The 133688-nt window shown below is 38.6% G+C and overlaps 5 protein-coding genes and 1 long non-coding RNA gene across 7 annotated transcripts in view; 2 read left to right on the forward strand and 4 right to left on the reverse strand.

Moving 5' to 3' along the window:
- The first annotated feature begins 12704 nt into the window (after positions 1–12704).
- Positions 12705–38330, forward strand: LOC113056278 (alanine aminotransferase 2-like). Its single transcript, XM_026222917.1, has 12 exons — positions 12705–12862; positions 16063–16243; positions 19600–19689; positions 19779–19887; positions 29835–29968; positions 31137–31380; positions 32130–32209; positions 32300–32436; positions 33144–33318; positions 33698–33853; positions 35256–35368; positions 38020–38330. The coding sequence occupies exons 1-12, from the start codon at positions 12840–12842 to the stop codon at positions 38108–38110; spliced, it is 1533 nt and encodes a 510-aa protein (XP_026078702.1). The 5' UTR covers positions 12705–12839; the 3' UTR covers positions 38111–38330.
- On the reverse strand, positions 13135–15823 carry LOC113056279 (uncharacterized). Its single transcript, XR_003277679.1, has 3 exons — positions 14362–15823; positions 13992–14109; positions 13135–13857 (listed from the first exon to the last, which is right to left on the reverse strand). It is a non-coding gene; the product is annotated as an uncharacterized LOC113056279 (long non-coding RNA).
- A 12837-nt stretch (positions 38331–51167) lies between the features above and the next one.
- On the reverse strand, positions 51168–56155 carry LOC113056280 (uncharacterized). The gene is made up of 4 exons (XM_026222919.1): positions 56055–56155; positions 55591–55824; positions 52591–55005; positions 51168–51332 (listed from the first exon to the last, which is right to left on the reverse strand). The coding sequence occupies exons 2-3, from the start codon at positions 55820–55822 to the stop codon at positions 52607–52609; spliced, it is 2631 nt and encodes an 876-aa protein (XP_026078704.1). The 5' UTR covers positions 55823–55824; positions 56055–56155; the 3' UTR covers positions 51168–51332; positions 52591–52606.
- A 2846-nt stretch (positions 56156–59001) lies between these two features.
- On the forward strand, positions 59002–68162 carry kbtbd2 (kelch repeat and BTB (POZ) domain containing 2). The gene is made up of 4 exons (XM_026222920.1): positions 59002–59502; positions 61565–61975; positions 64527–64692; positions 65618–68162. The coding sequence occupies exons 2-4, from the start codon at positions 61803–61805 to the stop codon at positions 67172–67174; spliced, it is 1896 nt and encodes a 631-aa protein (XP_026078705.1). The 5' UTR covers positions 59002–59502; positions 61565–61802; the 3' UTR covers positions 67175–68162.
- Positions 68163–70811: 2649 nt separating this feature from the next.
- Positions 70812–116951, reverse strand: avl9 (AVL9 homolog (S. cerevisiase)). Its single transcript, XM_026222921.1, has 16 exons — positions 116737–116951; positions 101415–101535; positions 93611–93696; positions 92948–93019; positions 92767–92856; positions 92270–92336; positions 91706–91746; positions 91572–91610; positions 91409–91478; positions 89737–90200; positions 79193–79327; positions 78133–78352; positions 76809–76926; positions 75126–75179; positions 72901–72989; positions 70812–71469 (listed from the first exon to the last, which is right to left on the reverse strand). Exons 1-16 carry the CDS (start codon positions 116809–116811, stop codon positions 71357–71359), a joined length of 1854 nt encoding a protein of 617 aa, XP_026078706.1. The 5' UTR covers positions 116812–116951; the 3' UTR covers positions 70812–71356.
- Positions 116952–129362: 12411 nt separating this feature from the next.
- sult1st6 (sulfotransferase family 1, cytosolic sulfotransferase 6) overlaps positions 129363–133688 on the reverse strand; it is a 23721-nt gene continuing 19395 nt past the window's right edge. For both annotated transcript variants that reach the window (XM_026222922.1, XM_026222923.1), the window contains 4 exons: positions 131007–131133; positions 130553–130647; positions 130263–130443; positions 129363–129713 (listed from right to left, as the gene is read on the reverse strand). In XM_026222922.1, coding sequence (XP_026078707.1) covers positions 129601–129713; positions 130263–130443; positions 130553–130647; positions 131007–131133 — 516 coding nt within the window. In that variant the 3' untranslated portion in view covers positions 129363–129600. The remainder of the gene's footprint in view (positions 129714–130262; positions 130444–130552; positions 130648–131006; positions 131134–133688) is intronic.

Here is a 133688-nt window from a genome sequence, read left to right on the forward strand (position 1 = left end):
ATGCTGCGGCACCCAGGGACCAGTTGGGGGTTCGGTGCCTTGCTCAAGGGCACCTAAGTCGTGCTATTGCCAGCCCAAGATTCGAACTCACACCTTGTGAGTCATGTGTGTGTGTGTGTGTGTGCTCTTGTTTTTGTGACATATCAGGACACAACTCTGTATAATGACATGGTTATGACACAGGTATTACAAGGAGAGGGTGTCTTATGAGGACATAAACCATGTCCCCATTTTTCAAAACACTTATAAATCATACAGAATGAGTTTTTTTGAGAAAGTAAAAATGCACAAAGTTTCCTGTGAGGGTTCGGGTTAGGTGTAGGGTTGGTATGATGGAATATACAGTTTGTACAGTATAAAAACCATTATGCCTATGGGATGTCCCCACTTTTTACAAAAACAAACGTGTGTGTGTGTGTGTTCACTTCACATTTTTTGAAAGTTAAGACAAGTGGTGGCACTAGAGAGTTTAATAAGAAACTCAAAATTTGCGATGGTAACTTTTCTCACTGTCCTCTATCAGTGTGACAAATTTCACAACTTTCCTCGCAAGCGGTTCTATGGGCTGCCATAGACATGTGGCGGAAGAAAAAAATCATGCTAATGGATACAATAGGTGCCTACGGACCTTGGCCCCTAATTATAATTCTTACACATTTGTGTTTATAACTTTTAAGACTATGATTAGATATAACATATAACATAATGGAATTTAAAAAAACTGGCTTTATATCAATACACCGTTTGACTGTGGTCTCAATTAAGGTTGGAGTATTGCTGAAGGATAAGACTAGACTTTTTAATTATTTTGTGCTTTTATTTAAGTATTATATAAAGGTTAAACTTAACTTCAGCGGATAGAAGAATGAATTAACCCTATTTGTACATTTCGGCTTATAAACCATATGTAATGATGATGGACCACCATGTATTTGGTATCAATGGATTCAGAAGACCCTAAGCTACCATAAGCATGCATGCAATATGTTTATAAAGGAAGTATGAGTGAAAAATTTTACAATAAACTAGAGAATTTCAGAAAAGAAAATGAGATTTTTGTCATTTATTACTGAAAATCCTACCTCACACAACAATAGTGAAAAGTTTTTGACCCATAAATATATTTTTCAAATCCTTTGCTTGACAGAAATGGGTTAATGTTCAATCAAATGTGTAAAGAACAATTAAATAATTAACTTTATTTACAAACAGTCCTAGGCGTTTTTTTTATTTTTGGGGCTAAGCCCTTTTTGGTCTGTTTTCTCTATTTTTATATTTGGGCTTATAAATCATATGTAAAGTGTCATGGTCCTGCCATCATGTCCTGACTTTTCTCTAGTCTAGACGCAGGATCATGACAGACCCGTGTTTTGTGTACAAGCACATGGCCTTGTCTTTGGGCCATGTGCTTGTGTTGTCTCGTTCCCTTGCCCCGCCCCCCTTGTTATCCTAGTCTTGTCGTGATTGTCCTATCTGTGTCACCTGTCGTGTCTTAATTGTTCCCCCTATTTAGATCTCCTAGTGTGCTCTGTCTTGCGTCGGTTCATTGTGATTGTTTCCTCAAACTGTTCTACTTATGTGTTCCTACCTGTCAGCTTCCTGAGATATCGTGTCCTTGTAACCCCTCAAAGAAGTCGTTGTACTACCGTGAGTGTTTGTTAGTAGTTAGTGTTCAGAGTCTTTGTTTTCCTTGTTTATTGTGTTTTGTAGAGTTATTTAGTGTCTACCATAGTCCTTGTTTTCCCCCTCGTGGGTTTTGTTTTCCCCTTTTGCCTAATAAATCCTGTGTTCAGTAAATCCTGTCTGCAATTGAGTTCCTCCCTACCCCTCCTCATAACATAAAGGAGATGGAACACCCTGTGTTTGGTATCTATGGATTCAGAAGACCCTAAGCTACCATAAGCATGCATGTAATGTGTTTATAAAGGAAGTATGAGTGAAAGAAAATGTACAATAAACTAGAGAATTTCAAAAATGAAAATTAAATTTTAAACTGTAAATCACACAATAAAGAACAGTTTTTGAACAACAAAAAATATTTTTCAAACTCTTTGCTTGACAGAAATGTGTTGTTTAATCAAATGTGTAAAGAACAATTAAATTAACTTTTTTTTACAAACAGTCCTAGGCATGCCAGTGAGCAAAGCAAGGCCTCTCCAGGAAGTTGCAGAGGGGCACCTGGCATGCCCCACACTGCCAGGGGGTCTTGTTGTACACTTTGCTTGCCTTGCAGTGCTCACAGTACTTTCTGACATCTGCAGGCTTGTGTGCAGGGTTTGCTGGGTCCAAGGGAGCAATGGGTAGGGGTGTGTGGTGAGTTGTCCTGTCTGCATCCTCAGTTGTCACCCCTGCAAGTTGAGCACCGAGCTCCTCCATAAAGTCTCTGTGTGTCAGTGGTGTAGTATTTTGCTCTTTACACAGTTCTTTGTGGAGGATGTAGCTGTTGCATGTGGTGATGTCCACAAAGTGCAAGAACATAGTCTTATACCATCTGTGTGCTTTGTGGTGAGCAGAGGTGTACTGGATGAGCTGATCAGACAAGTCAACACCACCCATGTATTTGTTGTATTCCACAACTGGAGTGGGAACTGGAATTCTCACTTTTTCCCAGGTTCCATCTGTCTTTTTTTGCCTTCTCGTGACCTTCTCCGATGTGTAGGCTTGATGGATAGTCGAGCAGATGGACACCTCTCTTGTCTTTGAAGAGCAAGTCATCATCTCGGATCCAACTGATTGTGCCTCTTTGAGATTTTTTGGAGAGGGCATTCACAGTAGATTTAGGGGTGTCCTTCCTCCCCTGTATATATGTACCACAGGCTCTAAAGTGCAGAGATGACAGGTGTCTGAAGAGCTGAGGGCTTGTATAAAAGTTATCACAATAAATGTGATAACCACTTCCCAAATGTGGTTTGTCCAGGAGGCCCACAACTGCATCATACGAAAGTCCAAAGCCAGTGGTTAACTTTGCCTTTCCCGTGTACATGGTAAAGCTAGATGTATAACCATTTGAAGAGTCAGCACCCCACTTAGTCGGTTTGTCCTTTATGTATTGTGTCATTCCTGTTTTGGCTTTTGTCGCCACCATCCTCTAATCTATCGCCATTTTTTGGGGGCTGGTAAAAGGACTTGCATGCTGCCATGATTTCGGTCATCAGAGGCTTGAGGCGAAACAGTGGGTCATGGTCTGATGTTCCCTTTTTGCTGTCATTTACAACATCCTCAGCCGGATCGCTCATGTGCACATTTGAGGAAATGGAGAGCCACCTGTCCCTTGGCATCACTTTCTTTGGAAATGGCACTGAAAAATGTTTTTTTTTGCCTCCAGTAAGCTTTCACTGATCCAAGTTTTAGCAGTCCCATGAAAATCACAAGTGCAAGATATTTTAGGAAGTCTGTGGGAGTGACATCAGTCCATTTGAATTGAAGTCCTTCTGATATCCTCTTTGCAGCTTGCTTATTTGTGTTACTGCATAATTTTCTGATGACATTATTGCGGAAAAAAAGCTGGAACAAATCAAGTGGACTGTACACTTTGGATTTATCGAGTTGCACTCCTGGGGGCCTGGTAGGGGCAAACCTGGGGAGAATGGGTGCCACATCTGGATTGTTTTCAGTTTTCCAGTGTTGTTCATGTGTTGTACGGTGTGGAGAGCGTGATCTTGAGATGCTCAGCGTGGGCTTCTGAACACTCTCGGTAGAGTGTCTAGGTGTTAGAGTTTCTCTCCAGGGTGGAAGCTGAGGTGGTCTTGCCGGTGTAGATGACGTGCTTGGGTCGTTATCATTACTGAAATAAATGTAAAAGGAGAGAGAAAATACACAATAAAACTGGAAGCTTTTTTTGTGTCAAAATTCAATGTAGAAAAAAATTACTCCACGGTACACTAAAAACACATTTCACCTGTCTAGACCTGAGCAGTTTACTTAGTTGAGTTAAGTCAGTCTATTGAAACAAATTTCACACCACTCTTGAACTGAGTTTACAGGGAAAGTGTAGGATAGTTTTTTGAAAAAAAAAACCCCCCGAAAAAACGAGATTTCAGCTTTATTTTTCGTTTTTAGTTCAGAGGCATAAAACGTCTCCGGTTACTATCGTAACCTGGGTTCCCTGAGAGGCGGGAACGAGACATTACGTCAGCTAAGACGTATATGGGAACTCTTCCCTTCTCCACTTTCACTGAAATCTGGGGACAGCTGGCCAATTGACGTGAAGCATGCAAATACTGGCTGGTCAGCGGGCAGTATAAAATGCATGGGCGCGAAAATTACGTCAGAATCACGACTGAACGCTAGCACAGCTGATCAAACAGCGACCACGGCGGCTAACGTAATGTCTCGTTCTCGCCTCTCAGGGAACCGAGGTTACGATAGTAACCGGAGATGTTCCCTCTCGAGGCGGTAACTCAACATTACGTCAGCTAAGACGTATATGGGAACTGTATAAAATCCCGCCCTGAGAGCAGTGAAGATAAGCCCTGAACGGAGTCAATCACCCCCACACATAAGCAGTACAGTTCTAGCCAATGGCCGTGTTGCTAAGAGTGCTTGCATCTGATAGGCGGAACTAGACCAAAGAGAAATCTGCTCCGAGCCTAACAAAATTTGCATAATTTCAAGCAATATATCCAAATCTGCACTAGCCAGGGCAGACACAAAGCAATAAGCACTCAAGCATGAGAGTTAAACAGAGTCGACAGCGTTTGCGGTGACTACTGCATAAACCATATAATCCATAACACAGAGTTAGCAGGCATGGTAACTACTGTATAGCTGGTTATTACAGAATTAATACAACTTAACTCACCGAAAGTACATGTGACGCTACAGAGGGTACATCCAACTTGTAAAACCTGGCGATTGTGTTCTGGAAAGACCAGCCAGCAGCAAAACATAAATACTGGACAGACATACCTCTAGACCAGGCCCATCAGGAAGCATTTATATTGACCTTGCAGAATGAGCTCTGATGTTGAGGGGATAATCCTTCCCCTGGCATTCGATAGCGTCCACGATCCAGTGAGAAAGTCTCTGTTTAGAAACAGCACGTCCCTTATTACATCCACCAAGCACAAGAACAGCTGGTCCGACTTACGAAAGGCGACCGAGCGATTCATATACATCCGTAAAACCCTAACAGGGTCCCGGCGCTCTGAGCATCAGCGTCACGCGAGGCTGACGGCTCAACAGATAAGACGGGCAGGGAAACAAAACGGTGTAGGCCTATTGAGTGACTTCGGAACGAAACCCGGTCTCGGCCGGAGAGTGACATTACAGTCAGGCCCGAAACCAATGCAATATCGTTCATCCAAAACTCATGAAATTCTCCAAGGCACTTCGCCGAGGCGAGAGCAAGAAGCAAGGCAGTCTTCAGGGAAGCTCCTAACCGCAATCGAAGCTAATGGCTCGAACGGTAGTAAGAGATAGAGCCCTCAAACTAGAGTGAAATCCCACGGCGGCACGGAGGGTGGCCATGAAGTACACAATCTCATTGCTCCCCTGAGAAAACTGATTACCAGAGCGTGCTTACCGATCGTTTGCCTGTCAACCGGGGAACGAAAGCGGCAATAAGCGGTCACATACACCTTCAGCGTGGATGGTTTCAAACTCCCGCTATCCATACTGTGCTGTAGAAAGCGCAAAACATCTGACACGGAACATGTCCCTGGGTCAATATAAATGTTCTCACACCATTCTGTGAAAACTCCCCACTTCTGCGCGTAGCAGCGAATGTTTGATGATGCTCGCGTCTCTGTAAGGGTGTTTAGCACTCGTGAGTGTAGAGCGTCTCGCTCATTAGGGTCCTTGCAGCGGCCACACATGAAGGTTCCACAGCTCGGGCCTGGGGTGCCATATTGTGCCATTTGCCTGAGACAGCAGATTCGCCTGAGGGGGATTCGCCATGGGGGAGCCATCACTAACTCTCTCAGGTCCGTGAACCAGGGCTGATTCGGCCAGTTCGGGGCCACGAGTATAACTGACGCTTTCTCCTCCCTGATTTTGCACAACACAGGCAGACTCTTCACAGGAGGGAATGTGTAAGCCTGGCTTCTGGCCAACGCGATGTCAGAGTATCTCCCGGCAGGGGGGAGTGAGATAGCAAACGTGTTTTCGCTCGTGGCAAACAAATCCACTTCCTCCGTCCCAAATCATTAGATCTGATCTTGGGTGAAGCCTCCATCTCCTTGAGGAATCCCGTTCCTCGAAAGCATGCTCACTCCACGGTTCAAAGTACCGGGGATGTGCGACGATCATATGGAGATTAAGTGTCGGTCCGCCGACAACAGGAGACCCACTGCCTGTTTGAATAGAGCTTTGGAGCGCATGTAGCCCTGGCGATTTATGTACGAGACCACAGATGTGTTGTCGGTTTGAATCAGTACATGTTTCCGCTCCCATTTCGACAGAAAGGCTTGCAGGGATATTAGGACACCGCTTCAATTATTCCAAACGGTTTATGTGCCACCTTCTCTGTGACTCCGACCACAGGCCCAGACGCACTGCTCCCCAGCCTAGATACGCGTTCGCAGAGAAAATAACTCTGGGCTGAACATATCCTGGCTGTTCCACGGTCTCAGAGTGCCGACGCAACTGTGAATGACCGTATGTGCTTGTGGACCGAAGACCACGCCCTCGGCGGAACTCGTTTTAGTTACTGCCAAAACTGTAGCGGCCGCAATGTAGCAGACCCAGATGGCACACCGAAGAAGCCGCCGCCATCAGTCCCAGAAGCCTCTTAAATTCCCTCAGTGCAAACGACCTGCCCGGTCTGAGACAGCGCAGAGTTGATTAAATGCTCTAGAGAGAGATGGGCTCGCATCGCCATGGAGTCCAAACATATTCCCAGATATGTTACAGTCTGACTCGTAAAAACACGCTCTTCTGCATATTCACACGCAGTGCCAGCGTATCCAAACGGCGAAGCATTTTTCCACATGACTGATAGCACATCTCTTGAGTGGGCTAAAATCAGCCAATCGTCCAGATAATTCAACATGCGCATTCCGCTCGATCTGAGGGGAAATTTCGCTCTATCGCTCTCTCTCGAGCGGACTGAGAACTTCCTGTCGCAGAACAGGACGGTTTTGGGGCAAAGTCAGTGACAGGACCACGCCATTGAAGCGGGAGGTATGTGTTTGAATTAGAGAGAATATCCGTCGTGAATTATTCCCAGTATTTACGGTGAAACATTTGGGATAGTCCTCTTACCGTCCATGAGATGACTCCGCGGACGCCTTATGTCTACAGCCACTGATGGCTCATCTTGACCAGGGCCCCGCCCCCGCGAGGCTGGAAGCACTGGCGGGAGGGCGGGCGCGTCGCGTAATGCTGTGACTTTCTTGCGCCATCGAGAAGCCATTATTATCATGGACTGTGGCTCTGTGCTGTTTGAGACAGGGCGAGTGACACAATGTTGGGAGCAAGAATTTGTATAAATGCTACTAGTAAAATTATTACTCACAAAAACACAATTTAAACACATATAGCAATCGTCACCCATAGTGATGTGGGGGACATGATGCATGTGTTTTGTGGTTTTGGCACTCTCGCTCCCTCGCAAGTCCATTATAATCATACGTTGTGGCTCTGCACTGTTCTGAGACAGGGCGAGTGACACAGTGATGAGTGTAAGGGGAAGTAAAGCTCTTTGTTGATTATAACATGCTTTATTGTGGAACTCACACAAACAGCATTTAAACAGACATATCAATCATCGCCCGAAGAAACATGGGGGACATGATGCATCTGAACATGGAGGGTGACACTGTGTTTATGTGGTGTTGGCACTCTCGTGCCCTCGCGAGGCCATTATAGTCATGGGTTGTGGCTCAGCGCTGCTATGAGACAGGGCGAGTGACACAGTGTTGAGTGTAAGAGAAGAAAAGCTCTTTTGTTGATTGTGTACATGCTTCTATTGTGGAACTCACACAAACAGCATTTAAACACACATAGCAATCGTCGCCCGAAGGAAATGGGGGACATGATGCATTTGAACATGGTGCTTGGGGGCGGGGCCTCCCGCGCACTCACTCTTCACCGTCAGGGAGACGGCTCAATGGCGCGCTGACTCTCTCGCGGCGTGGGGTCCTCAACCGACCCTGAAGTTTCTTTCCAAGCTCTTACCACTGCTGGTCGAAACGAGCATCCGGTTCAGAGCGGGGTGCCACGGCGGGCTATTTAGCTAGTCTTAGAGCCTGACGAGGTGCATAAGAGCAGAACCTCGCAGATGAAGGCTGGAGTGAGCGACGGGTATCGCGTGGCTCATCGCCTTGGCGCGCTTTCCGCGTTTCTGAGAAAAGCTCCATGACGTCATCAAAGAGGCCAGAGGGAGCAATTGGAACGTTTAGGAGCGTCCTACGGTCCGCGTCTTCCAGGACAGTTAAGGTAAGCCATAGGTGCCTGTAAGGACGACCATGAGCCCCTAGAGCGCTAGTAGCCATCAGCGCGAGATCAGTTGCCGTGCACAGATCCCTGATGACATCAGCGCTACTGTGCCGCCGTCTGCCTGAAACACCTAGAGTATTGCGCTGAAGAACAGAAGCTGTCTTCCCTCAGAAGTATAGGCTTTGTTCGTCTAAGGGCCGTGAACTGCACGGCTTGGAAGGCAGGCTGTGGTCCGAACCAAATGCAGAGGGAGACGGGCACAGGTGTGTGGTAACGGTCTCCTCGACGGGGGGAGGGTTTCCGCCCCATCCTCATGCGTGAACATAGCCTGCGTAGCAGAGTGGGTGCTTGCCGATAGGGGTGCAGCCCATAACTTCACCACGAGCTCTTGCATGCCTCAATGCCGTCTGGTAGCAGCTTGACTGGAGGAGCCACGAGTCCAGTTACCTTCCACAGGCTCGTCAGGTGCGTTTTGTAAGTGAGACCCAGCTCTGTGATGACCCTGATGAGCTCCTCCTGGAGGTCTGCAGGGCCCTCTTGGTCGGGGCGGTCTTTTTTTCCAAACCTTTTCCAACGTTGAAAGCGACATGGAGTCGTTTTCCTCGCCAGCTCCGAAGAGGACGAAGTTCGCGGGGCAGAAACTATTGTCCACCACGCCTTCGGGTGGGGGAGGGCCCACCGGCTGCTCGCTGGCGGCAGTGGGCGTCATTCCCGCCGTTTTCCGAGCCACTCTGGCCCTGAGGGCGCGCACTGGCAGCTCGGCACAGTGGGCGCACGTGTGGTCCGTGTGAGAAACCCAGGCAGGTCCCACAGAACTGGTGAAGGTCCGAATCTAGCATTAGCAGCCATCGGATGCGGAGAGGAAAACAGGGTGAGAAGTCCTCTATTGCAACTTCCACGATGACTTAGATAAGACTTCTAGCGTGAAGAAAGAGATTGTGACGTAATTTTCGCGCCCATGCATTTTATACTGCCCGCTGACCCGCCAGTATTTGCATGCTTCGCGTCAATTGGCCAGCTGTCCCCAGCTGGCGTTAGCCAATAAGATTTCAGTGAAAGTGGAGAAGGGAAGAGTTCCCATATACGTCTTAGCTGACGTAATGTTGAGTTACCGCCTCGAGAGGGAACGAATAAATTACTTCAAAATTTGTTTTCCACATGTGGGCGGTCCTGAGACGCCCCCTTCCGCCGATTGGTCAAGCAAATCTGAGCATGTGACGCCATCAGTAGCTGCTCAGGTCTGTTCAACAAATTAATAGTCCTCTAACGTTACTTTGGCTACCCATTCAAAAACTGTGCAGGGCAGGTCCTGTTGGGCTTTCTTCTGTGCAACTTAACGCGATTCACAGAAATCTTTACATCAGAAATATTACATATTAGTCTGCCACCAGCCCGTTTTATTTAGCTGTGCGGAGTTAAATCTGTGTGGTGAAGCTGCGCTAGACAGCGCCGACGAGCGGGAGAGGATCACTGACCAGTGTTCAGTCAGCAGTCAGAACTTGGTACCGATGATGGTGAAATACATTTTTACTGAAAATGACCCACTACGCCGCGAGTATGATTGACAGGACGATAGCGGAGACAATTAAAATAGCAATATAACTTCTGTTAACAAAAACATAAATATTTTTTTAATATGACTTTGTCTTTGTTTTAATCAAATAATTGTGAACCACAAACCGAGCCTTCGTTTTAAAGGGCGATTTCCAAATATATTTTATTTATTTGTTACAATATGGGTATTTTATGCCCGTCTTATTAGTTTGATTAGGCAAGGTTTTTTTTTTTTTACTATTTTACTGTTGTTTTTTAATTAACAATATATCATAACAACTTAAAAAGATCAAAATCTACAGAATAGATTAACAAATAACATTGGTGTTGTCATAAGTTAACTAATCAATGGGAAAATTTCCTCACCGACACAACCCTATTCTTAATGTTGGCTACATGTTACAAATTTAATGTTGAGCACATAATGTTAAAGGCTTCTTAAATACCATTACACTCGGTTGAAGAGTCAAGAAGGATTTGTTAATTTACTGTAGATTTCCATCTGTTGTTAGTTGGTGACCCGTTGTAATTATAATAGCATGAATAAAACACATCTGCTTTTCCTCTAGATCACTTTACAGTGTGATGGTAATAAACTTTTCTTAAAGTGTGTTGTATATCACCACAGCTTTATTGGCACCCTTTTTATATGTGTTGTATACTGTAATAGACAATTGTCCTGCAAAATGATGAGGTTTCATTAAAAAAAAAAATATTGCGAGCAAATGTTGAATTGTGTTTTGAAATTTAAATCAACAACGTAAGAGGCTTCAGGCTGTCTGATGAACTCTATATGAACAAACACCCAGCTTTGCACAGAAACAGCATCTGACCTGGCATTTAGATGTACTTTACACACTGTCTATTGCAGCTCAAAGGAGGCACTGTGAATTTACATAGCAATTTCATTCTAAGAGGCTATTAAATGTGAAGTGACAACATGAAACACTACTTTCAATATATATATAAAAAACACCAGCAGTTGGTGACAAGTCACCCTGATAATAATTAAATACCAATTTACTCATTTAGGCTCACAATAAGCAGATTACATAATTATACCATAAAAAAAAAAAAAAAAAAAAAAAAAAAATATATATATATATATATATATATATATATATGTGTGTGTGTGTGTGTGTGTGTGTGTGTGTGTGTGTGTGTGTAAAAGCAGGAAGTCCAGTCCTGGCTGTATAATCAAACAATAAAAACGAGAAACAATGCATGCCATCAAAAACATTTTTTATTCCACAGGAACTTGATCCAGTTCACTTGTTAAAGGATACTCTTTTCAAAATAAATTCTGTCATCATGAAAGGATTATTGGTGCTCCCTTACCCACCCTTTAATAACTGTATACTGTGTATCCATAGAGAGGAAAAAGGCTCAGAAAATTATGGACCCCTCAAATCCAAGCCACCTTCTTGAACTTTTTCCATCTGGTCAGTGCTACAGAGCACTGAACACAACGACAGAACAGAAAAGTTTCTTTCCCCAGCAAACTACCTCATGAAGAGTTAAATGCTCTCCCCATTGTGCAATAAAAATGTCCAATACCCCTTATAATTTATTTGATACCACCGATCTTAGTCCATCCCTATCTTACTCTTTTCTTCTTCTTCTGCATTTTGGCTTAATTATTGATTTTGTTTCACAAATTGACAAAACTTAAATGTGTGTTACAGTGACACTAGTTCATATGTGCATGTGGATACGTGTGTGAGGTTTTTCTGCATCATGGCTGATTTGTAAATTGTAACACACACACACAAAATGTTCTGTATTTTTCCCATTAATTTCCTATGGACCTCAAACTGTACAAGTGTGACTTTTTTTAAGACCATCTCAAAACAAGTCCAAACAACACAATATTCCAAGGCACTCACATGGTTAATCACGAAAAGCCTTTAATGAACTGGGCTAATTCATTAAAACATTAAAAGAGTTGATCAACACATTATAGACACAGAATTCACTTTCTTCAGGATACACATCCATTATTCACACAAACATTCTTTAAACTACTGTCAATCAGTGGATAATCAAAACAGTTAATTAAAAAATAATTAGTGGAAATAGCTTTAACCAACCAACTTCTACACAAACCAAACAATGTAGTAAAATACATACAAAACATATAAATTAATTAAATTGAAAAACAAAAATAAAATATAAAATATTTTAAAATATAGAGGAAAATTATTTATTAAATTAAAATCTATTTTAGGGTAAAATAAAATAAATGTATTTCCTTTTGTATTTTTTTTAGCTTCCGTATTGTGGAGAAGTATGATAGAGAATTTATTCAGTATTTGCTCCCATTTATTTTAGTCCAAATGATCAGCCCCAAATGAAGGAAATTTCTTAATTCTCAGACCACATGGGATCTTTTCTTCTAATGATTGAATAATAGCAGAGGGTTAATAAATGGTGCAAATAGACCCTTTCCTCAACTCTCTCCTTCCATTCTACAACCAACATGTCACAATCAGCTGTGTGTTATCTTTAGAAATTGGTCCCTGTGTTTTGATGGCTGATTTTTAAACAACAGCTGTTATAGAAGATATGTAATATGGTACAGTTTATGCTGATGGACTGCAGCATTTGTACATTTTGTCAGAGTGCAGCACGTTCTGCTCAACTGAATTTCATCTGGGTCAACATCACATGTCTACAAAGATCGAATATCACTCTTTCCTGAGAAGGTACAATCCATAGAGGCCAAAGTCGACTTGGAAATGTCTTGGACACTTTCCTTGAATAGAACGGAATGAAAGGGGTGGGCAGGAAGAAACCTCTGATGTCATATATGAACACATGGTCTTCACATTGGTGGAGTTGTCTTTTAAACTGTGCACAGAAAAGAGGGAAGAAGATCAGAATAAATAGTTGGAAGACAGAGACTAATGACCAAAAGCGATCAGAAAAGGTAATGTGCAACTATTTACAAAAGTGTAAAAAATGTACTTCATGATTTGTTTGAAAATATTACTGATATCATTAGAGTGTGTCTAGAAAGCTTGTGTTTGTTTGCTTTTGAAATGAAAGTTTGAAATGACAAAACAATGGACCATTTTTATTAAAATGATAAGAAAATACAATAAAATTTGTGACACTTTGTGGTTGCAGACATTAGTGGAACATCCAAAAAGTTAATGTGATGATGAGATTACTGTTTTAATTAGAGGGGAACTGACTTCATATATCCACTTAAATAATAACAATAATAAAAGTTGTAAAAAATTTGAGCAAAAATGCAAAGTTGAAAGTAAAGAGAAGTAAGTTCTTGTATGTTTCCAGTATCATTAGCTGAATGGCAGAGAACAACATTACGCCTTCCGGTAATCAAAACATACTCTGAGAAAACACAAGCTCAGCAGTTAAATGTTTTAGCAACAAAGAAAATCACCACAGAATATAATCAGAATTACAAAATCTTTTTTTTTTTACCTGTTTCCTTAATGTTTTTCATAGACCAAAACCTGTTTATGTGCGGCCAAAAACTAAAGTATATGATCAATATGAGGCATGGTTATGTTAATATAGAAATAACCGAAAAACACTGCTTCCTAAACCTGTCCTGATGTCCCATCAGTACACACGGTTCCCCATATATCTCACATGAGTAATCTCATCTGGTCATTAGTAGAGAATACAAGACTCGAGTAGAGTACTATAAGAAGTAAGTTTGTAATTTATAGTTTTTTTGAATGGGTTTTTGGTAAAACATCTGAAAAAAGTTCTGTGGTTAGCTTTATCGTGCTACCCAACATGTCACCACTGGGGTATCCCCGGCTTGTCTCATGGCAGGAAACTAGAATTACCGTTGAGCAGGCTGCACCCATCTCATCAGCTCCCAGTGAACACTTCAATTTGGGCACGTATTCATCAACATCAGCATTGTACAAGGGACAAGGGGATGTCCTGCACACAAAGTTCCATAAGGAAAAAGATTCAGCAATTCACTGATCTCACTTCAGTCACAGAGTTTCCTAAGAGTCAATGTTAGCAGCACATTCATAAGTCCCACCAACAGGCAGAGAAACAAATAGAGACACCATTAGCGTAGCTGCTGGACCCCATTTAAATAGCTGGGTACTTTTTGCAGGTAGACAGTCAGCAGGTAGACAGTCAGCCGAGCAAGCAGTCAAGAGGGAACAGCCATTTATGTTGACCCTGTTGACAGCCATTTATGCATGTTTGAATTTGTTGTTCTGTAGCATATGCAGCAAAAATATCTAAGATAAATTGGTGGTTTATTCTTTGACCAATCAGCGAGCTCGAATAGTGGAAGCATACTACAGTTTAATATTTATTTTTTGTCATTTAATTATATATATATGAAAGGATGTTATTATGTAATGACTTAGTCATTTTTACATATATTAACAATATTGTAATTTATTTTTATAGTAATTGGCGGCCCACCTGCAATACCATCGCGACATACTAGGGTGCCGCGGCCCACAGGTTGAAAACCACTGGTCTTCATGACATATTAGGGTACAAATCGAGTCATCTTAAGCAAAAGAAATCAGAAAAAAAAAAAAAAATCTTTCTAGCCCTTATTATTAACGTAAATTTTGGACAGTTTAGGCAGCGTAGTGCTAGGCAGCGTTCCTCAAATCTGGCCCCGGAGGGCCAATGCACTGCAGAGTTTATTTCCAGCCCTGATCAAACTCAACTACCTGTGATTTTCTAATGATCCTGAAGACCTGAAGATCCTAAAGATCCTGATTAGCTTGCTCAGGTGTGTTTGATTATGATTAGAGCTAAACTTTGTAGGAAAGTGGATCTCTGGGGCCAGATTTGAGGATCCCTGTACTACTTAAAGATTTTTTAGAAATTCAATTACTTAGTTAAAGACTACAAATCAGGGCTGGCCTTGACCAACTTGGTGCCCTAGGCAAGATTTTAGCTGCATTGCCCTTGCATCACAGCCAATTCCTCCACCGATCATTCAAAAAAAAAAAAAAAAAAAAAACTGACATTAAGTCAACTAGTTAGTAGTTGACTTAATGATAAAGTGTTATCATCCAATGCTATGCTGCAATATTTAATCAGTTATTTTAATATTTGAAGTAAAATTGCAATACTAATATATATGTCTTGATTTCTTCGATTCAAACATTCTTAAAATTAGTAATTTATCAAAGAGACAAGAAAGAATGGAAATATGTGTACATGAACAAGATGTTTATTTGCTCTATTACAGGCTGAACTGTAAAATCTGGACCATAATCCAAACAAAGATGCTACATGTAGCAAGAGCAGTTTTATATTTAAATTGTAATGTATAATTTCTACATTTGAAGCAAAATGTATTTTATTTTTATTAATTTATTTTATTTGTTTATTTCAGAATAATGAGAATGGTCTTACTTTTAGCTTTGTAAAATTATGCTACTTAAAAAATCAGGACGAAACAAAAACAGCTGACAAAAACTCTGACAGCAGGTGGCATTTAGGGAACAGTGTTGGCAATATAGTGTTTCCTTAGTTACCACTGTAAACAAAGTGCTTCTAAAGACCATGGCACCATGAGCATTATACGGAGGTAAAATGAAAAAATGCCATCTAAACTTTTCTGATGAATATTCAGATACATTCATATAAATATCATCCCCAATTTAATAGTTGAGATTTCTTCGCACGTCCTCGATCTTTGCGTCCTTCTTCAGCGTCTATGGACTCTGTTAACGGTAATGGTAGCCTTCGCGATAACGCTATCGCATTAATAAAACATATTTATTTATATTTGTTGTGCAGCCATAATGAAAATGGAATTATATATATATATGAAGAAAAAAAAGAAAAGAAAAAAAGGTATGATGCACACAGCCACACCCCCCCACCCAGCATATGCCAACTCCACCTAGTGATTTGAGCCCTGCACCAAACTTTATCTGTGTGCAAGATTTTATAACTTTTCCACAGGTTCTATGAGCTAATATAGAATCAAGAGCGGATGAAAAAGAAGAAAACTAACGGATACAGTGCCATCACACACCTGTCAATTTGTCTCCTCTAAGAAAGTAGAAGAAGAGGGAAACAAAGGATGTGCATGCGTGACGTTCTTGATTACTGACGTCTTATTTGAGCAGTGCACGTCTGGTCTGTTATCTCCAGGTTTACACAAGCAATTATCAGAAAAGGAATTCACGGACATACAATGACTGAAAACGGCGGTGAATACCGTGAGAGGGTGCTGACGATGGACACGATGAACCCGAACGTTAAACGCGTGGAATACGCTGTACGAGGTCCCATCGTCCAGAGGGCAGTTCAGATCGAAAGAGAACTCAAGATGGTGAGTGTCAGTTCATCTACTCATAAACTCATTAAAATCGTATAGGCGATCAGAAACATCAGATCGCAAATTATTTATTGATTTATTAACTTTTTTTAAAAGTTGACTTTAAAAGTCGACTGGCTCTCTGATTAAATACTAGTATAGGCTACTGCATACTACAGCTTTCTGTTTCTATTCAAAACAGTATGCAAACCAATGATCTGCAAACGTTATAATGGCATACATCGGTAAGCCGTTCATATATCTTATATATGGTTTCCGTATAGCCTAATCTGCATGTGGCAGATATAGTTTACATAGTTATGATTACAGAAATATAAATAATTATTATTATTTCAACCAACTTTGGATTAGTGTTAACTATAAGCATGTGAATCCAGTGTTTGTGTAAAATCCTGTAAGAGCTTTGAAAGAAATATGTGCATTTGCCTATCCAAAAATATGATTGGATGTCTCTAAATACAACTTTCGTTTTGTTTTAAGATTATCAGACATTGTGGTGCCTCAAAAGTCTTGTGTGTGAAGTCACTGACTGACCTGGCAGAGGTCACCTTAAGTTTCAGACACAGAAAATAAGTCAAGAAAGAGATACTACATCTAGTTCAGTTTTCATACTGGTAATGCAAGGCTGAGTGCATTGCATTGTGGATTAGAGTAGCCCATTTCATGCTATGAGCTCTGTTGTGTATTACACATTTTGACAAATGAAACTCAATTATCTTTAACGTTCATCTCAGTGTCACCTAATGCATACATCATAACAACAGTGACTACCAAATCTGCATAACACAGACAACAGTCTGATAGAAATGAGCTAGATAACACTAAAGTGATGATGGCTGTGTCTTAAAACTTGGTGAGCTGCCTACCCGAGTCTTACCTGTGATCTCAACACAATCAAGGTTTAACAAAGTTAGATACTGTGGTGGTATGATGGTGGTATTGCCACTGATTTTGATATGTAGCTTACTGTGCCCTGGTGACAACTAAACCGTGCATTTACTTTTTACATTACTACTTTACAGATCATCCATGTATTTGTTATGTGTTCATTGTCTTCGTTTCATTAGTAAAAATGTCTCTATCTGCATTTTATATACAGTGTTAGCTTGTTTTGTTAATGCTTACAGCCTTATCACCCTAGTGTGCCTGATCTTGTCATGTTAGGGATAGAAATAGGAAATTGTCACACAGGGTAAAGTTACAGGTCTGAGATCTGTTTTATCAAGAAACACTTGTTGCTCTTTTTCTCTATAAATGCTTCTTGTCTTTTTTTTTTCAATTATTCTCAAAAAATCAGCAAAGAAATACAATTTCACTTCTTTGGAACTTTGGAACACAGAGGTATGAAATTCGCAAAAGCATGGGAAGTATATTCAAATTATTATTATGTTATTTTATTAAATACTCTTTTTTTTCTTTAATAGTTCTATCTAGTAAAAGTTATATTTTGTGATTTATTATTATTAATATTATATAATTAGAGCATTTAAATGTAACTTTTATTAAAAAAAAATTGAACACATCAAGTGGTTATGAAAGTATTAGTGTTGTACCTATAAGTTGTTGTTCACTTTCAAAATTGTATTATCTTGTTTCATTATGTTGCTTAGAAAGGTTTGCGTGATGTTCCTCCAGTGTTCTAGAAAGCAAATGCTCTGTACAGTTTGTTTTAGTTGGCTGTCCACTGTAAGACAGTTTCTCAGAGATGATGATCTGTTATCTGCTGCAAGCATATTTCCTGTACATGACACCTCCTGCTTCTTACATATTTTAGTTATTTTTTAACACATCTTGAGTGATTATTAAACATTGCAAAGCTGAACTTACCTGCACTTAATAGTAAATTCATATTATAATACTATTGTTTATGAAAAATAAGAGGAACATTCATAATGCCTTTAAAGCTGCAGTAGGTAACTTTTGTAAATATATATTTTTTTACATATTTGTTAAACCTGTCATTATGTCCTGACAGTAGAATATGAGAAAGATAATCTGTGAAAAAAAATCAAGCTCCTCTGGCTCCTCCCAGTGGTCCTATTGCCATTTGCAGTTACTGACCGCTCCCGGTAAGAAATCAACCAATCAGAGCTGCGGTACGTAACTTTGTTTGTGTTCAAAATGTAGAAAAATGTATATAATAAGCGAGTACACCATGAATCTATTTTCCAAACCGTGTTTTTAGCTTGTCCTGAATCACAAGGGTGCACCTATAATAAGTGTTTATATTCTGACTATTTTAGATTGCTTCGGGGGTACCGCGGCAGAGTAACCAGTACCTTTGTGATTCTTCATAGACATAAACAGAGAGAAGTAGTTCCGGCTACGATGTTCTTCCGCAAGACACAAGCAGTTCTGTTTATTAACCGCTAGAGCGTCAAAAGTTCCCTACCGCAGCTTTAAACACATCATAATATATGGTTAAACTATGTGATTATAATTTAAATAAAATAAGAATATTTAGATCAATGCAGAATTGTCTAATCTTGTTAGGGTAAATATAAATGTTTCTAAAATATTGTGTATCCAAAAGTGGAAGTACTTCAAAACTCTTCCCCAATTAACAACAGTGCCATCAACTGCAGTATGAGGAGAGTGTTGCAGTCAGTTGCAGCCAGGATCATTTCTAGCCTTTTATCAGTACTGAGGCACAAAACCTTCACCATATTTTAATATCCGTTTATGATATTGTTATTGATACTGTCCCTTTTTAAAATACTGTATTTTAAAGATATGGTTTTTATAAAATCCAAATAAGCTTTACAGATCTTTATTGGAAAGGGTTTAAACCATATAGAATTATTGCACATGCACCTGTGGAACGGTCCAGACATTTTCGGTTTACAGGTGGTAAACACTTAAGGTGTTGAAGTGTGCATGTTCAATGCAAATTTTCGCATCTACCTGAAAGCACCTTTGAGGGAATTTTGAGGAGACAATTTGAGCAACCCCCTCCATGAAACCTCAGGGTACACAAAGAGGTTGACCTCTTGGAGATGTGACAATTTGCAGTGAACTTGTACTTTTACCCTAAAGGATCAGAGCAGTATACAGTACTTAAAGTTATGGAAAACATAATACATACAACAAGATTACACGTTTGTTGAATTTAATCAAGGGTTTACTAATTTTTGCAACCCTCCTTTTAAGCAAATTTGTCTAATTTACTTATTTACAGAAATTGGTGAAAAAATATAATGATCTATTTTAAGGAATCTTGGATGAAAATTCTCTAATTATTTAAAAAGCCCAGTTGTAAATTTATGTTCTTTTTCCTATTTCTTTCTTACTTTAATTATCTTTGTTATCCTATCTTTCCTACTTTCTCATTAATTTCTCCGTCAATGTAGGGAATAAAAAAGCCATTCACAGAGGTCATTAAAGCCAACATCGGCGACTGCCATGCTATGGGCCAGAAACCCATCACCTTCTTTAGACAGGTGTGTTTACAAGATATTTTGCATGTCATGCTAAATTTTAAACAGTAGTTTTTGTACATACTGTACATTTGCTCAATTTGTTTTGTCAGGTCTTGGCTTTGTGCTCTTATCCAGATCTTCTTGAAGACAGCAAATTTCCAGAAGATGCCAAAAGTAGAGCTCGCCGCATTCTGCAAGCATGTGGTGGAGGAAGTCTCGGTACAGGAAAAACTTTTAAGTTAGATTGAATTAGATCAAAATCAAAATGAGCAACTACTTAACTGTTGCTGAAATCTTGTTCAGTCTTTGATTCGCCTTTTTGACTGATGTCACAAGGACAATGCAAATTATTGGTTATTGTTTTTTGTCTAATTTTCCACTCTGCCAAAATGCTCACGTAGGAATCCATAGCTTCTATTCAAAATTTTACTAGTGCAGGATAGTCGTAATATAGGTAAATATTTGTGTTTGGTGTTAAGGGTCTAGAGCAGCGGGTCTCAGTTACAGTCCTCGAGACCTCCTGCTCTGCACATGTCTCTCTTATCTCTTCAGACGTTTGTTGTATTCAAATGTAAGTGCCCTGCGAAGTGTACATCACAGTATATAAACTTCAAAAGATTTCCCCTGCTCAGGGAATAGTGAGCAATGAACACTATCTAGGAACCATGTTAGTCGGAACATAGTTCATGCACTGAGCTCACTTCTAATGAGCTGATTATCTGAATCAGGTCTGTTAACAAAGAAAGACATACAAAATGCTCAGAGTAAGGGGGTTGTGAGGACTGGAATTGAAAACAGCTAGTTTAGAGTACTTTAGCAATAAAGTCGGTTGGTGATGGTCTAAAATAATATCTGACATAGTTTGAATAATGGCAGGATTAATGGAGTGATTTAAAAGTGAACTCCCCACACCTCAGTAAAGCACAAAAAGGTAGAAATACAAACTTGAAAGTCTTAAATTTACATTCATTAGTCTTCCGTCACTGAGGGTAATCCAACACAGGAGCGAGGAATGACACATGTATGGACAAAGTAGACCTGACAAACACAAACTGAATGTACTAGGACTAAACAGAACACAGGAACCTGACCATATAAGGGAACAGAAACAGGGGCAAAAAATGACACAGACAGTCCATGATCCTGACATTATGCCCCCTCCTGGAAAGTGCATTCTTGCACCATAACAACAACAGAGGGAGGCCTGGGTGGGAACTTGGGAGGCGGTTACGGAAGAGGACGGACACCCGGGAGGGGGCTGGCAGACAGAGACTAGGATCCGGGAGGCCATGGTGGAGCCAGAGTGACAGAGGACTGAGGTGGAGCAGAGGGGATGAAGGAGCCTGACGGAGCTTGAGGGATGGAGGTATGAGGCTAAGCCAAAGGAGTGGAGTCCCGAGGCGCAGGATGGTCGACGCCAGACCAAGGTGTAGCTATAGGGATGAGGGAGCCTGGCGGAGCGTGTGGACTGCTGGGCCACGGTGGAGACGAGGGATCTAGAATCCGAGGTGGAGCCGAAGGGTCAACAGGCCTCGGAGGCTGGAGGTGAAGTCAAGGGAGACTCCAGCCACGGCAACGCTGGAGAGTGGCAGTCCTGCAGAGCTTGCACCACATAGGTGGTGGCCTGAGGGCAAGCAGAGGGGCTGCCAGACAACAGTGGTGGAGGCGGCAGGAGCAGGAGCAGGTGCGAGGGTGGGCAATTGTGAGCCTCCAGGCATTCGGGGCTACTCACCGGATCAGTAGCCCTCTCTAGGTTGAACATCAGAACAGGATTGAGCACTGGAGGGTGCTTTCTAGGAGTGGGCATTGGAGGGCACTTTTGACTGGATTTGGGGGCTGGAGCCCTCTTCCCTTCATTTTGGCACTTTCGCAATGCCATATTCTGCTCACCCTATGCTGCGGTGCAGAGTACAGAAATCCTCTCTCACACTATCCTTGGCTTTCTCCCTCATAGCAGGCATTGTTGCTGGCTCACACACCTTGACTGAATTCACTGCCTCCCGCTCCGCTGCGATCCTCAGCTCTGTTGCTCTATGCAGGGATGCCTCGTCGGCAGGCTCCGGATCTCCGTCAGTGGTGGGCTTGGGGATGTGCATCTGGTAGATGATGGGCTGGGCTCTGGGCACTCTGGATGCGGTGTTGAAGCTGCTGTCATAGAACGTGCTGAGCGCATCGTCCAGGTAGGTGGTGAGAAGGGCTTTAGCCAGAAATAATCTTGTATGACCCTCGAGCAAGCAGTCCCCCTGCTCCAGCAGAAGGGGAAGGAATTCGGGGTGAAGGAGGAGATCTTTTAAACAATGGGAACAAAAGAAAACACTGAGTAAATCCGGAAAACAAAATGGAGGATAGACAAATGGAGGTTATTGTTTTGGTTGGGTGATCTGTCACACTTACACTGTCTAAGGAACGATGGAGACTTTTTAATTCATGAAACATGAGGGTAATCCAAAAAAGATGGAGAACACCCATGTGTAGCGCTAATGTGACTCCTAGGGCCGTTACATAGTCAACGCGAGAAAGCGAGCAAGCAACGCGAGCGACACGCTCCCTTTCATAGTCTAAACAGTGGACGCAAGCATCACGGTCAATGCGTGTATGCAATACACCGCTCACGCAACAGGGGGTAGTAGAGCCGGGTGATATTAGTAGAGTCGGGTCGCATGATATTCAGATCATAATGGCAACTGAAGAGGAGTGTATTCTGTTGCTGATTTTACATCGGCGGCAACAAAGGCAATGCAGAGATAGACGGTGGTATGTTCCCCCTTTAATTCAAAAAAGAGATCAGAATGAGGAATTTGTGTCTCTGGTGCTTCCCATGCGAAGCCTGGACGAGGAGAGACATTTTTCCTCTTCGCCCGCCATTGTATTCAAACCTTCTTCTTCTTCTGTAAACACAATATACTTGAATTAATGTACAATACTTGCAATGTCGCCCCCACCGACAACGCATAGTATTGCGTGCATCGGCGCGTCGAGTATCAAAAACTAGGACGACACATTTGGCTACGCACCGACGCATAATGGTGGCCGAAGCGTAATGATGCATAGCCTCGGGGATGCGTATGTGTACAGATGCGTTGACTATGAAACGGCCCCTACACTTCTCTTTGATTTGTAAAATGTCCCATGACTGAAAATGCTTTTTAAACCCACCCACTTCAGGTTGACTTTGCACTGGGCCATTCTCTGCAGGCTTATTTAAATATTGTGTGGGAAAGAAAGATCCAATTGTTTATCCAGATAGAAAAGTTAGTTGATGTCAAGTGTAAATGTGTTTTGATTGATTGATGATCCGCTCTGCCTGATCTGATGATGGTGATCGCATGTTAATGCCAAGTTTAAACACAGCCATATATACACTCACAGGCCACTTTATTAGTCGCAACCGTCTAACTGCTTGTTAACACAAATATCAAATCAGCTAATCACATGGCAGCAACTCAGTCCATTTAGGCATTTAGACAGGGTCAAGATTATCTGATGGAGTTCAAACTAAGCTTCAGAATGGGGAAGAAAGGTGACTTTGGTTGTTGCCAGATGTGCTGGTCTAAGTATTTCAGAAACTGTTGATATACTGGGATTTTCATGCAAAACTATATCTAGGGTTTACAGAGAGCAGCCTAAATGTGAGAAAATATCCAGTGAGTGGCAGTTCTGTGGGCAAAATGCCTTTTTGGTGCCAGAGGTCAGAGAAAAATGTTCAGACTGGTTCGAGCTGATACAAAGGCAAGAGTAATTCAAATAACCATTAGTTTCAAAGGAAGAATGCAGAAGAGCTGTCAACTTAGAACATGAAACTGATTGGACCATAGAAAATTGGAAAAAGGTCTAACAATAAAGATTAGTCCACTGAACCCATGTGCAGTTTATTAAAAATACAACAGTGAGCAAAAACAGGAACAAAGCTTGGCTTGGCAAAAATATGAACAAGGCTTGGCTTAGCAAAAGCATGAACAAGACTCACTAACAGGGGGTTACATAAACAATACTCAACCAGAGACACTGGCACATGAGGGGCTACACATACCAGAAAATATAGCTCATATGAGACAATTCATCCAGTGAGAAACCGGACACATGAATAAGACAACCAATCACGGCATGACACATTGAAGAAGGAACCAATAACAGGATCATATGACAGGGTAGGAAAACGCATGCCAGGAACATGAAGCATGGTTGAAAATTAAAATACAAGACAAGAAAATGGTAACAAGAAACAAAACCCAAAAACCAGCGTGACATATCCCACCCTGTAAAGGCTGCTCCAGATGCCCTAATGATTTTGCCCAGTTTGATTTTATATTACTGTACTTCTGAAGGAATCATTTTGGATGTCATTTTCATTTCATCTTGCATGCAATGTCTGATAAAGCAGCATTTGTGAGCAGAGCGCAGCTTTGTGTACAGCCATTACCGTGGAAACCTCGATCTCACCCACTCTACAAGCGCCTCCTGCTGGCAGAGAATGAATTTGCATATATATGCCACCACAAATAGAGTGCAAGTTTATGGGAAACACTGCATAGCATGGCAGAGGATCAGAACTTTGGGACCAAGGTGGAACTGGGACGTGGAGCAGAGGCAGACCATGGAGCAGTGGTGAACCTGGACTCCAGAGCAAGGGCAGGTCTAGACAGTGGAGCAAAGGTGGGCCTGGAGCATGAAGCACTGGAGTACTTGGACCATGGAGCAGTGGAGGACCTCGGCCATGAAGCAGTGGCGCAGCATGCAAAGCAGGGAGCCCACATGGAGCAGAAGACCACTAGGTCAGAGGCGGTGGAGAAGGAAGCCAGGGCAGAGCTGGCAGATTCAGCTGGGGCAGATTCATGGACAGAGCAGTGAGTAGCCCAAACACACAGGATGGCTACCACCATAAAAGATATGGGAACAAAGGAACCAATAGCAGGATCACATGACAGGGAAGGAAAGCACATGACAGCAACATGAAACACAGTTAAATATCAAAATAAAGGTGACATTTCTTCATAGTTCTTCATAACCTCTGTAGTTCACTCTGGCATGCTGGATATTAGCTTCTGGGCTAATTCCTGACTGATGGCGATCCATTCTTGCCTTAGTAGTTCTCAGAGTTGATCACAATTCGTGGGCTTCTGCCTGGCCACTCACCTTTTGAGGACTGATCACAGTGTTCTCTATGGGATTGAGATCTGGGGAGTTGCCTAGCCACAGTTTCAAAATTTCAATGTAATGCTCTTCTAGCCACTTCTTTATCACTCTTGCTTTGTGACATGGTGCTCCATCATGCTGGAAAATGCACAGATCATCACCAATTTGCTAATGGATAGTTGAAAGAAGTCGCTCTTGCAGGACATTTTGATACCATTCTTTAATCATGGCAGTGTTTTTGGGCAGAATTATGAGAGACCATTCCTTTGGTTGGAAAGCAACCCGACACATGGATGGTCTCAGGATGCTTCACTGTTGGCAAATCACAGGACTCATGGTAGCCTTCACCTTTTCTTCTTCAAACAATCCCATCCATCATGGCGGCTTTTGCAGTAGTACATGCTAGAGGTGCTGTGGGCCATCGAGCGTAACTGGGCAGTCCAATAATGCAGCTGTGCAGGCTCGCTTGAAACGGGAACAGCGGACGAAAATAGGTACTATTGATACCTGTACTGAGAGCAACATTCCAGTGGTCAAAACTAAGCTGTGTGAGTGTGTTTGCAACTAGATTTTACCTTAGTATTGATGCTGACATACTCTGTACAGTGAGTGTAATGAAATAGCTGACATGTATGACCCACAACTTTGGCTGGCGGGTATTTATGTTCGCCGTTATTCTGAGCCTTCTAGAGTAGACAGTGGCAGCACGGCCCTCGGATCAGAAGGCTGATTTGCAAGAACATCGCCCAAGTGCCTGTCGTAACATCTGCAGGCTTACAAGAGAGCAGTAGCTTTGTGGGTCTTCAGGATAAACTAAACTAAATGAAGATCAATGTGGTGTCATATAATGCTAAGAGGACTGCGTGTTGGTCATAGGGATGCAGATAAATCACGCTGTTTTGTGGTGGATAAACTATTGGAGTCCTGTGATGTTTTGTGTGTCCAAGAGACCTTCTTACCTAAGCATGACTTGGAAAGACTTAAGTCTATACATAAAGACTTTTATGGGGTGAATCTACCACTGACCTGAGCACTAAAATAGTTCAAGGTAGGAAATCCGGTGTACTGTGTACTATGGCAGTAGTACTGGTTTTACAGTACTATGGCAGTACTATGGCCCATAAAGTTTGTCTATTAATTTGGTTAATAAGAATTTAGTTCATTTTTGGTGAGAAAAAGTTAATCATTCTGAACATTTATACACCTTATGAGAGTCCACAGAGTGAATATGAATACCTTAACAGGTTGGCTTGTGTTATGTCCTTTATTCAAGATAATGGAACCACATGCTTTTTAATTGTGGGTGATATGGATGTTTCTGATGGTAGCTCCTTATTTGCCAATCATTTAATTGAGTTTTGCTCTGATAATGGTCTGGTCCATTCCAGGTAATTTACCTGATAAAGTTACACACATATCAAAGATGCATGACATAAAACCTTATGGTTGGATCATTGCATCTACACAACTTAGTCAATGATAATTAATTATGAGTTTGCCACTACTGATCATGTGCCTTTTTCTATGTCTATAAATTTGGGCATTTTACCTACACTTTTGTCTGTGAGTAACAACATGCAGGTAGGGATATTAGATTGGTCTAATTTGACTGAGAAGGAACTTAAAGTATATTGCTTTCAGCCTGTCACATTGTTGAGTAATATTGATTAACCTAAAGACACAGATATATGCTGTGATATTAATTGTAAGAACCCACAACATGGAATTTAGTTATGTTTCTTGTATGATAACATTGTGGAGTCTCTACTTACATCAAGCAGGTCTCTGCATAATAATAAGATATGTACCTCTAAGCCAGGTTAGAATGAATCTGTAAAAGAGTTTCATACAGAGGCTAGAAAGGCTTTTAAAGCTTGGGTTGAGTCAGGCATAAATAATTATGGTCCTTTTATTTGAATACAAGAAACGGGCAAACACAAATTTTAAGTATGCATTACTTTTCATCAAGAGGAATGAACATTTTATGAGATCGGACTCTTGCGAAGAAACTGCAAAATAATAATCTAAATGATTTATGGAAAGAAAGAAATCAAATGAACAATTGTAAAACATCTTTACCAACAAATATAAGTGGATTAAGCGGGTCAGAGGAGATTACTCAAATGTGGCAAAAGCATTATTATGAGCTGTTTAAATGTGTTAAGAGTAACTCTTGTAGTGGGCAACACTGATAATGATGAAGTTATAAATGTCTCCCCACAAGAACTTAATGATGCAGTTATGATGCTAAAAGATGTGGTAAAGTATGTGGTATGGATACAATATCTGCTGAACATTTACAATTTGCAAGTAGAAAATTATATTATTTGCATGCTATTTGTTTTACTGGGTTTTTAGATCATTGTATTTTGCCAGATTCTATCTTATCTGTTATGTTAGTGCCTATTATTAAAGACAATTAAAATAAATTACATGGATAATTACTTTACTTTATCCAAGGTTATTGAAAGGATTTTAATGAATAAGATTAAACATTTGAAACTGACTTCTGATAACCAGTTTGGTTTTAAACCGAAACATGGCATTGATATGTTTATTTTTGCTCTAAAGGATATTTTTATAACAGGCATAATTCCACAATTTGTTTGTAATTTATTGATGCTTCTCAAGCCGTTGATCATGTTAATCATGAAAATGTGTTTTTGTTTTTTTAAGTTAAACAATAGAGGAGTTCCCAAAGTTTAGTGAGAATTTGGGCTTTTTGTTATGCTGATCAATTAATCTGTAAAATGGGGTAATTGCGTGTCTGTTCCATTCAGTGTTTGTAATTGAGTCAGGCAGGGAAGCATTTTGTCTCCCTTTTTAATTAATGATTATATGAATGATTTATCAAAGCTGTTAAATGGTTGTAGAACAGGTTGTATAGTTGGTCATACCATTATAAACCATTATGTATGAGGATGATTTGGTGATCTTTTGTCAATATAGTGCTGGTCTTCAACAGTTACTGAGGATTTATTCTCAACCTCAACCAAAACCGAGTCTTGGACTTTGCCTTGGCCCTTTAACCCAGAGGCTTCACCATGGTCCGTCAGTCCACCAGCTCCACCGGGCTCCCTCGTCCCTCCCTCCATCATTACCACCCTGGAATCTGGTTTTTGTCTTCCTCCCAGTCATTCGAACATTCTCCAACATTCTCGAACATTGTCCTCTTCCATAGTCCCCCTCTGTCCCAGCCCTTTTTCAACATGACGCGAGGTGGAGACGGAGAGCCGATGAGCCAGGAAAACACAGAAGATCCAGAGGGCCAAGGCGGAGCAGATGGCGTCGGCGACCGAGGCGGGGATCCAGAAGGCCGAAGTGAAGACAGAGCGACAGAGGTCTGAGGTGGTGTTGGAGGGTAGGAGGAGTCTGACAGAGCCTGAGGTACGGAGCGAGAGGAGTGGAGTCCCAAGGTGGCAGATGGTCGACTACAGACCAAGGTGGAGCTGGAGGGACGAAGGAGCCCGGCGGAGTGCACAGATGGTGGGGGTCCAACTGTCACAGCTATGGACTTTTGTGTTTGCTTTCATTTGTTTTCATTCATTCACTTATGCACCACTCTGTAACCGGTGTATGGAGTACAGATTGATGTGGGGAAAAGGGTCATTTAAAGCAGTTTAACATAGGGCAGCAACATAACAAAACGTGAAAAAAAAGAAGGGGTATGAATATTTTCGCAAGGTGCTTCTTCCATTGTTTTATACCAATCAGTCTGCTTGTACAATCTGTTCGATAGTGATTTGACCTGACTAGTACTCATTCACATTTTCACATGTGCTATTATGTGCACATGTGACTATTTATAGGCCTTAGCCGCAAAATTAATTTTGACGTTAAGGAAAATGAGGCTGTGGGCGATAGACTCACATTTGGGGGGTTTTCCACTGTGTACCTTCTCTCAGTTCCACCTCGGCTGAGGTTTTTTTTGAATGAACGTTTCGTGGTCTGTTGAGGAAATATGGACGTTCCTCTTGTTGATAGCCGAGGAGCGGATCCAACAAGAGCTTCAAGGTACAACATGCAATGAAAAAGCTTAAACGACATGTCTATAATCCCACCCAATCTAAAGCAGTACTAAACTGGAGTGGAAACATAAACTTAGCCGAGCTGTACAGTACCATGCCATGCTGTGCCAAGCCGGGCCGTACAATGCAGAGGAAAAATGCCATTACAGTATTTACAATGGCAAGCACTGTATAAAGGTCCTATATAATGTATTTTTCATTATCTCACTTCTTTTAAAACTGTTTTATGGAGTTATGAAGTAAAAAAAAAAATGGGTATGGGAACAATTAGTATGTTAAACAACAGTACAGTGATACTGAACACAGTACTTCTAACCCTCATAGCTTAATTTTCTTTCCTGATATGCTGTTTATTTACAAAGATTCTGAGATGTGAGCTCTAGGGCAGCAGAGGCCATTCGTTTTATAAAACTTTAATGCTGTATCAGAGCACTGCCTTTGTTGTTATGACGGAATTATTTGCGTGTTTATTTATTTTTATAATGGCTATTATTGTTTATTAAATATTATTGTTCAATAAATAATATTTTATATAAATATTAATAGTATTTAATAATGTTTTAATATTGAGAAATGGTCTGTGTTACTGATGGTGATTTTGACTTCAGTGGAGGATACAATACCATTAGATGGTAAAAATAGTCTTTATAGTAGAACTAGAGTCAGTAAAATTTGTATATTGAAAGGCTGAAACAAGGTTGTAAACAAGGACATTATTTTTACTCTAAAGGGATAGTCTGTCACCATTTACTCACCCTCAAGTTGTTCCAAACCTATAGGAGTTTTATCTTTTCTTCTGCTGAAAAATTAACAAGATATTTTTGTAGAATGTTGACAGTTGACAGTATACATTGACTTCCATTGTACTTTTTCATATCTATATTTGTTTTTCATTGTCATGAGAAATCCCATTACCACTGAAAGGATAATTGACAAAGATATTGATTCAACATGGCATTTATTTTTTCAAATTAATTAATTTTTGTGGCTTTCTGGATATTTTAGGTGCTTACAGTACTAGTCAGGGAATTGAAATGATTCGTCAGGACATTGCACGCTACATTGAACGGCGAGATGGAGGAATCACGTGTGACCCTGACAACATTTACTTATCCACAGGAGCCAGTGATGCAATCGTGGTAAGCAGATATGACAAACAGATCAAAATGTAACACTGATATTTTGTAAAAAGTGTACATGCAAATTGATTTATATGAAATAGATATGTGCATTACACACTCTAGACCAGAGTCTCACTGACAACTTGTCAGCACTGCCCTGTGACTTTTATCATTAAAATAGCTTTGCTGTAAAAAAGCTGCATTATAGTTCACAGTAATAAAGTGGTAATATTGCTGTCTAGAGAAACATGGCACAGAAACGGATAATTGGCACAATTTCTCGCTCTTTAGAAGAAATTAATTTTTATTGCGTTACTTTATTTTACTTCAAAATTTTAGATGTAATGACCTGTAGATAAAGTAAATAGTGCTGTCAATTTTTTGTGCATTCTGACAAAGGTTTGTGTTCACACAAAAAGCTCTCTTGCAATTTTCCGGAATCAAAACCCAGTGTGAAATTATGATTTCCAGCATTTGCTGGCAGCAATGCTAAACAATGCCAGGGCTGGTGGGTATGACGTTATATATCGTTACCACAGTATAAAATGTCAACCGTAACAGATTTTTTTAATTCTGTGTATACATTGAGATGTAAATAAGTAGGCGTGGGTAACTCATATGCAGTGTGCATCAGACTGAGATTCTGCCATTTGTCAAAGAAACATGGAGAAAGATGAATGTACAGTTCAGGAGGATCCACAAAGGATTCCGTTTTCTAGAAGGTTGGAACAAAGGTGCAGCAGTCAACCGCGAGAGCAGTGTAGCACCCTCAGGTTTAGAGGAGTGCACAGGCTCACAACAGAGAGGGAGCAATGAACAACCTTCTTTTTAAAGTGAATGTATAGTACATAATCTGAGGCAATCTGACAAAATATTGAGAATGTAACAAACATATTATGTTTTTCTAACTCTAAACGATCAAACACTGATCTTAACCAGCTGATAATATCCTCCTATGATGCTCAAATTAACTGATCATGTTTTAATAATTCAGAAGTTATCAGATTTAAGTAACAATTTCTGTTCAGATTTTTTAGTAAAATGTAGGTGCATCCCTAAGATTCTAACCAACTTGGAATATATGATAGAAACAACAACTTTCCCATTGGATCCATGCATGGATAAAAAGTTGATACTGCGCAACGACAGAATTACTTTTAATGATCTGTCTTTGTCTATGTGTCAGACCATGCTTAAATTGCTGGTGTCAGGAAAAGGAATGTCTCGTTCAGGAGTGATGATTTCCATCCCCCAGTATCCACTGTACTCCGCTGCTCTGGCTGAGTTGGCTGCTGTACAAATCAATTATTATCTGGATGAAGACAACTGCTGGAGTTTGGACATCAGTGAGTTACAACGCGCCCTGCAGGAAGCAAAGAAGCACTGCAGCCCTCGAGCACTGTGCATTATCAATCCTGGAAACCCCACAGGTTTGGTGACAGTTTGTCAGCTTTTATTATGGTGGTCAGTTTGTGATTCCCAAAATCAGAGCAGAAAGTCTTAAATGCATAAATCTACGGCATGGAATGTTGCATGCAGTGCAAAAAAAACAAACATTTTATATTATATAAAAAAGATACATTTACTTGAGATGCAAAATAAAGAATAAGTCTTGTTTTCTTGGGAATTTAATCAAATTAAATAGGTTTATACTTAAACCAAGAACAAATATCTGCCAATGGTGTAAGCAAAGTAGCATTCTTGAGAATTTCTTTCTGACCACATTGACATTTGTTGTTGTTTTAATCTTAATCTCACTTAATTGTTCAATTGTTTCTCAGAACAATATGTCTTCTTATCTATGTAAACGTTATTTCCGTATTCTAGTGGTTATTCTGTATTTAAGTCTTAATAATTTTTTTTTTTATGTAAAATGAATGAAAAACTAACATAGATCTTTGGGAAGTTGCTAATACAGCTCATTGCCTGCTTGCTAGACTTTCATATACAATATTGTTCCTTTCAATTTTCCTTTAAATTTCGATTACTTGGTCTTGGAAAGGTTTTAAAAAAAGTTTTTTTTAAGAAAAGGTCTTAAATTTACCTTCATAAAACCTACAGAACCCTGTAGTAGTATTTAATAAGGATTTCTCAATTATCCAAACTGTCCAACAACCATTGGGTTTGAAAACATTAAACTAATATGGCAAGGCTTTTATGGTTTGTTTTTACCTGACAGGTCAAGTGCAAAGCCGACAGTGCATTGAGGACGTGATCCGATTTGCGGCAGCAGAAAAGCTTTTCCTCATGGCTGATGAGGTGATTTATATGATAGGCTTATATATATTTTTTGTAAATAAATAAAAACCTCACATTATTAATATTTTCAACTTGCCCTGCTTTTTCCAGGTTTATCAGGACAATGTTTACGCGGATGGGTGTAAATTTCACTCCTTTAAGAAGGTGCTGTTTGAAATGGGTCTGGAATACTCTGAGAAAGTGGAACTAGCTTCCTTTCACTCAACGTCGAAGTGCTACATGGGAGAGTGAGTATCAAAAACAAGAGAAGAGCAATCGATCTTTAGGTGATTTGGGAGAATTATTCCATAGGAAAGATGATAGAAATGATTTAATCTGGTTCCAATTCACAATCTTCCTAACAACTTCTTAGTTAGGTTCAGTTCACCTAAAAATCTACATTTTGTCATCATTTACTTACCTCATGTCATTTTGAATCCATAACTCTTTCTTGGAAACACAATTTAAGTTATTTTTTAGAGAGATTTCTGTCCCTCCATTGAAAGCCCATTACATTAAAGTTTGACAATTCAAAAGTTTCAAGACCTCTGAAAAGACATGATTGCTTGATGTGGTGAAAACATGAATTTTGGCTTTTATTCACATGTAAACATTGATCAACACATACAGAGAGCTTACTGAATGTGGTAAACGCAACATTAAACACACTTGTTTTAAGCTCCAGAACCAATGAGGTTTGAACTTGCATTTCACGCAAGCACGTTTGAGCACAATCATCACATACTGCTTTTACCAATTACAAATACATTTGTAGTCGATTTAAATAAAATGTCCTGTATTGTTCCTCCATGGTTTGAAATGAAGGTTGTGAGATGATGTCGGAAAAACATACATATACAAATACTGTGAAATAAATAATTTGTTTTGCTCTAACAGTAGTGTTCTTAAAAAACAAGTAAATAGTTAAGCTCTAAGCCTGTCTGTCTTCTTTAAGGTGTGGTTTTCGTGGTGGTTATATGGAGGTGGTAAATCTAGACCCTGAGGTGAAAGTTCAACTCACTAAGCTGGTATCTGTGCGGCTGTGTCCTCCAGTGATTGGACAGGCTCTTCTAGATGTGGTGGTCAATCCACCCCAACCAGATGAACCCTCATATGACACATTCATCAAGGTCTATATTGTCCCATTAACTGTTTGCTTTGGACACTCTAAAGTGGATTTGTAAATATCATAATAATAAATAGCGATAATTATAATGATAATTTTAATAATATGTTTTATAATATACATGCGTACAATGTGTAATATACTGTACATGCGTACAAATCAAAGTTAATTTTATATTTTGACAATAGTATTTAGTCTCTACAAGAAATTAGTATTCGACCAGGAAATTATATTTTTAAGATATACTCAGTATTTTTGTTGTGTTGAATACAGTTTTCACTCCATATCAATATTCTTGCATCTTAATTTCTAACTTAATTTTTAACTTTTTTGTTTAAGTACATCGTAGTTTAAAATAAAACCTTTTTTTCTGTTGTCTTCAGGAGCGCACAGACACTTTAGCCGCACTGGCAGAGAAGGCCAACATGACGCAAGAAATCTTGAATCAGGTCCCAGGAATAAAATGTAACCCAGTGCAGGGTGCAATGTACACTTTCCCACGTATCCACCTCCCACCAAAAGCCATCCTGGAGGCCAAGGTAGGATGAACTTGTGATCAGTTAAACCTAACAATTGTTCACTTGTACCTTTTTTACTGATCAGATACCTATCCGATTCCTAACAGACAGCTACTTGGTTTGAAAGTGAATTCTGTGTGAGCTGTTCTTAATATATTGCTACTAGGGCCGGGACTTTAACGCGTTAATCAAGATTAATTAATTACACAAAAAATAATGCGTTAATTAAGATTAATTAATTACAGAAAAAAAAAATTCCCGCATCTTTAATAACTTCTTTTTGCACCGCGGAACGTTTCTCACTGGATGAGTTTCGGCGGACCGATTATACTGAAGCACCAACTAGCGTTCGCATATCACCGCAGCAGCACATCGAGCCTCAAGTATCACCTCAACGCAAAACATATAGCAACTAGTGTGGACTTTACACTTTATATTGAACTCTTTATTGTTTTGGCCAAGGTTAAAGAGTGTTGGACCTCTGAAGCAACAGAGAGAGGTTTTCAATGTTCTGAGTGTACTTGACAGTATTGTGTTTTACTTAAAAAACAGTTTACAGAAGGTTCCAGCACCTATAAGGTCCCTGAATTTCTGAAATATACTATTTCTAAATTGTTTCTAAATATGCTATTGCTACACTTAATGGCAAAAATTGCACTGCTCTGCTAGACTTGGTTGAACAAAAATAAACAATATTTTGTTACTTAAGCTTATGTATTCAGTCATTATTCAATGGTATACTATAAATCCATGTGAAAAAAAATTACTTCTCACTGTTCTCAGGTCAAATATTTATATGCGATTAATTTCGATTAATTAATTACAAAGCCTCTAATTAATTAGATTAATTTTTTTAATCGAGTCCCGGCCCTAATTGCTACACTATTGACAACAGACATTTGCTAATGTGCTAATGTGACTGCACACTTTGAAGTGACTTTATTGGAATTCATAGGGCGTATTCCACAGAGTAACCATAATTTACTGGGACATCTGCACCCCAAAATAATTGACTACCCCTAAAATTAAAGGTCAAATCCCTCACTCCTATTATAGTTCTTCAGTGCACTCAAACTTTAAGAGCTGTCACAGATCTTTATGAACCTAGAAATGTCCAAATAACAGTTTACAGCCAAAAACAGTGGGTGTTTCTTTTTCTCAAATATGATCTCAGATATCGTTGTTATGGTGAATAAAATGATTACATTAATTGTGCTCCCTTTTGCTAGTTATTAAAACAGTAGAATTTAGATTTTGGCCTTTATTTGCTTTAGAAGATTAGTTCTGTACATATAATTGAATATTTCTTTATAATTTTATAATTGAACACATTTACACAGCTGTCATATATTATATTTTACTTGGTTGACTTAAACAGCATCATAAAACTCTAACCAAAATCCCCCATCCACTCCAATTTTAGGAGAAGGGACAAACTCCAGATATGTTCTACTGTATGAAGCTTCTGGAAGAAACAGGCATCTGTTTGGTTCCCGGCAGCGGCTTTGGGCAGCGAGATGGCACCTACCATTTCAGGTTATTCTCCCTTTATACAAACAAGAATGATGAGTTTAGCCTTGGATATGCTTATGACAAAGGTGTGGGTGTCCTAGTCCAAGAGGAGCTTATGGGTAATTAAGAGAGAAATAACATCTGAAATAAAAGCCAATACAAAAAAGTTTGTTAAATATTTAGCAAGTTTTAAGTTATAAAATGTATAAAGTTAAGTTATATAAAAATTTAAGTTCGTTTTATTTTATTTTATTTTTAATTTATGTACCATTGGGAAAAGTGAGCAAACATCCTGTAGGGTTGAGTTCCAAACTTGCTCCAAGTACACTCTGTACTACTGTACACTCAAAAAAATAACTCTTTGGTTGAAAATTATTCAATCATGGACAGTGGTTCCACATGATTGAATCAGTTTTTTGGACAAGACTGAACCAAGTTATTTGGGAATGTCTAATTTGATTTGAGTACCTTCATTTTAGTTCAGTATTTGTGTAGAGATAACGTGTTTCCATTCTGTAGAACCACTTTCCATGCAATTCAGGCAAAATGTTAAGATGACATACTAGTAAGTTAAATATAACATACTTAAACGCATGTTCAATTTTGGCAGTCCAAAGATGACACCATTTACATCTCTAGAACTCCCATTGGAATTCTATTTAGCAGGTCCTCAACCCAAGCGCACACTCCACACTTCACCACAATGGTAACTTGCCCAAAAACAGGAAGTGTAAAATTAATTTTGAGCTTTTTGTTTGAAACAATTTCTTTCAAAATGAAAACATTGAGTTAAGGCAAAAAGAACTATTTCAACTCAGTTTGACATGATGCAGTCCTGTCTGAACAAGAAACCTGATACAATGGTATTAAATCAAAATTAATTGTTCAAATAAAGCGAACAGCATCAGTGCCAGAGGTGATCCTCCCTATATGCAAAGTATGCATGTTGCGTAGGACCCCCAAAACACCAGTTTCATATTTTATATTGGCCAGTGGTTATGAAAACACAGACAAATACTTTGCATTTTGTATGTCAAAATGTTCGTCTTGGTGAATTTTCACTAAACACAGTCAGTTATGTCTTTAGTGAAAAGTTATTGAATGCTAGTCAATATCTGTGCATTCCATGGCAGCATCATACTGTATAAACCTGCTGCTGTCTTTCATCATCTGTTAAAGGGACAGTTCATCTTCTACTCAACTTCGAAGCATCTTAGGTGTATGTGACTTTCTTCTTTCAGAATAATCCAATCAGATTTATATTAAATATTGTCCTTGCTCTTCCAAGCCTTTCAATGAGGGTAAAGGATTTATTATGTTTGAAATCTGGATATTTATCTTACAAAAACGAATGGATTTGATACAGAGGGCCTTTATTCACCCCCCGGAGCCATGTGATGGACATTTCATTACAGATACAGATGCATTTAACATCTTCTGAACTGTTGAAAACAACAAGGCAAATCCTTTTGCTAACACTTATGAAGACTTATTTGCTAATTACTTCTATGAAGCCCGTATTTATAATACATTATAAGGGTATTCTTAAGGCATTATAAAAAACATACCTTGTATCATCTCATGAATATTCATAAGAACAGTTTTAATATATTATAATATTGACTTATTTGTAGTTATAGCTTTTAAGAGTATGATGATTTATAACACAATGAACACTTTGCATCCACTTTTACAATGGATTATATTTCTCATAGTTATAATTTATTATCTGTATATATATATATATATATATATATATATATATATATATATATATATATATATATATATATATATATATATATATGTCTCATATCTTGCCATTTTTCTGATACTACTTAAAGCAGTCAATGACCACTTATAAGTAGTATTAATAATAATAATAATAATAATATATTTCTTTCTCTCAAACAGCCATACGATCAGATACCAGATTAATGTGTGAAATTACACATTTGCTTTGAACTGTTTTTATTATAATATCGGTTTTATTATTTTGATGGTACCCTTTAGACAGTTATTGATAAGTAACTCTGCAACTACATACCAACTAGTGGTCATTAGAGTATTAGTATGTCTGCTAAATATATGCTAACACTTTATTTTGATGGTCACCAGGTATAGATAACCTGGATAGTCGGCGGATGTTAAAAAGAAAAATGATTTTTATTTAAAAAAGTTGATGTAAACTACACATTTGAGTTAATCGATAAAATTGATTAATCAGAAGATGTCTTCTATGTCCCACAGTCAGCAGATGTTAGGGGAAAAAAAAGTGTTTATTACGTTTGAAATCTGGATATTTATTTTACAAAAACGTATGGATTTGCTACGGGGGCCTTTATTCACCCCTAAGCAAAACTTTTCCAGGGATCTGCACTGATCAGTGTACCTGTACTTTTAAGCCTGAATAACTTGATGACCCATTTCATATTTGTTTTATTGGAGTTGGAGCTGAACTCTGCAGGACAGTAGCTCTTTGGATGTTTAATCAAAATTATGAAGTCTGTCTCACCTACTATAAATGCCAAATAAATTGTCAGAATTAAACTGTCAACTAAGTTCAGTCAAATAAGAGTAATATTAACACTTTATCAATTGTTAAATTGATATTTTGAAATTCTTTCAATCCCTGTTGATTAACTGTACCTGTTTTTAACATTCTTCTCCTACAGAATGACCATCCTTCCTCCAAAAGAGAAACTGAAGATAGTGTTGGCAAAAATTAAGGAGTTTCACCAGCATTTTATGGAGCAGTACTCTTAACTACGGCCATCCCATTTTCTGATATCTAGTAAAATCCTCAATTTTACACCTAAAGCTACAGCACTTTTGAGATTTGTTCTGGATAAATACCCTGCAATGCAAATTAACTCCCATCTAGCATCTCACAAAGTGCGAGTTGAACACAGGTGTGCTGAGAGTACACAGCTCTACTGTGAGTTTAGTCACTGGCTTTTCCATTAAAGACAATATCAAAGTTTTTCATTGGTATTAATGGTTCTATTATTTATTCAATGTTTTCGTTTGGTCACTGTATTGTTTATTCTGCTACTAACATTCCAGTGTTAAGAAAGATGACATTGTACGTTTCAAAAAGGCAATCTGTTAGTCTCATTTATTTACAAAAGATAAAGTAAAAAAATAAAAAATTACATTTAAGACTACAGTATTCTAAAATGAGTTGGCAGAAGCCATGTTTTATGCTAACAGTGTTTAAGATAAGCACATTTTACACCCAATAATCCTGGAAATTAATTTTCAAAGACCAATAGATTAAATAGATCAAAAATCTGATGGGACAATTGTCCCTTCAGTTTGAATGGGCATGCTTGTGTCACCTCATTATAATTACTCCTCTGTTCACTGCACACTGCCTGGATGACTAAACAATACCTACTCAATATACAGTAAACTATAAGAATGATCTAGAAATTACCTAGACAATGATTAGTCTGCTGTTTTCCAAATTAAAGTGAACGGTGACCACATTCATATACAAATGTAAAGAAATTATCACAAACACCAGTTCTGGATTTTCAATTTTCTGTCTGATTTTAAATCCACTTAGCTTGCTTGATTTAGTCCTTGTAAGACATCTTTGCATCTGTATCAGGCAGTGTGTTAGAATATCACTAATCACATCATCACTAATCAATCAGATTAATCATTACCACATTATGCATTTATACTTTTTTTCATCTCTAAATGTGTTGGTAATATTAATGGATATTCATAGATTTTGGTCTACTCAGGACTAACTCTAGTCTCCCATTAAACATGTTTTCAGTCAATCCAGACAGCAACTCTTGCTATGAATACACATTAGATGTATTGAAACAATCATGATGGTTGTCGATTCAGTTAGTTAGACTTTTAAAGTAGTGTGCAAGGAGAAATACTGTATTTATACTTCCACATATCAGCTCCATGATTTTAGTTTTTAGTGTCACTTGTTTAAGTCTCTTAATGTAACATTAGACTGGGTTAATGGTAAGATCATAGCCAACTGCATAAGCATTACCTCCATGTTGAGCCTGGGTTAAGAACTACCTGTTAACCAAGGAGTAACCGGTCTTATTTTCAACATACTTTAGTCATGGCCAAAGGTATTGGCGGTGGCATAAATTTAGTGTTTTACAAAATTTGCTACTTATCCTGTTATGGTATACATTCACATTGTTTCTATAAATATTGGCAGTGACAATCTAGAAACAATGTGAATTAAAGCTGCAAGCAGCGATGAACGGGCCCTCGCACCCGGGCTCACCGGCAGCGAGTGGCTTTAGTTAATAGGTGAACGGTGAGAAATATGCGTTTAAACTCATAAATATAAGTAGAATATATCAATGTTTATTCCATATATGTGCCAATCTTCCTGTTGCCAGCAGGTGGCGCTATCATTATAATGGAATATTGGCCTTCAGATGTGTTCAGGGCAGGACTTTTATCGAACATGTGAGGTTTGGGGAGGATTGGACACTTTATGCCTGAGTTACAACAACATCCTATTTCATGGCGAAACAATGAAATTTGTCAGGCCGCCATGGACACGCCCTTTAACGAAACCTCAAGATCTTCGCAATTTAAGATCGCAAAAGGCTTTAGATTACACTGACCAAGTTTGGTGTTGATCTGAATAAATATCTAGGAGGAGTTCGTTAAAGTACAACCCCTGAAAATGGCCAAAACAACACTAATTTTGCAGAGAAAATTCCAAATAACTGACTTCCTGTTGGGATTCGGACTTCGTACCAAGAGACTTTTTCGTAGATATTGGTGTGTTACATGTGTGTACCGATTCTTGTACATGTACGTGAAACATAGCTCAAGGCGCACTCCGTTTAAAGTGTATACGCACTCCGTTGAAAGTGTATAGGTGGCGCTATTGAGCCATTTTGCCACACTCGATGGAATATTGGCCTTCAGATCTGTTCAGGCCAGGACCCTTATCACACAAGTGAAGTTTGGGCAAGATCGGACATTTTATGCCTGAGTTATAACCTCTTTTATTCCCATGGCGAGACATCGAACTTCATCACGGCGCCATGGACACACCTTTTAACAAAAACTCAAGATATTCACAACTAAACATCACACAGGTCTTTAGATTAGACTGACCACAAAAAAGACATTGATGTCATAAAATTTCTAGGAGTAGTTTGTCGCAGTGTAAAATATGTAACTTCCTGTTGCCAATAGGTGGCGCTATGACTATAACTGAATATTGGCATGTAGATCTGTTCAGGTCAAGAGTCTTATCCAACATGTGAAGTTTGGGGCAGATTGGACATTGTATGTCTGAATTACAGCAACTTCCTTTTTCATGGCGAAACATCGAAATTTTTCAGGCCGCCATGGACCCGCCCTTTAACGAAACCTCAAGTCCTTCGCAATTTATTATCGCAAAGGGCTTTAGATTACACTGACCAAGTTTGATGTTGATCTGAATAAATCTCTAGGAGGAGTTCGTTAAAGTACAACCCCTGAAAATGGCAAAAACAACAGCAATTTTGAAGGGAAAATTCAAAATAACCGACTTCCTGTTGGGATCCGGATTTCGTACCAAGAGACTTTTTTGTAGGTATTGGAGTGTTACATGTGTGTACCAATTTTTGTACATGTACGTGAAACATAGCTCGAGGCGCACTCCGTTGAAAGTGTATAGGTGGTGCTATAGAGCCATTCTGCCACACCCGGTGGAATATTGGCCTGCAGATCTGTTCAGGCCAGGACTCTTATCACACATGTGAAGTTTGGGGAAGATCGGACATTTTATGCCTGAGTTATAACATCTTTTATTCCCATGGCGAGACATCGAACTTCGTCGCGGCGCCATGAACAAGCCTTTTAACGAAAACTCAAGATCTTCACAACTGAACATCGCACAGGCCTTTAGATTAGACTGACCACAAAAAAGACATTGATGTCATAAAATTTCTAGGAGTAGTTCGTCGCAGCATAAAATATGTCACTTCCTGTTGCCAATAGGTGGCGCTATGACTATAACTGAATATGGGCATGTCAATCTGTTCAGGTTCGGAGTCTCATCAAACATGTGAAGTTTGGGGCAGATTGGTCATTGTATGTGTGAGTTATAGCAACTTCATTTTTTATGGCGAATCATCGAAATTCGCCAGGCCGCCACGGACACGCCCTTCAACGAAAAGTCAGGATCTTCGCAATTTAACATCGCAAAGGCCTTTAGATTAGGCATACCAAATTTGGTGTTGATTTGAAGAACTCTCTAGGAGGAGTTCGTTAAAATACAACACATGGAAATGACCAAAATTACACAAAATATGCTCATAATATTAAAAATAACCGACTTCCTGTTGGGTTTAGAATTTCGCTCCAAGAGTCTTTTTTGTAGGTATTGGTGTGTTACATATGTGTGCCAATTTTCGTGCATGTACGTGAAACATAGCTGGAAGGCTGTTGATTTTCTTGGTATAGGTGGCGCTGTCGAGCCATTTTGCCACACCCTCTTCTGAATCTTATATCAGACGAAAATTTTCACCAGGTTTGACGAGTGTGCAAAGTTTCATGACTTTTTGAGCATGTTAAAGCCCTCAAAAATGCGATTCATTCGGGAGAAGAAGAAGAAGAAGAAGAAGAATAATAATAAATATAGCTGCAAGCAGCGATGGCGGGCTCAAGCCACCAATGCCATCGCCACCCCGGTGGCATCAGGTAAACTGTGCCCAGCGGGCACATGCATTCACAATATCCCTCTGGCAGTGAGGTTTTAAAGGGTATGGCGGTTAAAGGGTTAATCCGAATCATCTAGACTTTAAAATCACATTCACAGAACAATATATATATATATATATATATATATATATATATATATATATATATATATATATATATATATAGTAACACTTTACAATAAGATTTCATTTATAAACATTATGTTAACATGAACAATATTTATATAGCATTCATTCATGTCATTTAATATTCCAAACTTAAACATTAAAACATTGTTTTATTGTGATTTTTTTTCCAAGCACATTTTACCAATTCCAAGCCATATCAATCTTAATAACTACCATTATTTTTTATTTAATCATTTATGAGTGCTATACAATATTCCAGGAAAGCTGGAAGAGAAAAACTCCTTATATTCATGTGCAGAATCATTAGGCATGTTTTCTTTTACAGATGAAATGCGCTAAAAAAGAGTTTTAACTCAAACGTTTTTAACTCAAAGTCGAAAATTATGAAATACCCATGAGAAAAAACAAACACAAATGCAATACAGAAATGGATAAGTTAAGATTTGACCATTGTACAAAAATGCTGACTGGGTCATGAGGTCAGAAAAGAAGAAGAAAAAAAAAAAACAGGTCAAGAAGAACTGACAAAAATAATTGCAAAATAATTAGGAATTAATGTGAAGATTAATTTTTAGTAAATTCTGCAAGACAGACTTTCAGGAAAGGAGGTGGAATAAAAATGATCTCTTAAATCTTAGCCCCGGATTCAGGAAAATATATTCCTCAAACCATCGGACAAGAGGAGGTGGTGCTGGTCCTTCACGAGTCACTCTAATCTGTTCATAAAGCCTATATATAAAGTCTTAATATGTAGTATTTCACAATACTTCATGGTATTCTAATTAAATCATTTTTTGGAATCTTTGATTTCTCAGAACCTGACACATTGTAATTCTGAGACTCCAGGAAAGTGGCAGTTCTGTAAAATGTTGGCACTGGAGACTAAATGCTCCCTGATAGTTTCACAACTAATTCACTTAACACACACACACACACACACACACACACACACACACACACACATTACCCACAGTGACAGAGGGACAGAGTGACATCAGATGTATGATAGTTTTTTAATTTTCTATCATCCATATAGTGTTGTATAGTCATGAAACTATGCATATTTCCTCAGAATGACTTGTCTTCTATGTGTAAATTTTTTTTAAGTGTTTAGAAGCTGCACTTAAAAAAATAAAAGACATTTACTGGTTACTTTTTTACTAATATTTTAAAAAATCACCACGACAAAACCATTCAAGCCATTCAAAATTCATCCGCACCTGTACTGTACGATACATTCTTTAAACTGGTAAAAGAGGATGTGGTGCTGATCCTTCAAGTCACTCAAAACGTATCTGTCCATAAAGCCTATAAAGAATTATTCTTAATATACAGTTCACAATACTTCAGCTTGTTATTCTAATTAAGTGAATGTCATTTTATCAGTAAAATACATAAAATTCATATTATTTTTCTTTGAAAGATTTCTATAAATGATTTAAATCATACTTGTTTCTACAATAATTATTTAAAAGTAATCCTATAGCTCCATCTGGTGGCCATTATTGGTACTAAGAATTGCAAGCTTGATTTATATGTTATGATAGTTTTAAATTTATGCTGGCTCTTGAAAATGATGAAGCTATGAAACTTACTGTGCTTCCTTCAAATGATGACTTCTACGTATATAAAAAATTATGAAGAGTTGGAATTAAAAATTTTAAAGATATAGTAAAATTACTATTGTATTTTTTTTATGTTACTTTAATAAATCGCTATGGCCACACCATTTAAGGTATCCTAAACCCATTTGCAATTTAACATCTTCAGTATATGGCTTCATGTTAAAACAGTTTGGTGTGAACTACTTGTGTCTTCTTGGAGGAGAATGAATTCATTTACAGGCTGAGTTTATCATAAATCCACAATAACATTTATGAGTTCTGTATCAATCAGTGTTGTTGTTTGTTTATTTTTTTTTTATTTTTTTTCATAGGAAGATAACTGACCCTTTACTCTCCTTTTTAATAAATGTGCTTATAAACCAAGAACAAGCTATTTATAGCTGTATTTATAAACTGCTTACTACTGACTATTAATATTGGGACAAGGCTTTATGAAGCATGAACTGACTATTTACTAATGAGTGCAGTTATTATAAAGTGTTATCAATGCATTTGCTAATCTTAACAAATTAGACATTATTTTACAGTGTTATCAAATCCCTTAAATGATTTGTAAGTGTTTTGTAATGATTTTATTGACCTAAAAGCATTTGTGAAAGTTCTGCTTGCATTAGAGCTTAGTCTTGATCTGTTAGCTGAACAGATTTACTGTTACATCCATGAGATTATGTAAATTCAAATAAATATCATGTCACAGGATGTCAGAGGTCAGTATCAAATTAGTTTGAAATTATTATTTGCAGCACAAATAAGGTTTTTTAGGATTTTTAAAAATCCCTAAAACTGTCAGAAAAGGATAAGGCCTAAGATTTCTATGTGAGTGGCTAAATTTGTTTGTTTTTATAACTATAATGCATAAACTATGAAACTATACAAAATGTATAAAAAAGTACAAGTTATTCTTTTCCAATGTTTTTAATTTATTTAAAAGTTTTTTTGTTTTTTTTTTTTTTTTTGGATTTACATTTTAAAAAATTAGCCTACGGCGATCATTCTAAACATCTTGAATAAAACCTGTCAATATTTATTATAGACCACTATAACTGTGTATAATCTAACAAACGAGTTTATTATGAAAATAAAAGCGTGTACACCAGATAACTTGGACGATAAAGAAATTGCTAACAATAGTATAATAGAGCATGTTTTAGGTTTTTAGGCGTTTAGATGCAGAAATGGACAAATCAAATGTAAAATAAAATGTAATTGATTTAATTAAATATAGATTAAGTCTTGTTAGAGCAAAATAATAAATAAATACGTACACACATTAAAAAAGCAGCCAAGATGAATGAGTTTCATTTTTTTATATAGATTAAAATTGAAGACAGAAGCAGCTGGTATATGCGGTCACTTAATATTAAAATCCAGTAGATCCACTTCAGATTTAATTCTCAACAGTTTATGTTCACGTGGCTGTTTTCGTTTATATTAGCCAAGCTATTATGTATTTTGAAATAATCTTGTCCGTGATGTGTTCGTTCTTACGACGAAAGGCAGAATCCTGCAGCTCGAGAGATATATGTTATTCTGCCAGGCGCGCTTTCAAATAGTCTTGCACACTTAAACGGGTCACAAACACCTGCATTTAGCTCGTGTTGTGTTATAATGGATGTATTGTGTGCATTTATAGCAATAATTTATTTTAAAAAGCTCTTAAACAAGAATAAATTCGTTTGTTTTGAGCTCTGAGACACTGTGCGCGCTGATCGGAGGCAGATTTCAGATAGGCAGCCGCAAATATTTCATTTTCACACAAACAGTTCAAAAACATCTTAATTTAGCTCTTGGTGTGCTCTAATTGGTGAATTGTGTGATATCGCTGCAATACTTTATTTTTAATAGCTATAAAACAAGAGTAAACTCGTTTTTTCTGAGCTCATCATTCCACACGCTCCTGCTCAGAGCGGGGATTCATCTCTCGTGTTTCTCACGTATCACTGACCACACATCAATTATTAATGAGCCCTGACCTGATAATAATCATATATGTTGGTTTAGCTTGTCACTGTGAATTAAATCCAAGTATTTATTTGTATTTTAACCAATTTAAAATCGAAACCAAAAGACAGTCTCCTCCCTTTTTTAGTCCGGTAACTGAACCTGTAGGGGCGCTACTTCTCTCAGACAATGGAAGTCTAAGCACACACACTCAAACAGATGGACAGAGTGAGATGAGATGTCTGACAGTTTTTTAATTTTCTGTTATCCATACAGTGTTGTAAAGTCATGAAACTATGCATATTTACTCAGAATAACTTTTTTTTCTGTATGAAAAAAGGTTTTGAAGTGTTTGGAATTTAAAAATGCAGGAAAATTAATAATTCCATCTTTATTGTACTTTAAAAAAATCACCACGACAAAACCATCCAAGCTATCCAAAACCCATTCACAATTTAAGTTCCTCAATGTTTTTTCAACATGTAGACCAAGTTTGGTGTGTATAGTGTTACTCTCCTCTGAGCAGTATGCATTAATTCACGGCTAAATGTAAAAAATAATCCACATTCAAATCAAAATAGCCGACTTCCTGTTGGTCGTAGCTGATGACTGTGAATTAGAAAGTTGTCCGTCTTGATAAGAACAATTTTTGTACTGAGTTTGGTGTCTGTAGCTAAAACTAACCCCCCCACTTTTGACAAAAGGTGGCGCTATAGAGTGCCTATTCCACGCCCTCTTATGAACTTTTGCCAGTGTCTAGCTGTCACTAATACTGATATGTGTTCTGAGTTTGATGAAATTCTAAGCATGTTATATGCCTCAAAATCACCTGAGAAGTATTCCAGTTTGACATGTTGCCACGGCAACAATTTTTTAGATATCAATATCCCCCTTGCAGATTTATATCAGCTGTGTTTTAACATTATTCTGATGAAGTTTGAAGCAAATCGAGTAATAATAAGATGCTGAATTCAAATCATTTTGAAAATGACACACTTCCTTCTGCCAGTTGGTGGCGCTATAACTTTGACTCCTAATAGTCACATATATGCGATCGACATCATACAACGAATAATCTGATGAAGTTTGATTAAAATCAGGAAATGTATGTGGATGGTATTAGACACTTCCTGTTTCTAGTTTCTCTTCATAATTTCAACGCCTCGCCACGAGCAAACCGTTCGAGATATCAAAAATCCCCTGGCAATTTTTCATCCCCAATGTCTTGAGATCATGTTGACCGAGTTTGGCGGCAATCGAGAAAAAAACCTATGACAAGTATTTCAAATTCCAGAGCATGCGCTTTTTACATAACTCTAAATAGCTGACTTCCTGTTGGGTGGAGCCTATGACATGCAATACGAAAGTTGTTCGGCACGATGAGATCTATATGTGTACTGAGTTTCATATGAATATGTGCAAGTATGTGTGAGCTATACATCAACATTTCTGACTGTGTTCCAGGGGGCGCCGTAGAGCCCCTGTGCCACGCCCGGGTCCCAGCCTCTGCAGGCTCCTAAAGGCCACAGATTCCAAAGTGTGCGCAAATTTTCAAGAGTTTTTGAGTATGTTAAGGACCCCCAAAGCCCCCACAACTTTGACGAAAAATTTGAATACTAAACCCTAAATAGCCAACTTCCTGTTGGGCGGAGCCTATGATATGCAATACAAAAGTTGTTTGGATTGATGAGATTTATATGTGTACCGAGTTTCATACGTCTACGAGCAAGAATGTATGATATATGGCCCTCCATATTCCAGGGGGCGCTGTAGAGCCCCTGTGCCACGCCCGTGTATCAGTCTCTGCCCGGCCCTAATGGCCGCAGGTTCCAATCTGTGTGCCAATTTTCAAGACTTTTTAAGCACGTTAAGGGTCCCAAAAGCCCCCGAGACGTTGGAAAAAAATAATAATAATAATAATAATAATAATAAAAAATAATCCTAAGGAAAACAATAGGCCTCTCGCCCTTTGGGCTTGAGCCCTAATTAAAGCTGCAAGCAGCGATGAACGGGCCCTCGCACCCGGGCTCACAGGCAGTAAGTGGCTTTAGTAGATCTGTGAACGGTGAGAAATATGCATTTAAACTCAGAAATATAAATGGAATATGTCAAAGTTTATTCCATATATCTGCCAATTTTCCTGTTGTAAGCAGGTGACGCTATCATTATAATGGAACATTGGCCTTCAGATGTGTTCAGGCCAGGACTCTTATCGAACATGTGAAGTTTGGGGAAGATTGAACATTTAATGCCTGAGTTACAACAACTTCTCTTCCTATGGCGAGACATCAAATTTTGTCATGGCGCCATGCACACACCCTTTAACAAAATCTCAAGATCTCCACAATTTAACATTGCAAAGAACTTTAGATTAGACTGACCAAAATAAAATGTTGATGTCATAAAATTTCTTGGAGTAGTTATTTGCAGTGTAAAACATTGACACTTCCTGTTGCCAGCAGGTGGCGCTATTACTATGACTGAATATGGGCATGTAGATCTGTTAAGGGCAGAAGTCTTATCAAACATGTGAAGTTTGAGGCAGATTGGACATTGTATGTCTGAGTTACAGCAGCTTCCTTTTTCATGGCGAAACATCGAAATTTGTCAGGCCGCCATGTACACGCCCTTTAACGAAACCTCAAGATCTTCGCAATTAAACATCGCAAAGGGCTTAAGATTACACTGACCAAGTTTGGTGTTTATCTGAATAAATCTCTAGGAGGAGTTCGTCAAAGTACAACCCCTGAAAATGGCAAAAACTATGCCAATTTTGCAGAGAAAATTCTAAATAACCGACTTCCTGTTGGGATTCGGATTTCGTACCAAGAGACTTTTTGTAGGTATTGGTGTGTTACATGTGTGTACCGATTTTTGTACATGTACGTGAAACATAGCTCGAGGCGCACTCCATTGAAAGTGCATATGCACTCCGTTGAAAGTGTATAGGTGGCGCTATCGAGCCATTTTGCCACACCCAATGGAATATTTGCCTTCATATCTGTTCAGGCCAGGACCCTTATCACACATGTGAAGTTTGGGGAAGATCGGACATTTTATGCCTGAGTTATAACATCTTTTATTCCCATGGCGAGACATCGAACTTCGTCGCGGCGCCATGGACACGCCTTTTAACATAATCTCAAGATCTTCACAACTAAACATCACACAGGTCTTTAGATTAGACTGACCACAAAAAAGACATTGATGTCATAACATTTCTGGAAATAGTTTGTCGCAGTGTAAAATATGTCACTTCCTGTTGCCAATAGGTGGCGCTATGACTATAACTGAATATTGGCATGTAGATTTGTTCAGGTCAAGAGTCTTATCCAACATGTGTAGTTTGGGGCAGATTGGACATTGTATGTCTGAGTTACAGCAACTTCCTTTTTATGGCGAAACATCGAAATTTGTCAGGCCGCCATGGACATGCCCTTTAACGAAACCTCAAGTCCTTCGCAATTTAACATCGCAAATGGCTTTAGATTACACTGACCAAGTTTGGTGTTGATCTGAATAAATCTCTAGGAGGAGTTTGTTAAAGTACAACCCCTGAAAATGGCAAAAACAGCACCAATTTTGCAGGGAAAATTCAAAATAACAGACTTCCTGTTGGGATCCGGATTTCGTACCAAGAGACATTTTTGTAAGTATTGGAGTGTTACATGTGTGTACCAATTTTTGTACATGTACGTGAAACATAGCTCGAGGCGCACTCCGTTGAAAGTGTATAGGTGGCGCTATAGAGCCATTCTGCCACACCCGGTGGAATATTGGCCTGCAGATCTGTTCAGGCCAGGACTCTTATCACACATGTGAAGTTTGGGGAACATCGGACATTTTATGCCTGAGTTATAACATCTTTTATTCCCATGGCGAGACATCGAACTTCGTTGCGGCGCCATGAACAAGCCTTTTAACGAAAACTCAAGATCTTCACAACTGAACATCGCACAGGCCTTTAGATTAGACTGACCACAAAAAAGACATTGATGTCATAAAATTTCTATGAGTAGTTTGTCGCAGCGTAAAATATGTCACTTCCTGTTGCCAATAGGTGGCGCTATGACTATAACTGAATATGGGCATGTCAATCTGTTCAGGTTCGGAGTCTCATCAAACATGTGAAGTTTGGGGCAGATTGGACATTGTATGTGTGAGTTATAGCAACTTCATTTTTCATGGCGAATCATCGAAATTCGCCAGGCCGCCACGGACACGCCCTTCAACGAAAACTCAAGATCTTCGCAATTTAACATCGCAAAGGCCTTTAGATTAGGCATACCACATTTGGTGTTGATTTGAAGAACTCTCTAGGAGGAGTTCGTTAAAATACAACACATGGAAATGACCAAAATTACACAAAATATGCTCATAATATTAAAAATAACCGACTTCCTGTTGGGTTTAGAATTTCGCTCCAAGAGTCTTTTTTGTAGCTATTGGTGTGTTACATATGTGTGCCAATTTTCGTGCATGTACGTGAAACATAGCTGGAAGGCTGTTGATTTTCTTGGTATAGGTGGCGCTGTCGAGCCATTTTGCCACACCCTCTTCTGAATCCTATATCAGACGAAAATTTTCACCAGGTTTGACGCGTGTGCAAAGTTTCATGACTTTTTGAGCATGTTAAAGCCCTCAAAAATGCGATTCATTCGGGAGAAGAAGAAGAAGAAGAATAATAATAATAATAAACAAAGCAGATACAAGAGGGTCCTCGCACCTCGGTGCTCGGGCCCTAATAAAAAACAAAGCAGATACAAGAGGGTCCTCGCACCTCGGTGCTCGGGCCCTAATGAACAACGCAGCTTAAGCAGCAAATCACAAAATATGCGTCACTGCCAATACTTTTGGCCACAACTGTAGATGAATGTGAAAAGTGACGTGACATACAACCAAATATGGTTACCCATACTCAGAATTTGTGCGCTGTATTTAACCCATCCAAAGTGCACACACACGGAGCAGTGAAAATACAAAACACAGTGAACACACACCCGGAGCAGTGGGAAGCCATTTATGCTGCAGTGCCCGGGGAGCAGTTGGTGTACCTTGCTCAGGGGCATCTCAGTCGTATTGCAGCCCCGAGACTCGAACCCACAACCTTAGTGTTAGAAGTCAAAACTAACCACTAGGCCACGACTTCCCCAGAAACCAATATATTTTATGTTACTGACTAAACATTATGACTAGTCTTGAAACAAATTGGATTACTTGTTAAACTGGTTTAAGCCTTTTAATGCAATCAGTCACCTATCGATTTGTGGATCAAACCTTTTGTTGTGCAATTAAAAAAAAAAAAAAATATGTTAGGAAATGCATGGTTTCTTTTGTAGTATTTAAAAAAAAAAAATAGATTTGAGACAACTTCAAATGGAACTTGAGGATTCAGTGATAAACCCATACAACATGTTCACACTCAAAAGTACTTTATTAAATCACTGCATAAAAACCATACATGCGATTATTTGATTGTAGGAAGGGTTTGACCATTTGTGACGTAAATACACCTTCTAGCCCTCCATGGGGTGTGCAGACTGGGAGTAATAAACATGGTGTCTTCCTCTTGTGTGATCTCTGAAAATAAAGAAAATATACGATTTTAAATTTGCATTCAGTACACACACACACACAGAGCATTGTCGTTTTTGCTGAGAACCTATGATCAGAATTGGTTTAAATGAAACTTTTCTGAATCCTTCTTTCAGTTTCAAATCCCTGCATACTTGCTTTCCATGTATTGTAAAAAATATACTTTTTATAGCTCTTAACTGGTTTAAAATCATATCTCACTAACAGAACGGAGTACATTTCATTTGGAAGTGCAAGGTCCCGGCAACACACGGTTACCTGCGGGGTCCCTCAGGGGTCAGTCCTTGGCCCCATTATCTTCATCATTTACATGATCCCTCTTGGCCATGTCATTAGCTGCTATGGAGTCTCATCTCACTGCTACGCTGATGACACACAACTGTACATGAAACCTTCACCAACATTATCTTCAACGCTTACTGCCTGTCTGGAGGAGAAAAGGGTGTGGATGAAGCACAACTTCCTCCAGCTAAACAGCTCTAAAACAGAGGCAATTCTTGTTGGCACACCACATCAAACCCAGTCTTCCTCCATTACTGGTATAACGATCACTGATCATGTCATTCCCCTCTCCACAACGGTCACCAATCTTTGTGTAAGATTGACATCCAACGTTACCCTTAGCAGATGCAGAAAAACTGGTCCACGCCTTTGTCTCCTCCAGACTGGATTACTGTAACGCACTTCTCATCGGGATCCCGGACAAAAGCTTGCAGAGACTGCAGTATGTTCAGAATAGTGCTGCTAGGATCCTGATGAGTTCGAAAATATGATCACATCACACCCATTCTCTTCACTGGCTTCCGGTTTCCGCCAGGATTGAATAGAAGATCTCCCTTCTAACCTACCAGTGAATCTATGGAAATGCCCCCCCTATCTGAAAGACAAAGACTCAACAAATTTAAACCGCCTCCTCCTCCCCAAGACAAAGCTCAGCACTATGGGTGATTGGGCTTTTTGCTCTGCCACTCCTTGGATTTGGAATGCCCTTCCGGACCATCTGAGGGCACCTCAAACTATTGAGACTTTTTAAAAAAAAGGACTAAAAAACATGTATTTTTAGGAGAACTTATGACTTAACTATTAAACCCTTTAGTATTTTATCCTTTCCAATTGATCTTAATTGTAGCACTTTGAGATTTGTTTCAAATGTAAAGTGCATTACAAATAAAATGTATTATTATTATTATTATTATTATTTAGAGTACATACATTTTGGCAATGGTATAAATGGAAGTCCTACCTCTCTGCAGTCTCGGTTACAATCTCAGATTTGGATTGTTAATCCAGTCTTCCTCACTCTTTTCCCAAATTTGCCATCTAAGGTCCCCACAACTATCTTGAACAGGGCTGGGATTAAGGCATTGGTAATCTTGACATGGTCCAGTCTTTTCACTCAGTTTAGCCCGAGAAGCAGCACAGCATTTTGTCAAATGACTCCCTAAAGTCATCTTTGGGGTACCATGGAATCCCGCAGTAGCTCTTTTCATGTATAAGTTTTTCAATTCAGTAGTCTCCTCTCTTTTGCAGATAAAACGGTCCGAAAAATAAGGCTTTCTATGATCCTTTCCTTTCTCATCATATCTACATGATGGGCAGAAGGGAAGTTCATTCTCCAGTGTGGAATGAGAAACCTGACCAGACTTCATGGAAGATCCAGCTAACCGCAAACTGCTTTTTCCTTTGCACTTGCAAGTATGAAATGAACAGTGATTCTGAACAGAGACGCCAATTCCTGGTGTTTGGTTGTTTGTGTTTTTCCCATTTCTGAAAGGAGATGATTCAAGACTAATGGCAAGGGACATCTTTGGTTTCTGCTTCTCTGGAAGGTCAGGATGTTGCTGTACAACAGGTAGTTTACTGTAGTAGTATACATTACCAAAGTCAGCCAGCCAGCTTGTTGAGGGACGGTATGGGGATCGGGACTCAGAGGGGTTAAAGGAGTCATGTTTGGTAGATGCACAAGTTTGTAGATTCTTTGTTGGAGTACCAGTGGAAGACGGATTCTGCTTTGATAGAAGGTCACTAGATTTAATATGTGGGCTCAGTGGCTTCTGAGGTGTTAAAATCCCATTCTCAACCATCCACTCATTGGAAGGCACATAAGGCATCAACGATTCTACTGACCAGATAGAGGCCTCTAGCTGACATGGACGACGATGAGATTTAACTGATGCGCCAGGTTGTAGAGTCTTCCCTTCAGGAACATAATTTGGCTTGGAGATAATGTCACCATGTTCATTCAGTGTGCCCAAAGGTCTCGGAGGAGTTAAAAACCCATTCTCAACCATCCACTCATTGGAAGGCACATAAGGCATCAACGATTCTACTGACCAGATAGAGGCCTCTAGCTGACATGGACGACCATGAGATTTAACTGATGCGCCAGGTTGTAGAGTCTTCCCTTCAGGAACATAATTTGGCTTGGAGATAATGTCACCATGTTCAGTCAGTGTGCCCAAAGGTTTCTGAGGAGTTAAAAACCCATTCTCAACCATCCACTCATTTGAAGGCACATAAGGCATCAACGATTCTACGGACCAGATAGAGGCCTCAAGCTGACATGGACGACCATGAGATTTAACTGATGCACCAGGTTGTAGATTCTTCCCTTCAGGAACATAATTTGGCTTTGAGATAATGTCAACATGTTCATTCAGTGTGCTCAAAGGTTTCTGGGGAGTTTTTAAAAGCCCATTATCGGTCATCCACTCAGTTGAAGGTACATAAGGTATCAGAGACTCTACTGACCAGATAGAAGCTTCCAGCTGACAAGGCTGGTTATGGTTCTCAATGTCAAATGGCAGCCGCAGAATCTTAAAGTCAACGTTATTGAAGATGTTGACATCATCTCTGCTCTTTGCACGAAATGGCATCTCAGAGTTTTTATTTGCTTTGATTCTTTGGGTAATGACAGATCTGGTTGGTTTAGGATAAGTTTTAAAAGTTCTACAAGATGGAGAATTTCTCAACATAGTAACTTCTGTACAAGCAGGGAGACAATGCTTCCTGGAGTAGCTTAACATCCCAGCTTCAACTCTCTGTTTATCCTTCCTAAATGCTAATGACTGGTAAGAGCACAAGACAACATCCCCTGAGGATTGTACAGAACCCATGCTGCACTGCAAAAGGTCAGTTTCATTATGACTAGCCAGCTCCATGTTATCCTTGTTCTGAAACTTCTTATGCTCATAAAACATTTTGTCACATTTCATGTGCATGTGTTCAGCTTGAAGGATTTCACTCTTGGGAACAGCAGACAAATCAGTAGTGTTGATAGCATTGGTGGCATTGTAATTTTGAGTTAGCATGGATGTACTTTCAGGGCAAGCTACGGATTTGTTATCCAAGGAGCTGGGTGATGTTGACACTGGACTGTCAGTACCCCTACCTGATTCAGAACAATTGTGAGATATTGCACGTTCATGTGTGTCTGTGGTACGACAAAGTGGTTCAGTTTGCACCTCTGAGCTGACCATCACACGACCAGGGGGCACACCGTTTTGAAAATGTGAGCGGCGGGTCTGAAGAGGAATAGTTGGAGCCACATGGGGGGTCAGATGTCTATAGTCCAACATGTGAAGTTGAGTTTGAGGAATCATGTATCCAGGAACTTCTAAACACTGAGGTAGTAGTAATGATGGCATCATGCCATAACCTTAAAAAGAAAGAAAAGTTATATTGCGTATGTGTGGATTTCCATTTAAGCTAATCATGGTCTTCCATTGCAAGCTAATCAAGGTCTCTAAAGTTACAAGAAGGTAAGCTTGATCAGGTTTTAAGCTAAAGCCTGCGTGACAGAGGCTATCCAGGGCCAGATTTAAGGAAGCCTGTTGTAAATCCTAAGGCTGTCATTTTGAACATTGCATACATTCGATCAAGCTCATCGTTACACAAAATACCACAGGTACTTAAATCATGTGAAGTCTTCACAATAGGGACAGAAAGTTATAGCTTATACCAGACACCTAAAAATAGGCCTGAGCAGAAACATTAGGAATTTTCCAGCTTATGTTGGATTCCTAAAGATCACACTTTATATTATGAAAAGCACGAGGTTCCCTACATGTTAATGTCCTCAAAAACTATCTGGGAAAGACCTAGAAACTTTTAGAGACGATACAGATAAGTGATTATGTTCATCAGGTAAAACTTTTTAAAGCACAAAAATAAAATTCTGAAAAACTGAATTTGAAACCAATAAGAATTAGTAATATTTAGCAAAACTACAAAAAAGTTATACCTAATCCATGAAATCCACCATAGGGTACATATGGAGTTGACATGGACCATTGATATGGGATGAATGGCTGGACAGTGGGGACGTAAAAGGGCTGGTTTAGCTGGAACTGCTCTTCTGGGTGTAATATTCTGGAGGGCAGAGGACCAGGGCGCTGAGGAGCCTGTGCATACTGTGGTCTATGAAGTATACTTGCAATACTGCCAGTGGGATCTTGTGTTGCTATAGCAGCCATATCTTGTGCATAACAAGCCAAAAAAAGGTTTTGGTTATTTGGCCAAAAAAGTTCTTCAAATTACAGTCAACCAGAAGGAACATTTGTTTTTTAATCAAACACAGGCCGTTTCTCATTTTGTACAGATTTCTTAGCAATTAAAGACATATGGTAGTAACTAAAATGGTTGGTTTAAATTATTATAATTCCAAATTAAACAGAGTATGTGGCTTTATTTTTACATAGTGCTTACCTTTATGTTGTCTACACCAAGGGAAAAGCTTTCACAAAACTAAAACAAGTTAATCCACAATTTTGCTCAAGTTTAAATCAGTGCGTTATGAACCCAGAGAAAACCACACCAAAGTAATTAGACCTATTAATCAGGAGGAGTTAATTAGGATGAAGCATGACCTGATTAGGCAGTTCTGCTGACTTTATTAGAAAGGCTACTGTTTCCAAAAAAGTTATTTGGTTTTAGTTAAATCAACCTATGCTAGCACAACAACCACAAACACAAAGTCGATTGAGATGCCAAATGTCTACCTTTAGACTTGAGTAAATACCTCAGTCAGAACACTGAAATGAGTACATTTAGTACAGATCAGCCACCAGTGAGATCAGATATAACTTGAATAATGCTCAGTTGCATTGCTTTTAATAACCTTGTCTACAGTAGCCTAACTCATACAGACAATTCACTATCAGAGTGTTTGGGAATGTTGACAAAACATTTAGACACATAAAAGATATTTAGGAGTAGCAAAAACGCAAAGAAATGATATAATCCCTAGTGATGTTCGGTTCTTGAACGAATCATTTTTTGAGCCGGTTCACATATCGAACTGAATCGAACTTTAGTTGGTGACGCAGGACGCACAGCATAAGTAGCACGTCCGACTCAAAATAACCGATTGAGTCGGTTGAACCAACAGTCGAAATTTGCCGAGGACCCAAAAATAACCGAATGAGCCGTGTCGATGTTTGCCGAGGATTACCGAAGATTCTGATGAGTGAGTTTACGATACTGTGCAAGCCTGGGGTGCGTACTGGAAATATGCTTTTTTAGGACTTTTATTTTATTAAAACCTTCAAAAACCTTTCTGTGGAGTGATGTAAATTAATCTTACAATGGATTATTTTGCATGCATATTATATTTAAAGTTACTTAAGCGAAAAATCAAGGAGTTTATAAGAACTACGAAGGTTTATTCATTATTTATACTGTAGACATGTAGAACAATGTATCTGCGTTTTTGCATCAATGTCTGTAATATGTGCTGTAGGTGTGAAACTTGTAGGAATCTTATAAGTTGTAGGCTAGTCAATATTGGTCAGTCAGTCATATCTGACAAAGAATATGCGAATGAAACTGTGATCACAAACATCATTAACTTAATTCAGTGCTTCCCAGACCTTTCCTGGAGGCCCCCCTGCCCTGCACCTTTTATATGTTTCCCTTATCTAACACCTGATTCCACTCATCAGGTCATTATTGTTGACACGTATTGTTGACACGTCACCAATTACTTATTTGAATGTTTCATTGATACAACATGGCATTGAGTTTTATAAAAGAAATGCCTAGAGACATTATTTCTTGATGATGTCAGGAACTGCTGAATTTGCTGGGAATTAAGGCCCCCTGTAGTGAATCCATTCATTTTTATAAGATAAATATCCAGATTTTCAATATTTGAGATACTGTCAAGTGCCCCTCAATAGGGTGTAGGTGTCCTTTAGCTTAATGGCATCTGAAGAGTGGTTTACTCCTCAGAACATTTATACAATTTTTTGGTAAATTCCAATTCAATATCAGTCTCTGTGAATCATGTCCAGTTGCCGGATGTCCTCCTATCTTCTCCTTTGCTGCCATCTTCTTTTAGCACTCTTATCTTTCTTACTGTAGTCTTGTCTGTTTAACCTCCTCTTGTGGTTTTAAACCTTCTCTTAACACCATGTACGATCTCAGTAACCTTTGTCGTTAGTTGAAAAAATTAAGTTCATGAATTTACTTTTGACACCTTTTTGCTCATTTCATCCTTCCTACATAAACAAAGGTAGTCATGCACATACATCAATATCATTTAAAGCATTTTAGGTACTTTCTAATCATATATCATTTTCATATTCAAGCGAATATGGCATCAACTTAAAAGTAAGCAAAATAAAATAACATTGAAACAGGTCCATATCCAAAACAATATATTTCAACAATTTGCACTGTGCTGTAAATGATGTATACTTACTGTATTGCTTCATATTACAGTAGTCTACTTGTATATTATGATATACAGTAAATATACTTTATGTTGCATACTGAAACACACGCCTTAACATATCTGTTTTGTGTGTAAATATATGAAGTGAGAGACTTTTGCTTTTCACTATAGCAATCATGTTGTTGTCAGAGCACTTTTAAAAAGCAGAATTGTTAATCCATTTACATAAATACTTTTGAGAGAATTAACTATAGAATTTGAGAAAGTTACAGACTTTTGCAGGTAAATACATTGTGTGGTTCTGTTTGTATTGTTTTGAGAAATGCAATGGTTTCGGACCGAGTGTGGTGAAATATTTCCATCTGAAACGGAATATTGAATATAGGGCATGGTTTTATTTTTTGCGCTCCTCCCCTCTGTGTGTTTAAGGATATTCTGCCCAAGCCACCACACTGACGTCATCAGCAAAGGAATGCCATTTCAGAGCGGAAGCAAATGTTAAGATTTTGATTAAAGATTACCAAAACAAACATTTTTAGCGGATTAACTTGCACGGGTTAATGGTTCACGTTAAGACTTGCAATGTGTGGTAGTAAAGCAAATGAAGTCACGGACTATACGTAGTGTTAGCGCCACCCAGTGTACAAATATATAAACATAACATCCTTGAGCAAGCCATTCTAACATTTAATCCTTAAATAGGTCATTTGATTTTTAAGATCATTATTTTCTGTATTTGGTGTAACAGTATATATTGACATGATTTAATGTAAAAATAAAATAAAAATAATAAAAACCGTTCAGTTTAATCCTTAAAAAGTACTAGTATCTTTTTTGAAGGATATTGATCACACTGTATAACGTCATTGATATAGAAGAGAATGTTTTTATTTGCATTATTTACTTTTGCTTATTAATCCCGCGGGCCAGGCAGGAAAAGACCCGCCCCCTCCGGTGACACGATTGACGTTGATTTCTCTTCTACCGGTTCTATTGTCGCGCTAACGTTACTAGCATGCAGTTAGCTTTCCTGATCGAAGCAACTTCTTAAATTAGGCTTCCGTAGCTCACTCGGTGTCTACAGGCCTGAATAAGTAATTTCACCGTTGCTTACATCTAAATGTTTTTAGTTGCATGATCGATCTTGTTTGATATCGATTTATTCAATTGTAGGAAAGTATTGTTGTTTTTATAAGGGGAACGAGAGCTAGCTAGCTGCGTTAGCATTTCATATTTGTTCATATAGATATATTTAGCTGCATACTGCTATAGCAGTGATCAGTGTGTAATATGCGCTTGACTTTTCTTTAAATACTGAAATTATGATCAGGGTGTTTGATGTAGGCACATTAAGCATCGGACTTTGATCCGGTTAGGACAGCAATTTTAGCAGCTCGCTGTCTGTGAAAAAGCTTTGTCTTCGTGTTGTGGATTCGACAGAAACGCACAGCAGCCGGAGCTCCAAGCAGCACATCGGAGGTAAGGTGACCTCTAACAGGCCTGTTTAACAGCGCCGTGTGGTTATGAGACCGATAACCGCGTCTCTGCTCGGCTCCAGATGCGAGCAACTGTCCACTGAGCTAAAAATGTTTGCGTATCACAGTGAGATGTTGTTCTCATTATAGTAACGTACTCAATGCTACAACATGATAATGTCGAGGCAAATCACGTTCTTCACTTAAGTGGAAATTAGGACACACTAATATAAGGGGTAACTTTAACTGTATTTCTTTATGAGTAAATAGTTCTTACTTCGATTTTATATATATATATATATATATATATATATATATATATATATATATATATGCGGATGTATGGGTTCATGTGGTGACATTACTGATGTGAACTAATGATTTTTAACCGGAAAAGGCTCCTGTCCCGCCACTTAAGAACTGTAACCTTAGTCGGCGACGACTGGACTGATTCTTGATGTATTGTGCCTTCAGTTGGCTCTAGGCTGCATCTTGCAATTCTCATAATACCTTCACGTGCTGAGTTGACGTCGATGACTATGCAACGTTTGACAGCATAAAATCAACATTTAACAAATAATCCAAAATGTGTGTGTGTGTGTGTATATATATATATATATATATATATATATACATTCAGTCCTGTGCAAAAATTTCACACACACAAAAAATATGGTTTTAAGTCAGTTATTTTTATCTTTTGCTGAAGTGTGTCAGTAGCAACTATCAGTTTACATTTCCACACATTATTTTAAGATTTTTGTTTGCACAAGGGGCCTAACAACAGCCAGAGCTCAACACAGATCTGATCTCACCATCATCCAGTCTGTCTGGAATAACATGAAGAAACAGAACAAACTGAGATGGACTAAATCCAGAAGATCTGTGGCACTTCAAGAAACCTACCTGAAAAACTATGCGCAAGTGAACCTGGGACAAAAGCTTTTTTTGACTCATGGTGTGGTCACACCAAATGTTGATTTAAATTAAGTTAATAAAAGTTAATTAATAAAATCTATTTATGGCATTATTTTTGATTGTATCCTCACTTTACAGCATTTTTACACAAGTGCCTAAAACTTTGCACCATACTGTAGCTTTGATATATATATATATAAATTTCGGGCTCCAGACTGCGACCAAATGCTCACATTTTGCGACCATTTGTTCTGCCGGTGCAACATATTTTTATGAGTGATCACACTGGTGCGACCACCACATTGCCCAACCATAGACTGTAAAAAAATATATACGTAGTGTCCGTGACGTCACCCATAGACTCCTCATTAGCGGTTTTGAAGCCTAAAGTGTGTAGAGCGGGCCGTTGCCATCTTGGCGTCGCCGCGCGACTCTCCCGGATAATCGAAAATGGGCAAAAAGACGGGAGCTGATTGCTGAAGCCACGCCCACCTAGTGCGACGGCATTGTCAGCAGCGGCAATCCACCTGTCACTCAAATGGCCACGCCCTTAATTATGCAGAACTTTAAGTCTTAATATATCATTCATTTCAGGGTTTGTGCAACCTTTTGAGAGATAAATTCTAGCACTTTTCAGTGACTTTCAAGCATTTCACACAACTATTTCCAGCATTTTAAAGCTCCAAGGTGATCCAGTTTGAATGTTAATTTTAATGGCATGAACAAAATATACTTTGTGGTAAATAAACACTTATGTAAAATTATACATCAAATCAGTTATAACCAGTAGACAGCAGCAGAGGAGCACTCACTGGCTTTTATTAATCATTTATTGATACTTTTTCTCTATATTTTTATATTATTACTATTATAAAATATCACATCAAGAAATTGGAATTTGTCCGAATTTTTAACTTTTTGTGTATGAAGTAAGCAAAGTCACAAACATTTCTTCAATTTGCTACTAAATCACACACAATCACTGAAGTTAGTCAGTTCCATATGCTAGAAAAATAATGGTACATTCAATAAGAGTGGAATATATACATTTTCTGTATATAAAAAGTAATATTAATACTTTAAATATGGGGGTGGTTCTGTTTCCCCTTTGTCCTTTTCTGTCTAATGTGCACATTTTTTCCCCACAGACACGCTGGATTGCTGGTGTTCTGATGTAGACATCTCCCTCTACCTCACGTCACTTTCTCCCTCTGTCCCAACGTCCTCTGAGACAGCTGAATACTTTGGAACCGCTGTAAAAGTTTTGATTTCAGCATGGTAGAGGAATAGCCTTAATTTCAAAGTATTCAGGGAACAGGCCATTGCAGAAAGGAAGCGATACTCTTTGACATTCAGGGGCTGGTTGAAAACTCATGGGATACGAACATGTCGGAGGTTGGAGAGCGTCGGCAAGTCAACACAGATTATGCTGTTTCTGTGCTGGAACAGCTGAAGTTTTTCTACGAGCAGAAGTTGTTGACTGACATAACTTTGCTGGTGGAGGACAGTGAGTTCCCCTGCCATAAAATGGTGCTGGCCACCTGCAGCTCTTACTTCAGGTGAGTGGAGCAGGTGTTTCTGAATGCCTGAATATTCAACTGATTAATCTAAAAAACATTTAAAAAATTCTATAAAGTTCAGTGTTTACTGGAAATTACATTTTTGATGATTACGTGTTTTCTATTTACTTCAACTGCTCAGTGCTCTGGTCATTTAAAAAATATGACCATTTCAGGGTAGACAAAATTGAGACAAGCAGGCCTGTGCAATTAATCAAAAATGTAAGCAAGCATGATTTATAAACCACAGAAAGCACAATTTCTCTGCAACTCCTCTCACGGTGCGTGTCTACTGAGCGACTTTGCAGATATAAAGTAAATAATGCTGGGGCGGCAGATAACCTCCATGTGAAGCTGGTAGTGAGTGTGACATCTGTCATAAATGTTTTCAAATATGCTGATAGTGTCTTCATATTCATATTTCTGCTGGGTTAAGTACTTAAGTCATATTGTTTACACATTGGACAATTTATATGCAGTACTTTTTTGTTTTGTTTTGTATCGTAATATATTTTAAATATGCTTAATTCCTTTGATGCAAAGCTGAAATTTCAGCGTCATTACTTTAGCCTTCATTGTCACATGGTTCTAAAGAAATAATTCCAATATGCTGATTTGGTGCTCAAGAAACATTTCTTATTTTTATCGATGTTACCATTGAAATGTGTATGTGTTCAATGCTTCTTTTTCTTTTAAGCAAATATGCATTGAACTGATCAAAAGTGACAGTGAAAACATGATGTTACAAAAGATTATATTTCAAATAAATGCTGTATTTAGAGCTTTCTATTTATCAATGAATCCTGGAGAAAAAAGTGTTTCCATAAAATATTAAATGGCAAAAACTGTTTTTTACATGGATTAAAATAACCATTATTAATAATTAGCGCCAGAATAGAACCGACTGGCCTTACAATGCATTGTTCTAGTTTCTGTTATTTGAGAGACTAATCTGTTACCTTTTGGAATCAAAATTGTAATATTAATCATGATTTTTTTTTTTTCTGTCCATATTGCACAGCCCGAATACCAATTGAAAATCACAATATGAGCATAGCTCACATAGCTTCACAAAAAATATTGCAATGTTAGCTAAATTTGATTCAACAAGCCAGTGAGTGGATGTCACTTTATTGCTCTGGACTCCAGCTGAACTGGAAGGTTTTGAGTTAGTCTTACTGTCTGAATTTCATCACCTGAAGTGCTGGTCACCACCCCAGTAGTTTATTCAAATGCTCTTTCTTTCTTTCTTTTTTTACTGTTGATAAAAAAATAAATGTAGTGAAGTTGAATACATAAGGGCCTACTTTTTATTCAACTATATGAGAAAGTAATTGTAATTTGTCACTTTCCACCTCTGATTTCAGGAAAGGGGTTTTGTAATCCTTAAAGGGATACTCCACCGTGTTTTCATATTAATCTATGTTTTTCCCTTACCTAAGACGAGTTGATACATACCTCTCTCGTCTCACTGCGTGCACTCAATCGCTTTGGCGCGCGGTGACACTTTGAAAGTACTTAGCTTAGCCCATTCATTCAATATGGGCCAAGCAGAGAAGCTACCAAACACCTCCATGTTTTCCCTATTTAAATACAGTTACTCGCGTAGCGTAACTCGACCTAGGACGGTAACACAAAACAAAACGTTGCGCTAGAGGGAGCGGGGGCCGGTGAGAGGATTTTTCACGAGTGAAGATATTACTGCGCCAAGACGAAGTGCTTACAAGCACTTGCCATGGTATTCCGCCACACAATATAGTTATCCATTTTACACGCTTAGAAAAGCGCAACGTTTTGTTTTGTGTTACCGTCCTAGGTCGAGTTACACTACGCGAGTAACTGTATTTAAATAGGGAAAACATGGAGGTGTTTGGTAGCTTCTCTGCTTGGCCCATATTGAATGAATGGGCTAAGCTAAGTGCTTTCAAAGTGTCACGGCGCGCCAAAGCAAATGAGTGCACGCACTGAGACGAGAGAGGTATGTATCAACTCATCTTAGGTAAGGGAAAAACATAGTTTAACATGAAAACACGGAGGAGTATCCCTTTAATTAGCTGTCCTTCTTTCAAAGTTTGGAGTTTATTTACCCCTTCACAACTTATTTTCTTTGACCTATATGATTCACACAACAATGAAAATTCAGATATTTACTCCCTGTAATATTATTTTATGGTGTCCTTGTTACACAATACATGTACTTGGTTTAGTAATAACAACCATAAATTATGCATAATTATATGCAACTAACTTTAAACCAAACCCTCATCCTAACCATAACCATGTAGTAAGTACATGTAGTTAATTCATATTATTCAGTATCTAAAAGGACACAAGGACACCATTAACAAGGATATAACATGGACACAGGCTGGGACAAAGTCAGACCTCTAGTAAAGTACATGTTCTTTTGGGTTTTGTAAATTATAATCATTTTCTTTAGAATCGTGAGAACTTTAATAGATCATCAGTTGACTCATTTGAGAGTGCACATTTATTTTCGAGGGTCTTTGTTTTAACCAGTGTTGCTTTTGCTTTTTCTCTGTTTCTGTAGGGCCATGTTTATGAGTGGGCTCAGTGAGAGCAAACAGACACATGTTCATCTTAGAAATGTTGACCCCATCACACTGCAGACCATCATAACCTATGCTTACACCGGGATCTTAGTCATCAACGACACCACTGTTGAACCTCTCTATGAGACGGCATGTTTTCTTCAGGTTAGGAAGACATGCACACATTCTTCCATGGGTAAACGTTAAAGGAACACTCCACTTGTTTTGAAAATAGGCTCATTTTACAACTCTCCAATAGTTCAACAGTGGAGTTTTACTGTATTGGAATCCATTCAGTCGATCTCCGGTTATGGCGGTAGCACTTTTAGCTTAGCATAGATAATTGAATCTGATAACACTGTTAGCATCTCGCTCAAAATTAACATAAAGTTTTTATATTTTTCCTATTTAAAACTTAACTGTTCTGTAGTTACATCGTGTACTAAGAATGACGGAAATTGAAAAGTTGTGATTTTCTAGGCCAATATAGCTAGGAACTATACTCTCATTCCGGTGTTATAATCAAGGAACTTTTGCTGCCGTACCATGGGTGCAGCAGGTGCAGTGATATTACGCAGTGCCTGAAAATAGTCCCCAGCAACTCTGCTATTGCTGCAACTACACAAACTGGCTGGGGACTTATTTCAGGCGCTGCTGCACCCATGGTATGGCAGCAAAAGTTCCTTGATTATAACGAATGAAAGCATAGTTCCTAGCATTATCAGCCTAGAAACTCAGAACTTTTCTTAGTACATGATGTAACTAGTTAAGTTTTAAATAGGAAAAATATGTAAACTCTTTGGTAACTTTTGAGCGAGATCGGTCTTATCTGATTCAATGATATATGCTAAGCTAAACTAAAAGTGCTACCGCCATAACCAGAGATTGACTGAATGGATTCCAAAATGGTAAAACTCAACTGTTGAACTCTAGGAGAGTTGGAAAATTAAACAGCCAATGAAGGAAATGACTGATCATAATGGAATTTCAGTGACCTTTTAGGAGTGGGACAGTTAAAAACAATCTTAACATTTGCAATATTGTTAATCAGATTTATGCCTACTTATTTCTGACTTTCATTGTCTTTCAGGTGGAGGATGTTTTACTGCAGTGTCGAGAATACTTGGTCAAAAAAATCACTGCTGAAAACTGCGTCCGCATGCTAAGCATTGGTGATTTGTTTAGTTGCACAGAGTTGAAGCAAAGTGCTAAGCGCATGGTGGAGCACAAATTTCCTGTCGTCTACCGACAGGAGGCTTTCCTGCAGCTCTCGCACGAGCTTTTGCTGGACCTCCTGAGCAGCGACAATCTCAATGTGGAGAAAGAGGAAACGGTACGTGAGGCGGCCATGCTTTGGCTGGAATACAACATGGAAGCACGTTCTCCGTATCTGTCCTCCGTCCTTAGCCAGATTCGAATTGATGCGCTTTCTGAGGTGACCCAACGTGCCTGGTTCAAAGGTCTTCCACCGAACGACAAATCAGTGGTAGTGCAAGGCCTGTACAAGTCTATGCCAAAGTTTTTTAAGCCCAGACTGGGAATGACCAAGGAAGAAATGCTTATTTTTGTAGAGGCTGAACCACCGGCTGAAAGCCACCCAGTCGTTATAGGTCCACGTCACACAGTGGTCTGTTACAGCCCTCAAGCAGAGAAGGTTTATAAACTGTGTAACCTGCCCGGAGACTTGCAGAAGGTTGGGACATTGGTCACCCCAGACAATGATGTGTTTATTGCCGGTGGACAGATACCACTGAAGAGCACTCTAGCTACCCATGGCAGCAAAAGTGGCAAGCTCCAGGCTGCCTACTGTTCAGTGGACAGCTTCTACTGGCTGGATGCCCAGCAGAATGCATGGGTGGCCAAAACGCCGATGCTATACGCTCGTACTAAACCATCACTGGTGTATTGTCAGGGTTTCATTTACGCTATTGCTGGTGATAATGTGGGTGGTGAGTTGAATAAGCGCACAGTGGAACGCTACGATTGCGAGCGGGACGAATGGAGCTTGAGCAGTCCTCTTCCCTGCGCGTGGAGTTGGAGCACAGCAGTAACAGCCCGGGACTGCATCTATGTCATGACACACGACCTCATGTACTGCTACTTCCCTCGAGCTGACACTTGGGTGGAAATGGCCATGCGGCAGACTAGTCGCTGCTTTGCTTCAGCTGCTGCGCTGGGAGACTTCATCTTCTATATTGGTGGTCTGCATGTTGTGGGCAACTCGGGTTTGCGTCTGCCAACAAGCACTATTGATGGCTCCTCTGTTACGGTAGAAATATATGATGTCAACAAAAACGAATGGCGTCTGGCTGCTAACATCCCAGCCAAGAGGTATTCTGACCCCTGTGTGCGTGCCGTGGTGCTACTGAATACGCTATGCATCTTTATACGTGAGACGCACTTAAACGAGCGGGCGAAGTATGCTCTCTATCAGTACGACCTGGAGCTTGATTGCTGGTCCTTGCGGCAGGCAGTGTCAGAACGTGTGCTCTGGGATCTTGGCAAAGATTTCCGTTGTGCTGTGGGTAAATTATACCCTTCCTGCCTTGATGAATCTCCCTGGAAGCCACCCACTTACCTCTTCTCTCCTGATGGAGCGGAGGAGTTTGAGGTGGATGAGGACATGGTGTCACTGCCTCATGTATAGTTAATGGAGTCGGCTTCAAATTTAACCTGTAATTTATCCACTGTTCTGGAATAATGCTCTTCTCTTTTGAGAGGAAAGGTGACGGTCTTCCGTTAATGATTAGCGTGCTTATGGATATCAAAAATTTAATTGGAATCTCACATTTTTAATTCAGTTTTGACCCCTCTTCAACACTTGAAATTTTTATCATCCTCATAGCAAGTTTGAGAACATAAATATTTAATTTCTCTCATCATTACCAGTTGGAGGTACGGTTTTAACAATTTGGTTGTGCGAATGATGCACAACCTCCTTTGGTTGGAAACGGCAACTGTACATTGGGAGTTCTTAAATTTCTCACTTTTTTTTTTTTTGTCCTGTTCATCTTCCAGAAATCAATTGCTCACCTTTCTCTTAAATGTCACCAGAATAACAAGAGGTTCAAGGGGTTGGCGAGATATTTTGTACTGATTGTCACTTGATGTTTTGGATTCGCCGCTGGTTTGGTGACTTGCTTGACATTGATTTTGTTATTGTCATTGTTGTGCTGTATTTTCATTGTTCACTTTCTCTGTAGTCTGTCTGTTGACCCATCTTGGATATGACATAATTTGACCTCTAAAAAGGATAGGTTTCACATTTACAACCACAGATACACTAGCGATACCTCAGGGTGCTTTCCAGTCTGGTTTCTTGCTCTGTTTACTGTATCATTTATTTCTCATTCCCTCACTCATATATATATATGTATATCCCCTATGAAACGAATGCAGGAAATACAAGCAACAGTATTCATTCTCCATCATGTTCAGATGTATGTATGTTTATGTACTGAAGCTGTGGAACTTAAATGAAACCAAGTTAAAATAAATAAAACAAGCTTTACTCTTGAGTCACCATGAAGCATCTTCAAATTGCCCTTAATGCTTTGTTGCCCTGGGTCATAACGTTTGTTCTAATATTATGGTTATTTTAATGTAAAAAAATAAATAAAAAAATAATAAATCTTTGCTGGTGTATTTGTGCAATAGTGGGTACAAAGCTGTTATTTTCTGCCAAAACTGAACCCTTCTTTTTGGATTTCATACTATTATTTGTAATCACTTGTTATAAAATAATATTGAGACTCTTTCTTGCTTGGGTCATTTAGGTGAGGGTGGTACAACAGTTGTAAATATACTTGATCCAAATTTCTCATCAGTACCTTTGCAAAACTCGCGGGGAGGAAATGCCGCTCTGCCATTTTTTTCCTCAACATAAAAATGTGTTAAGCGATTGTGGGACTTTTCACACTGTGCTTATTCCTCGGATATCGTTGTTCTAAACCCTGCTTTTAAGCCCAGGTAAAAGTATGTTTCACCTTTTGTAATTTAGAAGAAGTGTTAGCGCTGCTTTTTTTTTTTTTTGGCTGGGGATATAAATCCTTGCTCTGGAACTAGATAGCAACACTTTTGTGTTAACGCCGCATTGTGGGGCCAAATGTGTGCCAGTGTTAAAATGTTAAGGCTAGATGCTTAGCAACAGACAGTCTCATATTTATGTGCTTCGGACAGTCACAGAAACATTTTGCATTGTATAAACAATTGTTTCAGTGTTCATTTTAGGGAAACGTGAATTGGAGTGAAGAGACTTTTTTATTATTACCTTAATGGTCAGAAATTCATTCAGGGAAAACTTGATAGTACAGTCAGCAGTTTGGCCAATTGAGGATACGCAATGCATGTAAACTTGTTGTGTGTGGCTTTTGTCCTAAAAATGGAAAAAATAATGTTATCCGAGGGTTTAGGAATGTACAGTGTGAATCTTAAAAATTATTAATCCTGGCCTGGGTAAATTTTGAGCAGTGCAAGATAACACAGGACTCCGTCTACCTGGGGTTTAGAGTGACCCTGGGTTAACCATTTCTTGCAAGAGAGACAACAAAATTTTTGCATGAACAGGTTTTAATGTTTCGAGACATTGGGCCCAGACTTTGACTGCTAACAGCTTGACAGCTGATAACTTGCCAGTATTTCATCCAGATGTGGTTAAGCTTTTGGCAGTTTTAAAATAGACAGTAATTACCTATTTATTAGTGAGGTATTTATAAAGTCAGTTGTTCTAAAAAATGTATTGCGTCATTATAAGATATTTGCACAGTTGCTTGACAGATATGAATGCACGCCTGCCTCCAAACTATTTTAAAACAGAATACAATAAGATTCTAGTTGATTAATTCTAAATTCAAATATGATTACATGGATAGCAAATATGTTGTGTAACTTATTTGTATGAGAAAAAAAAAATTGGACAGATTTAATTCTATGTGCCTCAATTTTACTGGAGTGCAGTTAAATCATATTGAATATGGTTTGCTAATGTAATAAAAATAAACAAATTCCATCTCTTGTTTGCATATGTATTCAGACTCTTTAAATACTCTGGTAGCTACTTATCGAGTATTGACAGTAGACAGATAGGGGTTTCTAATATATATATATATTATTATTTTTTAATTATTATTATGTGGCAAAGACCAAAATAAATCCCTGACTAAAACAGCATCTTTATATTGTCTGATGGAAAGTTTTGAAGGTTAGGACATTTTCTGGATGAAACACAGTATACTGTATAAGAAGTCAATTTACTGCAGTGCGTCTGTCAACAAAAGTGAATTACCTTAGTATGTCATAGTTGGTAAAGACATTTTTGTCTGATCTGACAAGAAATATCCTGTTCAATTATAATGGTTGGTGCTGCTTCTCTGCAGTTCACCCCACTCATTTTCTGTAGGGTTCAGGTCAGGGGACTGGAATGGCCATGGCAGAATATTTGTTTTTGCTCAAAACTCATTTTTGTTTTTATTTTTGATGTTTGTGGATCTTTGTCCTGTTGGAAGATCCAACCATGGCCCATTATAAAATTTCTAGCATGGACAGTCAGTTTAAATTTGTATCTGTTGGTATTTTATAGAATCCACAATGCTGTCTGTCTTAACAAAATAGCCAGGATGTCTGGCAGAAAACTAGACCCACAACATTAAAGATACAGCAGTATATTTCACTGCACACATGAGGTACTTTTTTTTACTCATTATTGCTGGTGCAGAACCAAGTGTCTGCGTTGTTGAGGATGGGATCATTAAGATGAGTGGTCCTTTACAACAGTATGTCTTATTCCTCAGCAAACTTTTGTTACCAGGATCATATACAATGTACACATAATTATTAGGCAAGTTTTTTTCCAAGCAGTTTACCAATTCCAAACCACACCTATCTTAATAACTCCTATTGATTTTGTATATAATAATTTATAAATTAGTTCACAAACTTTCAAGTGTTCCCCTTCTCAATCATTCTTATTTGTTTGGGGAATGCTTCCTGTTGTACGAGCTTGATCACCCCTTCAACAGCCCTCTTACATTCCTCGACCATCACTATATTGGTTCACAATCTTGTGGAAGCTCATCAATAGGGTATGCATGCACTCTGACATCTGAAGTAAATTAACACTGAAACATAACTTGCTCCGGAGATTAAATTATCCATAAACTTACCTGGGTATGTCACATTATACCTCCCAATGATGAACTCAAGAACCACATAAATGAAAAGCCTGCAAACATTTACTCCTGGATCATATTCAATAATACATGAAAAAAACAATGATTTGTGAAACATTGGTTGAATTTCATTCTCTTTATTGTGTTATAGTACTTGATTTGACCCCAACGTAGGTCCAATTTATGATCAAACTCTTTAGGTTTGACTGTTTTTATTTGTAATATATGTGGAGAGTGACCACTTGAACAAGCAAGATAGACTGAATATGACCATAATATTATATTTTCTCATACGCCATTAGGTATTATTTGTGTGCTATTTGTAGGAAAATACCTATAAAAACATTTGGTATCCTGATCTCAGAATAGACAGGCTTCAAGATTTACAAAGGTGAGTCCCTAAACCTAAACAATCCAAAATAGAACACCTGAAATTAGTGGATTTTGTCATAGAAAGAAGAAAGTTGTTTAATTATTCCAGTATTTATTACCACGAAACTAATACAAGTACTAAATCTAAAATACAGATAGCTGTTCTAAACCCCTTTTTTATTTTACATTTTTTTCATTCTGTCTTGCTCTCTAAAATCTTTAATTTTCATATAACAACAGAGATGTGTGCAATGTCTGCATATTTTCTTCATTATTTAATACAGCAGATGTCAATCTGCAGGCTCTGGAGATGCACTGACTGCTGCGGTTGGCTGAGCCAGCATGGAGAACCAGGACGACATTGCTGATTTAGCGACGGTCAATGCTCCACCTACTGATTGACCTAAAAAAAAAAAATATTGAAAGCAAAGCAAGAATTACAAAACCCATTGCGAACAAAACCAATAAATCAATAACATGGAATATTTGAGTAACTTATTTCAGGGGGCACACACGACAAAAGCACAGTGCCTGTTAAAGTATTAATATATACAATTTGTATTTACGAACATAAACAAATTGTAATTAACCTTGAAACCTTGAACAAGTTCAGTTAACTGAACGTTATTTAAAAATTGCACACGTCTGTTATATAGGTCTAACAGCTGAAAATGCTTTTCAGAGCTTAAACCCACCCCCACCCAAGAAGATTTTCCATTTCCCAAAATACTAGTAAATGTTATCGCATTGGACTGAAATTTTGTTTCTTTGTTAACAAAGAGCATAACTACATCTCAACTTTTTTTTTTTTTTTTTCAAAATGCAGCAGCTAGAGTCCTTACCAGGTCAAGAAAATATGATAATATTTCCCAAATTTTACAGTCTCTGCACTGGCTACCTATTAAGTTCCGTATCAGTTACAAATTATCATTACCTATAAGGCCCTAAATGGTTTAGCTCCAGCGTACCTAACTAGCCTTATACCACGCTACAATCCATCACGCTCCCTAAGGTCACAAAACGCTGGACTTTTGGTAGTTCCTAGGATAGCGATGTCCACTAAAGGACGTAGAACTTTTTCACATTTGGCTCCCAAACTCTGGAATAGCCTTCCTGATAATGTTCGGGGTTCAGACAACACTCTCTCTGTTTAAATCTAGATTTAAAATGCATCTCTTTAGCCAAGCATTCGAATAATGTATCTTTTAAATTGTGACTGCAGTTTCACCTGATCAAATGTGCATTCTTATTCTTTAGCTTGGGTTAAACTAATTAACTTTACTTTGTTGGAACAGCAGCTATGCTAATGATGTCTCTATTTGTTTCTCTGTTTTGCCACGGGATTTACATCCCGAGGTAACTAGGATATACACAAGCTCCAGTCTGGATCCAGAACACCTGAGAAAAAGATGATGCTAACCCCGAATCAACAAACAGAACTAACAAATATTGCTACAAGTGTGACTGCATCATATAATAATTGTTGTTAATAATGTTCATCGTCTGGCTGACTACGTCTTGATTTATCTAAAAAATCCTGTCATATGCGCACAAACTGACAGTCACCACTTATAAGCTATTACTAAATATTGCAGAAACTTAATTTTCTGTAAAGTTGCTTTGTAATGATTTGTATCTTAAAAAGCGCTATACAAATAAACTTGAATTGAATTGATTAGTATGATTGTAATAACATTTGGCAAAATATGACAAAAAAGGTGGGAATACTTTCAAAAAGCATTGCACTATTAGGGTTTGGCTGATTTGTACTGCAGGAACAGATTTAATGTGAAAAAAAAAACAAGTGTACAATTTAATCTATTGTCCATCTCACCGACAGCCTTTCCTGTTTGCACAACACTTCTGCTCGTCGACATCACAGCGTTCCCGATCTTCTTTCCACGCTCACTGTTCTGCATTGAACTGAAATATCAAGAGAGAGCTATCACAAAATTTTTCCAATTTTACTTGTACAATTTCACAATTAACCCATGATTAATTTAATCATAAACACAGGACCGAGGACAGCTTCAATAACAATCCCCAACTTATGTGGCAACAAAGCATACAAACTGTCACAGACTACAAAAGGTATTATAATATCCATAAATGCAAATGTCTGTATAGCAGAGGAATTTAACATTCTTTGCAATCAAAAGTAGGGCTGTTGCCAGGCCTGCACTGCCACTTGACCAACATCAACCATTTGGGCACCTGGAAACTTGAACATGCATGATGGAATGCTGTTTTCTGATTTTTGCCTGGTCTTTAATATGGTAATTTCCAAAGTCCTAGCATCCAAACTGCACAGACTGGGAAAATCTGCAGATGGACACTGGACAAGGTACAAAATCTGAAAGCCTGGTGTTTCACCAATAAGCTGATCCTTAGGAAGACAAGGAGAACTGATCTGAGTACTGTGCTCATAAATGGGGAGGCTGTGGGGAGAGTGGCCAGTTTTGAATTCTTGCCGTTAAACATTACAGAGGACATTTCTTGGGCTACTGTAATGGGAAAAGCTTTTATTTTTTGAGAAGACTGAAGAAAGCAAGATTTCCACAGTACATTTGATGTACTACCATACTGCATTACATACTGGTATGCCAGCTGCATGAGAAAGGAAAATAAGGCTTTTGCAATGTGTTACCGAAATGGCCCAAAACATCATCTGTACACAGTTTCCAGCAGTCGACATTTACCTGTCCAGATGTCGGGACAGAGCTTCCAAAAATACCAGAGACCCTCACCTACCCTGGACACTACCTCACTGAACTCCTACCATCTGGTAGGCTTTACAGGACAATTTATTCATTTACTACAATAATGAAGAAAAAGCTTCTTTGCTAGAGCTGTACAACAGTTGAACACTACTTGACTCGACTACACACATACATTCAATTGCACTATACACTGCTCAAGCTTATACTTAAAACTTGGCATTGGAATGGCTTTTGCATTTGTTGTTTTCGAAGAGAGTGACATGGACAAAGAGATAACGTGGTCATTGTCACAAATTCACTCAGAAGAAGAATTTCCAGTACTGTTAATAGAACATGCCCATACTGGTGCATTCTGGCCCACTATAAGCAAGATTTGCATGTTTACATAGAAAATGCTGTGGGCATGCAACATACACAAAAATGTTCAAGTGAATGAATGAATATCTTTTATCAATACTGGATGTTCACTAGTGAAACATCCTTTGGAGATATTTTAAAGAAACCCGTTAGTTTTAATTGTTTTAAATCTTGCTGATTATACAGTGGTGGCCAAAATTATTAGAACACTACTATGTTCACCAACAACAAATAAAATGCCTTTAAGCCAGTTATTAATATATTTGGCTGTAGTGTGTCAGTAGGAAATATCAGTTTACATTTACAGATATTCCTTTTCCCAATTAATTGTAATAATCCAGTTAGATTTGTGTTTGCACAAGGAGTCTGACAACAGCCAGTGCTCCACACAGAGATTTGATCTTAACATTATCCAGTCTGTCTGGGATTACATGAAGAAACAGAAAAAAAAAATACAAATAATTAAACTGAGACAATTATATTTGACAACTTTGCATCATCATCAACACTGTTATTGAACTGATCAACATTGAACTGAATCAACACTGAACTGACTTAAACTGAATAAAGAAACTAGTGTCTTCAGTTGAGCTGCTCATTGCTAAATTGATTTTATAAGTGATTTATAATTAAACATCACACAGTAATTGAACTGACCTGAATCAACACTGACCTAATTGGAGCCGAATAATGAATTGTCTTTTTTTACAACTGCTTGGCGAATTTGAACTGGTCTTATATTGGAATTTGGCATCACAGATTCTATTACTTTCCTGTTTAATACTGTGAAGTTGCTTTGTAACAATATGTTGTTACAAAGTGCTATATAAATAAAAGTGACCTGACATGCTCTTAACATCTTCACAACATGCTGTGTCATTTTACCCTGAAAATATTTGAGTTCTATAGACAATGCATATGGACATTAATTACCCAATCATAGAGTATTTAGACAAAAGCATAATGAATGTGTAACACTTACTGTGACAAGCGAATCTTCACATCGGCCACACTGTACTGACCCTGGAATGGATGGCTAAGAACAATGATATAATGATGTAAGGTCAAAGTTACAATTTCCTGTGTTATAGTCATGTGTTAAAATTATTTCAAAGTTTTTTTTTTGTAAAAAAAAAAAAAAAGGAATATGCTTCACATGATTTGTAAAGTAACAGCCAACTGAGGCCTGCGACACATGTGCGGCGCAAGCGTCTCAGCTGCGTGGCGTGTCCGTTTTTAATTCGGCTCCCATGTTAACAGGTAAGAGCTTGCAGACTGCCTACGTGAGACGTGCGTTTTCAGACACCTATTTTTCACTCGACACGCAAGTGTGTTGGAAGCATTTACAGGCAAAATAGAATAGGAAAATATGTTTATATTTCATTTTGTACACAAATACATATTAATTCATGACATTTTGATGTTTGAAAGTCTATAGGTTGACAAATTCAGATATAAAAAAAATTATATATATATATATATATTTTTTTTTTTTCAAAATATTGCTCCTGTCAAACAGTCTATTTTGCCGTCAATACTGTTGATGGTGTCCTTTATCAGTAGGCTTTATATTTCTGCTCAACATGAAGAATAGATGTTGTTGCTGTCGTAAAGACAAGAGCCTGGTTTGTCGGCGGCCGCCATCTATGTCACCTACAGCAGCAGCAGCGTGCCAGAGCCACTTCAGGCACGGTTCTGGTGTGTAAAGACACAGAAAACACGACGCAGTCGCCACGCAACTGACACGCAGCAGAAACGCCACGCTCACGCCACGCAGCCAGTGTGTCACCGGCCCAAGCAACACATGCTTATAATGCATAAAAGACGACAAAACCTATGTGTTACTAGAAATTATGGTAGTTGGTGAAGGAGGGTACAACTAAACGTATTGCAAATGAACAAGATGTTACTGAACACATTTTACTCTATAAATGATTAAGTTGGTTACTGTGTTTATATAGTACATTCATGCCCACACATGGTCTATTGGTAGTTCACATTACAGATCTTTAAATGTTCTTCATGATTTGTGACCTGGTGTTATGAGTTGCTCATTTAGTGATGTACAACTTCTGTGTGTAGAACAGGAGACCAGAGACTGTTGTGACACAATCTGACCAATTTAAATACTTACAATTAGCTACAAATTAGCTATCAAACATGTTTTAAACAAGTTTTAAAACTGTGTAAAAAATATTAAAATTTTTACTGGGCAATATATATATATATATATATATATATATATATATATATATATATATATATATATATATATATATACACAGATAGATAGATAGATAAATAGATACTGTAGATAGATAGATAGATAGATAGATAGATAGATAGATAGATAGATAGATAGATAGATATAGATAGATATAGCCTATATAGCAGGAGAAAATGACTAGCAAAGGGGACTGCTAGTAAAGAATATGGGAAAATTCATATCAAAGTTTGAGATCAAAAGCAGAAAAAAACACTGGTTTACAAATGTAAAATCAAAATGTATAACCGTCCCAAAGTGTCACATATTTTTCTGAACAAACTCATTGCTTTTTAAATATGGTTGACATTTTTGGCCTACTATATATATAAAAAAAAAAGTAAGCAGAAGCTAGTATTCTATATGGATTTGTCTTTGCTGTGTGTGACTCAGTTGTTGTACCCTGGTGTGATATTGCCCATGGCTGGATGCTTGTTGCTGATCCACACTCTGTAGTTGTGTGTGATTTTCCAGGCAGATGTGAAAGCAGTTCCATAATCTGCCAAAAGACGCTCATGATCTGATAAAAAAAAAAAAAAAATGCAGTCAGAAATACCAAATAAAACTTCATGTAATGACAAAACATGATACATACATGAACTTGAACTGAACTGAGATTAATAAAATTACACTATTGGCTTATTGGGGAAGTTGTGGAGAGTTTGACTCCTAACCCTAGGGTTGTGGGTTTGAGTCTCGGGCCGGCAATAACATGACTTAGGTGCCCTTGAGCAAGGCACTGAACCCCAACTGCTCTCTGGGCGCTGCAGCATAAATGGCTGCCCACTGCTCCGTGTGTGTGTTCACTGCTGTGTGTGTGTAGACTTAATGGATGGGTTAAATGAAGAGCACGAATTCTGAGTATGGGTCACCATACTTGGCTGTATGTCACGTCGCTTTCACTTTTCACTTATTGCTAAATTAATACTTTCATAAATGAATTTTACACATTTATAGAACACAACTAAACCAACACTGAACTGACTGGTGCTGAATAATGACAGTAAAGTTTTGCAACAGCTTTAAAGCACAGTTTTGGATTTGCCTGATTTTTTAGGTTTCCATCACTTATTCTGTTACATTCCTGTTAAATACAAATGTGAAACTGCTTTAAAACAATCTCTATAAAAGTGCTATGGAAATTAAAGTGACTTGACTTGATATGAACCTGGAGTAGTTGGTAACCTGACTTATTAAAGAGAAAATGAGCACTGAATTTCTGATAAAAATAGATACAGAATAGTAAAACAGAGATACTCTATGGCAAAGATAACAGTTAAAGTACTTAAATGTGGCTCAGTAGGTAACACTCTCGGCTCACAACAAGAAGGTCCACCCACGGATTGAGTGCCAGCTGAGCCAGGAGGCCAATATTTTATGTAGTCTACATCTTCTGTGTTTATGTGGGTTTTCTTTGGGTACTCTGGTTTCCCCCATAATGTAAAGACATGCAGGTTAGGTAAATTGGAGGCTAGGTATATGTGCAATTGTGTATGACTGTGACTGTCGGTCACTGTACCACATCCTAAATGGAAGATAACAGATTGTCTCCATTTCAATACACACACAAAAACATTTCACCATATTCACACCCTTAATCCATCACTTAAATTAATATTGTTCATTGTCAATTAATGTTTATTAATAATACATAGTTATTCTAATACATTAAATGCAAATTAATAATACTTAAATATGTGTAATGTATCTGTGTGTTGTTATGCACCTTGTTGTAGAGCAGAAGATAACAGTGAGTGGATGTATAGGCCAAACTGCGCCCGTATCCATTCGTCTCCACCCTCCCAGCCTGTCCCATCCAGAAACACATCTTCTTTGTTTTCAGTGACATGTTTTACCAGGTAATCAGCGAATCGTAGGTCAGCTGTGCTTAAATACAGCATTTTGCGCAACTCTGGGTCATGGATCTGAATACGAGCTTCATCCACCTGCACAGAGGCAAATTTAAAGGGGTCATATGATTCGATTTAAAATTGTCCTTTCTCTTTGGAGTGTTACAAGCTCCTGGTGCATAAAGAAGATCTGTAAAGCTGCAAAGACTAAAGTCTCAAATCCAAAGAGATATTCTTTATAAAAGTTAAGAGTCAACCACACCTCCCTAAAATGGCTCATAACACGTCACACATGTCTTACATCACGATGTGGGAAGATTTGCATAACACAGCCCAAATGTTCACAAAGAAAGGAGGCGTAACATATATTCTCGCTGTTGCCGGTGCTATGTTGTGGTGAAACTGTGTTTCATTGTGAAAGTCTAACTACTTTGTTTGGGGTTCCAACAGAGAACAGAAATAGAAAGCAATGGTTAAGTTGTATTTACAACACTGTTCCAGAACAATTCAACCCAAAGGAAGACTGTTGGAGAACTGTTTCCTGATCCTGGGAGGTTAGAATACAATGCTGGCTGTTCTGACTCACAGGCTGTAAGTATGTTTACATATTTAAATAATTAGAAAAATGATAAAGAATCATTTTCATGACTGTGCTACAGTAATGAGAATCATTATGGAGAATAAAGAAATTAACAATCAAAGGTAAAGACGCATTACAGATGCATTACAGTAATGAAAATTTAGATTACAAATTTTTATGACAATCATGCTTAACTATTATCATGAAAATAATGTCACAATGCAAACAATACACAGAACTCAATACGGTGACATTATTGACGGGGTTTGTGAGATTCATCCAATAACATCCTGTATGTCGGCCTCTATAATATTATAATAATTATGGAGTACAGACAAAAAAGCAGATGTACTCACATCCACAATGGCATCACTCAGGTGGCGCTGCTGACGGAAGAGGATGTTGGTCGCTCCAGCAACAAAACCTCGAACACTTATGTCTGACAGCAGGTGGTGCTGTTGGAGTGCCATGTATGGCATGCACAGGTAACCCTGGAAAAAGGTTGAAAAAATAAAACTGGAATGATTAATCCAGTCCTCAGGGTTTGGTTGGTTAGCAGTTAGTCCTGGTTGGTAAAACCTCAAATTACATTCAAAAGCAAAACATCTTTCTGCATTCTCATTCTTGTTGACATCTTGTCAGTTAATTTTGCTATTCTATGTATGTCTCCTTACATTTCGATGTCATGGTTTTTTTTTCTTGAGTTGTCAGTTTATTGAAGTGCATATCTATGATCAACTAATTTGCTGTGTAACTTATATACGGTGATTCTTGTCCTTAATACATTGCATCAATAGTTTAAATCAATGTACAGTGGGTATAGAAAATAATCTGTATTTATTATTATTATTATTATTATTTTTTGCTTTGCAGCCTGAAATGAAGATGGACAGTTTTTGTTTTATCCCACTGTATTTACCCGGTGCTGCTTATAACATCCAAGTGTAAGATATAACACAAACATAATAAACAAAAAATAAAAAGAGATTTACAGAGTTGGAGAAATGATCATCCCTCCTAAAAATGACTTGTAAACTCAATCAGGTGTAGCTAATCTCCTTCTCAATGGCACACAAAGCAAACAATCAACTATGGGTGGCAAGGCACTGTATTTGGTTCAACACAGACCCTTCCTGGATCCGAATGTTTATGGCAAAGAGTTGCCATTGTGTGCATGTGATAATATCACATATTCTCTACAAATGTGGCTTGTATGGGAAGAAAAAGGCCACTCCTCGAGAAAGAACACATTCAGTACTGTAATACTGCTCAATGTAATACTGTAATACTGCTCACCATCCAAATAACAGCATTCCTACAGTAAAGCATGAATGTGGTTATATTCTGTTACGGGGGTGTTTCTCTGCAGCAGGGACTGAAGCACTTGTCAGGACAGAAGTAAAAATAGATGGGACAAAACACCGTCAAATCCTTCTGGAAAATCTGTTGTCCTGGACTGCAGTCCATAAAGGGTCACTATCAAATTTAACTGAACTTGAGCAATTCTGCAAAGAATAGTGGGCAAATATTGCAATGTCTAGATGTGCAAAGTTAGTAGAGACTACTAACTATAGGCTAGTGACAAATGGTCAAAAAGTGCTTTAGTTTTCGAGATACCCCTACCGGAGGTAGAACTAAACCCAACAATGTTTTTCCTCATCTCTAAGGTCTCCCATATATGAAATGGATTCTTGGCTAAAAATATTTTACTGCTAAGATTGTTAAATTAACAGATATTGTTATACACCACAAAACCAATAAAGGACTAAAATATAGCCTGTCCGTATGGGAGTTAAGGCATATAAACTAATGCAGATCAATCACACAAGCTCTGAGAGCTTTGAAACTTGACATGTTTGTAGTCAGGAAGTTGATTAAACTACTAGAAAAGACTGGATGTGAATATCTTGATGTATGGAATAAATAGACACATGTAAACACACATCTAAAATAAGCGGACATGCACAAATTTAATATCTATGCAGAATGTTTTCATTTACTTTGTGCTTGCTTTGCCTGGCATTATCATAGAAACACATATGATGGCTTGTTGGAAAGGTGGGGTTGTGCTGAATCCAGCCGTACCAAATGATATATGTATATATAAAATAAAAGAGAAGTGTTCTGTCACTCAATGTATGAGGTGTCCAAAATGAAAGAACGCTGGACAAAATAGCCTCAAGTCCAAATCACATTATCAGTGGTGAGAAGAATGTTGACAAATTCATTGTTACTGCAAAGTAACTTACATTAGGTAAGTGCTGATCTATATTTATGATACATTTAATAATGATACATTTCATAAGGCACAGTATACTATACAATTCATATGAACCACAGATCCAATTGAATCAGGTTAACATTGGAATGGAACACCTTTATTAAAATATCGTCACTGACGGGCAGAATCCTCGCATGTCCAAATTTTTTCTATTTCATATTTTTTCACAATTCAATGCTATTGGTCAAACCCCTCGTGGTAAACAATCTAAAGTGTTGAAAATAGATTGAGAGCAAATCTCTTAACTCCATTGGACACTTCAACTGTCTGAGAATCCTCGTAACGCCACCTCTTCTTCACTCCGCGGCAGGAACTTCCACGGCATTTTGTGTCCTCAGGATTTAAAGTCGCAACGATTGAGAAATCCTCGTCGAGCAACACATAAAGCAAGCCTTAACTCTGATTTTATCTATTTTAAACTATGATATCAGTTATTGATGTATTTTAAATGTCTACTTATTACTAGGCAAGGCAAGTTTATTTATATAGCACATTTCATACACAATGGTAATTCAAAGTGCTTTACATAAAATAAAGTAAAATAATCATGAAGAAAAATAATAAAAATAAAGACAAGCAATTTTAAAACTTTTAAAATTATGAAAAAACTACTTAACTAAAATGAATTTAAAAACAGAAAATGATTTTACATAAAAAACAGTGAAAATATAGTGCAATCAGTTCGGACATTGCACAGTGCTCATTCAATAAATGCACAGCTAAACAGATGGGTTTTGAGTCTAGATTTAAATGTGACTAGTGTTTTAGCAGCATAGTAACTAAAGGAGGACTTCCCCTTGTTTTGTGTGAACCCTTGGTATTTCTAACTGACTTGATCCTAGTGATCTGAGTGCTCTGTTAGGTTTATATTCAGTGAACATATCTGCAATATATTTCGGTCCTAGGTCATTTAGTGACTTATATACGAGTAAAAGTACTTTAAAATCAATCCTATATTTAACTGGAAGCCAGTGTAAGGACCTGAGGACTGGTGTGATATGCTCAGATTTTCTGGTTCTAGTCAGAATCCTGGCAGCAGCGTTCTGCATGAGCTGCAGCTGTCTAATGATCTTTTTGGGAAGGCCAGTGAGGAGCCCATTACAATAGTCCACCCTGCTGGTGATAAAGGCATGAACAAGTTTCTCCATGTCTTGGCTGGAAACAAAACCTCTAATTCTTGCAATGTTTTTGAGATAATATGATTCTGATTTAGTTACTGCTTTGACATGACTACTGAAACTCAGACCGGTCTCCAGAATCACACCATATTCCTGACATGATTTTCAGTTGTTTGACCCCTAGAGTCAAGGTATGCATTCACCTTGAACACTTCATGTTTGTTTCCAAATGCAATGACTTCAGTTTTTTCCTTGTTTAGCTGAAGAAAGCTCTGGCACATCCAACTATTAATTTTATCAATGCACTGGCAGAGGGAGTCAATAGGCGGATCTTTTGTGACGTCATTGTTTATGTTTGTCGCGTTGCATCATGGGAATCGTCTGGCAGGAAACACCGCTACCTGTAATTTGATTGTTTTGCACGTTTGGAGGAAGATTTAGAGAAGAGGATGGTTCACTCTTGCTGTGTGGTCGATTGTACGGTTAGTTGGGGGCCTGATAAAAAGTTTTTTCGAATTCCCTCCGAAAAGGGTAGCGAAAAATGAAAGAAATGGTTGCATGCAATTAGGCGATTGAACCTGGACGTTCCGAAGAAAGCCTGCAGCTTCTGATCGAGTTTGTGAGGCACATTTTGTTCATGGTAAGTCTTAGTGACTATGTATTTATAGAAGATTGAATAAAAATAAATAAATCTGAGTCAAATCAACCGACTCATATGTTTTCGCTTTCTGATTCAGGTGTCCCAAACCGCAATCCACAGCACCCAGACTATGTTCCTCACATCATTCTGCTTTCTGTTTGGCAGAAAAGATTGGCCCAACTTTTCGAGAAACAAAATAATCATAGGCCTTCAGACTTTTGAAAGCCTTTAATCTTTCATGAGTGAAGGGTCCAGGGGTTTCTATTGAATAAGAATAAATGTCTCCCCAACAGATTGGTGGCCAAGATACGGGCGAGTCAGACCAACGTTTTTTGTCATCCCAGATCTCATATGGGCTTTGAATAGCTTCGATTTTGTCACCAATACAAATTTTTAGCTTCTCTCCAAACCTCCTCCGGTCTTCAGATGTTAAAGTGCTTATATATTGAGGATTTTGCCCGCTAAAGGCCCGTTCACACCAAGCACGATAACTATAAAGATAACGATAAAAATCGTTCTCAATATTAAAGAATAGCAGAGTCCACACCATAACTATAACGATAAAGGCACAGAGAAACTATATCGTTGGAATCACTTTCAGAACGATTTTTTCCCCCCTGATTAATGATAAAACATTGCCAACCAATCAGAATCAATCCTGCTGTAATGAGCTCGAGAATTTAAAGCAGCAGATGTGCCGCGTCCGCTTAAAATACACAGACAATATCGTTCGCTGGTGTGAACGCTAATATCGTTATCTTTATAGTTATCTTTATAGTTATCGTGCTTGGTGTGAACGGGCCTTAACTCTCTTGAAAGTGCTCGTCGCGTCTTTACAGCCCGCCATACTGTTTGTTTTGTCGCCACACAACCACTCGCGTATGCGTACAAAGATGTCATCAAAGATCCTCCTATTGGGCTGTAGTAATTTGGAGATAAGGCTAGGTAAATCTGGGTATCATCAGCATAGCTGTGGTAGGCAATTTGGTTCTTTCTCATTATTTGACTTAGTGGAAGCATATACAGGCTAAACAAGAGCGGTGCAAGAATTGACCCTTGTGGCACTCCACATGTCATGGACGTCCACTTAGACTTATGCTCTCCTAGACTCACATAATAGCCTCTCCCTTCTAAGTATTACCTGAACCATTTGAGTACCATCCCAGAAAGCCCATCCCAGTTTTCCAGTCTCTGTAGAAGTATGTTATGATCGATGGCACTGTGCATGTAAAATGCCCCAAGTAGGCTAACAGGTTTTATTTATGGGAGAAAAAAGGTCTGTCTACTGGCGCCAAGTAAGCCTATCTTTGCATAACTCTGTTTTTTTTTTCATTTCTTACAATAACGAATGAAAATCGTTAGGTTAGATAAATTTGATTAGGCTTGTTTTGTTAAAAATCCATAGCTGTAATGCTTCGGTAATGCTCCACACAGCTGTAATGCTCCACACAGCTCACGCTGAAAAGCGACACAGTGCCTTACTCGGAGACTGGCCCCATTCTCTCTTGCACGGCTGCTTCGCTAGCATCATCGGATGCCTATCAGAATCCGGGAGTTAAGACCGCAGTTTGAGCCAGTGGCTTGAATTGATATGGCTCAGGCCCTGGCCCTTTGTCCTCAGACATCTCGACATCCTCCACTTCAGGTGAAGGTGGGGGAGAAAAGTCCTCTACTTCAAATGAACGCTCTGTTGCAAAACTACTTGCGTCACTAGAGTCACTCTCCATTTTAGCGACTCTAACAGCAGCTGTCAATTAATCTGTCACTGAGGGTCTCAGGTTCACGCCCCACCGGCTCAGCCCTGCCCTTGGTTTGTCCCCTCTATCTCCACTGTGCTCTGCCCACTTTTCAGCATTTTTCAGATATTGCCAGTGGGTGGAGTCAGGCTCTGACCAGGGGTTTAGTTACCCCTTAAAGCCTTATCTCTTGTCAAAAGGCTCGACACGACCGCAGACTTTGATGAACTCTGCTGGCAGCAGCGACGTCTGTGTCTGTATCATTCTTATCAATGAGTACATAACCTCGTATCTCCCTGCTCCCAAGTCATAAAAATCTCGTATCTCAGATTAAACATGATTTTGTCCCACCCTCTTTGTTTTTTGATGATGGAAGCATAAAGAAGACAACAGCAGCTGCCAAGTGTAAAAGAACCATCAGCATATATCATTGATGGCATGGATCTTCTTCAAATGCTCAATGATTCAGCCTTTCAAACACACAATGACCTGGGTGAGTGTGTCTGGAAAAAGATCGCAACTTTAATGGGAAAGGAAGGTAACAGCTGTGTCGTTATAGTTTTTGATAGATATGACCACCAACACTCAATCAAAGATCTTGAAAGACAAAGAAGAGGCACCAAGATGGGCATCCTAGCACCAACCTGGATGAGCTGAGGTGTCAGCAGCAAATCTACCCCCAACAGAAGATGGCTTCCAGCAACATGTGCTGAGAGCCGTGTACCAAACAGCAGTGTGGCATCACAGCCACCTGGCCAAAACTCTTCTCTGGAACCCAGTTGGTAGAGGATGGAGGCTCAGAGAAGGTGGCTGCATTTAATCTGTGATGTTCCAGAAGGCACCAGCACCTAAAGGAGTTAGAGACCTCACCCACCTCTACTGTAAAGACGGAAACTGTGCCGATGCCACCAAATGCCAGTGTCTTTCTGTGGGCTTGACCTGCACAGGGTTTTGCTCTTGCCCTGACTGTCCAAATATGACCCACTTTGTCACTGATGACAATGTGGATGAGTGGTGTGTTGCAGTTGTAACATCATGGGGGGTTGACCCCAAAATGTTCCAAGAGGGTCTGGCTGCAGGCTTGTACTTGCACTCTCAGACTTGCACACTCAGACATTTGCACTTCCGCTAGTGACATCACTTGCAGTCTTTATTTTTTATTTTGTTTATTTTTTTAATTATTTTTCGTTTGAATTTCCCAACATTTTATAAAGCCAGGTGGTGAAGACAAGAAAAAAGAAACTAAATTACAATGTCACTTGCAATTGCTACTTGAACTCTCCGCTACCTGTGACGTCTCTAGCTAAGCGTAGAAACAAAACACTTAACATGGCTTAATATACTAAGATGCTATTAAAATATCAAATTAAATGTACAGTTCATTAATATAAGGAATATGTATATAGTATTTTCCTCACATACCGCAAAATGTGGCATAATGGACATAGATGAGAAAGGCCAAACTCATGCTTCTCTACTTTATTAAAATACACAACTAATATGTACAGGCAAGCAGGTGAGCCCAGAATAAACGAAACACGCAAAGTTTCACATTAAGCATTTTTCCATATAGAATAAACTGTCTACAACTTGTTTATATCACTGTCTTTGTCCATTAACCTACATTATGTGTTTTATTTATAATGATTTTCTATAGGAGGAAAACGTTTAATGTACAATCTAACGCACTGCATTCTGTACTCGTCTTCTTGCCTGTACGGAGTTGATCCTTTTAAAATCACTTAATGCATAATGCCCATTCATATTTGCTGGTCTGTATATACTTAGAGTCAACAACAAGACATATAGCCTTGTGTTCATAGCCATCTGCGTGCCTTGTAGTACATTGAATAATAACTATATCGAATTTGGTCTTTTAATTGAACTTAATGTGTCTGAATACATTATGCCACATTAAGTGTTCGTTTTTTTCTACAGGAGGAAAACACTTAACGAAAGACTTTGTGCATTGCGTTCATATTCTGCTGTTCTGTGGCCAAGGTCCGTGCTTGTCTTTTTCTTGCAGGACCCTGTACGTTATAGTGCTAAATTAGTTTTAATCGTTTAATCACCACCACAGCGTCTTGTCTCCACTGGCAACATGCACGATTTGTGCTGATTGCAAGTGAAGTCCCAGGTAGCGGAGAGTGCAAGTAGCGATTGCAATTGATATTGTAATTTTGTTTATTTTTTCTTGTCTTCGCCACATGGAAACTGTTATAAAATGTTGGGAAATTCAAACAAAAAGTTATCAATAAATAGAACAAAATAAAAAATAAAGACTTCAAGTGGCCTTGCTAGCAGAAGCAGTGTCTGAGAGTGCAAGTAAAAGTCTGCAGCCAGACCCTTCTCCAATGGTTACCAAAAGCAGTTGATGTTCCAAATGGTTGCTGCTAGAAAATAAACTAAACAGCCTGAGAAGACAGGGCTCATTTCCTCGAAGTGTTTGTTTCTTTAGTTAGATTGCCATTTGTTTTATTTAAGACAGTAATTTAAGTTGTATTGTGTGAAGTTAAGTTATAGTTTTATTAAAAAGTTCATTAGGTTAAAACTCCTGGTCTCCTGTCTGTGCTATGGAAAGGTGTTATCTTTCGATTTCAATCTTTGTTTCCATATAGTACAAGGTGCCATATTAAATATTTTTTGATGTCTCTTATATTTGAATTTCTCAACATTCTTCTCACCACTGATAATGAATGATAATGAATGGGTTTGGACTCAATTATGTCAGTGTTCCATTTTCATTCATTTTGGACACCTCATACATTGAGTGACAGAACACTTCTCTTTTATTATATATATATATCATATTTGGTATTACTGGATTCAGCACAACCCCACCTTTCCAACAAGCCATCATATGTGTTTCTATGATAATGCCAGGCAAAGCAAGCACAAAGTAAACGAAAACATTCTGCATAGATATAAAATTTGTGCATGTCTGCTTATTTTAGATATATGTTTACATGTGTCTATTTATTCCATACATCAAGATATTCACATCCAGTCTTTTCTAGTAGTTGAATCAACTTCCTGACTACAAACATGTCAAGTTTCAAAGCTCTCAGAGCTTGTGTGATTGATCTGTATTAGTTTATATGCCTTAACTCCCATACGGACAGGCTATATTTTAGTCCTTTATTGATTTTGGGGTGTATAACAATATCTGTTAATTTAACAATCTTAGCAGTAAAATATTTTTAGCCAAGAATCCATTTCATATATGGGAGACCTTAGAGATGAGGAAAAACATTGTTGGGTTTAGTTCTACCTCCGGTAGGGGTATCTCGAAAATTCAGGGGCATTGTCACTAGGGATGCATCGGTCCGATACGCATAATCAGTATTGGCTCCGATAGTGCCATTTTCTACCAGGTCAGTTATCGGTCAGACGAGACTGATCCAAATCTGATATTGTACATATACTATTCTGTGTTATTTTTTGAGCCCCACGAAAGGCACAAAAACCAAAAAGCACCAAAAAGGTTTTGTTCACTATAGTTTTACGTGTTCTGAAGCTGTTCCATAATTCAATGTGATCAACAGACGAATATTTAAAGAATTAAATTCAATTTCACAAACTCTTCTTTCTGCTGAAGCTGTCTGTCATCCTCCATTCAGCAATCAACTGAGTGTAGCGTTCGGTTATTACAGTAGAAACAATTAAACACTTCTCAAAAGAGCGCACGGTAACTGATGTTTAAAACTATTAAAAGAAAAGGCTCAATAAACTAACACACATATTTAATATGCTATGTATCAATATCTCTTCCCTTTGTACTAACTTTTCTATGTGAACTCGGAGGGCTGTGCACTGACGCCGTGTTGTGTCAAGTGCAGGCATAAGCGCTCTGTGCTACTTATTGGAGCCTTTGGTATTATAAAACTTTTCTGCGCAATCAAAGATTATTAATAGTCTTTCTTGTTCTGTCCTATCTATCATATGCTGCTGTCTTTATTTCTGTGCTATACATTTAAAATAAATTTGTTTTATATTTCTGTATAAATGGATTTACTTGTTTTTTGATTAATGTATTTCACAACAATACAAAGAGCAATGTGTAACATTTTACCAGATTTTAGACTTAATCACTTTTTGTGAATAAAATATTTCACTTGATTTTATTAAATTATTGTGCACCCATGATTTTTCTAGAGTATATTTTGCTGCTGAATTGTCCACTGACCTAGATTATAATAGTATTTTTATCAGATTATGATTATTTATATATATATATATATTTATATATTTATTTATTTATTTTTTTGTTATCAGTTAATTCCATCAGGTGCCTGATTTCACATAGAGCAGCTGTTAATACACAGAGCCGTTGTTAATAGAGAAGATGCGCAAATCCACTTCATTTTCAGCGTTTTTTGGCGCATCTTCTCAGTTAACAACGGCTCTGTGTAGTAACAGCTGCTCTATGTGAAATCACGCACCTGATGGAATTAACTGCTGATTAGAGAACCGGCTTTACTGACGAGATGCGCATAACGATCGGCCGATCGTGATCGGAGCACCATTAAAATACATACATATATATATATATACATACATTATATATATATATATAATAGGCAAAATTTTCCACATCTGTCTAGACCCTGGAAATTACTTGAAAAACTGTAGCTGTATTTGATATTGCTTCTCTGTTGTGAAAGATAATAGGGGGGGCTCCTTGTGATATCTTGTATGCTAATTAGATTTAAGTAAAAAGCTGTGTCCCACAGACAGAACTTTGGGTTAAGATTCATTTGAAGGCTGAAACACAAACATTGCTGCTGAGGAACTGTGCTAAACTACTACCTTCAACAAATTAATCTTATCACAAGAACAGTGGTCAAGCTTACTTACTTTATGTATTTTTATATATGTGAGAAATCTAATACACTGACCACCCAAACGACTGCTCAGCCAAATATAGAAATATCTAACAGTTGTCTTTGTTAGCCAATGTAGCCTTGAGGTAATCCAAAAATTACAAAACAAATGTTCATACTGTGATATTTGGATGGCATATAGTTCTAAAATATATATTAAAAATGCTATAATAAAACTTAACTTGAACAAGTGTACTGTAGATACCATTATGGTGGATGTGGATTGTGTTTTGTGTGCACACCTTTGTAAAGACAGCGAGTGGTAGTCCATACTGGTCCTCTTGCAGCCCAGATACCAGGCCCGAGGTCAATATTCCCTGTCCTGTGGCCGACTGTGGCTGTACTGTTATTGGCAGTCCTGAATCTGTGTCAAACATATTTAAATGAGCTATGTCTACTTTCCCTTCCATTTCGTCCACCACATGAGGCTCCAGTGTCTCCCATTCGCACTCTGAGTCCAGCAAGCCTTCTGCATGAGGCTGAAGGTAGTGTGTGTCCAAAGTAGTGTTACAAGGCTTTGATTGATCCGACTGATCACTGACATCATACCTGTCCTCAAGCTCTTTTGATATGTTAATAATATCTGTAGTAGACACAGAGAGTGATTCTTCATCTGCAGATATGATTTCTGGTGAACTGAAGTCCTCTGAGATGCTCCTCCGGGGCTGATAGTGAGAGGAATCTGCCAGTCCATGCTCTATTACACCTACAAAACAAATAAATTTTTCACAACATAAAAGTTACTTTTGGGAATAAACAAGTCAGAAACTTGATTTACAAAATTGACAGAACAATGAAGCATGGGTTTTGGTTGACTTTCTGTTAGCTGCTGCAGAACAATCTAGTCTGTTCCTGGCTCTGGCAAAAGAACTACAAACACTGGGGAAAACAGCCTTGCTCACACAATTATTGATGCAGATATTTCAGTTTTTACAAATCACAAAATTAAACAGTTATACTAAATTACAGAAAAATATTAACAATGCAATTAGTCTGACACATTTACATTGACAAGTTACTTATTTTATGCTGGACTGGCCACCAACTAAACTGAAGTTTCTGTTGGTTTCTACCAAACTGGAACTGTACTTTTCAACTGTATAAAAGTGACAATAAGGTACTGAGTTCAGTTGCATAAAGCAGGATGAACACGCTCTGAGTTTCACAGTAGGTTTAGGGTTGATAAAACCAAAAACCAAACCAATTCCAACCCAGTTTAGATCAGGTTCATTCAGTAGGCTCACTGAACTTACTTTTCTCTGTCAACTCAGTTTGACTCAAAGTTCATGATTAACGTAGCAGACACTCACAATCCTACTCCGAATAAAACCTTTCAGTGTAAGCTACTATTGTCAATAAACAACAGTAAAGAACATTTCATTTTCTTGAGTCTGAAAAAACTGATTTTGTTCAATATAAAATCAAACTTACTTGAATGAAATTGGCATTGTGTAAAATTATTGTATAAAACTATTATCATTATGCTTGTTCATTATGTAAATTATCATTATGCTCATTTAAAAGCATCGTCTTTATGCATATGAACATGATTTTGAGTTTGTCACACCTTAACATAAATACTGATACTTTGAAATAACACTTTTAAACAGACTCGGCCTGTACTCTAGTCAAAGCTCACAAATGAGAAAAATCTCAGTGCTCTGCTCCCTATAGCCAGTCGAACTCTGGTTTAGAAGCAAACGTGCAATTTCTTTGGAAACATATAGTCATTAGCATATTATAAAATGATTATCAGAGTATGTAAAATTAAAAGCCAAAAAATTGTTTGTATTAGATAATTTAATATAATTTTTAAGAATCTTGTTACTGTCAAGTTACTGAGCAGTGCTTCAGTTTTTAGTTTGAGTAACACACCCACCAAGCAAATCTGACAACAGATCACAACCTTTTTACCTGGAAACAATGACAGGACGGTCATCAGAGTTTCAACCAATCTCTTCACTGGAGACACATAAAATAGGATCTAAAGGAAGATAAATACTTGTGTCATTACAACTAGACTCATCTATGAGAATCCACTTTACTATAAAATGTGTATTGACATGGTAATAATGACCTTCTTTTCTAGCAGAATCAGTTTAAAGAGAATCAAAACCTACAGCAAATAGAGAGAAAAAAAGCATTTTGATCAATTCATATTATGCATAAGGATGAAGCAGAATTAAAAAAAGAAAGAGTCCAGTCCTTTACCTTGTGTTTAAAGTGCAGAATCAAATCTCGGGCAGACAGACCTTTAGTTAATAAAAATGTAAATAAATAAAAGTTGGAAAATAGGAAGTTAATAGGGTTATGTATACTACGGCCACATTTATTTCAAATGATAATTTGTACTTTATCAAGTCCCAAAGTTGTCATGAAAACACCATAAATAAAATTTGCTTCACAATTTCATAACTGGTGCTTGAGTAGTTATCCAAATACTCCTAAAAAGCATTTAAAGATAACATGAAACATCATTTGTAACCAACTGACTTCCATAATGCAGGACTTTTATGTATAAAATAAAATCTTCTAGTCTAAAAAAATTAAGATTGAACTGTTTTTTCTATAGGTTTTTACTGGATTCTTAAAAAAAGTAGGATGTGTTAAGTTACACACAATAAGACAAAAGAATGTGTATTTGTAAAGTAAATTTGGACATTGCACTCTCCTCATCCAATTACTGTTATTTAGAGGTTAAATGATCAGTTATATTAGTGAAAAGCAGATTCTTGAATTACTCAATTTTAGTAGTGAAAAGTGTTTTTGAATTACCCAGATAAATCTGTGATCCCTCCAGTGCTGTACAGCTTAAAGATCTGTTCATATGATCATACAGCTCCTTCAAAGAACCAAAAACAAAAATTCATGAAAGATGCACTGAGTGATTCTCTGCTTCTGGCCGTCTTTTTATATCGAAATCTGTGTTGATGCAGCATTACACAAAAGCAAATATTTGCAGTTACTATAAAAAATAATCTGTTCAAACATATATTTGACAACCCTGATTAATTTATTCTGGAACTGAAAGTGGGCAGATAAAAATCCTTTTCACACATACATATGCTGTTAATTTCAGTGTGTTGATTTATATTATATTTACTGTTTTCTAAGGGGTTACTTAATTTTAGACCATTTAATATTTTGTAAACACTGATATGACTGGAGTTCTACATCTTTAAACAAATCTGACATAAATATTGCGCATCTCATAAAAGCATTTTTACTAGCTGTATTAGTTCTTCAGATGAAATGTGTGTGAAGGAACTTGCCTTTAGGATGGAGATCTGAGAGAAATCTTTTTCTTCAAAGTAAGCGTGAGTTATGAGCTGAAGTTTAGCCTGTATCAGACCAAACAGTGGCTGAAACAACAATACATTACATTAATAATTTTCAGAAACAAGCAGGTATTTTTATGTAAATAAAGGTTTCTCTGCCATATACATGTCTTACCAATCGACTAAGAACACAAACACTCTTCTGAACTGTCTCTCTTGTGATATCTGCCTCTCGTACTTTTAGTGCCTGTAACACAAAACATTAAAATATCAGATTAGACACAATGTGATTAAAATATCTGTCAAAATACCTCATTTATTTTTTATTAAGAAGAAATTATGTTGGATTGAGAAAACCATTTTACGTTATCCTTTAATTGACTGACTTCATTAAGAAACATCTCTTTTACTAATAACAGCATGCTATCATTATAATAGCATCAGACTACATTCTTCTGGCTTATGCTTAAAAATTTATGTTACACTTTAGATTAGGGAACACATATTCATTATTAACTAAGGGTTTTCCCTCAATTAGCTCCTAATTTGCTGCTTGTTGATAGTAAGTAAGGAAGATGTTGTAGTAGTTATGTTAAGGTATGGGATAGGCTTAAGGGATCTAGAATATGGTCATACAGAATAAGACATTAATATGTGCTTTATACAGTAAATGCTAATAAACAACCATGTTAATAATATGCAGGCTAATAAGCAACTGGTTATAGTGTTCCCTAATCTAAAATAACTAAAATTAAATCAATTTTCTTTTTCTCTTTTTATAAAATAAACAAAACAGCAAAATGTGACAAGAATTAGTATAAATTATTCATGGACAAACCTTAGCCTCCATCTGTCTGTAGCAAGAAACTCCATAAACACATTTCTGCTGGCCATCCAGAGGGGGCAAATGAAAGTAGATAGTGTCTGTCCGTAAAGAAACACAAAGTACTGTTTAATAACAGATATACAGTCTGGAAATACAGTGTTTTCTCACTTTCAATTATTTTACCAATTAATCAATAGAATTTGATTGATTATTCTGCTCTTGCAATTAGTTAAAATACTGTTATACATAACAAATAAAAGATATTCTTATCACTTCAGCTTTGGGAAATAATATTAATTACAATTATTATACAATTAATTTATACAAATAAATATATTTGAAAAACAAAATGAGATGACAGAGAAACCTTCTTAATTACCATTTAATTACTATATGAAAATTAACTGAATACAATTCTGCATAAGATCTCCTTTTGTAAGTATATATAATATGGATAAGAAAAAATTAAAGGTAAGTGATTAGATGTTTTATTTTTGGATAAACAATTTTATTCACAATATATACTACCAGTCAAACATTTTTAAACAGTAACATTGTTTTTATAGAAGTATATTCTGCAGATCAAGTCTGCATGTATTTGATTTAAAGAACAGCAAAAACAGGAAAATTTGTAACAATTTTTTACTATTTAAAATAATTGTTTTTTATTTGATTATATTTTTAAATGTAATTTATTCCTATGATTTCAAGGCTGAATTTTTAGCATCATTATTCCAGTCACATGATCCTTGAGAAATTAGGGGTGCTCTGATCACGATCGGCCGATCGTTGTGCGCATCTCGTCAGTAAAGCCGGTTTTTTTAATCAGCGGTTAATTCCATCAGGTGCGTGATTTCACATAGAGCAGCTGTTACTACACAGAGCCATTGTTAATAGAGAAGATGCGCAAATCACGTCAATTTTCAGCGTTTATTTGCGCATCTTCTCAGTTAACAACGGCTCTGTGTAGTAACAGCTGCTCTATGTGAAATCACGCACCTGATGGAATTAACCGCTGATTAGAAAACCGGCTTTACTGACGAGATGCGCATTAACGATCGGCCGATCGTGATCGGAGCACCTCTATAAGAAATCATTCTAATATACTGATTTGCTGCTTTTGAATGGTATTGCGTATAATGTTACAAAAGCTTTTTATTTCAGATAAATTCTGATCTCTGGATCTTTATATTCATCAAAGAATCCTGAAAAAAATTTACTCAACTGTTTTAAATATTGATAATAATAATAATAATGTTTCTTGAGCAGCAAATCAGCATATTAGGATGATTTCTGAAGATCATGTGACACTGAATGTATTGTGTATTGTTTATTGCAGGGGTTTTTAAAGTGTTGGCTGCGCCTTCCCAGAGCATGTCAAAGAGGCATGCAGAGTAGTAAAAAATATAGCCCCAATTTATCTACATAAACTATATAAGACCCTGGACCACAAAACCAGTCTTAAGTCGCTGGGGTATATTTTTGGCTATTTTAAATATTGTATGCGTCAAAATTATACATTTTTTTTTAAAGCCAAAAATCATTAGGATATTAAGTAAAGATCATGTTCTATGAAGATACTTTGTAAATTTCTGACCATAACTATATCAAAACTTAATTTATGATTACAAACCTGATTCCAAAAAAGTTGGGACACTGTACAAATCGTGAGTAAAAAAGGAATGGAATAATTTACAAATCTCATAAACGTATATTTTATTCACAATAGAATATAGGTAACATATCAAATGTTGAAAGTGAGTCATTTTGAAATGTCATGCCAAATACTGGCTCATTTTGGATTTCATGAGAACTACACATTCCAAAAAAGTTGGGACAGGTAGCAATAAGAGGCCGGAAAAGTTAAATGTACATATAAGGAACAGCTGGAGGACCAATTTGCAAATTATTAGGTCAATAGGCAACATGATTGGTAATAAAAAGAGCCTCTCAGGGTGGCAGTGTCTCCCAGATTCCCCCAATGCTGCGGCGAAAAATAGTGGAGTAATATCAGAAAGGAGTTTCTCAGAGAAAAATTGCAAAGAGTTTGAAGCTATCATCATCTACAGTGTATAATATAATGCAAAGATTCAGAGAATCTGGAACAATCTCTGTGCATAAGGGTCAAGGCCGGAAAACCATACTGGATGCCCATTATATTCGGGCCCTTAGACGGCACTGGATCACAAGCTAATGTAATGGAAATCACAACATGGGCTCAGTAATACATCCAGAAAACATTGTCAGTGAACACAATCCACCATTGACGGCTAAAAGTCTATTTGAAGTTCTTTCTGGAAAACTGGGACGCCATGTCATCCAGACTAAAGAGGACAAGGACAACCCAAATTGTTATCAGTGCTCAATTCAGAAGCCTGCATCTCTGATGGAATTGGATTTGCATGGGTGCATGTGGCATAGTCAGCTTGCACATCTGGAAAGGCAACATAAATGCTGAAAGGTATATCCAAGTTCTAGAACCACATATGCTCCCATCCAGACGTGGTCTCTTTCAGGTAAGACCTTGCATTTTTCAACATGACAATGCCAGACCACATACTGCATCAATTACAACATCAAAGCTGCCTAGAAGAAGGATCCGGGTATTGAATTGACCAGCCTGCAGTCCAGATCTTTCACCCATAGAAAACATTTGCCGCATCATAAAGAGGAAGATGCAACAAAGACCTAAGACAAGAATGGGACAACAAACACAGAGGTTTGCAGACTGTTATAAAAAGAAGAGGGGATGCCACACAGTGGGTTTTAGATGTGTTGATGCCATGAAATTTAAAATCAGCTTATTTTTCCCTTACAATTATACATTTTCTCAATTTAAACATTTGATATGTCATCTTTGTTTTATTCTGAATAAAAATATTGAAATTTGAAACCTCCACAAATCATTGCATTCTGGTTTGTACTAATATGAATTGCTAAGAATTCATCTGGACAATTTTAAAGGTGATTTTTCTCCGTATGTTAATTTTTTGGCATTCTCAGATTCCAGATTTTCAAAACGTTTTTATATTGGCCAAACATTGTCCTATACTAACAAACCAAACATCAATGGAAAGCTTATTTAGTTAGCTTTCAGAGGATAAATAAATCTCTGAAATAAAATCTAAACTGGTAAACTCCTGGAAAGTTTTTTTGTTTCAAAGGTCCAGTAAGCCAATGCATTCAATCAGTCAGTTCAAAAAAGTGCTAATGCATTATTTCATCAAAGATGGAGGATAAATAAAAAGACTGACATCCAGATAACAGTAAGTAATTCATCTGGTCTGTTCTGGTTTAGAAGTGATTGCTATGGTGCACAAAGGCGTAAGTTCAAAGCAGTTAGAAAGATTCTTCCCTAAAATAGACCTGTCAGAGTAAAAGAGGCCTGAATAGACTGAATTTCTTGAAGGAATGGCTTGCTTCTAAAATGGTACAAATCATACAGTACTTCTGAAAAGAGGCAACACAGGCTACACTGAAATGCAGAGACTGTCACTAATGCCATGTTTCCACCGAAATTACCCAGAACATTTGTACCAGGAACTTTTTTCACCAGGAACTATTGCCCCGTTTCCACCGCAGGAACTTTACCCAGGAACTAGGGACTTTGTCCTGGTACTCGGTGCGTTTCCACCACAGGAACCAGGAACTAAATAAAGTTCCGGATAAAAAAATGCCCCTCAGAAAGTCCCTGCTGGCAGGGTGGTACTTTTTCAAAGTTCCGGAACTTTTGGGGGCGGTACTTGGGCGCTAAACATCCTGATTGGTTGAGTTCACGCAGCGTTGGTTGAGTTCAACCACCATTTATTCGGATCAACATTTTCAAAATATTACTGTTATTGTGTCATGAAATGTAATTTTAAAAGTATTTCAGGCGAGAATGTAGTTGTTTAAAACTCAAATCTGTGGTTAATTTATAAAGACAGCGCCTATTTAAAAATGTGTTTCGCCGATCTCAGACACGGTCAACTCCACTTAATCAGCGAGAGCTCAGTGATCATCTATCCGCCGAGAAGCAGCCTCACTTCGGCAAGACCTTCTGATATGTGCCGCTTGCTCTGATGTCTCTTTAGTGGTTAGACATAAAATATAATTTAGCTGCGGGGTAAATCTAACAGGTTTTCTTTGGTCTGTATTCAATTGATCTATATGTTAAAATGAAAATAAAAAAGGCAAATTTATATAATATTTCGTTTCATTGTAATGGCTGCATATACACATATCCCTGAACTAAGTACATTTCTGCAGCTGTTATTATGTTTAAATGAAAACGAAAGGAGGCAGTGGTATTTGATATCCTATTTAGTTTTATTGTAAATATACAGAGAGGAAAATTGCAGTAACCAAGACGAGCAGACTGAAGTTATGAAGTACACTGCTGTTTGCAGTATTACCGGATTTGCGTCGTCGAGGACATCACACTCCCGAGTGGAAACGCAGAAAGCAACAGCGTTTCCACCGTGGTGTAAAGTACCGGGAAGATTAGGCAAATAGACTGGTGACGTAGGTCTGCGTGCGTTTCTCAATACAAAGTACGCTGATTTTGGACGTGCATCTTCGGTAGTTCAGACTGTGCATTCGACTCGGGAGTGTGATGTCCGCAACGACGCAAATCCGGTAAATCTGCAAACAGCAGCGTACTTGATTTTAGAAAATCTTGTATTTATTTGAACTCAATAGATTGCAGCCTGCCGTTTGGTATGCATAGAAATAAAAACATATAAAAATAAATATTGAAAATAAAATTCAAGTGCAAAATTAAGACAAACTAATTTAAACTTGGGTAAAAAGAAACAAAGGGAAACCTGGCCATTAGTGCAAATCTCTGTAACTGTATATTAGGCCTACAGTTACTGCACAATAAACAGAACACTATCCAACTCTTATGGTGCGTTCACGCCAGATGTGAATAGAGCGTCTGGAGCGAGTGATTTCAATGTTAAGTCAATGCAAAGACGCGAATAGACAACCTCCAAAAATCGGCTAAACACATTTTTAAATAAACCGTATATTTGAGTTTAAAACACCATTCTCACAAATTCAAGACATTGTAAAAGAGCATTATAGGACCCCTTTTACCACTCCTATCCAACCAAGGTAGTGAAGTTAGAAATCCCTATATCATGAACTCTAATTCACATACTTTGTCAATAAGATAAAAGTGGGTTTTGTTCAAAGTTGCTATTATCCATCCACATAGATCTTTGATATGAATATTTTTTGGTAATTAAATATCGCCAGCTAAAAAGTAACTAGTAACTTTTACTCTGAGAATTTTTTGAGAGGAGTACTTTTTACTTTTACTTAAGTACTGTTTTGACAGCAGTACTTTTACTTGTAATTGAGTATTATTTTATCAATGTAGCTAAATTTTCAGTACTCTTTCCACCACTGGCAAATGGTAGTTATTGTAGGGATATGGAAACACATAGTAAGAGTTGGTCACACTGAACTATAATAGAGAACTGGATTGCTCATGACATCATGAAAGTGAATCCGCGTCACACCATATTGGTAGTCCCTAGTGTGAATTAAGGTTTGGACCCTTAGACGGCACTGCATTACATACAGGAATGCTACTGTAATGGAAATCACAATATGGGCTCAGGAATACTTACAGAAAACACTGTCGGTGAACACAATCCACCGTGCCATTCGCCATTGTCGGCGAAAACTCTATAGGTCAAAAAATAAGCCATATCTAAACATCATCTAGAAGCACAGGTGCTTTCTCTGGGCCAAGGCTCTTTTAAAATGAACAGTGGCAAAGTGGAAAACTGAAGATGCGACAAAGAAGACCTAAGACAGTTGAGCAACTAGAAGCCTGTATTAGATAAGAATGGGACAACATTCCTATTCCTAAACTTAAGTAACTTGTTTTCTCAGTCCCCTGACGTTTACAGACTGTTATAAAAAAAAAAGAAGGCGATGCCACAAAGTGGTAAACATGGCCTTGTCCCAACTTTTTTGAGATGTGTTGATGCCATGAAATTGAAAATCAACTTATTTTTCCCTTAAAATTATAAATTTTCTCAGTTTAAACATTTGATATGTCATTTATGTTATATTCTAAATAAAACATTGAAATTTGAAACTTCCACATCATTGCATTCTGTTTTTATTCACAATTTGTACAGTGTCCCAGCTTTTTTGGAATAAGATTTGTATTCAAATCCATCTATGATACTAATTCCTTTATGTTGATTAATTCCTGAATAATTATGTTCACAAAGAAAAAGGCTACATTTTGTGTTGGATTATTTACCTGTGTGGTCAGTGTGAGGCAGACACACCCAACTAAATGGTATAAATCTCTTATCCTGGCCAAAAAGACCATAAATATCTAAACGGAGAGCTAGAACAGAACAGACTGGGCATAGGCTATGCCTACATAACTCCAGGTTCACACACTCTGTCTGTGGTGCGTATTTTTTTTCAAGCCCATGTTAACAGATCAGAGCGTTCACATTGCATGTGGTAAAAGATGCGAAAGATGTGAACAGAAAAGATTAGAAAAAGAAAGGTGCGATAGGGCATTAGCATAGAGAGAGTTGTGAGTACAGGGGACACAATTTGAGTGAGAGGAGAAAAGTTTTAAGTGTGAGGTGTGAGCAGCGTGTATCTGAGCACACGTGTCTGGTTTTGTGACAGAGCAAAAGGAAATCTGCATGTGTTTGGAGAGATTCGCACTAGCGCATTATTTTAATGTGCTTTCAACACATGAGGCACCACTACAATGAGCTCTATGACCAATGCATGGCAAAAAAAATAATAAATAAAAATAAAATAAAATAAAAAACCCTGGACACAGATTTTTATTTATTTATTATTATTATATTTTTTTGCCATATGTCTAGACATTTTGTCACACATTTACTTAGTGATTATTTTGACTTATGTCTGTTCAAGAGATATGTTATAACTCTCTGATAAAGTTCTAATTGGTTTTCTTTTGGAAATAGGTTTCAAATTCAAACTGAATGCATTTATGACTGTAAAGCAAGCATTTCTGTGTGTGTCAAAATTGTGATGAAAATCAAAATCGCAAAATTGATCAATGAAATTGCGATAGGTTTTTTTGGTCCATATATCATAGCCCCAATCAAAAGTGATACATATGTCCCTTGCCGGTGTCCCTGCACAGTGGAGTCGCAACTGTAGAGTCGATGGTCTTTAAAATCTTCGGTCATCAAACTGAGGAGACTTTCACGCAAGTGCTGCCGCGAACGCTGATACAGTATGCTTACTTTTTAATACTCATTTGACAAAACAGAAATTGATTTCAGCAGAACACACTTTACTGTTTATCACAACAAAGGACTAATCAAGCGCAAAACACTCACAAGGTATGCGATACGGTAGAAGACCAAACCCTAAACAATAAACCCAAAAGAACCCAAAACACTTATTAACACTTAAGAAACGTATTTAGTCTATTCAAACCCTCTATGGTAAAAAAAAATCTAGTTTTTATTTTTGCTTGCTTTGTACAGTCTGGTGTTTTTAAAATGCTTAAAGACAACCCATGTGCAAGTTTATCAGTGTACTGCAGCATACTAAAGACTCAAGTCTCAAGCCGCCCCTGTTTTCTACCATCACAAACATGTAACCAATCCCCTCAACTTGTGGGGCAGGGCTGTTTTCTATTTACAATATGTTTTGTAGCATTGAGCAACATAGACAATCACAGATATATCTGCTGATTTTACAATGACCAATCAGAAATATACAATTAATACAAAACAAAATAATTTAGGTAGAATTTCATAAACCCTTCAACTGTTTTAGTGAAGTCTAGAGTAAATTGAGACTTTACCTTCTTGATGATTGTGAGCTCCATCTGGCAGTGCCAGGAAAGGCAGATATTTCCATTCTTCTGGAAGTGTGTTACTGTCATGACCCGCCCCAGGAATAATGGGAGGATATGAGAATTCTACCTGAAATAAAAATAAAAAGACAACTGTAGACTGATTTGGGGTCAATGGCTGAATAATATTCTCAAAGCGCTATCTGAAAACTATAAAACTTTATCATATTTTTAACATAACTCAAATATTTGAACATCTTGTTCTCAACAATTTTAATAAAAATGAGAAATTACATTAAAATTTATATAATATTATATATGTGACTAAGACCATTAAATTAACAAAATAAATGACTTTTTATCATCATGTTAAAGGGTTAGTTCACCCAAAAATGAAAATTCTGTCATTAATTACTCATCCTTATGGTGGTTCCAAACCCATAAGACCTCGGTTCATCTTCGGAACACAAATTAAGATATTTCTGATGGAATCTGAGATCTCTCTGACCCTCCCAAAGACAGCAAAGGTCCTTACACCATCATCATCCAGAAATGCAGTAAGGAGATTGGTAAAATAATCCATGTGACATCAGGGGTTCAACCGTAATTTTATGAAGCTGTTAGCCGCACCACAGAGGTCTTACGGGTTTGGAACGACATAAGGTTGAGTAATTAATGACAGAATTTTCATTTTTGGGTGAATTATCCATTATTTATTTAATAAAGAATAAATCTAAATGGATTATGTATAGTAAGAGGATCATTATTTCTGTGCTGATTTATTTACTTTAGGCTGTATCTTCAAGACATAAATCCTTGTATGCACATTATTGTTGTTACTGTATTTAGGTGCGTAGGCTCATAGACAGGCAATCAAAGAGCTGGCCTACACCGCCAAGTGGACAATTCACTGGCTGTGGATGAAATGGAGTGACACCAGATGGACTGCCAAGGAGAGCAGATAACCAAGCCTGATCAACCTGTAATAGGCCTGCCTCAGCAGAGGGTGTCTTGTGATAAATGGGCAAAACACCCCGTGATGCTGAGGTACACAACTGATGATGTATCTTGGTGATAAAGCCTTACAGCAGCCATTTTTCTTCAAGAATTTACAAGGGAATCTGTATCTGAGTAACACTAGGGACTGTAACATTTAGTCCTTTATTTAATCTCTTCTGAGCTCAAACGTGTGAACTTCGGTTTAAAGTGCCCCATCATGGATTTTTGTTTAGCAGTGTTTAACAGCTCCAGTATACAGTATTGTTCAAAATAATAGCAGTACAATGTGACTAACCAGAATAATCAAGGTTTTTAGTATATTTTTTATTGCTACGTGGCAAACAAGTTACCAGTAGGTTCAGTAGATTGTCAGAAAACAAACAAGACCCAGCATTCATGATATGCACGCTCTTAAGGCTGTGCAATTGGGCAATTAGTTGAAAGGGGTGTGTTCAAAAAAATAGCAGTGTCTACCTTTGACTGTACAAACTCAAAACTATTTTGTACAAACATTTTTTTTTTCTGGGATTTAGCAATCCTGTGAATCACTAAACTAATATTTAGCTGTATGACCACAGTTTTTTTAAAACTGCTTGACATCTGTGTGGCATGGAGTCAACCAACTTGTGGCACCTCTCAGCTGTTATTCCACTCCATGATTCTTTAACAACATTCCACAGTTCATTCACATTTCTTGGTTTTGCTTCAGAAACAGCATTTTTGATACCACCCCACAAGTTCTCAATTGGATTAAGGTCTGGAGATTGGGCTGGCCACTCCATAACATTAATTTTGTTGGTTTGGAACCAAGACTTTGCCCGTTTACTAGTGTGTTTTGGGTCATTGTCTTGTTGAAACAACCATTTCAAGGGCATGTCCTCTTCAGCATAGGGCAACATGACCTCTTCAAGTATTTTAACATATGCAAACTGATCCATGATCCCTGGTATACGATAAATAGGCCCAACACCATAGTAGGAGAAACATGCCCATATCATGATGCTTGCACCTCCATGCTTCACTGTCTTCACTGTGTACTGTGGCTTGAATTCAGAGTTTGGGGGTCGTCTCACAAACTGCCTGTGGCCCTTGGACCCAAAAAGAACAATTTTACTCTCATCAGTCCACAAAATGTTCCTCCATTTCTCTTTAGGCCAGTTGATGTGTTCTTTGGCAAATTGTAACCTCTTCTGCACATGCCTTTTTTTTAACAGAGGGACTTTGCGGGGGATTCTTGAAAATAGATTAGCTTCACACAGACGTCTTCTAACTGTCACAGTACTTACAGGTAACTCCAGACTGTCTTTGATCATCCTGGAGGTGATCATTGGCTGAGCCTTTGCCATTCTGGTTATTCTTCTATCCATTTTGATGGTTGTCTTCCGTTTTCTTCCACGTCTCTCTGGTTTTGCTCTCCATTTTAAGGCATTGGAGATCATTTTAGCTGAACAGCCTATCATTTTTTGCACCTCTTTATAGGTTTTCCCCTCTCTAATCAACCTTTTAATCAAAGTACGCTGTTCTTCTGAACAATGTCTTGAACGACCCATTTTCCTCAGCTTTCAAATGCATGTTCAACAAGTGTTGGCTTCATCCTTAAATAGGGGCCACCTGATTCACACCTGTTTCTTCACAAAATTGATGACCTCAGTGATTGAATGCCACACTGCTATTTTTTTGAACACACCCCTTTCAACTAATTCAACTAATTGCCCAATTGCACAGCCTTAAGAGCGTGCATATCATGAATGCTGGGTCTCATTTGTTTTCTGAGAATCTACTGAACCTACTGGTAACTTGTTTGCCACGTAGCAATAAAAAAATATACGAAAAACCTTGATTATTCTGGTTAGTCACATTGTACTGCTATTATTTTGAACAATACTGTAGGTGGGCAATATAGCCTCAAAATTATATCACGATATTTCAAGAATATTTGCAATAACAATATTTATGAGATTATATATATATATATATATATATATATATATATATATATATATATATATATATATATATATATATATATATATATATATATTTATTAGGACCTGGCAGGCAGCAGCATGTATTAGTTCAAACAAAATGAAGGGCATTTTTAATCGTTTTCCAATGAGCTACTGTCATCAATGACAGAATACATAACTTGAAGTGTCATAAGGTGGCAGCAGCAGCTGTGTATTCGACTTGAAGCAGACCAATCCATCTACAGTAGGGGTTGGCAACCTATGGGACGCAGAGGGATAATCGCTGGCACACGAGCAATCTGGAAAACTGCATACTGACACATTTTGAGGTAATAACTTCTCATAGTCACAACACCTGTTAGGAGCTAAAAAATCCAATTAAATTGTGAGAATTAACTTGCGCTAGTTTTTGCAAACACTGCACATACTAGGTGCTTTGGATTAGGGCTGTAGCTATCGAATATTTTGGTAATCGAGTATTCTACCAAAAATTCCATCGATTAATCGAGTAATCGGATAAAACGTGTTTTTGCTTATTTAAAGTGCAATATTAATCATGCAAGAGAAAATAAGACTCCTGGGTCTCTTAAAATTAACAACTAAGTTAACTTTTTTAGAAAAAAAAATATTTTTATTTTTTAAATGCATAGAATGCAATGCATACATCAAAAATAAACATTTAATTATTACCCATTGTTTCTCTGTCTGTACTTGTACTGTGAACAATGACAATAAAGTTGACAAATGAATTAAGTGCATTTAAGTGCCATTCAGTTGGGGTTTTAAATAAAGCATTTTCTGAGATGCACATTAAACATTAAACACATAAAACATTAATTTATCTTTTAATTATTGAAAACTGAACTTATTGGTAAACAAAGGAGATCTACTATTAAAAATAAAACATGGAAGAAACAATGTGATTAAACCTTAAACCTTATAAAAAATTATGTTTTGTAGTAGGCTATGTACATTCTGCTGAACAATAGTCTTTGACCCATAGACGGTAAAAGAAAGGGACACAGCGACCCCATTGGAACTCAATTGAGACAAGTGAAGCCCTTTCTTAGCTATTTTAAGCACTTCCATTTCTGACGCGCAGACTCAAACTAAGCTTGATGATGTCAGCAACCTGTCTGACAGATGTAAATCTTCTAGTAGCTGTGCGTGCAAACTGTCATCGTTAATCTTGCAGAGACGGCGAGCTTGAGCAGGGAGTTCTTTGGCGTGAGTGAGCATGAGTAAGTATTCTGATTAATTATTTTGTATAGTATATTAAAATATAACGCCAGTACGCCATATTAAGTTAATTGCCTGCGAGCTTCTCCTCCTGTACAGTAATTTCTCCACTGTACGACAGAGAGTCGAGTGGTTATGACGCAATCGTTTGCCTATTTTTACAAAAACTGTTTCTACGGGGCCATAATGTAACACAGAAGGTAATGGAGCCCTTTATACATTGTTGTGTATCTTTAGAAATAAATCATGGACAAATGGAGTCTTCAAACGCCTCAGATGTAAAGTTATTCGCTGTCAAAGTGATGCCAAAATGAATGGGAGGTCAATGGGATGCTAACGAAAGTGAAGTTCTGCTACAAGATGGCGGCACGCTGCTGACTTCAACTTCCGGTAGACTTCCTTGCCGCCTGCTTTAACCGGACTTTTATTTTGACGGGTTGACGTACCTTTACAGTTCTGTGTGTGATGTGATGCTAGTTTTACTCAAATCAAACGGTCAAATGCTCATGAAGTGACTGTCAGAGTAGTTCTGGAGATGTTATTCATGTGTTCCACATCCTTATTTAGAGAGACGACAGATACTGAAATCACCAGAGCGTCACGTGCCCTTCAGTGTGTGTTAATAAACGGAGACGTGCTTCTGCACCATTCATTAACAGAGACACGCAGAACATGCAGGATTCATATTTAAATAGACTGTTCAGGCTAAATATTTACAGATATTAGTCCATATTGTGATTTGATGTAAGTGCAATGACCTATTTTGGATGAATTAATTAAAAATTTTGCAAATTCTGTGCCATTCCACGTTAAACTGTAGATTCAGTTTTTATGACTGGATTCCGCGATTGCGTCCGCGTTTTCTGCATTGCGGAAATCATAGGGCCCTAGTTGTGGCATGCCAGCTATATCTTGCAATGGACACACACCACGACGTTCTCTTTACGTTTGCCTGCGCCCTCAAATCAAAACACTGCTGACTCCTTGCAGTATGCGATTTTGGACGCAGGACTTGTGTCTCCTTCCGCTTTGTGGGTGACGTAAACGTGTTGTGTCACATTAAAAAATCATTGCGAAAGAACCTGATGTGAGATTTAAAATAAATTAAAAGAGGCTTCGAGGCAGAGGAATTTGCCTCGATAATTTTTTGTAATCGAGTTACTCGAGGAATCGTTTTAGCCCTACTCTGGATCAAAGACTCTAACAACTTCTAAAAGTCTAACAGCGCTCATCAATGTCAAAATTACTGAGATTGCCAATCAAATCAAAGTAGGCGGGGTTTACCATTCACAGAAGCCGAGCGCGAAGCATCAGTTTAACGTTAAGAGAGCGAGGTAAGATGAAGCTGCAAATCATTTAATATCAGTCAACTTTTAACAATATGTTTTATGATAGAAATAATAAATGACAGACAGCTATATCCAGTGATGACAATTTTCTCAAATATGGCCATTTTGATGAGAGAGAGAAAGAAAGAGACAAACGAACAATGAAGCGATTTTGCCCCCTTGTTGTTGAGAAATATAATGTAGCGATTCAGTAGTGAGTGATAAAAGTCATGTGGCAGCACTGACAAGTTTATGAGCTTCTGAATGTTACTTTTTTACACAGCACAATCTCAGATCTCTGTGTGCAAGTGGTGTGTGTGTATGTGCATCAATTAAAGCAGCGCATTAACAGAGATTATTCTGAACTGGGGGGGGGCTTGGTTGGTACAGTGGTTAACCAGAAAAATATAAAATGCCACATAATGCCAAAAAGGTTGCTGACCCTTGGTCAACAAGGCTGTAGCTGGGGTTTGCAGGGCTCCGGTGCAGGTTTCACCGCTGGACCAGGGGCTGCGTGATGTCTCGATGGTCCCTAACCTCAACATCTTCTGTTACCTCCTCGATGGCGGGTTGTTGGACAAGGTGAAACGGAACGAGAGCTCGCCGCCCTCCGCATGGCTGCCACTGCGCGAACTCCGCTACTTGACCCCCGAGCCCAGGCTACCCAGCTCACCCCCAAAATGAAGGCTCTTGATGACGACAAGACAATCCTTCAGATGATGCGATTGCAGCCCGGGAGGCGTGGCCCAGGGACGAGTGGGCACGGATCGTGACGCCGTTGCTCCTGGGAGAAGCACAACAGGCATACTTTATGCTTACCCCTGAGAGGAGCAGTTCATATGAAGAGCTGAAGAAGGAGATCTTGGGGCGGGTTGGATTGTTGGCCATTAGCGCCACCCCAACTGTTCCATGACTGGTCCTACAACCCATGGCGGCCCGCCCGTGTGCAAGTGACCTCTCACGCCTTGCCCAACACTGGCTACTGGCCGGGGGTCCCACCGCACACCAGGTAGCGGAGCATGTAGTAGTGGACCGCCACCTACGGGCCCTTCCCCGCCCTCTCCGGCAGGCGGCCAGTATGCGGAATCCCACCAACGTCGACGAGCTGGGGGAGGCCATCGAGCTGGCGGAGGCCACCCAACATCTGGAGGCTGGGGAGCGATCGCCGCCCTTTCCCCAAAGGGTGGTCCAGTAGAAGTCGGGATCGTCAAGAGAAGTCGCAATCTACCAGTTCCGGTCCTCCACGGCAGGGATTAGCCGGGATTCAACAGTCTGTTCAACTCCGCTAGCCAGCCTGTCAGCCCCGCCGGGAACCACCCCCACCATTGAAAACTAGGCCTTGGCTTTGATTTGGACTTTGCAGTTTTTTTGTCATTTATTTGAAAAGTGGAACCTTTCCAAGTGTGATATTTTCAGACCATAAACAACTTACCTTTTTGCACTCTTTGCAAAGCCCAAACCAACATCTTATTCGTTGGTCTCTCTTTTTACAGCCCTTTCCTTTGGAGATTTGACACATCAAGGGTGTAGAGAACGTCCTGGCTGATGCTTTATCTTGTGCCCCATGTGAGTCTTTGTGACTGATTTATTTGATGTATTTGTTCTGTTCTCCCTTTTTGTGACACTGGTTTTTCCTAGGTATTTCCAGAGTTGCTGCTATTGGTGTTGTGAGGGGGGACTAGATTAAGAAGGCACAGTACTGGAGATCCTTTGCAAGGATCCTCTTTTTTAAGGGGGGAGGTGTAATGGGGTAGGTATCCCCTATGGGACATAAGGCTTCAATGAGCACTCTCCATTGTATTCGGTCATGCTCCGCATGTCAGGTTCATCTGTTCCAGCTCTTGTGTCACAGTTCTGCGCCAGGTGGTTTTGGGTCTCCCTGGTTTTCTTTTACCAGGTGGTGTCCATCTTAGGGCGACTTTTGTGATGCAGTCCTTCTACATCCTTAACATGTGTCCTATCCATCTTAAGCGTCTTCGTGTAATCTCCTTAGTGATACTCCAGCTTCCCGTTTTCTTGTACAATTCATTGTTGGAGATCTTATTAGGCCAAAAAATCTGGCATATTCATCGGAGGCATCCATTATGGAACACTTCCATTCTCCTCATGTCAGTTTTGATAACTGGACAGCTCTCTGAACCGTACAGCAGAACAGACTTTACATTACAGTTATATAGGATCATCTTCGTTTTAAGGCTGTATTGTTTTGATCTCCATATAGAACGGAGTTGGGAGAAGGCACCCTGAGCCTTTCCCAGCCTTGCTTTAATATCTTTAGATGCCCCACTGTCCTTACTGATGAGACTGCCCAGATAGGTGAAATTTTCCACAAACTCAAGTGGTTCCTCATTAACAAGGATGGGTGCTGTGGTAATGGAGGTGACACACATCACTTGTGTTTTGGAGGTGTTAATACTGAGCCCAACTTGTCTGGCAAAGTTGTTCAGCCTATCAGTTTTAGCCTGCATGTTGTACTGGTTGGTTGATAGGAGAGGAAGATCATCAGCGAAGTCAAGATCTTCCAGCTGGGAGAACAGAGTCCACTGGATGCTTTTGGGACTGTCTGCTATGGTGTTGGTTGTGATCCAGTCTATGGCGACCAGGAAGAGGATAGGGGAGATGATGCACCCTTGTCTCACTCCGGACTGCACCGGAAACCACTCAGAGAGGTGATTTCCCATAATGATACTACACTTAAAATGTAAAATTACACTTCATAGTAGGGCTGCACGATGTGTCGTTTAAGCATCGATATCGCGATGTACGAATCCACGATAGTCACATCGCAGGATGTGCGATGTAGGCTGTCATAGTTGATCCGTTATTCATTAACTGTATGGGCCAGAGAGCACGCTCGCGCTCTTAACTGTATGGGCCAAAGAGCGTGCGCGCGAGAGAGAAAGAGCGCAAGCGCGCGGCCGGCACCACACTAGATGCGTGGCGCAAGCGTCTCAGCTGCGTGGCGTGTCTGTTTTTAATTCGGCTCCCATGTTAACAGGTTAGAGCTTGTAGACTGCCTGCATGAGACGCGCGGCCCGGAAAATGTGTGCATGCTAGAAACAGAACCGACGCCTATTTTTCACGTGACACGCAAGCGTGCTGGAAGTGTTTTCAGGCAAAATACAATAGGAAAATATGTTTATATGTCATTTTGTACACAGATTCATATTAATTCATGACACGTAGATATTTGAAAGTCTATAGGTTGACATATATTCAGATATAAATGTAATTTAAAAAGTAAATTAATAATTATTGATTTTCAAATATTGCACCTGTCACCGGCATGAGAGAAAGAGCGTGCGCGCGCGCGCGCGAGAGAAAGAGAGAGAGAGCCCCGCCGGCCGCTAAATGTCTCCAAACAACACAAACGCTGTCTTGCTCTCTCTCCCTCATGCATATTAATCAATTGACACGTTGGTGTCGATGTTTAAATAATTTAAAATGAGAATATAAGTGTGCTCACCACGTTTTTGTTTGTAAGAAAAAAATTAGTTTTCATATCGCAATATAAAATATCGCAATGTAATTTTTTCCCAATATCGTGCAGCCCTACTTCATAGAATGTTTTTATGATTGAGATGATCTTTGATGGTATTCTATAGGACTGCAGTATCTTCCAGAGGGTGTGTCAATGGACACTGTCGAAGACCTTTCTGAAGTCCACGAAGTTGATGTAGAGGGGTGTATTCCATTCCAAGCACTGCTCTATGATATTACACAAAGAAAATATAAATGGGGTAAGGGTGTTTATGTATTTTAGTTTTTTTCTTGTTCTCTTATAGGTGGCAGGAGAGATGAGGATCACCTGTTCCAATTAGTAAATGGGAGATATAAGTACCGGTTACCGGTTTGAGAGAGAGAGAGAGAGAGATGGGTGGAGAAGTAACACCATCTTTACATGGTGTTTGATTGCCTTTCTTGACTGGATCTGTCATTTGCTCTTTTCTTGGACTTTTTAAAATTGCAGTTTAATGTCGTGGTATTATATATAAATTAGGGGTGTAACGATACGCGTATTCGTATTGAACCGTTCGGTACGCGGTACACATTATGTACCGAACGGTTCGTTGGACTAATTAATTATATTTGGAAAATAACAAAAAAAAATTGAAATATAATGAGATGCATTCAACAAGGTAGTCCAATAACCCAAACGACGTAACAGGCAACGCCCCTGACACCCCCAAAGAAGAAAAAAAACACCAACTTATATGTTTATGTTTGGCTACTCAGTCCGGCGCTCACTCACTCAGTACGCGCTGAAGGCTCGTGCAAAATGGCCAATGCGTTTAACAGACCAGAAATAGAAGATCCTCCAATAACCAACAGGTCTGGTGTTTGGGTGCACTTTACCAATTGATCGGGGCATCCAAACAAGCACGGAAATCAAAATGGACTAGTACTGTACTGTGTCGGAATTTCCTGAGCAGTAAGATACAATTAACAGGCATGCACGTTATTAGATAGAATAACTGTTATAAATAGAACGTATGCATGGGCAGTTTTGAAAACTCAACCTACTTTGCTCTTGGCATAGTGCAGCGCAAATTGCGTTGTATCTGAAGGGCAACGCTGAGCCCAGGGTCCAGCGCCGCGCATACCGCGTCCTGTGTGAAAGACCCTTTAACCATTTTGCAACGAGCCTTCAGCGCGTACTGAGCGAGCGCACTCTGTAGTGGAAAATGCAGGTTTTAAGAACATGCTTAATGTAATTTTTTTACAAGTTGCAAGAAAAAAAGCCACTCCTCAAGAAAGGCCACATGCAGTCATGACTGAGCTTTGCCAAAACGCATCCTGAAGATTCTGAGGCAGAAGAGACTAAAATTTAAATTTAAATTTGGCCTCAACACCAAATTATATGTCTGGCGGAAATCCAATACAGCTCAGCATCCAAATAACAGCATTCCTACAGTAAAGCATGGAGGTGGTAAGATCCTGTTATCTGGGTGTTTCTCTGCAGCAGGGACTGGATTAGTTGTCAGGACAGAAGGAAAAATGGAGCAAATGGGACAAAATACTGTCAAATTATTGAGTAAATTCAGCTGCTCTCTGCCTGAAAGTTGTCAATGGGGAAAAAAACCTTTCAATATGACAATGACCCAAAGCACACAGCAAAACTGACCACACAGTGGTTGAAGTAGAGAAAGGTGAATGTCCTTGCATGGCCTAGTCAGAAGTCCAGAGAAAATCTGTGGAATGATTTGAAGACTGGAGTCTATAAACAGTCACATCAAATTTAACTAAACTTGAGCAGTTCTGCAAAGAGTGGGAAAATATTGTAAAGTCTAGATGTGAAAAGTAGGTAAGACATATCCCAACTGACTAAAAGCCTCTCTGAGGCTTGACGCCACACCCACTGTGTCTGTCTTGTGCTCCTCCCGTCACAGTGGTGGAGAATGCAGGCAAGGCGGAGCCTAGACAGCACGGTTGGGAAACACCTGATGACGTCTATCCCTCTCGCTCGCAAACGTTTGTGAGAACCCGGACTGGGATGGAAGAAAACCGGGGACAGCCTCCCAGCCACAAAAGGGGTAAGTGACTTCTCTGTTATTGTCATTTTACCCTGTGGTTGGTTGAGGCTGTCGACCAAAACCCGGTTTCTCTGTCCCTGTTCCGGCGCGCTGCGAGAGGGAGGACTGCCAAGAGAGGAATCCCCGCCCTGCCCACTCCGACCGTTTGGAGCCTGGTTGAGGATGGTAGCACTCCCATGTGGGCAGCGCCCTGATGACGGCGATGTCGCTTGGGAGGGGGAATGTGACAAGTCAGCTGCCTCCTCCCTGATTGTCATCGGCACCCCGTCCTAAATCGCCGCCCTTCACCAGGCTCCCGACTGGAGTGGGTGTGTAAGAGGAGGGGCTCTGGACGAGTCAGGGCTGGCGGCGTGTGATGGGGCACACCTGAAGGAAATGAAGCCTCATCACCACCGCTGTTTAAAAGCCCAACGCGTCTCTTCTCGGGAGGCCGGTCTCTTCCCCGTGCATGCACACTGGTGTCCTCGTGGGTCCAGGAAGGGTGCGTTGAGAGGACTGCCAGCGCCGCGGCCAACGAGAGTGATGTGGCCGCTAGAGGAAGGTGCCACCCCTTGCACCCCGGACCGAAGGGGGGAGTGCGTGCGGCCGCCGGACTCCGCCCCTTACCTGGACCTTTCCTCCATGAACCCTGCCCGACCCACACGAACCCTGCAGCACGACGAGGACACCAGATTCCCTGTTGTTTTGGACACCCTCCCCCTTTGGCCACTTTTATCCCCCGTATTATTTGATATTCTGTTAATAAAAGCCTCTCCGAGGTCTGACGCCACGCCCACTGTGTCTGTCTTGTGCTCCTCCCGTCACAATATATAATATATATATATATGCATTCGTACACACATATATCACACAATATATAAATATCAAATGAATATCATATACAGAAACATTGAATAACCAACAGTGTCCCGAGCACTAAACTGTGTTAATATACCACATTTTAAACTACTAATGTTATAATATTTTCAAGTGAATGCTCGAAATATTTTATCACAAAAACACTGCTAAATTAAACAGAAAATCAAGCAAGTGTGCATGATTTGGCGTGGCAGCCAATACAAATATTAACCATTTCCTAAATCCTGTGTAAAGTGTGATTGGACTAGGCTGGGTTGCAGAATCACATATGAGCTTCTGAAATTATTATCTTTTTCAATATAGTGTAGTAGTTAGCTTTCTTTGTGTTGTAAATGGCCACTTGTCAAGCATTAAAAACATAAGTTTTTATTAAATTCTGAATATATTCTCCTACACAGCATCCAAAGAGGGCTCCCTTCAAATTTATTAAAAGCTGTCGCTCATCCCCCCCCCCCTCCCCCCTCAAAAAACAAACAAACTGGACCACACAATGCAACTTTTTTTTAATGTCTTTATAGAAAGAAGTAACGGCCATTATTGAACTCAGCACTGGACAAAAAAAATGGTGACTGGAGTGGTTAGTGTGTGGATTCCAACCTAAACACCTCTTATTTGGCCATTGCGTTTTAGAAATCAACAAACACGTCTGTGATTGGCTACATTGCTCACCTCTCGAAAATGCATTGGCCCAGTTCCAGATGGAACATTTCATGTGCACTTTCGATATTGCAGACTTACAGTGGCCATCGCATGCGTGTGTCTGTTAAGTCCACGAGAATGTAGACCAAGCTCCTGAGCACCCATTTGCAGCCTTTATGCGCCCTCTATGCACTTCTGTCAAGCCCACACTGGGGCGAGTTCTGCAGCAGACTTCTTCCCGATAGTCGATGCGGCATTACGTCACAAAAGTGCAGACTCAGAGGAAGAACGTGAGAGTTTAGGGTGCCATTTGGGACAGGGACATTGTAAAATCATTTGACGCTTTCCAGAGAAAAAGACACAGTGGATTGTCTGCCAAATCTATTTCTTTATGCTATTATTATGAAGAAAACAGAGGTTATGGGCAGCTTTTCCTTCTAAAAGTAAGCAGAAACAACTGCAGGCAGTTGTATGAGTGAGGCTATGATACACGCTAAGCTCAAGTACGGCCGTTCCCCTCGGTCGAAATAGGGGACACAGGGATGTCCGTGGTGGAGCCAGGCCCCCCGGCCCCACCTCTGGTGCTGGGCCTGGCTCAGTCCGATGTGCATTGCAGCCTGGAAAAAAAGGTCCTATTATGCTTTTTCACTTTTTCAACTTTAGTTAGTCTGTAATTTTGCTGTTTGAGTATAAAAAAGATCTGCAAAGTTACAAAGCTCAAAGTCCACTTCAAAAGGAGGTATGTTATTTAACAGAAATCACTTTTTTAAAAACTAAAACGAATGACTTGTTTGGACTACAATGCATATTTTTTGGGATTTGTGACATCACAAACACTGACGAAAGGGGAAAAGACCTGGTTGAGCTGCACTAGAGAAGGTGAGTTTATCACTATGTCAGAGACATGCTAGCTTTACCAAAGCAGACGAACCTAGAGTGGTCAATCATCCAGATTTAAAACACACTCAAATTGATTTGATTTTGATGCAATATTTACACTGAAGCTCACAGGCGGCTATGGTAAGGGGCATGACATTTCCTGACCAGGCGCCGAGACTTTGTAAAAAAAAAAAGAGCATAATAGGACCCCTTTTAACCACACTGTGCTGGTTTAGTCTGGCCAGAGGAGAATTGCCCCCTGACTGAGCCTGGTTTCTCCCAGGTTCTAAGGTTATTTTGTCCATTTCTGTCACCAGTGGAGTTTTTCTTCCTTCCCACTGTAAGATGACATCACTGAATCAACAATGAACTGACTTTAACTAATAAGCAGACTGTTTTCTATTGTCCTCTTGCATTATCAGCACACGTTTTTCCTGTTTAACACCGTAAAGCTGCTTTGACACAATCTGTATTGTATAAAGCGCTATTTAAATAAAGATGACTTGACTTGACATGCATAACAGTCACAGACAGAGGGAACTTAGTATATTAAAATCTGTAAATAAAACAATATAAATAATTTCATTAAAACCTCACGATGATGGTAAGATAATATTTCTTTGTTTTATGATTTTTTGGTACACCTAATTTACTGCTACTGAATAACTGTTTATCTCAGAATCGGCCAGTCACTTTTATTATAATCTTGGTCGGTCAATAGTTTTTTTTTTTTTTTTGAATCGTTAGTTGTACATTAGCCATCTAAAGTAATTCTGAGAAAAAAAAGCTAGCATTGCACCCATTCTGAATTAAACAAATTATTTTTAATCGAGTAACCTTAAGGCCGCGTGTCCACCAAAGCGTTTTTCCCTGCAGCTAGTGTATTTTTTCGGTTGTTCTCAATGGGAGCGCCACGTTTTTTTAAATGCCAGGAGTGTGCCGAGCGCTGAGCGTTCAGGATCAGGAATTTTTTTCTCGCGCCGACAGTTGAAGAATGTTCAACTTTAGATAAATAGCTGCACTCATCACTTTCTAGTCAGCTAACCAATCAGAGCGCAGGAGGGGCGGGCCAAATTCCACACCAATCAACTGTCACAACACATTTTGTTACAACGACGTGTCAACAAGCGCAACAACGAAGTATATAGATTTTTATTTAATTTTACATATAGTAAATGCTCAGCTGCAAAAACATGTTCTGAAGCACACAAAGTAAATGAAATTCACAAGTAGGCCAAAGGCTTCATATTATTATATGAAATAAATAAATAAATATTTATATTATTAGTTTTTTTGTTTTGTTGTTGTTGTTTTTTGGTGTGGGGTGGGGGGGGGGAGGGACCCCCCAAGAGCTTTGACACAATTCGAACACTGTATATATATATATATATATATATATATATATATATATATACACACACAGCCTGTAGCCTGTTTCTTGCTTTTATTGCCCAAATCATATTTGCACCAGACCTCCTACCCCATCCAACAACCCCCCCCCCCCCGTAGTTTTGTGTAAGGGGTAGATTTAGGTGTTTGTGTAGAGCAATAGAATATAGTCTGTACAGTATAAAAATCATTACTCCCGTAAACCAGAAATGCAAGTGTGTGTGTGTGTGTTTTGAGGAGAGGAAAAGGGCAGTACTGCTTGATCTCACACACTTTGTCACCATCAGTACTGAATTACAGGCATTGTTTATTATTTATATTCATTACGTTAATCATTCAGTGCTCCTCCAGCTGCTCTTTTTTTCTCTACACTACCAGAGTACCATGGTAAATAACACACGATGCAATGGTAAAGCCACTTTCATGTAAGGGTGATAGTGAAGCTCACCACTGTTTAAAGCAGATTGATATTTATTAACAAACATGAGGACTCTCTTACCTGACAGCCCTTTTTATGGTGAAATCCCACCACCACGATGTGCAGCACGGGTTCCTCTTTACACTGAGACTCCATCAGCTCAATTATAATTAGATCAGAGTCCAAAAGAAAATATAAAAACAATTAATTAAGCGTTTAATGTGTAGAGTCTATAACTTCCGCACCCTTAACCGTCAGTGTTTAGTCACGCGATGCTCCGCCTCCAGCACGAACAAACATCCCGGACGAATAGAAGATATATTCCTGTCTGCCGACAGAGGGCGCGCCATGGCTCGCACAACTCACTCTTCCGTCAATCATCCATGTGCCATAGGATTATTCTATTAATCCATAATTTTTTTCTTCTAGTTCTAAAACATCAGCCCTTCAAAGTTTTTTTTTTTTTAAATATATAGATAGATAATGAATTGCAATTAATTTATATTTTAAGATGGAGCAAGTGACACAAAATAAAACATTTAATTATGAGATTCACTTTACGAACAGGAAATGAGGTTTTCTGCATTACCGACTGTACGGTATAACTGTCTGTGGGTATAACACTAACAGTGCAAATCATTAAAACATTCACATGCAGGCTGGTCAAAATTACTAGCAAAATTAAATTCCCTTTTACTTTCTGAAAAAGAAAAAAAAAACGTATGGATTTTGTTCATTTTTTTAAATATCTGTGGAGCTATTTCTATTTCTATTATCTATAAGATAATTTCAAAGTCATAAAATAAAGAAAACAGTAGGCGATCTGTTGTCTTCCTAAACACCCGCTTGCACCACCGGCTGGTGAGCTGGCTAACAGCAGATACAGATTCTGCATCGGTACTCTAGGGATATTCCTGTAGTTCCCGGATGTTAAATGTTTACTATTCTTTTATATATATATATATATATATATATATATATATATATATATATATATATATATATATATATATATATATATATATATATATATATATATATATATATATAATTTTATTTTTATTTAATTTTTACTTGAAAGAACACCAACAAGATCCAACAGATAAAATCCAATTCTAACAACCAAACTAGATATATCTTTGATATGAACAATCTACAAAGATCTTGCAAAATAACCACAAAACAAAACATTAATCCAGGGGAAATAAAAATTAAATTTGAGAGGAAAAGAAGAACTAAAAAAGGAAAATAAGTTAAATCCCACCCTCCCGACAGCTAGCCAATAGCACATTACAAAGAAGCATAAATATCATACTTTGTGCCCAATGTTAAAGATTTTAAGGCTTTGACATTGCTGGAAGAGGATATAGTAAACCACAGAAAGAATTAAAGAGGGAAGGAATCTTAATATTTTTGGGAGTGACATTTTTTTTTTTTTTTAATGCGTCTCTATAAATGTACATGTGGCTTTGATTAGATCAGTGTTGGATTATGGTATCCTTGGGGATGGGTCAGCAACCAAATCTTAAAGAGAGGAGATTGTCCTGATACAAGCACTAAGAATATGTTGTGGAGCTTTTAAAACGTCAGTACCAGCCATACATATAGAAATGGGAAAAATGCAACTGGAGTTACAAAAGATCCAACTGGTGACAAACTGTTGGGCTTGTTTGAAAGGGCATCTTGACTCAGATCCCATCAAATCTATTACATGAGTGCTGGGAGAACGGAAGAAATATATGGGGAAACTTTTGTCAGGTTGGAAATAATATATCTAAAGATTTAGAAGTGTTTAGTTTGAGGTTAAGCAGTATGGTAGATTTTGCAGTGATTGCTCCATGGAAGATAATGTGGCCTGAGGTAGGTTTGGGCTAGAGGAAAAAAAGAAAGGAAATTAATAATTAATTAAAAAGAGAATTAATTTTATTAGGGGCCAATCACCAATGGACAATCCGTCTGTACAAGAAACGGAAAAGTATTTAATATTGTTTTTTTACCTCTGATTCACGCAATGTCCTAACTGTTAGAACTCTCCTGAGCCTGTCCTCCTTAGCACGTTCTCAGCAACAGGCACCTGAGGCATATAAGACTTGTAAGTGCATTACCGCCACCTATCTCTCAAATGGACCACCGACACTCTATCTACAATCTCAATTAGGAGTGTCAATTGCTGCTTTTATTGCCGCGGGTGATTTTAATCACTCCAACTTAAAGACAGTGCCCCCCAAATTCACCACTACACACTCCTCACCCCTCCTCATCACTACATCTGGTTTACAACAACAACAACAACAAAAACAGTTACACTTGTTATTACTACTGACTGATCATTCATACAGAATACTGAATAATCCATTTGAACATTGGAATATTTTTTTCTATGCACTTTTTTAATGTCCATTGCACTTAGTGTAAATAATGTTAATATATTCAGTTTTTTCTCCATATAGTGTACATACACTTATTACACATTCCATCTGTATAATATTTTCTTAGTACACTTATCTGTATATCTTGGTAATCTTGGTACCAGGTTGGGTCTAAGTTTTGCGTTGACTCGCATTTCTGCAGATCTGACTCTCTTGTCCAACCTAGAAAAAACCTGAACTATTTTCTCTACAGGCCAAAGTACATGTGGTACAATCATGATGGTATCACCCACCTGCAGGTCAGCTTCTTCCATCCTCCATTTCTGTCGGATCTGGATATTGGGTGAGTTGTGCTAAATAAAATGCTTCCAAAATGGTCACTCAAGAGCTGGCTATGACTCTTGAGTCTTGATATACCTCTTGTGGTAATGAGGCATCTCGCTACCCCATGACACTGTCACTGGATTTGGATCGGCAATTTCTGAAGAGGTGTAGCCAGTGGATTTGGAGTTGAGAATGCCCTCTAGCAAATTTTCCACTGAAACGGGGTGCACCAGGTGGATTAAAGATAAATTGTATGTGTGTCTGTGTGTCCTCAGAGAATTCAAGTTTGGAAATTCAAATTCAAGTGATTTGGAAAATGATTTTGGAGTTGAACTGCTGGTTTAGTCTTGTCAGAGTAGAACTGGCCCCCCAACTGAGAATGGTTTCTCCCAAGATTTTTTCTCCATTCTGTCACCGATGGAGTTTTGGTTCCTTGCAGCTGTCGCCTCTGGCTTGCTTATAGTTGGGGTCACGTCATTTACAGCGATATCGTTGACTTGATTGCAAATATTTGCATTGATACTATTTAAACTGAACTGAGATGACATCACTGAATTACAATGATGAACTACCTTTAACTGTCATTTTGCATTATTGACACACTGTTTTCCTAATTAATGTTGTTCAGTTGCTTTTACACAATCTTTTTTGTTTAAAGCGCTATATAAATAAAGGTGACTTGACTTGACTTGACAAGGCTATGCCTGAGCTTTTAAAACTCATCTGTCTCTTTGCTACCATGTGGGCTACTTCTACAGGTGTGGTAAATCAAATCAAATAAAATCAAATTAAGAAATGCCCATGGAATGCAACAGGACAGGAATGTGAAATCAGAATTGGCACTGTTGTCCATTGAAAAATCCCTTGCTGGAACAAGTGGAAGGAAGGGGTTCATAGTGGTATGAATAGGTGACAGAGAAGTTTATTTCAATATACTGTAAGAAAGAAGATTAGACTTAAATATTTTAATAATGTTGTTACAGATAGGGACATTTATTTATTAATTACTCATATTTTACTAATATTACTCAAAATTTGTAATTTGTTGATCTTTTTCCATTTACAATGAAGAAATACTGTAAAAGTAAAAGTAGACAGAAAAGCAGTCAAGTCATAGTAAGTCATATTCCCCTTCCCTGAATGTGATTTCAAAAGAGGCAGAGGCAAAACCTGATCATGTTATATCAAATCACATTATGGGTGGCTACTCCTCATTCTTTATTAAATAGTCAATTTCATTAAATTTATCTGCAAGTGTTATGTGGGTCAAAATCACTATAAAGTGCCTTTGGTGTCCTCATCAGAATCGCTCAGTCATCATGAACATAACACAGTATAATGAATATCTTGAATGATATGATAAATGACCAAACATTTGCACACACAAATAACTCCAACTAGTCTCTTGAAATGTATTTTTCTCATTTTATACCATTTTCTTTGATTGGATGTGTGTGATTTTGGCATGTCCCTCATGCAGCTCAGATATCTTCAATGACTAGTTAAGTAATTTTAAAATATTTGTAAAAATATTCTTATTGCCCTCAGCCAGTTGTTAATAAAAACAAGTCAGATTGTTCATTCATGTTCTATTTAAAAAATAATATTAAGCATTTTCCAGGTGTCCCTGAAATTGCTGTCCACCCTGTCATGATGTTGTAGTTGCCCCTTTAAGAAACCCTCTGGTCTACTCTTTGAAATCTCCACCCACATTTTGCCTTTCTTCAATGGAGGACATCTGCTGCAAGTACACTAAGTATCTTCACTCATATTTCCAACATCATATTGTGTTGTACTGCATGTTGCCAAGCTTAACATGTCCACGGTCATAGTAAAATACTAATTTACATAAAGGTTTTACAGAAATTCTTAATATATATTTTAAGCAATACACATTCAGCTTCAACTATGAACCACTTTGCTGACTGAAGGTACATCATGTGTTTATTAAATGCTTTCTTTAACAAGAAATGTTAAAAATGTCCAAGACAATGACTTCCATGACACTATATGTGCATAGTTTTTGCCAAAATCTGATAATGTTTTAACAAAGGCTATTGATTTAACGTGTTAAACTCTTAAAAATGTTGAATTGAAAATTGCATTAATGCACCCCTGACCAGAAATGCTATCTTACATAGCATGCAGTTGCTTAGTGATGAACATGATAGAAGGCAATGACTCACTATGATGTGGCCTATTTGAATGCAGTTAGAATGTGCTTAAAATTCAAAATAAGTTGGCAAAAGTGCCATTTCCTGAATATCTGCTTGATTGAAAATGTGATATTGTTGACTTTATACAACAGTTGAATAAATAAAAAATAAATAATAATTGTCATAGAGATTAGATAATTACATATGTTGATTGACCTAAGAGGGCATTGAATAAAATGGGGTGGGACTTGAATCCAGTAGCCAGAGACATAGGGATTGAGACTGTGTCTGTTGCACTCAGTTAAATAAATAAGTTCTTAGCAACAAAGCCATGGTAAGTGAGACTTATATGGCATGGTGTCAGAAGTTGTGGAGAAGTAGGAATGGAGAAATTCGCTCCACCCACAAACTTCACCTTTGATAGACCTCAAGAATGGGCCGCATGGCATCAGTGCTTCACAAGGTACAGGATAGCCTCGAAGCTCAAGGAGGAGGATGGCGAGGTACAAGTGAGTACCATTACTGTATATATGCCATGGGACCATAGGCAGAGAATATATTCAGCTCATTCATGTTTGAGAGAGACGAGGAGAAAAAAGAATTTGACGCTGTGCTGAACAAGTTTAATGATTATTTCATCCCGAAAAAGAAAATCATCCAAGAGAGGGAGTGCTTTTACCAACGCATACAAGGGCCGGGGGAAAAGGCAGAGATATTCATCTGTGCACTCTACGAATTAGCAGAGTTGTGACAGAGAACATCCGAGATAAGCTTGTGGTTGGCATCAAAGATAAAAAGCTTTCACGAAAGTTGCAGCTGATGACAGACCTTACCTTAGACACTTAGAGGGAGTTGCGGAACATGAACATTCTAAACATTCATGGCAAAACCCAAGAACAGCACGATGAGCATCTGAGGCGCATTCTGGAAAGGATCGAGCACACAGGGCTCAAGACCAACAAAGAGAAGTGTATCTTTAGAAAGAAGGAGCTTTATTTCCTGGGGCACATCATAGACGAGAGAGGAGTCAGGCCTGACCCAGGGAAAGTAAGGGCTATCTCAGAGCTGCAAGCCCCTCGAAATGTGAGTGAACTGAAACGGTTTCTGGCGATGATAAACAGCATGGGACGCTGCATTCCAGCCATAGCGACAGTGGGTGGGCCGCTGTTTGATTTATCAAAAGGGACTGTAGCATAGACATGGGACCAGTCTCAAGAAAGCGCATTTCAAAAGCTTAAAGAAACTCTAATGACTGCACCTGATCTCGCATACTACGATTCAGGGAAACCCATGGCGGTGTCAGCAGACGCGAGTAGCTACGGGCTGGGAGGAGTCCTACTACAGCTGCACGGAGACAGCTGAAAGTCAGTGGCATATTGTTTGAGGAGGTTAAATGAGGCAGAAACCAGGTACCAGGCGAGAGATTCGAGAAGTATTTCATAGGCCTGGACAGATTTCGCCTTATTACAGACCACAAACCCCTCGTACCATTGATTAATAAAAAAGACTTGGACACGGTACCAATACGCTGCCAAAGACTTTTAATGAGACTGATGTGATTCACAGTGACTGTGGAATATGCACCTGGGAAGACACTGGAAGTAGCCGATACACTGTCGAGAAGTCAAATAGGCAATATTGCAACGAGCAGTGGACCTACAGTGAACTACTACGTTGACACAGTTATAGCCAGCTTGCCCGTGTCACAGTCAAAGTTGAGCCTGATCATATCAGTGACTGAAAGGGATGAACAGTTACAACTAGTAAGTAATTTCATAAAGCAGGGATGGCCAGAGCACATAAGAAAGGTACCAGAAGGTATTAGAGGCTTTTTTTTTCAGTGAAAGATGCACTGTCAGTAAGTGAAGGACTGATAATTCTGGGCAGATGCATTTGTATTCCAATTGAACTGAGACCGGACATCCTTGAGTGCATCCACGAAGGCCATCTATGGTTGACAAAACGGGCAAATTCATCCGTATGGTGGCCTGGTATATCATCGGATATAAATAACAAAATTTATTTGTGTATGTTCTATCGTGCAAACAGGAAAACACAAAGGAAAGAGCCACTTAAGTCAACCCCGCTACCTGAGAGACCGTGGCAGCACGTGGCTATAGATGTTTGCGAGAACAAGGGCCAGATGTATCTTATGTTTCTGATTATTACTCACACTTTATAGAGATCCTTCATCTGCCAAAGACAACGACAGCGCAGGTGATAAACAGACTACAAGCTACGTTTGCGAGATTTGGAATACCGGAGCAGATTATGAGTAATAACGGTCCGCAGTTTACTAGTGAGGCATGGACTTCATTTAAGGAAAAATATGACTTTGAACATGTTACATCGAGCCCTTCACAACCCACAAGCAAACGGGCATGCCGAGCGCATGGTCCAAGTAGCCAAACGCATCCTCAGACAGGACAACCCATACCTCGCTTTGATGTGTTACCGCACAACACCACATTCATCTACAGGGGTAAGCCCTGCCAAATTGTTGATGGCCAGAAAATTTGTACGACACTGCCTACATTGATGAAAAACCTGCAGCTAAAGTGGCCAATGTTGGTGAGAGAAAGAGATGCTTTGGTTAAAATCACAACAAGTCTTCTACTTTAATCGGAGTTGAAGCCAGGTGATGCGGTGCTGATGAAACTGGACGGGGAAAAGTCATGGAAAGCTCCAGTGTAGGTCAGAACGCAAGAGAGTGCACCGCTTATTCGTGGTGCAGGCTCCGAAGGGGGAAGGTGAGATGAGGCGGAACCACAGACATCTACAGAAAGTGCCTGCTCGGAATGTCTAAATGCTGATAACAACTTGGAAAAGACAGTGAAGAGCCCGCAGAAGCCTGAAAAACTGCACATTAGCAACGCGGATCAGCCAGTGTCGCAGACACCATGTGAAACACAAGGAGTGACTGTGACCAGGTCCGGCAGTGTAATAAAACCTACTGTTAAACTAAATTTATAGTTAAGTAAATTGAAAATCTATGCACGTTTAATGTGTAGTGGATGTGAGTTATGCATCTTGAATGTGATGTTAAATGTTTATTTGATAAAAAGGAAACTGTTAAATGTTTAAAATGTTCATTATAGTTAAAATGAATAGTTAGTAAACAAAGAATTACGGTTACAATAATGTGTTTCTTTAGGAAAAGTTAAAGGGAGATGTGTCATAGAGATTAGATAATTACATATGTTGATTGACCTATCAGAGAGTAAGAGGGGAAGGGGCTTGAATCCAGTAGCCAAAGACATAGGGATTGAGACTGTGTCTGTTGTAGAGCTGTAATCGGGCCTTGAAAGTTAGGCCCGACATGACCCGAGCCCGAAAGATTTCACCCTGAGCCCAACAAGTACATTTTGTTTGACAGCTTTCTAAAAGCCAGAACACATTTACAGCCCGACATTATTCAAATGTGCGCACTTTTGCCTTATGTCAAGAATGAGTCATTTATACATGTTTTAACATAATTTATTCATGAATAATGTAGGCGGCCACTTGGAAGTTTGTAACAAATAAATAAAATAAGTCCTCTGTAACATCGTAACATCTCAGCACTCTAAACAAACCTAGGCATACACTTAGCCTATAAATAGGTCAGCACGCCAATAAAAATTAGTCTTTCATTACAAATTAAATTAATATAAATTCTAAAATTAAAATTAGGAAATTAAAAGGTCTGCCAGATTTGCTTCGCCACTGGTAGCTTTAATTTAATAAAAGAATAATGCCAACATTAGCGTATTTACTCTGTCCACATTATGCATTTAGGAGTCAATTAATATTTAGTTATAATTAGGGATGGGTATCGCTAAGGTTTTATAGGTATTACTACTCTTACCGATAATGCTTAACGGTCAGGTACTTTAACGGTATTCTTATCGGTACTTTGTGTTGTGTTACTTTTTGTTGTGTTACTTTTTGTTGTGTTAGGCAGTCGAAAACTTTGTTTTCATACTGTAAGGGGCCGTTCACATATCGCGTCTAAAAACGCTTGGAAAACGATAGGCGCGCTGCTTTCTAATTTTTTCCCAAATCCTTCGGGCACTTGTGCTCCTGAGGCTTCTGCCATTGCTAAGCAACCATGACCTGCTCTCTCCATGAAGACACGGAAATTTCAGCAATGGATAAATGGATTTGCAGCACTAAAAATTGCTTGCAGTAGCTCTGCTACTAATTTAATTTAAAAATCTACATACAGCTATGATCAGCTGTTCCTTCATCTTGGCTGAGCTTTCAATGTTGTTACGGAAAAGGTGAGGAATCTACATGACCTGTGGTGCGCTTGCGGCATTCTGAAAAGTTGAGATGTTTTTAACTCGATGAAGTGCGGACGCGTCTGGAAAAAACGAGCGCGTCACACTGTGTGCGCGTCGCGACCACTCTGCTTCCATTATGAGCGCGCATATCACACGCCTACATTTGAAATAAAGAACTTGAGTGCGCAAAAGACGTGATATGTGAACGGCCCCTTATGTGTGTGTGTGTGCGCCACGCTCGTTCTTAACGTCAAACGTCTTAATATGATCACACATTAGAAATGTTTGGTGAGATAAAATGTGCACGATAACATTATTAAGCAAAAATACAAAGTACAGTACATAATTTTTTTCCCTCCAGTACCGAAAGCAGAACCAACACCGTCAGATCTTACTGATACTACGGTTTTTCATAATTTAGCCCCGGGGCCAGTTTAATACCGGGTTTCGGTACCCATCCCTAGTTAGAATTTGAAACCCTTTACTCACCAAGATTACTAGGCCTACATGTTTTTGTGAAGAAAATGTTTTGAATACACATGGCTTCGTTGCATTCCTGCGCTCACTGATGGTGCATCCAGCAATATAACCTAATGGTTCATTATTCTCATTATAAACATGGTCAAAACTTTTCCACACCTTAGACTTTGCTTTAGTTGCTGGTGAAACGAAAATGTAATCGCCAGAGACAAGCATCCGTTTCACCTACTCAGCCTACATTTTCCCATCTCGCGCTAATCGAAACACATCACGACCACTCATTTACCGCGCAAACCGGAGCGCAAGCCCGAGCCCGTGTAAAATGACATGAATTAAAGGGGGGTGAAATGCTATTTCATGCATACTGAGTTTTTTACACTGTTAAAGAGTTGGATTCCCATGCTAAACATGGACAAAGTGTCAAAAATTAAGTTGTACGTTTGTTCCAAAAATACACCTTCTGGTTTGTCACAAGTTTCGGAAAATTTTTTTCAGGTGTGGGTCTGTGTGACGTTAGATGGAGCGGAATTTCCTTATATGGGTCCTAAGGACACTTCTCCCGGAAGTGCGCGAGCGTGCCAGTAGAGCAGAGCAGAGACATTCACTGACCAGAGCGAGAGAGTTTTTGGTTGCCAGGGCAAGACAACCCTGCACAGATTACCAAAAAAAAACTGCATTAAGGGACCAGTGGATGGAGTTTATTTTTACATAGCATCAATGGAGTTGTGCACGTGTTTTTGTTTGTTCCCTGCATTTCGAAGATGCTTGTTTTACAAACAAGGTCCAGTTTGACGCCGGATTTGCATATAGTTTATTTCTTAAGGATGATGCGGTCCCAACGAAAAAGGGTCACAATCGTGTGTTGGAACCGCAGGCGGTGAGTAAAACTGCTTAAAATATCTCTGTGTTGTTAACTTAGCTATCGGCGCTTAAGCACATCAAGTAAAAAAAAATGCGATGTTGGCATCAAACTGCACTTCCCAAATGTACACCTTTAAAGAAAAAAAAAAAGACGACATAAAGTGGAACTTAGTCATTTTCCAAAACCGCTAAGCAAATATATACAGTTTCAATACATACCACATAGAGACGTCCTGCTGTAGTCATTGCTGCTGCTGCTCTTGTTCAATTTCAGCCTCGGGATCTGATTCTGGATCATAAATATACGGCTGAATCTGACTGTTAGCCATGGTTTGTTTTGGATGATGTTTTTTTCCTCACGGTAATGTCACAGCTTACAGACGCTCTCAACGCAAAAGCTTATGCGCACTCGTGATTCTTTAGCTCCGCCCACACGTCACGCCTCCAGCCGCTTGTGTTTTTCCGAAGAAAAGAAACGGTACAGACTATCTTTCTCTTATAAATATAATAAAACTAAAGATTTTTGGAGATATGAAGGATGCAGTACTACTCTATAGGTACTCAAGATTAACAGGAGATTGAGTGAAAATGAGCATTTCACCCCCCCTTTAAGCTCGATCTTCAGCTTTAGTCTGTTGCACTCAGTTAAATAAATAAGTTCTTAGCAACAAAGCTGTTGTAAGTGAGACTTATTTGACAATAATTAACATTTTAAACACAACACTGTTTTCGAGAAACTGTTGTGCATCTAAGTGGTTTCGTTTCATATTAAAGCTGCGGTAGGGAACTTTTGACGCTCTAGCGGTTAATAAACAGAACTGCTTGAGTCTTGCGGAAGAACATCGTAGCCAGAACTACTTCTCTCTGTTTATGTCTATGAAGAATCACAAAGGTACTGGGTTACTCCGCCGCGGTACCCCCTAAGCAATCTAAAATAGTCCGAATATAAACACTTATTATAGGTGCACCCTGGTGATTTAGGACAAGCTAAAAACACGGTTTGGAAAATGGATTCATGGTGTACTCGCTTATTATATACATTTTTCTACATTTTGAACACAAACAAAGTTACGGACCGCAGCTCTGATTGGTTGATTTCTTACCGGGAGCGGTCTGTAACTGCAAATGGCAATAGGACCACTGGGAGGAGCCAGAGGAGCTTGATTTTTTCAAAGATTATCTGTCTCATATTCTACTGTCAGGACATAATGACAGGTTTAACAAATATGTAAAAAATATATATTTACAAAAGTTACCTACTGCAGCTTTAAGAGTATCATTTAATGTTTTTTTTACTTTTAAAATATTACATAATAATAATAAAAAAAAAATACCCATTTAAAACCTCATAAAATCTCATAGCATTATTTATGCAATTCTAAGTGTGGTCTAAAAATACATTGTATGGGTCAAAATGATAGATTTTTCCTTTTATGTCAAAAATCATTAGGATATTAAGTAAAGATCATGTTCCATGAAGATATTTTGTAAATGTCCTACTGTAAATATATCAAAACTTAATTTTTGATTAGTAATATGCATCGCTAAGAACTTCATTTGTTTTTGTGAAAAGTGTGGACATCCCATAGGCATAATGGTTTTTATACTGTACAAACTGCAACATGTACTGCATACAAATATGTTGCAGTAATTTACATTTTTCAAAAAGACTTTTCCCACTAAGTAAAATGTATTATTGAGAAAGGGACAAATTATCTTTCTGAAAATCTACATTTTATAATCATTATGTAATGAAAATTTATATACTCTACTTTGAATTTGTTTTTGAGGGTGGATATATTGTGGATATATTTTGTGGTATATTATATTGTCTGCTTGCAGTTAATTTATAAAAAGTACAGAAGCTTGACCAATATGCATTTCTAAAAGCCTACAGTCTCCTTAATAAAAAAAATATTATTTTCGAAATTGTGAAGTCTCAAAGGCTTTATAATAATATAAAGCTTTATAATGCTATTGTCCCATGCAATACCGGTATATAAACTATTATACTTGAACTAACATGTAGCAAATTGGGCATTACTGACACTTGAATATGAAGTCAAATTTATTGGTATAGCGCTTTTCACAATACAGTACACATAATTTCAAAGCAGCTTTATAGAAAGTATACTGTTATGTCTGTAAGCTAATAAAGTTAGACCTCATGTATCCTTATTTTATGCTACTAATATATATATATATATATATATATATATATATATATTATATATATATATTATATATATGGAGCCAAATAAATCACCACTAGCAAATTATTCTTCTAATAGAACCAAGCTCTAATTAATAAGCATATTGCTTAAAGACTGACACAACCCTTTATAAACAATAATGACATTTAAAATAGTTCTAAATACAAAAAAAGCACATATTTTAGGCAATCAGTGAGATCAGGTGAGTAGAATGTTATACATAATGACATCAGACAAAACATCTATAATATATAATGTTGCACAAATTATTTAGGGATCAAATGCTAAAGCGGAATGGAATGTCCACATCTTTCATTTGGTTATTGTAGTCTTCATCAAACATCTGGGATTGAGCTGAGGTGAAATGGTTAACCCAGTCACCAACCTCTCCTGTGTAAACAAACATGCTTAGTGATTCATTATGAACACAGTATTTTGTACATAATTTCTTATTACATGTTCCTTGGAATAGCTGATTCTGATTGCTTAACTGCCATATTGAGTGGTCAAAATGTTTGCATAATGACAACAAAACTATTTTAATGTTATCCATAACAACAGAATAGAAACAACATTAATCATGGGATGACGTTGATGACATGACAACATTTTGGCTAAATATGTTAGCTAACAATTAATTAAATGTTCATTTTTAGGCTACTTTTTCTATGCCACAAGAAAATGACTTGTTTTAGCTAATCTACAAGATAAATGATTTTACAACAGATTCCTGTATGCTAAACAGCCATATAAGCAGGATATACGTTTCTGTATGGTTTCATTAGTCTAAAAACAGCCTAAATGTATACAACTCTCAGCCAGCTAAAACAACAAGCAGACCAATCTTATCTTATGGCAATAGGTCCTGTTCCTCATTCTTTAACTAAAAAAAGAATTAACTTAATATCATAAGTGGTATTTAGTATGGTTTTTACAAACCTTTTCTCATGAATGCAGAAATGGACTGATCAAACACAGGTTTTGGGATGTAGGAGTAGTTAGCCATCGGATTGTCTTTCATGACTTGGAAGGATGTCAGCTGCACAATCCTCTTTATGACATCTTCAGAAACAGACAGGTCCAGATAGTGCATGATCCTTTTAATCTCCCTAAAAGGATTCTTGAAAAAAAAGGAAAATATGAGACAAAAAAACTCAGAAAAGCAGAGAAAATTGATTAAATCAAATTTTAGAAAATTGGCACGACTGAAGATGTGGTACTAAAATTACCTCCTTTATGTCCTCATAGAGTATGTAGAGAATATTCCTTTCCTTGCGTTCCTTCCAGTAGCCTTTTACATGGTCATACCAAGAGCCCCAACCTACTGTAAAAGCATTAGAAGACAGAGTAACCAAGGATTTCAGATTAAACATTTCATTCTATGTTAGTCAAAAGCTAATATGGTAAAAACTGAAAAGAGTGTATATAGTCTGTTTAGTAGAGGGATTGTTCACCCAAAAAATGGAACACTGTCTCAGTTTTTGTCCATATAATGAAAGTCAGTGGGTTGAATATATTTACATTTTGTGGACAAAAACAGCTGAAGTATTTGTCAAAATGTTTGCTTATTGTTTCCCAAAGAAAAATATCAGTCACACAGATTTGGAGTGACATGAGGGTGATTAGATGATGACAGAATTTTCATTTTTGTAAATTATATTTAAATATGTAGTTTTATCTCACATTGTCCCTTCATGAACTTGTGAATGTATCCATCCCAAGGTCCTGGTTCTGGCTGGGTAAGGTTCATGCGATCAAAGTGGAAGTAGCTTACAAGGTTATCCTTAGCATTCCGGGCCAGATAAATGACCTGGAAAAACAGGGGGACTAGTGGACATGATTTGCAGTACTCAGTGATCAGATACAGTTCAAGGGGTTTTAACATTTTCATTTACATTATATTTACATGTATTCATTTAGCAGACACTTTTATCCAAAGCGACTTACAGATGAAGACAGTGGAAGCAATCAAAAACAACAAAAAGATCAATGATATATAAGTGCTATAACAAGTCTCAGTTAGGTTAACACAGTACATGTAGCATGGGCTCTAAATAATATAATAAATAAAAAGAAAACAGATAGAATAAAAAAAAGAATAGAGTAAGCTAGTGTTAGAGGTCTTTACACACACACATAATTGCATAATAAATTAAAAGAAAATAGAATACAAAAAGTTTAGAAAGGTAGTTAGTTTTTTTTAAAGAATATAATTAGAATAGTGAGTGTTAAAGTTAGAGGGTAAAATATAGATGGAAGAGATGGGTTTTAAGCCGATTCTTGAAGATGGCTAAGGACTCAGCTGCTCGGATTGAGTTGGGGAGGTCATTCCACCAGGAGGGAACATTTAATTTAAAAGTCCGTAAAAGTGACTTTGTGCTTCTTTGGGATGGCACAATCAAGCGACGTTCACTAGCAGAATGCAAGCCTCTAGAGGGCACATAAGTCTGAAGTAACAAATTTAGGTAAATGGGTGCAGAGCCAGTGATAGTTTTGTAGGCAAACATCAATGCCTTGAATTTTATGCGAGCAGCTATTGGAAGTTGTGCAAATTGATGAACAAAGGGGTGACGCGTATTCTTTTTGGTTCATTAAAAATGAATCTTACTGCTGCGTTCTAGATTAATTTTAAAGGTTTGATAGAACTGGCTGGAAGACCTGCCAAGAGGGCATTGCAATAGTCCAGCCTGGACAGAACAAGAGCTTGAAAAAGGAGTGGTGCAGCATGTTCCGAAAGAAAGGGCTTGATCTTCTTGATATTGAATAAAGCAAATCTGCAGGATCTGACAGTTTTAGCAATGATCTAAAACTTTAGTCAGCTGATCATCAATCATAACTCCAAGGCTTCTAGCTATTTTTGAAGGAGTTATGGTTGATGTGCCTAACTTGATGGTGAAATTGTGATGAAACGATGGGTTTGCTGGAATCACAAGCAGTTCTGTCTTGGCAAGGTGTCACGGTTGGTAAACCGTGATCTCGGGTTGTTTACACTTTGTGGTGAATTCTGTGTGTCCTGCATCTGCACTGATTAGTTGTGGGCATCTCCGTTAATTGTATCAGCAACAGCTGCCACTCATTACTCATCTCCTATATAATGGCTTGTCTCACGTCTTGTGTTTGTGAGATCGTTGTTTCATGTCGTTGTGTTACTCCCGTCTGGCTTCTGTGTTAGTTTGCGTTTGGATGTCGGTGTTTTCCCCAGTACTTCATCCACTCTCCACACGTTTACTCAGCCATGGACACTTACCTTCGGCTCTGTTCCCCGCAGTTCCTGTGCCACTCTCTCCTGCTGCCTCACGCCGTCAAGACCCGGACTCCTCACCTACTCTCCACTACCGTCTGGATTTCTCACCATCCACCGTCTCCGTGGAGTGTAATCGCCTCATCGTCTTTGTGTGTCTTTGTATGATATCTCATCATCTCATTAAATCCTGTTTACTTGCTATTGTTTCCGGACTGTCTTTTCACCAGCCGTCACAGAACGATCTCACCAAACATGTAAGCAGCGAGCACCAACACCCTCACCGATTTCATGCACCATAGCGTCAAGAGAATGGATCAGCAGCAGGAGAGCATCTCGAACACCGGACGCGCTGTCCAAGCGCTGGTGGCACAGGTGTCCGAGCTCACCCAGCAGATCCATCAGCTCACGTCTCCCACTGCGCCCATCGCCCCGCCTGCGCCGACCGTTCCCCCGGGGATTCCCCAGGTCCACTTCCGGCCTGAGCCGCGACTTCCGGCGCCGGAGAGTTACGCTGGTGAGCCAACTTATTGCAGAACATTCCTTAACAAGTGCTCTATGCATTTTGCCCTGCAGCCCCGCACTTTCGCCACAGAAGAATCCAAGGTAGCGTTCACGCTCACACTTTTATCAGGCAAGGCTGCCTTATGGGGAACGGCGGTGTGGGAGAATCAACATCCGTGCTGTGCCTCGTTCCACCTCCTATCTGACGAGATTAAGAGAGTTTTCGACCGGGCCGCGACCGGCAGGGAGGCCGCCCATCGCCTCTCGGAACTTCGACAAGGACATTCATCTGTCACAGAATATTCCATCGAGTTCTGTACCCTGGCGGCCGCGTGCCAGTGGAACGAGGCGGCGCAGTGGGATAGATTCCTGCATGGGTTATCCGACCCTGTGCAGCAGGAAATCTACCTCCTCGAGCTGCCCCCTACCCTCAACGAACTCATCGAACTGGCGTTGCGGGTGGAGGCCAGGTTTAATCGCCTGGGCCGCCAACACAGTCCTTCCAGACCTCCATTTTCTCCTGGTAGGGGGCGCTTGAGTCGAGAGAACGCGTTCGGTTCTGTCGACGATCACGAGCCCATGCAGGTGGGTCAAGCTTGGCTGTCCTGGAGGGAGAGGGA

Source organism: Carassius auratus, chromosome 37 (genome assembly GCF_003368295.1).
Source record: "Carassius auratus strain Wakin chromosome 37, ASM336829v1, whole genome shotgun sequence".
NCBI lineage: Eukaryota > Metazoa > Chordata > Actinopteri > Cypriniformes > Cyprinidae > Carassius > Carassius auratus.

Excerpts from the sequence above, each read along its gene's own strand:
- LOC113056280 (XM_026222919.1), bottom strand. The coding sequence starts at position 55,822 with ATGGCTGCTATAGCAACACAAGATCCCACTGGCAGTATTGCAAGTATA. Across the intron at positions 55,006-55,590 it reads TGGTGGATTTCATGGATTAG|GTTATGGCATGATGCCATCA; the intron begins GTATAACTTTTT and ends TTTCTTTTTAAG.
- LOC113056278 (XM_026222917.1), top strand. The coding sequence starts at position 12,840 with ATGACCAAAAGCGATCAGAAAAG. Across the intron at positions 19,690-19,778 it reads CCATCACCTTCTTTAGACAG|GTCTTGGCTTTGTGCTCTTA; the intron begins GTGTGTTTACAA and ends TTGTTTTGTCAG. Across the intron at positions 33,319-33,697 it reads CATATGACACATTCATCAAG|GAGCGCACAGACACTTTAGC; the intron begins GTCTATATTGTC and ends TGTTGTCTTCAG.
- avl9 (XM_026222921.1), bottom strand. The coding sequence starts at position 116,811 with ATGGAGTCTCAGTGTAAAGAGGAACCCGTGCTGCACATCGTGGTGGTG. Across the intron at positions 93,697-101,414 it reads AGCTCACAATCATCAAGAAG|ACACTATCTACTTTCATTTG; the intron begins GTAAAGTCTCAA and ends CTTTACGGACAG. Across the intron at positions 91,479-91,571 it reads TGATTCTGCTAGAAAAGAAG|ATCCTATTTTATGTGTCTCC; the intron begins GTCATTATTACC and ends ATCTTCCTTTAG.
- kbtbd2 (XM_026222920.1), top strand. The coding sequence starts at position 61,803 with ATGTCGGAGGTTGGAGAGCGTCGGCAAGTCAACACAGATTATGCTGTT. Across the intron at positions 61,976-64,526 it reads ACCTGCAGCTCTTACTTCAG|GGCCATGTTTATGAGTGGGC; the intron begins GTGAGTGGAGCA and ends CTGTTTCTGTAG. Across the intron at positions 64,693-65,617 it reads AGACGGCATGTTTTCTTCAG|GTGGAGGATGTTTTACTGCA; the intron begins GTTAGGAAGACA and ends ATTGTCTTTCAG.